The following is a 128,224-nucleotide window of genomic DNA, read 5'->3' as shown; positions in this document are numbered from 1 at the left end:
TTCAAAGGGCATTGGATATATCTTGTATTAAATTCACGAAAGTGTGGTTTGGTTTGGTTCCAAAGGACTGTCTAAATAGCATCAATCGTATGGCCGTAAAAAGTTGGAATTACTTGCAGTTGTCACCAGTGTACTTGACTGTGTTTCTTACCTACGAGGGAGACATTTTGTAATTGAGTGTGACCATCAAGCGTTAAACCATTGTTTCAGAAGCAAATGCAGTGAGCTATATATAGAAGATGGTTAGCCATTTTGCAACAGTTTCATTCTGACATTGAATGGAAATCAGCTCGTAATATGGTTGTTGCCGACAGTTTGTCTCGCACAATACATTTTCATGAACAATTGTTGTGTAGTCCAGTTGAAAATGATACTTGTTTTTCTGATGTGCCGGAGAAACCGACAAATGTGCGTTATATGATGAGGGACATGAACCATTGCTAGTAAACAAAGCTGACATTCTTTATAGGAATAATTATGTCTATGAGGGGGTACAGAAGACAATATACATTTAGTATCCAAACTTAAAGGTAAAAGATGTAGGCATTCCCTCAAAAGCGCAGCTCTTTACATGAGATTGATAAATCTATTGATGGAGATTACAGTACTGAGGTTTATAATCAGACAAGTCAGAAAGCGGTTACTGAATTGCATGAGTCAACATGTCTGTCCTCTCCCGTCAGCAGTGATATACCATATTTAGAAAGTCCAACAACGTCCAGTGTGTCTGAACATCAGGCTGTCGCTCAAAATGTTGCGTTTCAGGAACTCAATATGACAAGTGCAAGTATTCGTAAGTGTCAACTTGCTGATACTTCTTTAAAGCCTCTTATAAACTATCTTTAAAACGGAAAATTACTCCAGATTGCTAAGAAATTGTTACTAGGAAAAGCTGACTTTTTGTACTTTTAGACGGTATGTTGTTTCATTAGTGTGTGTCGAAGAACGCAAGAACAAATCTTCAGCGAGGTTATCAACTGGGGCTTTCAATGACAAAGATTCAAACTATTATTCAGTTATACCATGATTTACTATTATCTGGTCATGGTGGAATACAAGACACTATTGATCGTATCAAGGAATACTAATACTTTGCAAAGCTTGCTGATGTTGTTTGCAAATATGTGCGTTCTTGTTGTGTTGGTCAAGCTAGGAAGGAAACAACCATCCATCTTAAGAATCGCATAATATTTTTCCCTCTCCCTAAGCACCATTTTCAGTTTAGGAGATTTGTATGGTCATGTATCATGTACACTTCGAGGACACTCATTTTTGTTGACAGCATTCGACATGTTCTCAAAATTTATATATATTAAACCATTTGTCAACAAAGATGCCATGTCAGTGTCAGAAGTTCTGATGGTTATGTTCACACATTATGGTGTATGTGATACCTTAATTAGTGACCAAGGATATGAATTAATAGCGAAAGTTACAAGTGAATTATGCAGTTTTCTTTGTGTTCCTCAGCAGTTTACGCCTAATATTGAACACCAATGCCTTGGTGCATGCGAACGTATACACCGCACCTTGGCAGCAACACTAGCACCGTACATGAATGATTATCTTAACAATTGGGATTTTCTGGTCAATGCAATTATGTTCAGTATGAATAATGCAGTGAATTCAAGTACTGGGTATTCACCATTTGAAATAGTGTTGGCATAAAGACCAAGGTTTCCACTGACACCAGTTGTTACATATTTGTATACTTTGTCAAATGATTGGCATACCTACATGCTTCAAAGGCGACAATATCACGACACTATTCGTCAAAATGTAAAGGACAATGCCGTTGCCGCTTCGAAGAAAATGCTTCGACATCGGTGGATATGACAATGCCGACAATCATGTGTTGTCCAAAGGTGACTATGTATATATTACTGATAAATCTGTCGGACCAGCTAAGAAATTAAAACTACAATAATTTATCAGGGTCCTTTCATAGTCAAGTGTTTAGAGTGAACATATGGTTGTACTGGCTGACCTTAACTCAACTGTGACATTTAAGAAATCAGTGCATATTGATAGACTTAAACTAGCTTATATTCGTCAGCCAGTTCCTTTGAACTATTTTGAGGCTACTACGAAGGTTCCTGAAGCTATATTTAGGACATCAGCCACTCAAACAGTGGTTGAAAAATCAGAACAAATGGAAGTGCCTAAAGTGGACAATGATGGAGGTTACACTCGCCCCAAAAGGGTTATTCAAAAACCTGTACGGTTTCGTGACTCTTTATTTGAGAATATTAGTTTCATCTTACAAGCTTGATAAGGTTAAATGCATATTGGCTCCGCGGGATGGTCCAGATGGCCTAGCGTATTTGATACATTTTGTTGGGGAGCCTGCCCATATCTCTATTTGGGTGAACGGATCAAATTTCACCCCAAAAGCTTAAAATACTGTTGCACATAGACCTTCGCTTCTATAAGTTGCTAATTTACACCTGATTAGTATAAATCTCACTCTTTGGAATCACAAACAAGTACTACAAAGTGAACTTACATTATCATTCTGAAATATTAGATTTAGGGCTACAACTCTTGGATCTAAATTGCAGGACCACTGCCATGGGAGAAAAGCCGCAGCAAACTGGAGCTTATTGGCACATCATATTCTGTAAGCAAGACACAAAATCAATGTTTGACACAGAATAAAATCTTCTTCTACTGTAAAAGTATGAAAAATGCCTGTTAACACTCATTTGAGACATGCATAACCTTTTATGTAGGAATTATGCTCCAGTCAATTGTAAACAAGCCCCCCCCCCAAGCCCGGGGAATAGCGGGGACTTTGACTTTCAGTCCAGCCAACCCAGGGTAAAATCCCCTCCCTGCAGGGAAGAAATGATGTTAAAATACCCGCCAAATGCCCCCGCACTGCTATATTTTGCGCCAAGACAAAACCACCGTATTCACCCGGCACTGCAGGGACACCTAAATGGTAAAAACACAGCCCATTTTCCCGGCTATCCCCGGTTTACCACTGGACCTGGGGGGGTCCAAGGTTACAATTGACTAGTGCATTAATGCGATAAATTTGCAGAAAAGTTCATTAATTCCAAAGAAATTATGACAAAAATATTAAATATATAGTCTTTTGAACGATTTGCAATAACTTTTTTTACAACTCAAAGGTTAATTTTTACTAATTGAGTACCCAGATGCATTTTGAAAGCCTTTAAACCAGACTTTCTTAGAAATCTTTCTTACTTGCAGACAATATTCCTTTCTAAAAATTCCTTGCCAAGAACGGGTATGGAATTCCATCACTAGACCATGTTTTGATCAGAATTGGTTCTTGTCCTTGAAAATACCTCTGTGGCTTCAGCAACCAGGCTGGCTATATTAAATAAACAATGAATTAGTGTTTTTAATTTATTAAAGCTGCACTCTCACAGATTGAACGTTTTGATCAAATTTTATTAAACAATTGTCCCGAGATTCGTTACAGAAAAAAATCTTTTAGGTGCCAGTCTGGTGTACCCTTTCAGGTATTTTGAGTGTATTTAGGTTTTTTCTTTAATGCATAAAGGGAAAAGGTTCTTATCTCAATCCCTCTGCTCACTTTTTATTGCTTTTGCCATCAGAGATGTATTTTTTTCCAATTTACTAACTTCAAGTAAATGAATATATTCATGAATGATTGACAGTATGAATGAATGAAAAGTAGCAATATTTCTTTAGATAGGGATCTCATTGTGTTGCTGTGATTGTTTAAGTAGATGTTTTTCATGTTCATAAGCTAAAAATCATATGCACACTAAATGAAACATAATTCTGCATCATGTGTAGTAAGTTGTGATACTTGTTTGCAATTAATTCAATGTTTGCTTAAAAGAGCAAAATGGGCGAATAGATGCACAATACAGTCCAAAGACCAATGAAGGTCAGCAGTTTTATTAGAAAATGATATAATCTCAAAGCCGCAACAAAAACGGCATGTCGGGAAAGAAATTCAATTCGGAAAGAAACAGCTCATCAATGAGCAGGTGCACCTGTAAAGTAAGTGTATTTTAGCAACATTGATGATTCTCTCACAAAGCCATATTGTTTCATGGAAAGGGTACGGCAACTCTCACTCAGTCATGGGGGTTGTTTGGCATGATGGTTCGCCTTCTCCACACCCTGGACTGACTATTTAGTTACAATATTTCACACCATCTGTGGCCCACAGCAAAACCATCAACCCGCATTTGCCGATTTGTCTTTCAATCACAATCTTGCACTCTTATGGTGTCAGCCTTCCTCTCAACATATTCAGTCACAATCGCTCATCTCCCATAGTGTTGCTTGACACGAAAAGTCACTCGGCACTATTTATCTACAATCTTTCACACAATCTGTGGATCAAAGCAAAACCATTCATCTTTACAGTCACAATAGCTCACAAAGCCATGATGTTGGACCGCAACCGTTCATTTATCTTTTCAGTCTTAATCTTGCGCTCCGCCATGGGTTTTTTTGGCAGGAGGGGAAACCCCTCCCGCACCCTCCCCTTCCAACCTCTTAATTTAATAACATCTGTCACAAAAAAGTGGTGTTGCATTTCAGTTACCTGGTATTTGGACTGCAGTTGTGGCCAGTCGAGCTATCTGATTTGGGCGATTCGGTCCCTTGGGTGATCTCTTGGTCTGAGAATTATAAAAAATGTGTTTGTGTACTCTATGATACATATAATAAACAAATAATCCACTTTTGGTCGTATATTTTTACATATTAAATATTTTAATATTACATACAATCTTTATCATTCACATGGTGTCGGACCGCAACCGTCCATTGATCTTTTCAGTCATCATCTTGCGCTCCGCCATGGTTTCACTTGACAGGAGGGGATACCCCTCCCGCACCCTCCCCGCCCCACGTCTTAATTTACACAAAATGGTGTTGCATGGCACAAGAGTTCACCTGTCACACAATTCCTGTATATATTTTTAGTTTCAATCTCTCAACCAGCGTGTTAGTAATTGAAAGGTGTTCCCATCCTTTGATCTCAGTCAAAACATCTCACTCATCCATTGTTGAGACTCACAGACGGTACACCCCATCCATCTTGTCAGTGACAATGTTTCGCTCAGCCATAAGAATTTCTGAACTGGTCAACCGCATGTCATAAGTTTATGAAATTGATATCTTCATTGTAGCCTATGATTTACTGAAAAGTGTTTTATACAAAATAATCATACTGTACCTGGCTGACGTGACAAGCTCTGCTATGTGTACCGGTATAATCCATGGTCGCAATTAAATCGGTAATCCAACAGGAATTAATTCTTCGCATTTTCTATCCGATCAACAACTGTCAAACATCTTATTAGTATCGATATTGTAAAGCCTAAAATGACAACTACTAACTGTCAAGTGTGGCCTTCGTATAGAATGGTAAACAATGCGTATGAATATCTTTAATAAACAAGTGAAAACAAAGTATATATCTCAGACAATCTATAGAAATATGTTTTATTTGTCTTTGTGAGTTTACCAATAGCATTCATAGTAAGCGTTTATAAGCATATTTTGAATTATTTTAATAACTAGTGGGGCGCTTTTTCGCATCTCATAGTTTAAAATTTCATGAGCCTGTTTTCTTTCGTGTCGTCACGCTCTGATGATTTTGGTGTCCCGCATGCACGCGCTCAATATAGTTTATGAACAGAAAATACTGGTTCCATCACCATTACGTCATTTAGTATCCAAATTTAAAGGTAAAAGATGTAGGCATTCCCTCAAAAGCGCAGCTCTTTACATGAGATTGATAAATCTATTGATGGAGATTACAGTACTGAGGTTTATAATCAGACAAGTCAGAAAGCGGTTACTGAATTGCATGAGTCAACATGTCTGTCCTCTCCCGTCAGCAGTGATATACCATATTTAGAAAGTCCAACAACGTCCAGTGTGTCTGAACATCAGGCTGTCGCTCAAAATGTTGCGTTTCAGGAACTCAATATGACAAGTGCAAGTATTCGTAAGTGTCAACTTGCTGATACTTCTTTAAAGCCTCTTATAAACTATCTTTAAAACGGAAAATTACTCCAGATTGCTAAGAAATTGTTACTAGGAAAAGCTGACCTTTTTGTACTTTTAGACGGTATGTTGTTTCATTAGTGTGTGTCGAAGAACGCAAGAACAAATCTTCAGCGAGGTTATCAACTGGGGCTTTCAATGACAAAGATTCAAACTATTATTCAGTTATACCATGATTTACTATTATCTGGTCATGGTGGAATACAAGACACTATTGATCGTATCAAGGAATACTAATACTTTGCAAAGCTTGCTGATGTTGTTTGCAAATATGTGCGTTCTTGTTGTGTTGGTCAAGCTAGGAAGGAAACAACCATCCATCTTAAGAATCGCATAATATTTTTCCCTCTCCCTAAGCACCATTTTCAGTTTAGGAGATTTGTATGGTCATGTATCATGTACACTTCGAGGACACTCATTTTTGTTGACAGCATTCGACATGTTCTCAAAATTTATATATATTAAACCATTTGTCAACAAAGATGCCATGTCAGTGTCAGAAGTTCTGATGGTTATGTTCACACATTATGGTGTATGTGATACCTTAATTAGTGACCAAGGATATGAATTAATAGCGAAAGTTACAAGTGAATTATGCAGTTTTCTTTGTGTTCCTCAGCAGTTTACGCCTAATATTGAACACCAATGCCTTGGTGCATGCGAACGTATACACCGCACCTTGGCAGCAACACTAGCACCGTACATGAATGATTATCTTAACAATTGGGATTTTCTGGTCAATGCAATTATGTTCAGTATGAATAATGCAGTGAATTCAAGTACTGGGTATTCACCATTTGAAATAGTGTTGGCATAAAGACCAAGGTTTCCACTGACACCAGTTGTTACATATTTGTATACTTTGTCAAATGATTGGCATACCTACATGCTTCAAAGGCGACAGTATCACGACACTATTCGTCAAAATGTAAAGGACAATGCCGTTGCCGCTTCGAAGAAAATGCTTCGACATCGGTGGATATGACAATGCCGACAATCATGTGTTGTCCAAAGGTGACTATGTATATATTACTGATAAATCTGTCGGACCAGCTAAGAAATTAAAACTACAATAATTTATCAGGGTCCTTTCATAGTCAAGTGTTTAGAGTGAACATATGGTTGTACTGGCTGACCTTAACTCAACTGTGACATTTAAGAAATCAGTGCATATTGATAGACTTAAACTAGCTTATATTCGTCAGCCAGTTCCTTTGAACTATTTTAAGGCTACTACGAAGGTTCCTGAAGCTATATTTAGGACATCAGCCACTCAAACAGTGGTTGAAAAATCAGAACAAATGGAAGTGCCTAAAGTGGACAATGATGGAGGTTACACTCGCCCCAAAAGGGTTATTCAAAAACCTGTACGGTTTCGTGACTCTTTATTTGAGAATATTAGTTTCATCTTACAAGCTTGATAAGGTTAAATGCATATTGGCTCCGCGGGATGGTCCAGATGGCCTAGCGTATTTGATACATTTTGTTGGGGAGCCTGCCCATATCTCTATTTGGGTGAACGGATCAAATTTCACCCCAAAAGCTTAAAATACTGTTGCACATAGACCTTCGCTTCTATAAGTTGCTAATTTACACCTGATTAGTATAAATCTCACTCTTTGGAATCACAAACAAGTACTACAAAGTGAACTTACATTATCATTCTGAAATATTAGATTTAGGGCTACAACTCCTGGATCTAAATTGCAGGACCACTGCCATGGGAGAAAAGCCGCAGCAAACTGGAGCTTATTGGCACATCATATTCTGTAAGCAAGACACAAAATCAATGTTTGACACAGAATAAAATCTTCTTCTACTGTAAAAGTATGAAAAATGCCTGTTAACACTCATTTGAGACATGCATAACCTTTTATGTAGGAATTATGCTCCAGTCAATTGTAAACAAGCCCCCCCCCCCCCCCAAGCCCGGGGAATAGCGGGGACTTTGACTTTCAGTCCAGCCAACCCAGGGTAAAATCCCCTCCCTGCAGGGAAGAAATGATGTTAAAATACCCGCCAAATGCCCCCGCACTGCTATATTTTGCGCCAAGACAAAACCACCGTATTCACCCGGCACTGCAGGGACACCTAAATGGTAAAAACACAGCCCATTTTCCCGGCTATCCCCGGTTTACCACTGGACCTGGGGGGTCCAAGGTTACAATTGACTAGTGCATTAATGCGATAAATTTGCAGAAAAGTTCATTAATTCCAAAGAAATTATGACAAAAATATTAAATATATAGTCTTTTGAACGATTTGCAATAACTTTTTTTACAACTCAAAGGTTAATTTTTACTAATTGAGTACCCAGATGCATTTTGAAAGCCTTTAAACCAGACTTTCTTAGAAATCTTTCTTACTTGCAGACAATATTCCTTTCTAAAAATTTCTTGCCAAGAACGGGTATGGAATTCCATCACTAGACCATGTTTTGATCAGAATTGGTTCTTGTCCTTGAAAATACCTCTGTGGCTTCAGCAACCAGGCTGGCTATATTAAATAAACAATGAATTAGTGTTTTTAATTTATTAAAGCTGCACTCTCACAGATTGAACGTTTTGATCAAATTTTATTAAACAATTGTCCCGAGATTCGTTACAGAAAAAAATCTTTTAGGTGCCAGTCTGGTGTACCCTTTCAGGTATTTTGAGTGTATTTAGGTTTTTTCTTTAATGCATAAAGGGAAAAGGTTCTTATCTCAATCCCTCTGCTCACTTTTTATTGCTTTTGCCATCAGAGATGTATTTTTTTCCAATTTACTAACTTCAAGTAAATGAATATATTCATGAATGATTGACAGTATGAATGAATGAAAAGTAGCAATATTTCTTTAGATAGGGATCTCATTGTGTTGCTGTGATTGTTTAAGTAGATGTTTTTCATTTTCACAAGCTAAAAATCATATGCACACTAAATGAAACATAATTCTGCATCATGTGTAGTAAGTTGTGATACTTGTTTCCAATTAATTCAATGTTTGCTTAAAAGAGCAAAATGGGCGAATAGATGCACAATACAGTCCAAAGACCAATGAAGGTCAGCAGTTTTATTAGAAAATGATATAATCTCAAAGCCGCAACAAAAACGGCATGTCGGGAAAGAAATTCAATTCGGAAAGAAACAGCTCATCAATGAGCAGGTGCACCTGTAAAGTAAGTGTATTTTAACAACATTGATGATTCTCTCACAAAGCCATATTGTTTCATGGAAAGGGTACGGCAACTCTCACTCAGTCATGGGGGTTGTTTGGCATGATGGTTCGCCTTCTCCACACCCTGGACTGACTATTTAGTTACAATATTTCACACCATCTGTGGCCCACAGCAAAACCATCAACCGGCATTTGCCGATTTGTCTTTCAATCACAATCTTGCACTCTTATGGTGTCAGCCTTCCTCTCAACATATTCAGTCACAATCGCTCATCTCCCATAGTGTTGCTTGACACGAAAAGTCACTCGGCACTATTTATTTACAATCTTTCACACAATCTGTGGATCAAAGCAAAACCATTCATCTTTACAGTCACAATAGCTCACAAAGCCATGATGTTGGACCGCAACCGTTCATTTATCTTTTCAGTCTTAATCTTGCGCTCCGCCATGGGTTTTTTTGGCAGGAGGGGAAACCCCTCCCGCACCCTCCCCTTCCAACCTCTTAATTTAATAACATCTGTCACAAAAAAGTGGTGTTGCATTTCAGTTACCTGGTATTTGGACTGCAGTTGTGGCCAGTCGAGCTATCTGATTTGGGCGATTCGGTCCCTTGGGTGATCTCTTGGTCTGAGAATTATAAAAAATGTGTTTGTGTACTCTATGATACATATAATAAACAAATAATCCACTTTTGGTCGTATATTTTTACATATTAAATATTTTAATATTACATACAATCTTTATCATTCACATGGTGTCGGACCGCAACCGTCCATTGATCTTTTCAGTCATCATCTTGCGCTCCGCCATGGTTTCACTTGACAGGAGGGGATACCCCTCCCGCACCCTCCCCGCCCCACGTCTTAATTTACACAAAATGGTGTTGCATGGCACAAGAGTTCACCTGTCACACAATTCCTGTATATATTTTTAGTTTCAATCTCTCAACCAGCGTGTTAGTAATTGAAAGGTGTTCCCATCCTTTGATCTCAGTCAAAACATCTCACTCATCCATTGTTGAGACTCACAGACGGTACACCCCATCCATCTTGTCAGTGACAATGTTTCGCTCAGCCATAAGAATTTCTGAACTGGTCAACCGCATGTCATAAGTTTATGAAATTGATATCTTCATTGTAGCCTATGATTTACTGAAAAGTGTTTTATACAAAATAATCATACTGTACCTGGCTGACGTGACAAGCTCTGCTATGTGTACCGGTATAATCCATGGTCGCAATTAAATCGGTAATCCAACAGGAATTAATTCTTCGCATTTTCTATCCGATCAACAACTGTCAAACATCTTATTAGTATCGATATTGTAAAGCCTAAAATGACAACTACTAACTGTCAAGTGTGGCCTTCGTATAGAATGGTAAACAATGCGTATGAATATCTTTAATAAACAAGTGAAAACAAAGTATATATCTCAGACAATCTATAGAAATATGTTTTATTTGTCTTTGTGAGTTTACCAATAGCATTCATAGTAAGCGTTTATAAGCATATTTTGAATTATTTTAATAACTAGTGGGGCGCTTTTTCGCATCTCATAGTTTAAAATTTCATGAGCCTGTTTTCTTTCGTGTCGTCACGCTCTGATGATTTTGGTGTCCCGCATGCACGCGCTCAATATAGTTTATGAACAGAAAATACTGGTTCCATCACCATTACGTCTTTTCTTCAGGCTGATAGTATGTGCAACTTTTGAACGAAAGTAGTGCTATGTGTGACCGAAATAGGGCTCTGCCGAGCTTCGCTCGGTTAAGAGCCCGTATTAAACCACCTGCCTTGTCACGTTGCCACCTTTCCTGCTGAACATATAGCCATCTGTCCTACAGCTCACTTGTCCCCTACGCTCTAAGTCACACAGCAGCCGTCTAAATAGCGGTCTCATCCCACTACCCTATATTTCACAAGGCAACCCACCCTACAGCTGTTCCCAAAGCAACTAATCTTTAGTCCATACAACCACATTTATTGAAGCTCACACAACTTCTCATGCTATAGCCATCAACACAGCTGCTCAAAAATCCAACTTCAATGCAGCTAACACATCCATTTGTCATACAGCTCACACAACCACCTACGATGCAGCTCACAGAGCCATATTCCCTGCAAACCCACAGAGCCAGATACTCTGCAAATCAATCATCCATCCACCTACCATACACAGTCCATGATCCCTTCAGCTCACACAGCCAACATACCGATTGGTCATCCAGCCACCTACTCTTTATGCGAATTTTCAGGTTTGTTCTGACAACAAAAAGCAAATGCTTTATGTATTACTTCTGTTCCGTTTCATTAAAATGGTAAATTCATTTGTTCGTCATTTTTTACATAGCGAATTTCTTTACAATCAGATACACAGGTAAAACCAAAGGACTAGAAGGCCATCATCATTCGCAAATAAAACAACACTCATGGTATATAATGCATCGGTGAGTAAATAAATGATACATTTTTCAGCACATTCCACGTTTTGAAATTTTCGGTCTCAATTCATTTCCACCTAAATAGCATTTTTGTTTGTTAATTCAACCAATTATGATGTGTAATTAGTTAATTATTAACCTTATTTAATATAAAAAAACGACTGTATTAGTGTGGTCTTTACCTGGAAAGTATATATATGCAAACAAAATACAAATAAAACCTTTCTCACAATGGTTTCGTGATTATGGAAAAATAATAAATTCAACAATTGACACCTCAAGTGGCAAAATGTGTCCATGCATCTATACATAGTAGCATGTGGACAAATTTAGCTCATTTCATATGCACCGTTGGTAAATTCGTTTGTCTGAATTTCAACATTATAGACATTCGATGCTTATTTACGTTCGAAATCAAAACATAGTCACGAATTACGCATGCAGGTGTAAAAACAGATTTAATTATAGCCTCTCTTTTACGTAAAAACACTTACCATTATCATATAATTATGCTAATACTCGGAACGGTCATGATCAGCATATCCCTTATGGTAATTATGACGAGACTACTCAAACATTTCATTTACATCAATTTTCATATGTTTTAAACCTGCCCTTTATTCTGCATTGTTGAAATTGGAGATTTAAAGGAGAATCAGAAGAAGGAGAAAAAAGAACTGCAAATAAAGGTTTGCAATTATATTATACACAATAGATCAATTTTAATTTTGACTAAAAATACCCTTTGAAAAGAAATATATTTTGAAACAGAATAAGTGTCATAGTTATCTCAATTTTCAGTTTACATTTTAATAAATCTTTGCATATTTGGAAAGAGATTCAATTGAAAAATAATTATTGTGTACAATACACTCACCGCCTACAATGTGGATGTTTTATAAAATAAAAACTACTTGTATAATTATGTTTAAAATTGTTCAAACAACAATTAGCGGGCGATGATAAGACGGTACATTTATACTTCAAGACCAGCATGTGTCCATAATTCACTCATAGTCACTCGCAGAAAATAATAAGGTTCTAAACACAATTAGCTTTGTGGAATCTTATATTTATAAACACACAATCCTTCGTTAGAAACTTTAAAGTGACACTCTTATTCAAAATCAATATATTCACGTGTACAACATTCATAAATTTTGAGTGGTAAACTTTTAACTACTTCATAAATAATGCATTCATGGAAAGTATTAATTACTGATAACAATATTGTAACCGTGTATTTAATAGCAGAAAACGCAAAAATATTAAATGATTGGTAAATGCTAAAAGATTAACTTTGGTCTACTATAGTACCATATGGTAGAAATACCGTGTTTTATACTCATTTCTTGTAAATTTAACTTGGTATCTTTCATAAGAACCATTGTTTTCGGCATTTATTCATCCTTTTGAAATATTAAAACAATACTTTTAATTGTGATAAATCTTATTTGGGAGTCAGAGTGCATCTTTAAGTTAAAATGTTATTTTTATAATTTACTGATTTCACCTTTTCATGTATTTTGTGTTAATACTAAGACATCTTATTCTTATTTAATCACGTACTTCCGACTATACGTTTGTCAAACTAATTTGCCAATTTTCTATTTACTCATTAATTGGTTGTATTAAGTTTTAGAGAACCTCGCGAATGCGCACTGGCTAAAATAGAGGACAGCGATAGGCATTTAGTTCTGAACACTAGATATATATCGATCGTTTTAATAAAAAAACTTTTTTTCTAATATAAAAGATACACATAATTCATTGAAAAAAACATCCAGAAATTCCACAATTAATTTCGCGTTAGCTATCTACTATATAGAATGGCTTTAAGAGTTCAGGTAAATGCTCTTGCCAATGGGATTGCCGAACAGATTCTCATCTCCATAATTTGAACGCTGACATCCAAAAATCCACTTAGCAGATTACAAACGCCACATGTCCATAAGTATTGTAATCAACTGCCAAATTTACATTTAGTCTTTCATTGGTTTAATTAAGTAAATTATTTAGAACTGAATCCATTGGTCAGGGCCAGGCTGCGCATTAGAACTGTATGCAATTGAATAACGCTTATGTATAGCGGAAACAGAGCAACTCGGTCACGCTATAAGGCTTACTTTTGTCGCGGCAAGAGTGAGTCTGTGATGCGAGAGTCCAATCCCCATTAAATCACATAGCAATGTATGCAGATATAAACAACACGTGTTACACGACAATCCTCAGGGTCATTAAAATGTATTCATAGGGACAACTATACACATAGAAATTTGCGCAATCCGTTACATCTCCTTTGTTTAAGGACTCCACCTATTTTAAACAGCCCCGTTTCATACCATACCCCAATACAATGCAACATGTCGAATTTTAATCCTTATATTTACATTCATTTAAATCTACATTTCTGCTAAAAAAATGATTATTCAAGAGCATTATCTCTTTTTTCTTTCTCTCGTTGTTCTCAACAGCTATCGTAACCTAATTTTATACGACAATGAATGCACAGATAAAATAGTTCCTTATTTATATGTTTATTTTCTATCTTTTCAAGGTCAAGAATATTATAAATACGTATTATTGCATAAAATGTGTGTTTTCGGTCCGTTATCGTGGTGTATTAAAACGCAAAAAACCGGGCGTTATCGGTAGAAAACGTGCATTATTCAGTAAATTTACGTACCATTAATGTCCGTTTTTTTTTTACATATGCGCTATCAGGGCCCGCATCATAACAATGACAATGAAGGCTGAGCGACCTGGTTTCTGACCGAAAGTTGGTCAACGATGCAAACTTTTGCACAAAAACATATTTTAGCATATAAATGTAGCTGCATACAAATACCAAAACATGTAATAAACCACATATAACTTACACATTTTCTACTGAGTTGTCTTTTCCTGGATAGCTGATGTGTTTACTAAATAGTTTTTTCTGCAATTGTTTTGACTATCAAAATCACTACATTATGTCTGAAACGACTAACTCCTCCGAACTTTAGTTATTTCTGTCGATTATATTTTAGAACATACGACTTATATGGACATTATTCCATTACGTCCTATGCACTGAACAAATAAATTTCAAATATTATTTCTCTGATGCTGAAGATGCTGTACATTTTATCAAGAAAATGTTTACAAAATTTTCAGGCTAAAATTAGTTATCAAAACAAATAATGGTTAAAGTAGGACTGTATAGGTAATTAATTGATTACCCAATAGGTATTGTGTGTAAATAATCCCAGTAATCCAGTCAATTTTCGAAAAAACAACACTTTCAAAACGAATGAACACTGCAAAAAAATGGCGTCGAAACAAAATTCAGCTGCCGAGTTATGTTGCGGCCCGAATCGAGCTTAATGTAAAACTTCAATGACATCACTCATGACATCATACAAGCACCCCTTATAGAGGTTATTTTGAACTAACTGTTTTTGCATTTTCGTGTCATTTAACAGTCTTTTTAAACACACACGTTTCTTCAACTGTTCCATCCATCATGAAATTATCTACATTAAAATCAATCAAATTATCGTTGCATATCTTGTTTTAACTGCTTAACTGCATGTTACAGTTTTGCATGTCGCCAATAATTTTACTACGATTTTATTGAAAACAAAGTTCCGTAGTAAATATGCCCTGCCAATTAGTATTATTGCGCCCAATGACAGGACAAAAGTATCGAACAAACGCACGCGATTTCGATGGGAAATGTCATTGCACTTTATACAGATATAATATGAAATTGATAAACAACAACCACCGTTAAGGAATGAAATGTTAATGTAAATATTACATATTGGTATCGTACACACCACCTTCTCCTTTGATTGCCAGATGTCATCTTTTATCAAAATGACCTGGTTGGACAATAAAAATCCAGTGAGCAGAACTTTCTTTGCACGGATATATTTAGATTTATAGACCGAGCCTCGACGTTTATATTATTTCGCTTATGTTACTTACAACATCTGGTAAACGCCTGAGCTCAAAAAAAGATGGAGCTTACCTTAAATCTGCGTTGAACAGTATTTAGCAATTTCTAAAATATTATTAGGATGAATTTGAATTGGTAATTTATGTTAGAAAGAAAAATAATAAAACTTAAATAAACTCTATAATATTCCATAAGTCCATAATATGGCTCTCTTACTAACATATTTCCTGAACTTGTTGAATAAAATTTAGTATTATATTACGTCATGTGACTGATAAGATGGCGTCATATAATTTGATTCAGTTACATAATAAATAAAACAAATTTTGTTCAGTTCTTTTGAGGTTGTTTTGATTTTTAAAAATGTATACTACTAATCGGTATTCCGGATAGTTTAAATAAAATATTGTACTGTATAATACGGGCTCTAAACCGAGCGAAGCTCGGCAGAGCCATATTACGGTCACACATAGCACTACTTTCGTTCAAAAGTTGCACATACTATCAGCCTGAAAAAAAACACGTTAAGGTGATGGAACCAGTATTTTTCTGTTCATAAACTATATTGAGCGCGTGCATGCGGGACACCAAAATCATCAGAGCGTGACGACACACGTGGCGGAAGTAAACAGGCTCATGAAATTTTATGAGATGCGAAATAGCGCCCTACTAGTTATTAAAATAATTCAAAATATGCTTATAAACAATTACTATGAATACTTTTGGTAAACTCACAAAGACAAATAAAACATATTATTATAGATTGTCTGAGATATATACTTTGTTTTTTCTTGTTTATTAAAGATAATCATACGCATTGTTTACCATTTTATACGAAGGTCAAACTTGACAGTTAGAAGTTGTCATTTTAGGCTTTACAAAATCGATACTATTTAGATGTTTGACAGTTGTTGATCGGAAAGAAATTGCGAAGAATTAATCCTGTTGGATTACCGATTTAATTGCGATGTTGGATTATACCGGTACACATTGCAGAGCTTGTCACGTCAGCCAGGTACAGTATGATTATTTTGTATAAAACACTTTTCAGTAAATCATACAATGAAGATATCAATTTCATAAAATTATGACATGCGGTTGACCAGTTCAGAAATTCTTATGGCTGAGCGAGAAATTGTCACTGAAAAGATGGATGGGGTGTACCGTCTGTGAGCCTGAACAATGGATGTGTTAGATGTTTTGACTGAGATCAAAGGATGGGACCAACTTTAAATTACTAACACGATGGTTGAGAGATTGAAACTAAAAAGATAATACAGGAATTGTGTGACAGGTGAACTGTTGTGCCATGCAACACCACTGTTGTGTAAATTAAGAAATTGGGCGGGGAGGGTGCGGGAGGGGTATCCCCTCCTGCCAAGTGAAACCATGGCGGAGCACAAGATTATGACTGAAAAGATCAATGGACGGTTGCGGTCCGACACCATGTGAATGATAAAGTTTGTATGTACTATAAAAATATTTAATATGTAAAAATATACGACCCAAAGTGGATTATTTGTTTATTATAATATTATGTATCATAGAGTACACAAACACATTTTTTATAATTCTCAGACCAATAGATCACCCAAGGGACCGAATCGCCCCAATCAGATAGCTCGACTGGCCACAACTGCAGTCCAAATACAAGGTAACTCAAATGCAACACCACTTTTTTGTGACAGATGTTATTAAATTAAGAAGTTGGAAGTGGAGGGTGCGGGAGGGGTTTCCTCCTGCCAAAAAAACCCATGGCGGAGCGCAAGATTATAACTGAAAAGATAAATGGACGGTTGAGGTCCAACACCATGGCTTTGTGAGCTATTGTGACTGTAAAGATAAATGGTTTTGCTTTGATCCACAGATTGTGTGAGATATTGTAAATAAATAGTGCCGAGTGACTACTCGTGCCAAGCAACACTATGGCAGATGAGAGATTGTGACTGAATATGTTGAGAGGAAGGCTGACACCATAAGAGTGCAAGATTGTGATTGAAAGACAAATCGGCAAATGCGGGTTGATGGTTTTGCTGTGGGCCACAGATCATGTGAAATATTGTAACTAAATAGTCAGTCCAGGGTGTGGAGAAGGCGAACCATCATGCCAAACAACCCCCATGACTGAGTGAGAGTTGCCGTACCCTTTCCATGAAACAACATGGCTTTGTGAGAAAATCATCAATTTTACTAATATACACTTACTTTACAGGTGCACCTGTATGTTATTAAGCTGTGCAATTCTTTATTCATACGTTCTGTTCTATATATATTTTAAAACTTTAAAATGGAGGTGCACTTCATACATAAATACAACTGCACCTCTATATTTAAGATGGAGATGCACATCTTTAATATACAACTGCACCTCTATATTTAGACCGTCATGCCTTTTCTTAGACCTGCAGGTTAAAAATTAGGTGCAACTCATTGTTCATTTAATATAGCCAGCCTGGTTGCTGAAGCCACAGAGGTATTCAAGGACAAGAACCAATGCTGATCAAAACATGGTCTAGTGATGGAATTCCATACCCGTTCTTGGCAAGGATTTTTTAGAAAGGAATATTGTCTGCAAGTAAGAAAGATTTTTAAGAAAGTCTGGTTTAAAGGCTTTCAAAATGCATCTGGGTACTCAATTAGTAAAGACAAACCTTTGAGTTGTTAAAAAAGTTATTGCAAATCGTCCAAAAGATTATATATTTAATATTTTTGTAATAATGTTTTTGGAATTAATAAACTTTTCTGCAAATTTATCGCATTAATGCACCAGTCAATTGTAACCTTGGACCCTCCAGGTCCAGTGGTAAACCGGGGATAGCGGGGGAAAAGGGCTGTGTTTTTACCATTCAGGTGTCCCTGCAGTGCCGGGTGAATGCGGTGGTTTTGTCTTGGCGCAAAATATAGCAGTGCGGGGGCATTTGGCAGGTATTTTGACATCGTTTCTTCCCTGCAGGGCGGGGATTTTACCCTGGGTTGGCTGGACTGAAAGTCAAAGTCCCCGCTATTGTCCGGGCTTGGGGGTGGTGTTTACAATTGACTGGAGCATAATTCCTACATAAAAGGTTATGTATGTCTCAAATGAGTGTTTACAGACATTTTTCATACTTTTACAGTAGAAGAAGATAGTCTTATTCTGTGTCAAACATTGATTTTGTGTCTTGCTTGCAGAATATGATGTGCCAATAAGCTCCAGTTTGCTGCGGCTTTTCGCCCATGGCAGTGGTCCTGCAATCTATATCCAGGAGTTGCAGCTCTGAATCGAATATTTCAGAATGAAGATGTAAGTTAACTTTATAGTACTTGTTTGTGTGTAAATGATTCAAAAGAGTGAGATTTATACTAATCAGGTGTAAATAAGCAACTTATAGACACTGGTTAAGAGCTGTAATCTTAATTTTAAGGCAAATCTAGCCTTCAAAACAGAGTGAGATTTATACTAATCAGGTGTAAATAAGCAACTTATAGACACTGGTTAAGAGCTGTAATCTTAATTTTAAGGCAAATCTAGCCTTCAAAACAGATACTTAAAGCAATTTTTTTTAAACTTAGCATAATTATGCTACCACTGCATTTTCTACATCATGTAGCCATCTCATGCATGAAAACACTAGCAGTTGTCATGAATCTTTCAGTTTTGGTGGGGGTTTTTGCCATTCCCTTTGCTGCGCCATTTGTCCCTGGAAGTATTTCAGTTTGGCTCTATGTCATTTTTTATATAAACGCTAAGCTGATAAAGTGGAATTTTTGTATTTTGCTTTGAAAAAATCTTAATAGAGTAGGCAGGCCATTTTAATGGTTCTGTCGTATATATATATATATATATATATATATATTAACTTTACTTGGTCAGATTATTCCAATGCATGAGGAAATAATGGCTCTTTAAAAGTTTGTGGCTTACCGATGGAAGTGGCTATTTCTGCTTTCTATGAAAATACCACAGGTGCTTATACTCATTCGAAAACACCACAGGTGCTTATACTCATTCTAAAAGTGTTTAAAATATCATTGCCAAACTTTCAGTATGTGTTGCATACAGTCTGAAATTGAACTTTAGGAGTTTTGAAGTCTGTTTTTGAAAAAACATAATATGAAAATACTGTTTTGAAGAGATACATTGTAAGCTCAAGGTTAGTGTCTATATGAAACATATAGCCATATTTATATATTTTTAACAACAGTGACTTCATTTGTTAGTGTGATAGTCAATGTAAACAAATTGACCCTTGTTTATTATATTCTGAGTTAGGTGTTTATCTGTTTCAGATCGGAATTCATCAACTATTGTACTGTATTCACCAGTAACATTTTATCCAGGATACCAGAGTTGGCATATGGGACGATCACTTCAGTACCATATACCAGAGTGCATTATGTATCTTGGATCGATGACTTCAGTACTGTAATCATCATGAACAATTGAAATAAGAGACAAGAATTGCATATGTATCAAATGTAGACAAATGTGTCAATTTCTTGCAGAGTATTCCCCTATCAATAGATCAATACATCATAGTTTATTACAGTCATCTTGTCAGTAGGCTGCTAAACTCTTGCTGGGGGGGGGGGCAATTTACTATGTCTAAATACAGTGACATCGTTAAAATTAAAACAAAGCCTAATACGTTCTGAACAATTAAATGTATTGGCAAAGGATATACATGTTGTAGTTTTAAACTGAATGAGCTAATGAATGAGCTAATGTAAGCATAATTATAGTACATTTTTGTTCTGATAATGTTGTGGACTGTTAAATTGCTTTATTGTGCATATATTACAAGTTTACAACATATAAATATATATATATATATATATATATATATATATATATATATATATATATATATATATATATATATATATATATATATATATATATGTATCATATTAATAAGTAATGTTTTGTTGAATAATCAATGTCCTTGTTTTTAGCTCACCTGAGCACAAAGTGCTCAAGGTGAGCTATTGTGATCGCCCTGTGTCCGTCATCCGTCGTAGTCGTCCGTCGTCGTCAACAACTCGACTGTTAACACTCTAGAGGTCACAGTTTGGGCACTTTCTTAATGAAACTTGGTCAGAATGTTACCCTCAATAAAATCTGGGACGAGTTCGATATTGGGTCAGCTGGGGTTAAAAACTAGGTCACCAGGTCAAATTTAAGGAAAAGCTTGTTAACACTATTGAAGTCACATTTATGACTATATCTTCAGGAAACTTTGTCAGAATGTTAATATCGCTAATATTTAGGTCAAGTTCGAATCAGGGTCAAGTGTTGTCAAAAACTAGGTCAAATTGAAGGAAAAGCTTGTTAATACCCAATTTCTCGAAACTTCTTAAGCTTAACAGGCTTAAGTAGCTTATTTCAGTTGCTCAAAATACATACTTGAATGGAATTTTGATAAATGAAAAAAGGTTTAATTTAACTAACATATAGATAATTCCTATCTAAAGTATAAAAACTGTTAAAGAAGTAAATATTATCCAAATTATTGAAAACCAAAAATAGTGAGTTTAGCTTAATCCAGTTATAAGGGACTTAAGAAGTTTCGAGAAATTGAGGTCTCATTTACAACTGTATCTTCCTGAAAGTTGGTCAGAATGTTTATATTAGCTCTATGTCAAGTTCGATCTTCGTCATGTGCGGTCAAAAACTAGGTCATTAGTTCAAATCATAGGAAACGCTTGTTAGCACTCTAGAGGTCACATTTATGACTGTATGTTCATCATACTTTGTCAGAATGTTAATATTGATTAGCTCTAGGCCAAGTTCGAATCTGGGTCATGTGCAGTCAAAAACTAGCTCACCAGGTCAAGTAATAGGAAAAGCATGTTAACACTCTAGAGGCCACATTTATGACCATATGTTCATGGAACTTGATCAAATTGTTATTCTTGATGATCTGTATTGGATCAGATGAGCGATACAGGGCCTTCAGGGCCCTCTTGTTTTTGTTTAAATTTTATAGATGTATCATTCAGTTTAAAGACTCATACTTTAAATGATTTAATATGTTCATACTTTCTGCATACATTGTTATATTCAATGATGGAATGGTGCTAACAACATTAACTACAGGGAAATTATATTCATTTCAAACTGCTGAGGTGGTCGAACCATTTTCCCAGGTTATTTGCAGAACCTTAAAAATCTAAATTATACAGAATGCTGTTTTACATATTAAAATAGTTTAGTACAGGTTAATTGTCAGATAACTGTAATAATTAGTTTTAAGTAAACTCAATCTGTTTCGTTTACCTTGTTATGTTTAAAGTAGGAATCATTTATTTGTACTGTAAATGCTTGTATGATATTCAGTATTAGGTGAATTAATATACTTGTGTTTGTTATTATGAGTTTTTATGCACCCGAAGGTGGGCATATTAAAATCGCACCGTCCGTCCGTCTGTCCGTCCGTCCGTCCTTCCGTCCGTCCGTGTGTCCGGCTCAATAACTCGTGTCCGGGCTGTAACTTTCCCTTGTATGGACATATTTTAGAATAACTTGCCACATGTGTTCCACATACCAAGACGACGTTTCGCGTGCAAGACCCGTGCCCATACCTCTAAGGTCAAGGTCACACTTAGTGTTTATTCACAATGGAGTGCTGCATATAGGACATAGAGTATAGGTTGTCGTGTCCGGGTTGTTACTTTCCCATGTATTGACAAATTTGAAAATAACTTGCCACATGTGTTCCACATACCAAGACGACGTGTCGCGTGCAAGACCCGTGTCCCTACCTCAAAGGTCAAGGTCACACTTAGGTCTTTATTCACAATGGAATGCTGCATATAGGACATAGAGTATAGATTGTCGTGTCCGGGCTGTAACTTTCCCTTGTATGGACATATTTTAAAACAAATTGCCACATGTGTTCCACATACCAAGACGACGTGTCTCATGACAGACCCGTGTCCCTATCTCAAAGGTCAAGGTCACACTTAGGTGTTTATTCACAATGGAATGCTGCAAATATACGGACATAACAGTGTCGGTTGTCAACTATGGATGGTATTTTTAATTTTTAGAGGCAATTTAAAATAACTTGCCATATGTATTTGACATGTAAAGGCAAGATCAACTTTTCATGTACTGACCTTGTTCATTGGTCAATGTCACAATCGGGGGCACTCGTCACATACTGTGACAGCTCTTGTTTCAAACATTAAAATATTAAATTTGCTTTGCATTGCCTTAACCTTACTTGTTATGCACCTTAATGATCTAATTGGTGTAGTCAAAGTCATAGTATGTCATATAAAATGAATTTTGCCTTTGACTCTTGTTTACCTAAGAAAAAATGTACTGCATTAGCAGTTTCTGCAGTTGATAACATACCTAGAGCCCGTCTAAGGCAGTGCCTTATTTCATATTACGTAGATATATTTAGCCGGGAAAAACCATATTGGAGCCGTATTTAAATAACTTATTCATTCTATACCTCCAATATTACAAATAGTTTCATTATCAGATTTTGACAACGTTTTGTTTGTGAACAAACGATTATTGATCATGGCTATTAAAGAGGATTTCTTTCATTCAAACGTAAAAGCGTTCCTCGATCCCGGTTTCCGGTCTTAATCATAGGTTTATATGTGAATCGTACAATACGAAAAAATAAATAAAAATTGCGTCCCGATACAGATATTTATAAATATGTTTATATAAGTACGGTAAGATGTTGAAGATCGGAGTGTACGATTGGACGTATAAGTTATGTTTAGATTGATAGGCGGTATTCCAAATCCCAACCAGGAACGGTGTTATACCTCTTACCGTTAGGTATATAACTTTGTTTTTATTTCATACTGATTCATACACTTTATTTAAAACATTCCGCAATCTTCAATGTCAAAATTATTACAGAGGGGGAGACCTTTTATGAATCTACGAAACGAAATTAGGGTTCTGAAAGTACAACAGTTACATTTATACAAACATCTTTTATTCTTTTACAGAATTACATGATTATTAAAAAACAAGCAGAAATATACCTCAGGCGTAGGGGATTATTCAGTTCCGAAAAATAGATATTTAAAACACACACATATACATTTAGATATAGACACAGAGGTGTGATGTCTAAATATTTCTGGGGAATTGTCAGTATTTTTTAACCAAGATCCTGGATCATTTTTTTTCCAGATTGAGGTACTGTCAGTGGTTCAATACCTGAGGCACCTATTTTTGTCACTGAGTTTGTTGCGAGTTGGAGCATTCTTGGAACCCACCGAAAATACACAAAGATTTTGTCTTTCATTTTGTTGTCTGAAGCAATGTATGTCCTCAGTCGCTTATCCCCTATCAGTTTTGTCGAAAATAACGCATCAATAACACCTTTGTTGTCTATTAAAGCTGTGATTGTTAAAGTGTTCTGTTGTGCCTCGAAAATATCCTCTATAATGCTCCTGTAATAGCTAGCTGAATGCCTTTGCAACTATTGAGGACCGCACCACTCTCTTTATTTTATTTGTCTGCCAATAATGGTACAGCAATGTCCAAATATATTTTTCAACCACACACTGTGAGATCCCAGTACTTCCTGTGCTATTATTCAAATTTCTTAATGCTGTATCACAAAACACAATGATTTCCAGTGCATGTCTATGAGTGCTACTTAGAAAGGAAAGTGTTTTTTTCATAGGGCTGATGATTTTCAATCCCCCAATAGTTTTTGTTGCCTAAACATGGTCACACACTTTTGCCCCCATTTAACTGTCCGAAAATCCTGCGAATTGTTGTTTGCTCTTCATAAGCAGATTTCTTTCTCTCATGCTGGATCTTCTTGGATCAATGTGTTGACCCGGCAGTTTCTCCATGTATTTATAACGAACTTACTGAACACTGTTCTCATTTTGCTTAATTGAAAAATCGATGCAGTCAAAAGCCTTTTCCAAGCAATAAATCTTGTCATAGTTTGTGCAACAATCCTTTGAACTCCTGATTGCCGGCATGTAAAAACATCAAAATGGGAACACATCATGCTAACAACCTTCCATCTTTCATCAGTGTGAAAACTGCGGAATCTAACTTAGATTACGTACAACCTTGGGTTTTCAATTCCACTTGTATGCTCAAATATAACTGTGTTTCACGACCTTTAAAAATATTTCAATTTCCATATGTATTCAGGTCTTGCTTTACGTTCATTTTGGGCTTTACATAAACATCACGCTCGATATTTATATGAATATAGTACAGGAACAAGCTCAAAAGTCGAACGTTTAAACATAAACCCCGTTTAATGACATAAGATAAACACCAAAGAGAACACAAAAACAAACAATCACAAACCAGAAAGACGGAACATCATCACAAAATTCCACAAACAACAAAATAACATTTATTTTCCTTGGAAAAAAGTAAATTTGATGTATGTTGTTTTTATTGTCCATTTCCTGCTTGTTGCAACAGTCAGAAACACTCAAAACACTCCTTTCCCTACTGTTGACCATCATTTGCGATAAGGGATAACTCCTATAATTTATCCCTTGTCCTCAATCTTCTCATAGGTATCAAAATCAGACAGTTTTTGTAATTTACTCACATTTAGTCAGGGTTCGAATTAAACTTTGAGGAGCACTCGCAAAATGATATTATTAATTTTATTATTTGCTTTATTCCCTTATAATATTGTCTAATTAAAGTAGAAAATAACACCTAAGACATATTATGAATATTAAAAAGTATCAATCTTGAGTGACTCGACTACTAGAACTTGTTGATGCCTTATTCTATTTGGGGGGTATGGAAAGACTCGTCTGATGCTGGCAGCTTTTTGATAACAAAGCTGTCCAATTATTTGACATTGTTCACTTTGTATATTTACCCTCGCCATCGGGTAATTTAATACCCATTCGATAAGCACGCTACAGATTTCATTAAGTCTATAAGTATTAAAAAACAATAAAATAATAAATTTAAAATAAAAAGCAACAGTAAATGTAGCGTGGATACTTTGGACCATGAAATATATCGATCAACGAAGTCTATTTATTTTGACAGTTGGGCGGAAATGTATTCAAAGGATGATGGGGTTTACATATAGTGCACAAAAGCGCTAAATTTAGCCAATGATTGAGCTAGGCGATTACGTCATTCGTATTTACTTTGTATTATGCCCGCCTCGGAGCATCCCGGAAAGATTCGAGATAAAACTCGGCCTTTTCCGTATTTGTTCTATTTTTGAAAACCTACTAGAGCGTGACTCCGTACTGTCTTCTTTAGACCGGTAGTGTAAACATGCCACTTATAGGCTGTTTACACTCGACTGTATAGCGGAATTAAGTTCATGTTTATTCTACTTTCCTTTTAACATTTTGTGGTCTAGAAAAAGCCACTTGCAGAATTTTGCGAGCTTGAATAAAAGTCACTCGCAATTTCCAAATGTCGCTCGCATTTTGCGAGTATGCGAGTCTAAATTCGAACCCTGATTAGTGAAAGCACATCATTCATTGCCTTTGCTTTCGTTCTGTCCCTTAATTTCAATCTCTTCTACATTGAAACTTTTTTCAATATTAGCAACATCTTGAACGTTTTACCACATTTTATATTCTCTCGTTGATTTTCCGACTCGACTAAGCAATACTGCTTTAAATCATTGATATGAGCCTGGTAATTTGTACTGAATCTTGGTGTTCACTTTTATAGAGTGTGGCAGGCTCTCTATGACATCAGGTTTGCTTGTTACTTCTGTTTTATCAGGTATTGTCCCTGATACAACTGGAGTGACTGATTCCCAGTCCTGTTTGGGAACGCCGTTTACATGCTTTACATCTTGTAATGGTTGTTCCCTTTCAGTGTAAATCTTACACAGTTTGATACCCTCACCAAAATTTCTTCATGCCTCCCAAATACAATTTTTCCATCCTGAAACACAACCCTTCCTTGTCCCAACCTACGCTCTTTTCCATCTCTTTTGTAACATACTGTTTCCTGTTTTAAACACGTCCACTGCAGCTCTCAACGGAGTACACGGCGTACTCTTTCGTTTGCCTCAGTTTCAAAATAGGCCATTATTGTTGCATGTAAAGCATTCACATGTTTTGCAAATATTTCACTTGTTGTTCTTCCTTCCATGGCTGGTAATTCTTCCTTCAAAGCATGAAAGACTTATTCCGGCAGTCGTGCAAAGTCGAACATTAAGATTTATGATAAAAACTACATAAACAAGCACAGTAGCCAAGAGTTCGAATATAAAGTTGTTTAACAATCTCGGAGGTGAGCTTTCATGAGATTATTGGTTTCCAATCAACTTGTTTAGTAAGAATTGAGATTGTGTCGAAACTTTTTCTGAAATAAGCTCACGTGAAGCCGTAGGTGTAGATTACTGTGGGTTTGTGGGGTCAAAGTCGAGGTCGCCTAACTCAAAATGGAAAAAAATCACTAAATAATTCTAGTAAAGAATACGTCATAGTTATGACACTTGGTATATTGCAAACCTGTGAAATCATATATGAGATTGCATTTTGAGTCAGTATCCTCAATAACATTAGTTTGCAACGAAAAATAGCGAATAATTTCGGTTTAAAGTAAGTTCAAATAAATATTATTTTCGGATTGCAGTTTGTGTCGGTGGGTCAAGGACGCAGCTACTGAAATTACAAAATTGGTCACTTATCCAGGACTCGAGTGATGAATTACCTAAACAAATTGACACACGTACTTTGCAACCCATCCGCTCCTCTCAACATCAAGTGTTTCATGATATGTGTGTGTGTGTGTGTGTGTGTGTGTGCGTGCGTGCGTGCGTGCGTGCGTGCGTGCGTGCGTGCGTGCGTGCGCGCGTGCGTGTGTGTATGGATGCATGCATACACGCACACGCACACTCACACAACACACGCACGCACGCACGCACGCGCACACACACACACACATACATACATACCAACACACCCATACACACGCACACGCACGCACGCACACACGCACACACACACACACACACATACATACATACACACACACATACATACACACATATCAACAACCTGAAACATAAAATTGATGTAGATTATGAATATGTAAAATTAGATCAGTAAATGATAACCTAAAAACGATAATTAACAAATAAGATTACACATATTGCAATAACAGGATTGTCCCGAGTTCACGATGTCACTGCATCAAAAGAATTCATTTGTTCAGTGAGTGAGACAGGCTCGTGTTCAAACAACTTCGGGCCACGAGTCTATGTTCTGTCATTGTAAAATATAACCGAACTTAATGTAAGAAATGCATTGTTGGATTGATGAGGTATGAACGCAGTGACATCAATTACGCAATTCATTACTTTTTTATCACCAAAAGCACATTATTTATTTTCAGAACTGTTAAAATACTACTTGATTTTATTTTAAAAAAATGAATATTTAAACGCGATCTGGGCGTATCATCGGATGATAATCGCAATTGCCGAAAGGCTGTTTCTTTAAGGAATGGAAGTTGAGGTGTAAATATTAATTATTAGATGTTTTAGAATTCCGGTTCATCGATGTATTAAATGAAATTCTAAAATATTCGATGTTTATAAGGACGCGCAAAGGGAGTTTAAATATGTTGATATGACCATTAAGCTTTAAGCTGAGCATCCTCGTATTGTTATATGTATCCAATGTTTTATCATTACAAAATTTATTTTAAGTTATGCACAAGCACAAGCATCTGAAATTATTCAAAGCGAATTTCAAGTGTCTAACGTTAGTAAGAAGAGCACCAGTTGTTCTCAGATGGCTTCTTGCCATAGCTAATAACTTTTGCAATACATGTTGTTGTTTTTTGTTGTTGTTGTTTTTGTTTTTGTTTTTTTGGGGGGGGGGTTGGGGGGGTCTGTGTTTTGTGTTATCTCTTACGCAGCTGTCTCCCTAAAACGAAGAGACACATGCGAACAAAAGATAGATTTCAGCCTTCAGTTTAAAATAAATTTATTTTATGTTTATTAATTATTCGGCTTAAATCTTTCAAGTAAGTTAAAGTTTTAAATAATAAAAGGCTCTGAACGCCTCTGAAATTGATTTTTATCTCATGATATACGTGACGGCAGAGATATTCCCTTAAGGTGTGTAGCTTGATGTTCAACATATGGGGTTAGCATTTATAAGGTCAACAACGACGACAGTAAGTCAATTTAAAATAAAAAAGAAACAAAATAGAACATAAGATAGGTTGCCCCGTCCTGAATATTGCTGAATGCGTTCTCTTCCTGAATGCTGCTGAATTGTTTTTCCAATTCTCCTATTGCTATACTGTTTGTTCAGTCTTGGATGTTGCTGTATGGGTTGTTCTGTCCTGAATATTGCTATATTATTTGTCCAGTATTGGATGTTGCTAAATTGGTTGTCTCGTTTTGAATGTTGCTAAATTATTTGTCCTGTCCTGGATGTTGCTGATTGGTTGTTCCGTCATGAATGTTGCTCAAGGGCTGCCCGTCCTGAATGGCGCCGAATGGGTTGATCCGTCATGAATGTTGCTGAATGGGTTGTCCCGTTCTGAATGTTGCTGAATTGGTGGCCCTCTCTTAAATGTTGCTTAATGGGTTGTCCCATTATGAATATTGCTGAATGGGTTGCTCCGTCTTGAATATTGCTGAATGGGTTGTCCCGTCATGAATGTTGCTGAATGGGTTGTTCCGTTTTAAATGTTGCTGAATGGGTTGTCCCGTCCTGAATGTTGCTGAATGGGTTGTCCCGTCATGAATATTGCTGAATGGGTTGCTCCGTCTTGAATATTGCTGAATGGGTTGTCCCGTCCTGAATGTTGCTGAATGGGTTGCCCCGTCATAAAAGATGACCAATGGGTTGCCCCGTCCTGATTGTTGCTGAATGTGTTGCCAAGTCCTGATTGTTGCTGAATGTGTTACCCCGTCCTGATTGTTGGTGAATTGGTTGCCCCGTCCTTGATGATGATGAATGGGTTGTCCCGTCCTGATTTTGCTAAATATGTTGTCCCGTCCTGATTGTTGCTGAATGGATTGTCACGTCCTGATTGTTGCTGAATGGATTGTCCCTTCCTGATTGTTGCTGAATGAATTGTCCCGTCCTGATTGTTGCTGAATGGATTGTCCGGTCCTGATTGTTGCTGAATGGATTGCCCCGTCCTGATTGTTGCTGAATGGATTGTCCCGTCCTGATTGTTGCTGAATGGATTGTCACGTCCTGATTGTTGCTGAATGGATTGTCCCTTCCTGATTGTTGCTGAATGAATTGTCCCTTCCTGATTGTTGCTGAATTGATTGTCCGGTCCTGATTGTTGCTGAATGGATTGCCCCGTCCTGATTGTTGCTGAATGGATTGTCTCGTCCTGATTGTTGCTGAATGGCTTGCCCTGTCCTGGATGTTGCTGAATGGATTGTCCCGTCCTGATTGTTGCTGAATTGGTTGCCCCGTCCTGGATGATGATGAATGGGTTGTCCCGTCCTGATTTTGCTAAATATGTTGTCCCGTCCTGATTGTTGCTGAATGGATTGTCACGTCCTGATTGTTGCTGAATGGATTGTCCCTTTCTGATTGTTGCTGAATGGATTGTCCCGTCCTGATTGTTGCTGAATTGGTTGTCCCGTCCTGGATGATGATGAGTGGGTTGTCCCGTCCTGATTTTGCTAAATATGTTGTCCCGTCCTGATTGTTGCTGAATGGATTGTCACGTCCTGATTGTTGCTGAATGGATTGTCCCTTCCTGATTGTTGCTGAATGAATTGTCCCGTCCTGATTGTTGCTGAATGGATTGTCCGGTCCTGATTGTTGCTGAATGGATTGCCCCGTCCTGATTGTTGCTGAATGGATTGTCTCGTCCTGATTGTTGCTGAATGGATTGTCTCGTCCTGATTGTTGCTGAATGGCTTGCCCCGTCCTGGATGTTGCTGAATGGATTGTCCCGTCCTGATTGTTGCTGAATGGATTTTCCCGTCCTGATTGTTGCTGAATGGGTTGCCCCGTCCTGGTTGTTGATCAATTGGTTTCCCTGTCCTGCATGTTGATCAATGGGTTGTCCCATCCTGAATGTTGATCAATGGGTTGCCCCGTCCTGTTTGTCGATCAATAGGTTGTCCCGTCCTGACATATATCGCATAAAATTGCCCGTAATTTTACGGATATTCCCAAAGGTTTTTAACATAAAACCAGGCATTAAATACTCTTTATTTCCACTGTTCAGTGTTGAAACAAACAAAGTTATTGACACGTTAAATGCAAAGAGAAATGAACATGACTGTACACACAAAAAAAATTGTGTTTGGTGTGCGATAAAACATGTAAACACAATAGCAAGATATAACATAAAATAAATTTCTATAACAGCAATTTCTATATGAGTTCTACAAAACCTCTAATTCGCCCAATGTCAACGATTGTCATAATTCGACATATAAACCAGATACCAGGCTTCAAAGGTTGGCTCGTTTTAGATGAAACTCCATGTACTTACGTCATGTTTATAGAAGAACATTATAATTAAGGATTAATGCATTATATTGTCGATAGTACATATTGAACGTTTCATGAATGAATCCTTGGTAAAGCTTTTATCCTCTTAACACATTTTTTGTGACTTAATATTATTCCCATTAAGCGTACATTAGGAAGGGTGCATATTTTTTGTACAAACGTTAGTTTGCCCTTATCTTTCTCCAGCTCTACCGGGAACCATCCTAACAGACTCAATGCCATAACAGTTCTGGTCCAAGTTGGTAGATGTTGTTTGAGTTTAGCTAATCTGATGTATTTTTCAAGCTTCAGTCGCTCATGCCCTGATATATCATGCCAGTGTTCAGCAACACTGTAGGTATACATACTTTCTTTACTAATTGGCTAAGTGTTAGCGGGTTAACGTCACCAGTTGTCATTCCCATTGTGAGAATTGAAAATAGAGACACACCTCCTTTTCTGACTCGTGCGTCAATTGCAGTGAAGCATTTAAGTGTTCTTTCAAGTATGATACCCACGTGCTTTGCTGTTCCTGTGGTGGTTAAATTGTAAATTTGTTGCATAATTGTGTTTGTTAGGACGAAACAAAATTGCTTTGCTTTTGTTACATTGAAGTCATATTCCCATGTATAAGCATATTTTTTTACAACAATTAAATGTTTTTCTAATGCTGTTTTATTTTTTTATAGCATTGTTAGGTCGTTTGCAAGAGTTGGATTACCGCAATGAATTCTGTTGTTAAGGGTAAGAACGTTGCCGGTAGTTTTTAGTTTATTCGAGAGACCTTCGATAAACAGAAGGTAATTCAAAGCGGAAAGTACTCCTCCTTGCCGGATGCCTTGCTTTCATCGAAGCGGCTCAAAGCAATCCTGTTTACCAAAACACATCTTTTAAGGGTACTGTAAATGTTCGCAATTAATCGTAGAAACGTTCCTTGTATACCAATTGCATTTATTTTAATAATCATTACACTTTAAGTCAATTGCTAAAAGTTCCGGCTCTCTCGTAGATCGATTCCTCAATAAAGACAACTGTTTTTAGATTAAAATCTTACTTATGAGTGTTCATTCATTGACTTTGTTCAAAATATCCCTGACTTTGCTAGGCTTTGCTAGACCTTGCTCGACGTAACTTGAATTTGATATTGTAGCATGCAAGTATACTAATTTTCGTTCCAATAAGGTCAATTATTCTTGCTATTGTGTTTACATGTTTTATCGCACACCAAACGCAATTTTATTTTTGTGTACAGTCATGTTCATTTCTCTTTGCATTTAACGTGTCAGTAACTTTGATTGTTTCAACACTGAAAAGTGGAAATAAAGAGTATTTAATGCCTGGTTTTATGTTAAAATCTTTGGGAACATCCGTAAAATTACGGGCAGAACTTATGCGATATATGCCAGGACGGGACAACCTATTGATCAACATACAGGACGGGGCAACCCATTGGTCAACATTCAGAATGGGACAAACCAATGATCAACATGCAGGACAGGGAAACCAACTGATCAACAATCAGGACGGACGGGGCAACCCATTCAGCAACAAACAGGACGGGAAAATCCATTCAGCAACAATCAGGACGGGAAAATCCATTCAGCAACATCCAGGACGGGGCAACCCATTCAGCAACAATCAGGACAGGACAATCCATTCAGCAACAATCAGGACGGGACAATCCATTCAGCAACAATCAGGACGGGACAATCCATTCAGCAACAATCAGGACGGGGCAACCCATTCAGCAACAATCAGGACCGGACAATCCATTCAGCAACAATCAGGACGGGAAAATTCATTCAGCAACAATCAGGACGTGACAATCCATTCAGCAACAATCAGGACGAGACAATCCATTCAGCAAAAATCAGGAAGGGACAACCCATTCAGCAACAATCAGGACGTGGCAACCCATTGATCATCATTTAGGACGGGACAATCCATTCAGCAACATCCAGGACGGGACAATCCATTCAGCAAAAATCAGGAAGGGACAACCCATTCAGCAACATCCAGGACGCGGCAACCCATTGATCATCATTTAGGACGGGACAATCCATTCAGCAACAATCAGGACGGGGCAACCCATTCAGCAACAATCAGGACCGGACAATCCATTCAGCAACAATCAGGACGGGAAAATTCATTCAGCAACAATCAGGACGTGACAATCCATTCAGCAACAATCAGGACGAGACAATCCATTCAGCAAAAATCAGGACGGGAAAATCATTCAGCAACAATCAGGACGTGGCAACCCATTCAGCAACATTCAGGACGGGGCAACCCATTCAGCAACATTTAGGACGGGGCAATCCATTTAGCTACATTCAGGACGGGGCAACCCATTCAGCAACATTTAGGACGGGGCAACCCATTCAGCAACAATCAGGACCGGACAATCCATTCAGCAACAATCAGGACGGGAAAATTCATTCAGCAACAATCAGGACGTGACAATCCATTCAGCAACAATCAGGACCGGACAATCCATTCAGCAACAATCAGGACGGGAAAATTCATTCAGCAACAATCAGGACGTGGCAACCCATTCAGCAACATTCAGGACGGGGCAACCCATTTAGCAACATTTAGGACGGGGCAACCCATTCAGCAACATTCAGGACGGGGCAACCCATTCAGCAACATTTAGGACGGGGAAACCCATTCAGCAACATTCAGGACGGGGCAACCCATTCAGCAACATTCAGGACGGGACAAACCCATTCAGCAATATTCAAGACGGAGCAACCCATTCAGCAATATTCATGATGGGACAACCCATTCAGCAACATTTAAGACAGGACCACCAATTCAGCAACATTCAGAACGGGACAACCCATTCAGCAATATTCATGACGGGTCAACCCATTCAGCAATATTCATGATGGGACAACCCATTCAGCAACATTTAAGACAGGACCACCAATTCAGCAACATTTAGAACGGGACAACCCATTCAGCAACATTAATAATTGGTCAACCCATTCAGCAACATTTATGACGGGTCAACCCATTCAGCAACATTCATGACGGGTCAACCCATTCAGCAACATTCATGACGGGTCAACCCATTCAGCAACATTCATGACGGGTCAACCCATTCAGCAACATTCATGACGGATCAACCAATCAGCAACATCCAGGACAGAACAAATAATTTAGCAACAATCAAAACGGGACAACCAATTTAGCAACATCCAATACTGGACAAATAATATAGCAATATTCAGGACAGAACAACCCATACAGCAACATCCAAGACTGAACAAACAGTATAGCAATATTCAGGACTGAACAACTCATACAGCAACATCCAGGAAAGGATAAACAATTCAGCAATTTTCAGAATGGGAAAAACAATTCAGCAGCATTCAGGAAGGGAACGCATTCAGCAATATTCAGGACGGGGCAACCTATCTTATGTTCTATTTTGTTTCTTTTTTATTTTAAATTGACTTACTGTCGTCGTTGTTGACCTTATAAATGCTAACCCCATATGTTGAACATGAACGCATTGTTTCCTTTACGTTTTGAGTAAACACAGCTTAACCAACTGTAAAACCACTGGACTACTATATACCTTTAAACTCACAGAAGCATTTCATTACTACATCATTGTAAGCCAGATTTAGTACTTTATTATACTGTTATAGATGCTGATTGTACATGTGTATCTCAACACGTGCCAGTCGTTACTCATTTAGTTATACCATTGCTTTTATATGCATTGCCTGAAAAGCAATTTATCGCAAATGCTCAGATGACCAGTTTAACATGTTTAGGGAGAAATTAATCTTTTTGCTATAGATCTTGATGATAAATGTCATGATAAACGCAGCAAAATGAATTATATAGCCATGTTAACAACAGCATTATATGCGCTGCTATGAATTGTCTTCGCTTGAGTAAATAAAATAAGCATTATAAACCATACTGGAACACAGAAGTCAAACAAGCGCATAAAGCACAGCTCACGATATGGCGTGTGAGTTCGAAAGGTACTTTGAAAATAGTTTTTCTCCAAAGCGAAAACTACATTACAACAATGAACGTCTTGATACCTTAGATAGTAATGTTGACGAGTTCATAGCATCTGGATCAGGACCTGGATCGTAGCCATGGCACTGATCTAACGCCTAGAAGTACAATCAGCAGATGTAAAATTAGTGTTCGGGTTCTGAAACTACGAAAAGCACCAGATCATGAAAGTATCAAATCTTTAACATTGAAAACATGGTGGCAAAGTTTTATACAGATACATAACTAAATTATTTACAATGCTGATTAACTGTTTGTATGTGCATGAAAGTTGTAAAGCAGCACTTATAATTCCAAAACACAAAGAAGGAAAGCTTAAAACAAATCCCAGTAGTTACAGGCCCATAACACTTCTACCAGTTATATACAAACTGTTTGAGCACCTGCTACACAAACAATTGACTCACTGGCTCTCTTTGCATATAGTACCGGTCCTACTAAACACTGCAAAGCCTAGCAAAGCCAAGCAAAGTCAAGCAAAGCCTATCAAAACCAAGCAAAGTCAAGCAAAGTCATGTTTTTTTTAACAAAGTAAGTTTAGTAGGGCTTGTAATCGTTATTCAATCCCGAAAAAGATGACTTTGTCGTATTAATGACTTATTGTGAACGAGAATAAGGCATATTTGCATGATATCTGCATGATACAATATCTGAGTCAAGCAAAGTCGAGTAAATTAAAGCAAAGTCAGTTTTATTTTGTACGAAGTCAATGACTTAACACGCATAAGTAATATTAAAATACAAAAAGATGTCTTTGTTAGTTAAGTGACTTAATGAAAAATAAAATACCGTATACTTTCACGATACAATTTCTAATCAAAGATACATCTAGCAAAGTCAAGCAAAGCCTAGCAAAGTCAGAGATACTTTGAACCTAGTCAATGAATTAACACTCATAAGTAAGATTTAAATGTTAAAAAAGATGTCTTTGTTGGATAATTGTTCTTATGGGAACAAAAAATATGCATACATGCATGCTACAATATCTAACTCAAGCTACGTCGAGCACGGTCGAGCCGAAGCAAAGTCTAGCAAAGCCTAACAAAGTCAGATTTATTCTGAACAAAGTCCGATTTATTCTGAACAAAGTCAATATATTAACACTCAGAAGTAATATTCTAATACAAAATACAGAAGGATGTCTTTGTTGAATAATTGACCTTATTGGAACGAAAATTTGGCATACTTGCATGCTACAATAACAAATTCAAGTTACGTCGAACAAGGTCTAGCAAAGCCTAGCAAAGCCAAGCAAATTCAGATTTATTCTGAACAAAGTCAATATATTAACACTCAGAAGTAATATTCAAATACAAAAGGATGTCTTTGTTGAATATTGACCTTATTGGAACGAAAATTTGGCATACTTGCATGCTACAATAACAAATTCAAGTTACGTCGAACAAGGTCTAGCAAAGCCTAGCAAAGCCTAGCAAATTCAGATTTATTCTGAACAAAGTCAATATATTAACACTTAGAAGTAATATTCACATACAAAAGGATGTCTTTGTTGAAATAAAAACTTTCTTTGTATATGCTATCGTCATTGTCATACCATTCTTTATTATTGATTGTGTTCTTGTATGTGCTGCTGTGAAGGAATTGCTGCTCAGGTCATCCCAGATCTGATCTGAGGTGATATTTTCGTTTAGGCTACTTTTAATCTGCTTTTTGCAACTATTTTGACTATCAGTTTTTTTATTTCTCTTCTTCTTAAGAGCAGCAGATCTTTCACATGTTTTACATCTTTTTCTTGCTTTGTTATGTGATATGTGCTTAATGTAACATTACTCAAAATTATTTTACAGCTTTCTTACCATGATATTGTGGTTCAACATGTATAATATTGTTATACTCGGTTCAAAAGCGCTTATCGCTTATGTTATATTGCTAATTCTGACTTGCCGACTTAAAATAAAATTTAACTTATCTTATCTTATCTTAAACATAACAAATACTGCAAATGGTGAACAAATAAACTTAACCACCAATGTAAGACATTCTTTATGTCCCCACGGCAATGCGCATGGACATGCACGCGTATTACTTTCATTTATCAATCATTAGTTATGTATATACCTTTACCTTTACCTGATCTTATTTTAAACAAAAAACAACAAATCATAATAAAACATTATGTTCGAACAAAAAAGATCACTCATGAAATTGTAATGTAAAAAGACAGCATTGCATAATAATACCATAGTAATATCTCTATTTTTCGGACTGCAAATGTTTATTAGCCGTTAACATAGAGGGTCGTTGACAAAAACATACATCAGGTATTCAAACATATCATTGTACTCGTTTTCTATTACATGTAGAAATATCTCATTTTTAATGAGTTCAAATTCCAACGTACCAATTCAAGGTTCAATCTTTGTGCGTTCATCCTTAATTTACTTTAAGTGCAATTCTAATTTTTGTAATTTAACCGCAGTTAAAATAAGGTCAGTATATTACATCAACACAAGTCCTCTTTACCATTTAAAAGTCAAATATTCTTCATTTAAGGTTTTGAGACAGAAAGAAGGGATACCATTGACACACCCTTTTAGCCAAACATAATAATATAAAAAATCTGTAAGATGTTTTTCGGACCCACATTACACAATTCGTTTAACGTCGTAGACGTGTTTCAATATTTTGCAGCATAGTGTTACAAACCGTATAAGGTATTTGTGTGCTTGTGCATTAATTTTACAATATGAAATAAAATCAAGCTTTCCAGCATCGGCATTAACAAGTCAGTTTGTGATGTTGTTTTGACTCGAAAAAAAGATTAAACATAAATAATATGGATCGATGGCCATCCTTTTGGATTATCCCTGATTGATTATTACCTTTTCGGAGGATTAAAACTTTTGTTTTGTTTATATTGACATTTAAATAGGTAAAAAGGGCATTCCCTTTTCCGTTCCCATGAACAGCTTTTAAAAGTATTACCAAGCTCACAGTTGAGTCTAACTTATGTTTTTTACATGGCCATAAATTGATTTCATTACGAAAAACCTCCTGTCCCTGATTCCAAGTATATGTATCTTAAATGAAAAATTATCTTTTACAAAATATTCAAAGACTTCCACGTATATATAATATAGCTTTTTGTTGTTTTGGTCTACAATATGAATACTTAACCCATGCAATGCAAACATATTAACAAAGTTTCCCATTTTGGCCCTAAACACAGTCTGTAATTCAATTTATATGTTTAACAATGTTCGCCCTGAAAGTACTAGCCTCAACCACGCTCCTCTTTTTATGATATAGAAAAAATATCCCTATTTCCATTTATTTTCTAATAAGTACCAAACTTATCATTTATTACACATTTTTTATAATTTAAAATACGAAATGCTTAATTCAGAAAGCAGACAAAGGCAGACTGTGTGTGTGTTTTTATCAAATAGTATCTCCACAATCATTGTCCACTCAAATGTTAAATATTGGATAAGAAATCCTTGCAAATGAGAGAGGAAAAAGAGAAGTTTATCGTACTTTGAAAATTCAAGGGACATTAAGTGACAAGAGTACTGTGGAAATTGATCATAGTGTTGATCGAATTTGCTTGAGATGTTATGTCATTTAATGGTATAAAAATAAAGATTGGATAACAAATTTTAAGGTAAGGAAGCAATCAATTAAAATTAAGTCACAACTCTAGAGTTAAAATGGTAATTATAGGGAGCGAAGCTACAATAACGGAAATGGGACATCGCGATAACGAATATCGATGATACCACAGTACGATGATGATCATTCCATATACTATCGGATTTTCAGCATCGAACTGTCAACTATTTTTCTATCTTGTTATCATGTTTTCGTTATTGTAGTATCGTAAAGTCACGTTATCACTATCGAATTTTCGCGTTATTATCATCAAACTGTTGCGTTATCATTATCTTTCCTGGCAGAATCACCATCGCCATTATGATACTGTGATAGTACGTTACTGACAACGCGACAGTACGATAATGATAACGCGACAATACTATACTATGATCGTGAAAATATGACATCACGATAGTACAAAACAGTACGATGGTGAAACACCATAGCGATTTTGCACATATAGCAGTTTAAACAATATAATATATCCAACACTGTTAGTTATAAAGTTGCAAAGATTATTGTGTTTCTATGAGTGAAAAAAGTGATTAAATGCTCATAGCAGAAACGCCGTATGGTTATTTTTTGTACATATTTGACAGCCACTTCTCATGACTAGCTTGTGACAATGGTCTAGGTTGTTCTCCTTAATGTATGATAACTGAAGGATTTAGGAATGTGTCACTGTCGTGCATGTTAGAACACACAAACAATGCACAGTGTTTTGTTATTTCATTTTCAAATTATGTCGTGAAGAAATGTATTTTTGAAGAGTATTCTTGAGATAAGCATTTGCGTTCAGCACTTAATACAGACAGTTCGTGTTTCAACTAACCGACAACTACAGTTTTCTATATTGTCTTCAAGGAATATTTCACATACCAACGATTGGAAGTTGTTTATTTATAACTGAAGGTAAATTTTATGGTTTTGTTTGTCTGCTTAACGCTTGACTGCTTACTTTGCCTTCGGATATTGACGTTTAATAATATGTTTCAAAGAGGATTTAATAATATATTTTTTCGCATACACAGCTAGATATGTTCTCAATATAAAAATAGAGAAAATGTATGTGAAGATAGGTTACTTTGTATTTTTAACTGGTCTGTTTGTATAAAGCAACTGTGCATCAGATGATCAATTTGCATACATTAAATGAGCGACACAATTGGTTACGAGACAACAATTACAAATATGTTTTTAGGCATTAAAACCATCACCGATAAATACTGGGGTTCTCTGATCGGACAGAGAATTGAAAACCGTCCACTTGGAGCTCGGACAAAGCAGCATTCACACATTAAGTGTCGGTTCTTTTATATTAAAGTGTAATAACACTAGTATTACGAATAAAACAACTTCCATACTGACTGTTACTTTCGTCAACAAAATTGAGTCGTTGAATAATTTAGCAAAAATTAACAGTAAGGTCAAATTCAATTCTGAAAACGTAAAACCATCAAGGTATTAGCCGCGTAATACACACTTTTATAAAAGCTTTAACCGACAACATAGTTATACTCATGATGCACTATGGGCCTTTTATCCATATTTATAAGATTTTTTACCGTGAATTAAAAATAGTATATATGTATCATTACACCCAACCCCAAACTCCAAGGGCTACAAAGAGCGACAAGGAAATATTTTGTCTGTGTTTGAATTTTTTTTCGCATTATCAGATATTATGAAATAAACACAACAGTTTCTGGAAAAAATAAACTTCAGTTAACTGAAAACTAATGTTACACATTATTGATACACATGGGAAAAAATCATTTTGATTGATCTTGTGAGCCTTCGGAGCAGTATTTCGATGTTTGAAAATATAAAGCAGTTTTATAAAATTCATAAAAAATAATTAAATATAAGGCAAGCTGTTGGAATCATTTTAAATATTATCTATGATGTCTTTTGAACCATTAAAAAGACAATTTATGATAGTTTACCGCCCAGTCTTGAAAAAAATATACATACTGTTATGTGACCATACATTTTCATAGCTAATAAAATGCTTAAAAATCAAACTTTTTCTTGTAACAATTTATAAAGCTTAATTGGACTTATTCATAAAATGTACACTTTCAAATAAATGAATTTTACTTATGATACTAACTCAGAATACAGAGTTTAAAAAATTAGTGTACTTTTAAACTAAAATATGTGAGGAAACATTAAGCACACGCTTTTGAACACATCAACGTACAAAACTGCTAAATGATACTTACATTCATAGCTCATTGAAACAAATATCTGAATATCCCAGTTCCATGCTGATTGTTGACAGTCCGTTTTTTGACAGAAAATCTTCTCTTACGCGTATATTCATGAGAAAAACATCACCGCGTTTCTAAATACTACGATGTAGAAATTCCAATATTGATCTATGAAAAACCTTCTGTTTCTAAAAGTAGCAACATCCAGTACAGGCCGAATACGCCCGATGTTCGTAGCGATCTGTTACGGCGAGTGACGATATATATTGATGTTACCCGATGTTTCCCGAGTTGTATTACATGGCTAATACCTTAAGGGCCGTTAGCGATGCAAAAAGTCGATTGAAGAACCAAAACAAACTAAAAGTTGTATATATTTTGTTTTGAGGTTTAATATTTAACAGGCATGATTCATATATCAGTTGCAACATAAAAAGCGGTAATAAGAAGTTGAGCCATTTTACGAAAGAATATTTTCATATTTTCAATCTAAAAGCATTTACGTTTTCCCGGAAATGTCTTAATACTAAAAGAATATGTTTATGAGACAAACTGCCCAATCAACAAGGTATTGGGGCTTTCATCCACAATTGTTCTTTTTTGTTTCTAAATGACTTTCTTTTGTGACGAGGTATCATCAAGAACTCTCAAGACATTGTTGAATAGGTAGTCTGGGGCATTTTGATTTAAAAACAAAGTGAAACTGTCAAGACTTTTCCGAAAGTGAATGCCTTTTAATCCAATCTCTGATAAAATCTTTTCTTGTAAAATATGTTTAACTCCTTACTACCCCAAAACATGTCACACAGAAAATATGTTTCATTTCCCAAATAGATCGGTCCTCAAAACTTTCAAAAGTTTTAGTTTTTGACCTCCCCACCCACTTTCGCATTGTAGCCGACCCTGAAATATATTTATTTTGAGGTTAACGTTGGTAAGTGTCTCTCCACACAGTACGTGCTCAGATTATGCCAGAACCAGTTTTGCTGTAATTTTTTTTAGATTTACTAGGTCATGTGAAACTTTTCTGGGACCCAAATCTGGATGAATGACTGATAAGTGATGATATCATTCGGAATAAATTTCATCATTTATGAAAACTAATTTCCTATGGTGAAGCTTTTCGTCACTTCTTTATGCATCCTGTTGGGTTGATTTGAAATGAAGAAAAATAAACGTACTTTAATGTGTGTTTAATAAAAGGCTTTGTTAAGAAAACAAATAACATAAGTCATAAATATAAATCTGACAATAATATTATGAAAAACTAGAAAAACAAGTTAAATAGCCTAACATAAACCCTGTTTAATACCACCGCGTAAACACCAAAGACATGAAACACAAAAACAAACAATCACAAACCAGAAACATGAAACAACAGCACACAACATACAGTTCATTAATGCTTTATAGAAGAACTAGGTGTGTTTATCAAGGATTGTTAGGTACCGCCTGGGAACGGTCACTAAGATATCAAAAAGAAAAGGAGATTCCTGCATTGCTTGTCAAAATTTGATCCTGCTCAATAGTTTTCTTTTATTTAGAAGAGTATAAGTTACATAAACATAAAAAATGTTAGACATATCTGCGTTTCCAACTCCATAGTTTTTTATGCACCTATCATGCAGTATATTTATTTAACAGGGAAATACTAATAATTTCATGCATTGTCTTGTTCATGCTTAAAACTAATGCACAACTTAATGAGAAAGCTAAAACATTGGTCAAACGTAAAACATAAATGCGAACAATATAGTGGGGAACATGTTCAGTGCGGAATAAATGACGGATTCTTTGGGTATTTTCAAATGATATTTTGTCCTGGCATTTTATGATTATTAACATTTCTAACAACTCGTGTCTTACTTATATTTCTATAAACACACACGAGTGTGTTATTCTAATTATGCACCCAATCGAAACTTTATAAATCTTCCATGGCAAACTTTAAAGGTGTGTATACATCAAAATGGCTATGTTGTGACCATGTTAAGTGAACAAGCAGTCGTAAAGAAATAGATGCAAACACTCGATGATAAGTTGGGTTAAAAAAAGTCAAAGAAGGGTATATATTGACTAAAAACACAATTTCAAGTCCTGCAATGTTTTACTTTTACTTTTTAAACAACTAATTTTTCAGCATAGGCCTCGCCCAATTTATAACTTGTTTATCGGATTTCTCTTATTTATTTCCAAATAATATTTTTTATCACTTGCGCTCGCATCATCGAAAAAAACGAGTTTTTTCTTTACGAGCGCGCAATTGTTCAGTAAAATGTAGCCGGCATTTACTGTTATCTAACATCGGCTACATAAAAACAAATTTCAAAACGATGCTCAAACAATTATTTCTTGTCATGATTCTTGAAAATGCGTGAACAAATGACAATTCTACAGCCATTCAAATATTGATTATTTTTTTATCAATCGTGATTATTCCAAAAAGGAAACGTATATATTTTCGGCTAGAAGTGCTGCATTTCATCGTGAATGACAGTGAAAGTCAAAATCCAAAGTTTGAATTAATTCGGACATATATATACATATACAGTTACGTTTAAAACATGAGTGTTTACGTTCAGAGATAGCTACCATAAAAACAACTGGTGTATACTTGTTCAAATTTTATATCGAGGAGTGGGAAACACCCGAGTTGTCATGTCGTTTAAAGGTAAATTTCAAGTGATTAGCAAATACTTTTACCAAAATATTAAGTTACGCCCTGTTTTCTTTTTAAAACATGACGTTTGAGTGTTGTTTTAAACATGTATAGATTAGCGTGGCTGATTTGAATGGTCAAAGCATATTAAAGGTATATTTGTTTCCTTTCGATAATGACAATTATATTAAAATATTACTGACTTAAGTCAATGGACCATCTAGTTGAGAATAAACCGTCATGGATCAAGGTCGATTACACGTTTTGAATGAGGGGGCGTAACTTGGGTGCTCAACTCAGAGTGCGTCCCTCTCCTTCGAAACCGAAACTATGTGCTTTTTAATTGATATGGGAGATGCTTATAAATTTGCTTATTTATCTTAAATGGTGTGTTCAATAAACAAAATTCTGGTTCGACCCATAACATGTAAACCATCCATGGATCAGCCAGTTTAAATCCTTTATGTTGTCATTTAGGTGGATGGTGTACAAAGGGTGGGCGCTGTTATCGTTCCTAATCACCGAATAAAAAGCCGGTAATACTGCTGTCTTATATTTGATCTAATGTCAGGCCGTCTGGGTTACATCTACCTGATGGTAAAATATTTGGCGATTCTGGCGTTTACGGCAAAACATTGACAGGAGTATTATTGTACTAAAAGACAATGGAATTCAAAATAAACATTCGAAATTGTCAATGTACTCAATATTTTAAACCAAAGCTATTTTCTTATAACTTAAATTATTATTTTAAGTCGATCAGAAAGAAATAAAATTTGCAACGGATATCCTTTCACCGAAGGCCTTTTTAACTGGTCCTGGGAATTGTTGGGACTCAAAAGGTCATGCAAATATTGTAGCGTGTGCGGAGTGTACCGAGCGGCTGTACACTATTTTATCAAACTTATGACAGAACTCTTAAATAAATGACAAAAGATGAAACTATATAATAATTTTCCTCAAGGTTTACTTTACCTTTTCTGTACAAATGATTTTGATTTAGCTCCAAATAAATAATCACAAAATAATTATGGAAGAGGTTTTGTATAAGCAAAATGCCTATGATCAACTTATTAAAATGAATTTCAAACTCTTAAAATCTACTGCTTTGCCGAAGATCTCGGTAAATTATCAGAAAGCTGGGTTTTCTTAAATAAACACTGAGTTGTAACTTTCAAAATTAGAATACTTAAAATACTACTCAAATATGAAATACCAGATATCCGAGCTTTAATGGTATATACACAAAATGCGTTCACTTTCTTTGCGTCTGCAATCTAAATATAAATTCGCTCTAACTTCATCCAACACAGGATAGCAAGAGCATAGAAGTGTAGACATTAAATTAACTATCGTATCTTTCAACAACAACCAGGTCTACTCGTCAGCTATTAACTATACAATACGTCAAAGCTGAGCTTTTGGGTAAATAAAGTTAATATTTTAGATAAGCAACTACAAAGTTCAAGTTGATTTATACTAAGTATTTCTTGATGTAAACTGTACGGTAACTGCATCGAGAATGATCATATTATGAAAACCTCGGTCTTATATACGCCGCGAAAAGCGCTCAAGTAAAGCAATGCTTTCATTACTTGTTATAACTGCGCGTCGATATGTTAAAAACCAAGCACTTCGATTGTTTGCAATCAGCATTCTGATTGGACAAAATTGTTCTGATCTAAATGACTATCAAAACAAATAGAGAAGCACCTTTTTAGGTTACAGTCAACTATTTTATACGGCTGTGGTAAAATTGTGTCACAATATATTTATCAACCAGATGTATATATGGATTTTTGCATTGCACCTAGTCTTTGCGATAAAATACAGTCCGAAGAGAAATAATTCGGTACTCGGAAAGGAAAGTGTAAAGTCTAAGAAGGCATTCTTGATTTTATTGAGACTATTAAGTGTTCCAATGTAAAGGTTGATTAAAGAGAATAGTAGAATCATACTCAACAAGGGTATGCCGGGTCATGATAATCTGTTTCTATAAATATAAGAAATAGTTAGTACTAAACAACGGTAGTGATCAAATGTATTGCAATGTCATAAAGTTTCAGTATTCAATACAGTTATACATGTTTCTATTCCAACAATTAGAGGGACACAAATCATAAACTTAGGTATTCTATTACGGTTTTCCGTAAAACCCTGTCCTTCATTCAGTATAAAAGGTGTTTGCGACTAACGTTTGCGATTTCCTTCCCAGCTTGTACTATATGCGTTTATATGCAGGGGATACAAAACAAACAGTTTGATAACGTAAGCTTTCGTGCGCGACAGTTTGCCTTATCTCAACCTGTTTTTTGCATACTTTCAACGATTGTACAATAAAAGGCTCAATACAATATTTTTATTATCTTAAGGTTGTCCGATGTAGTGAGTTATGGATTTTTTTTATTAAAATATCGTGTAACTATATATCCACAAAATAAATTGTTCGAGAAAGCACAAACATACATTACTACACATTAACACTGTGAGGTCTTAGACTACCCAATAAATTTAATAAAAAGATAACAATAGGAACTATTTCAGCTTATTTTCGCTTAATTCTTTAAGTTTGTATTATATATTATTTGTTTCATCTGAAAAATCTGTTTTTTATTTTTATTTTTTCCACATGGGTCATAGCCTTCTGGGCACTAGGTAAATATATTTTAAATATGAATCTTTAACAGTAATTCATTATTTTGTTTTAAGATGTTTCCGGTACTCTTGCTCAAACCACCATTTCCACGTGACTTATGATTCATGCCAACAACACTAACAAAAAAGACACCTTTGATAAACTATTTACATGTACAATATACCAATTTTAGGTACGGGTGTTGAGCATTTTAATATTGTATATATGCGTTGATAGCAGAACAATTTATAGCGATTTCCTCTCCATCTTTTCGTCTTAAAATGCCGGGAAATTTAGCATTGAAAGTTCATGGACCTCAGATGGATTTCGTTTGAAGAATACCTTTGCTACCATAGCTATACATAACATTTTAAAGACAATCATAAGCAAAACATTCCGAATCTGTTAGCCCTATAGCTTTGACATTTGGTATTTTACACCATCTTATTCCTAGCACTACATTTCTAAATAAATATAGTGTGCGAAATGCTTTTTGGTACAACACCATCACAGGCTAAACAAGAAAACCTTTTCGTTATTTCTTATTCTTAAGACTATAAGTATACTGTTTAAACTAGAACCTATACTAAAAAATAAGAACCATATTTATGTAAGTTTTAATATGTTTCTTAACATTAATTTTACTGTAATTCAAATGTCTGTAATGAATAAACTCTTATTACCAACTAGCATATTTTCGATCAACAAAACAACCATTATAACTAATATTTATAATTATTTTCGTAAATTCTTGTTTGCGCTCATTTCTTTGCCAGTCAGACATGGAGCACGACAGCTTTAATTATGTTTAGAAGTTAAGAAGTATATTTCATAATACATAAGACAATACGTCCATGAGTATACACAATATAAAAGGTACATTGTTATACGAATAAGTCATAGGTCGTAAGACATGATGTATTAACAGCTAAAAGAGTAAATATGGTTTGACATACATATATCGTGGTCCAGTATACAATTGACATTCAAGTAAAATGCGATACTCGTCTTCAAGAGAGTTTCAAAATAGGCATTTTTTTCATTATAAGGTGTTGCGATTGGCTAATGGCTTTCGATGCTCAACATATGACTTGACATTCTTTACCTAGACAATGTATTTCTATATTGTGTTATATTAACATTACACAATAGGGTTGTTATTTAAATAACGAAATATGTACATAAGTTCGGGCACTACTAGACCCTCTGAGCTCAGACTGCCAATGTATATAATTATCAGTAAATCTTCTTTTAAACATACTTCAAATTTTTTTGTCACCAACTCCTTGACTAAGCCATACATCATTTTAGCCTAATGCCTTTCAATGTTGGTTTTCCTCTAAGTGCATGCAGAGTTAATAATACATAAGTTTAATATATTTAACATTGTCTATTGTTATTGTCTTTACCCAATATCTTATGACATACACTGACCTTTTACCTAAAAATGAGGTTCTTCCAAGTTCACCATAAACACAATTATTGTTGGTCTGTAATCAAACTCCTAACAATTCTTTACAAAATTGTGTATTCGTTTTAGGACTGTTCCTGACACACCATATTTACGATCAGGAACTCAAGACTGGACCAATTAGTTTATCGAAAAGATCCAATCTATACTTAATTGAAATGCAAGGATAATTAGATGAACCACTTTTAAGCCTAGAAACTACAGTCAATGCCTGTCCTGACAAAGCATTAGAAGTTTTTGAAAAATAACTTCTAGGGGTGAAAACTATACCAAGATAAGTAAATATATCTGCTACGTCTAATTCTCTACCCTTATACAAAAAATACACATTTCTACTTAGTCTTCATCCTTTTCTAAACACCATGACCTTCGTCTCTTCTTGATTCACAGTTAATCAATATTTCACAATAATTTTCTAATAAAACAACCCTTCTTCTTATCCTTACTCTGTATCAGATAACACAACTATATCATCAGCATACAGTTATATACATATATATTTATATATACATCCTTGACATAAATAAACATGAACAATTATTACTTAAATTATTGTTATATTTCACCTTATTTTAACATTCATATACGTAGAACGTATACTATATAACATATTTTCCCTAACGCAAACTGGTTATCATTATTTAGGATCTTATCATCTTGCAAGATAGATTTTATGCTAAAACTGACCACACAACAATCTGCTTTATGGTTCTTTAACTTTAAATGCTGATATAATTATATTCAAATAAGTTTGTTTTCCATAAAACATAATCAACTACACTACATTATTGTGCATTTATACATGTATGATTACCATTTTTATCATCTAAACCACACCTTCCATTTAAAATTCTCACACCAGTTTTTATTACAAAATTCTTTCAGTTTTTCCCATGTTCATCAACTATTGTGTCTTTATTATTTCTAGGCAAAGCATCATCATTAACATAATCATCAGGTTATGAATTCAAAGCATTTGTATCTTCATTATCAGCATAATCAACCTTTTCACCTGTCCTAGCATTCCAATCCCCAAAATAAAGTAACAACCCCATACTTATTTTCTATAAAGTACATGCAATAGCATTAATCAATAAGTCAAATATATTAATTTCCTGATGTACTTTCCTACTGCTACTGATTTATGTTAATTTGTTAATTGAACAAAAAGGAAACCAAGACCACTGTTTGCATCGTCAGATATCCCCGATACACTTCTGCGCTATTCTTACGTGTGCATGAAGTGAAACCGAAGAAAGTACCATGGCTGCCGACGATGACTGTATGCCACTTTGATTTAGCTTTTATTTGGTATATAATTTGTCGTTCTTCGTGTTGTACAGTTTGAGAATAAAAATAAGCAGCCATTAGATTTAAGTGTACATTGTGGAACTTACACGGATAGTCTTCCTGCGGTTCACAGAACGTAAACTATATCGGTTCATCTTAACGAAGATGTTTCTCACTTTCTAGCCGTATACCCTCAAATTCTTTATTTAAACATACTATTAATTATTACCTTCCTCGTTACTGCAGCAACCAGTAATGCAACAGTTTCACAGCACGAATCATCACTACCACCCGATCAAGAAAAAATCATAAAGGCTCAAACCCTGCCAGGTCTTGTAAATCAATCAAGCATTGTATGTACATGCACCTCTGCGGAGATATTGTGATACCCATTCTAAAGTCCCAGAAATTCGATTCAGTAGTATCATTGTGCCACATGCACTATCGCAATGATATAAGAATATCCTTAGATAACACTAATTACTTTTGCCGTGACCATGTTGACCATCCGACGTTCTTTCCAAACACAAAAAAAACTTACACGAACGCATGCCATCCGATTCCTTATTCAGAATAACATTTTTTACAATAAAATCACGCCTTATATACCCGGCAAGCTCTTTTTAACACTTCCTTTGGGACATTACCAATTTACATTCAGTTTACTAACTGACTAACTTCACTCATTCTCATTCCAAAGTCCCAAAATACCCTAAACATATATCGAATGACAATCCTAAGTACAATCTAATTCTCAAAACTAACAACAACACCAAACTTCTTGACATATTCTCATAAAAATGAATTTCCAAACTAGCATTCCATTGTCCGTAAGTAACTATTCCACAGCATCTGAATTAGTCAATTAGAAGTGTAATTTCACTGAAACGCTGTATAATTGTTGTCGTAAGGTTGTTAATTATAGTAAACCTTTATTCTTTTAAAGCTGCACTCTAACAGATTTAACGTTTTGACAACTTTTTTTCATCTTCGAATGAGCCATGTTTTGCGTAAATATCTGCGAACCAGTTGTATAGGACTGCTGCCAAAAGATCAGATCGAAGATTTTCATATTTCGGTTCAAACATTAATGTTTTTTGGCTAAAAACGTTACTAAATGTTTAAGAAAAATGCATAAAACATCAATATTTGAACTTAAATATGAAAATATGCGATCAGAATTTTTGTCAGTAGTCTTATAGCAATGGTTTTCATCCATTTTCATAATAATATTCCATGTATTTATCGTTCTTGTTACAGATGCTTCATTAAAAATCTAAACGGAAATGAAGTAGTGTGCAGTAATGAGTGTTTAGAGGGGATATTATAAGAAACACTCCATGAATCGTGATCAGATCACAATGTTTGCTGCATACGTTAAATAAATGATGTTCCTTATACAATGTTTACGTTGTATGTTGTTTATCATATAGAACAACACAACTTTCTTTTTCAGCAATAAACTCCTGCAAAAATGGCGACTTCTTTAATCCCGTCGGTTCCATTTAGCCAAGAGGAAGATAACTATACAAGGATGCAAATGATCATACAAAAGGTTTGCCGCAAGATTCTGATTAAATACTTGGAAAAGAAGGTCGGTTACATTGCTCCTGGTGATAGCATTGATCAATTCCTAGCAAACCAAAAAGTAAAAATAACCAAGGGAAATGAAGGCAGACGGTATACGCCACGCTTTTTTCCACTGGACTCCAACGGCCATCCGATTCCTGCAAATCCTCAAAATTGGGACATACAAATGCTTTCCTTTATCTTGAAAGGGTTCTGCAAACCATCACCGGCAGACAGCGCTGACATTGATTTCATGAGGGAAAAGAGAAATTATCTAAGCCATCTAGGAAATCCAGAGGTTGCGGACAACATCTTCACAACGTTTGAATCTGACCTGCACGGAATCATCAAACGACTGTGTGGATACTTACAAGACACACAGTTAGAAGAAGAAATAAAGGCAGACTTGAAAGCCGTTCATAATCGACTCTCAGAGAATTTAGTTGACGCTTACAAAGCCCTTCATCGGGAAAACCATATCGAACATGATGTCAGAACTCTACGAAAAGGTAAATAAAATATATTTTTGTAAGCACTTCACTTTTGAACGTTCATCGTATTAAGTTACAACGTAAAAATACTTGAATAAATTTGAAAAACAATATTTTATAATTTTATTTTTTAGTATTGCTAAGGATTGTTTTCAATATTAACTTTGACTTATCTAATTATGATAATGATAATACAGTACATGTAAGGTTAATGTTATAATAATTTCAGTTAAATATCTGCATGTCCTACTACAGTTGAACACCGCTATTCCGAACACCGTTTATCCGAAATTATCGCTATTTCGAAATATTTTTTGGTCCCGATTTTACTCCTTTGTTGTTTAACTATTTTTTTAATCCCGAATCCGAAATCGCTAGTCCAAAAAAATCGCTATTCCCAAGTAAACAATACGGTCCCGCTGTGGTAATTCACACCTATGTATCAATTCTAATATCGAACTCGATCATGGCACAGTTTTCACACCATACTTCGAATGCATTCGGGCATCGGCTTGAGGTGACAATGGATCACAATAAGCGCTTGTTAAAGAATGGAATTGACCACGCGTTTGATACAGACATCGATGTCAGAAAATGAGCGATTCATTGCTGGTTAACACTACCTGAATATCATTCGAAAAATTCACATCAGATTCGATTGACGCATTGTTTACTCGACCCGCTACCGAACAATCCGTGCTATATTCCGAATGCATACATGTGCAGTATTTTTGTTTTAAATGTTTTATGTTGTTTTAATAAAAAAGTATTATAACGAACTATTTGCCATTTATTAAATAATAAATCAATTGTTTTGTATACAAAAGACGAATGTATCCTATTGGTAGCGTGTAACCGACATCTGAATCTTCACGACTTAGTATTTCATGTCATCTATAATCCGCGAACGCTGTCATTTTCTAAAAATTGTTAATCCGAAAATTCGCTATTCCGAAATGTTTGGGTCACTACGATTTCGGATTAACGGTGTTTAACTGTAATTTAATGTATTTTCTTTTTCATTTTAAATGAAGAACACTCGGAACACATAGGACTGACTAAAGATAATGGACATATCCTGAAGACAGTTTTGAAAGAAGTGCGAGAAATATATTCACGTTTTCCAAATGAGGCCAAACAAAGATTCATCCCGCCAGGTAGTCGATATATTGCAGCCATTTATAAAGGCCCTGAACAAACCTTGTAGATGGTTACACCGACAAATGTAAAACCAATGTGGTGCAAACTTTAATGCCTTATATCCATTCCTTAGCAGAGCAACCTCTCTTGAAGAAAATGTTACGTTTCATATGTTATTCTCTTATACGCAGCCTCACATATTAAAAATGAATTCCCCTTTCGGCATTCATGTCTACATTTGACCCACACGGATATGCGGTTGGGTTAACCCATAATGCAACCAACAGGCAACGGCAGTCAGAACAGACTCTTACAAGTACGAAGAATGGTATTTTTAATGCAAATGGAAAGTTCAAAAAGATAAGATGTGTTTAAAGTCAAATGCGTCTTCGTTATCGTTATACGACAACAATTTAGAAGAGAGATGATCGATATCATAACAAAAATAATTTGTGTTTCAGAATGTTCAGCGGGTAAACTTCTCGTGAAAAACTGCAAGAGCGAAGAGGAAGAGGCGCAATTAACCGGTGCAGTTGTTCAAAACTTTTCAAAATATGCATCAAGAGAGAAAGTAGAAAGCACACTTCAAAGCTGTGCTAAAGACATGGAGACATATGGTAATTGGGTTTATCTTTGTGTAGTTTTCCCTGTAGTTCAATTATAATAATTTATAATTACTAGACGCATTATCCATTTGGTATTCTCGTAAGGCAGTTTCAAAGTCGGAGACACTTTCTTATATAACAATACTTTGATTGGGTTACACCAATTTCTTTTTGAAAGTTCACGTTGTTTAAAAGTACAAGTGTTTTATATCCCTTCATTTGTTTATTAACCAGGGCAAGTAACATCAGTAAAAGTAGGGTGCGTTGAATTTTCAATTCAATTCCACACACTGCCAACTTGCTTGAGTTACATAGATGATGTTGAAGAAGGAAAACTAGACACTATATTTGAACCTCTTCAAGCTGTCTTTCGCCAGGAGTTTAATAATGATAAGATAGAATTGAGCTTCATCATGACTTGTGATCAATTACAAGAATGTATAACCAAAATCTGTAACGGTAAGTATACTGGGTTCGTTATTAAGTAAAATGTCATAACCAAAGTCATCCATGAAAACATTCTTAAAAGAATGCTTTTAACATCAAATCTTTACGAAAATCTTCTTAATTATTGCTAAAAAAGTAAGAAGTTTAAAATAAATTCAAAATATGTTATTACATATATTATACAGAAACCTCACCCCAAAAATACATTATTTCAAGCTGATAAAAAAAATTTATTTTAATTATCATGTCTTTAACTTTTATGTGACATTCCTTTTAGTACAAGTACACAGCATAAATCGAATGATTTGGTTAGACCGAAACAAAGTTACTCAGGCACAGCTACATGAATGTTTTTTGTATACGAAAATGAATTTGTATTGTCCGTTCGTATCAAACATGGGATATTTGTCGGAAGAAACGATATCAATAAATTATTTTGAGATTGCTGATAAAATCAAAAACCTTTTAGATAAAATTTGTATCTTGGCAACGCTTTGCACCATATCATCATCTTAAATGTGTCTTTATATTATTACAGCTTTACATAAGATATGCGTATTTATAAAATGTTGAAATGTCTTTCAAATGTTTTTTATTCTTTCCACAAAATGATATTTTAAAGCACAAATGCTGTATGAAGATGTCCAAATTTTTCTTTATTCATGTTTGTAGTTTAATGAATAACATATTCACTTTATGATCTATGTCTAACATTTAAAACAAACACAACTATGTACAGAATGTCTGTGCTGTATAACTGATAGATAAGCATGTATTGCATACGTGAAACTGGTTTCACTATCTGAAATAAGCGTACTTGAACTTCCATTTCCTATCATGATTTAAATCTTATCCATTATCATTCAGGTCTTAGATTGCAGAACGCATCGTCGGACACCTTTGCAAAAGAATCCCATACCAGAAAAAATGAACATATAAGGGATAAAAAGAGTCCCGATGAAACAAAAAGAAGTGAAACTAAACCAACTGATTATGAACGTTACCAAAAACAATCTGGAGGTAATAATTGTAATACATGTATTGTGTTATATTATTAATTTGAACTAAGCGCTTTTTACAATAAATACTCATCAATTGTGTTTTTTATTTCATTGCTTGTATTAACTTTGAAATTTAAAGCTTAAACCTGCCATATCTTTGCATATTATTATCTTTGTATGTGTATAATACACTTATTCACCTTCTTACAGCACAATATATTACAATCTGCTTTTACATAGACAATGGGCGTTTGGGAAGCATAAATCGCTTCAAGAGTTACTCTTGTCCCTAACTGATACTGTCACATATGATAGCAACGATATAATGTAAAAAAATGTCTGCTAATATTACGTATTTGAAAATGATACGCTATTAGAAACTTACATATATTATGTGTTCATACCTACTGTAAGACGTTCACTACAAGGGAAACACAATCGTTGATCTATTTTAATATTCAACCTTAACTATATTAAATGCATTAGGACTGATTAAAGTCAAACGATGAGACCAAGGAGACCTTTTGACTTATCATCATAAATTCTGTACTTAATAACGACTGCAAAACAGTACTTGTCTTATAACAAACAGTCTGTATTATGTGATAAAATTGTTGCTTTTAAGATAAATTGAGGCACTAACTCTATTATACGAATACGTATAAAGCATCTTAATGCAATTGTTTTATATATTACTTTTAATTGAAATTATTATCAAAATGAAAAATGTTATGTATAATAAAGTAAATGTTTATAAATTATTTATGTTATAAAATAACTTTTTGCTCAATAAGTTCAGTTGTTGGCAAAAGATTTTATATAACTAAATCTATATTCGTACCTATGTATTGCATTAAGGATTGGTTGGGCTTTTCCGCAAGCCAATGGTATAGAAATTAGGAAACTGATTCGGCTCAATCACTTTCGTTTAGAATCAGTGCAATGACTCAACATGGAATAAATATAACAAGCTTATGAAAATAGGATATGTGGATGTAAGGGACAAGGTGAATGGCACTGCTTGTGTTTCGATACCGAAACTTAAATCTGCCATTTTTTTCATTGCACAAGTTCAAACCTGTCTTTCTCTTATGGCGGCATTTCAAGTTATTATTGTATTTCAGATCCATTCCCACCACCGGTGTTAACAGAAAGAACATCGCCAACTCGAGAAATGTACGTACATCGAAAATCACCATCATTGATATGCACAGTTTTGTATACAGGCTTATTATTCCCTTTTATCGTCGTTGCGTTCGTTTTTGTCTCCCTTGTAATCATTGTTCATCTCCTATATAACCCAAAATCATCGCTTGGAAAGTTGTTGATATATCTGCCTTACTTGAGCCCTGCCACGAAAACAACATAATTATCACTTGTTTCCATCCCTTAAAAACAATTCTCATGGCACAATTTCTTCAATCGAGACAGAAACCGACACCTTTTTCAAGTTCTCGAGCAACTGTTCGTCCGTACATGCTGAAAAACAACAAGAAAATTTATAAAATTATATAAATATGATTTAATTAGCCTTAACCGCAGAAAAACATGGTTGATCCTCGTCAAAAATTGATTAAGAACTGTGGTCGCAATTGGTCAGGTCCGACCCAATTAATGGTGTCTGTCTAATAACCCTGTAGGTATTGTTACCAATGCAATTACAGCAGTTGCACAACCACTTATCCAAAATACTTCTATCGATCCATGATATATCAGGACTCTCATCATACAATGTCCTATCTTAAGGACATTGTTCACTGTATTACAGTGTCCACAAACGTTTCCCTAGCCCCGTTGCTTTCAGCCGCGCATCTCCTTGAAACCGTAATATTACTGATGCCAGTTGGCTTAAAAATGATTTAACATACGGTTTCAAGTTTTAATACGCCATGCTAAGTTTTGTCACTCAGACTGGAACACTAAGTATGCCGGGTCACGTCTCGTGTACTCGCGGACATTATTTGAAACGAGATTACTGATATGCATGGATTGCCTCTTTAAAATGACACTCAATGTCATATTGTAGATCATCTCCTATGAGAGAAGTTCAAGACGTGTTCTCTCAATTTATCATACCATCAGTTATAAGACTTCGTTTTCAAAATAACCCATTGAAGCGTTAGAATTCCCTGTTTGCCACAGCCTAAATGTATATTTATGACATATATGATGATTAGTACACAGGGCCGGGCGATGGCTCACACAGGCCGCCCTCAGATACATTCGCCTTAATTTGTTTGACCCCGATCTGTTAACAACACATTGAATAAAATGCAGGATTTGGCCATTGTCCACCAAGGTTCAGCAAAGTTAGAACCATTTTGTCCTAGTTGGCAGAAGCATTTTTTTTTAATTTAAATAAGAGCATTGTAAACAGTTATAACATATTACAGCCTGCTTTTGCGGCTCATAGGTCATTAAAAACTTTCCAAGGGCAAGAGTGCGGGCAGGCGGCTCTAATCTCATACACAAGTTGAAATTATCTGGCAGAGATACGGGGGTAACAAGATACACAGAGCCGAATGTTGTTCTCCCAAAGGAGAAAAGGGAATCAATACATCAATGTTTAAATTTCAATATCAAAAACTAAAAAATCTAGTACGTGCATTTATTACTTGCAATGGTGAATAGATTGTATTCAAAATCTTAAGATGAAATTATAGAACCACATAACAAATGTACAATGAAATCTACAAACAAGCAAATAAGAAAAAATAACACACACACACACTCACACACCCTCAACCCCCCAAAAATGTAGTAAATTATATATTTGCCAATTATACATTGATGTTTTAATAAAATTCTTAGTTTGATGCGTAAGAGTTTACAAATGGCGTTAAAAAGGCTGCAACATAGAACGTAAACTTCCACGTCCCATATTGATATAAACTCGAAAGTCATTCTATTATCTATTTGGTTGTGGCACATATTTTCGTTTCATGACTCGCAATTGTATTAACATAGACTATCAGAGGCTTTATAAGTAAAAGTATTTAAATGCTCATCTTCTAACTTTTGTTTCGAGAATGTCCACTCGTTTCTTTTGGGAGTTTAGTTTCGCAGTTTCAATGTCATAAAGTCGATTCTTGGAGGAAGAATGTAAAGATATATTTAAAACGGTTACAATGGATACTTTTCCTTATTGAAATGGAACGCACACTGAGAGTTAATAGAAACACAATTTTATGTGATTTTATAACTGTTTTCAATATAAAAAAATCGTACCTTGATTTAAAGGCGTTCGTAAAATGTGGCTTATGGTTAAAAAATTCAATAGTGATAACATACCAACATGTTCTTAGCTTGTTTTCTATTTCCTATATTGATTTATGATGCATATAAATGCATTATAAACAGTGTTCATTATTTATAAATAATCAATAAATAATTCAGTATATTAATGATTAATAAAGGCTAGTGGGTACGTCAAAATTCGTGGAAGGATTTAAACTATCCTATGAATCGGGTACATGATTTTGCTTGTTTAATTTTGCTTTGTGCTTGGCTTCAAGGATGTATGGGTACTTGAAATCAAATACAAATATTTACAAAACTTTCATGATAAAACGTATCGACAAACTAAGCCCTATCTAAAACTTTATAAATCCCTTAAGCCATGCCTTTGCCCAAAAGCCGTCTTTCATCGGATAGGGGCGTTGTCTAAATAAATAAACTTTATAATGCGCATTGGTCCACAGAGCTAAACACAAACATTTTTTGATGATTTTCTGTTGTTGTTTTTTGGTAAGTTTTTTATATATATATTGATCAAATTATATACATACTTTATTGTATAACGTAGCTGATTTCTTTTATACATATATAACAGAACAAAAATAATATCGTTAATTTTGTATTAAAATAGATGGGTTATAAAATTCATAATGTCTTTTCTTAGTTTATTTTCTATTAACATTTGCTTAGTGTAAAATGTGTAGTTATTTAATGCTAATTTTTTTAAACCGAACAATGAGATTTATAATTGTAATTCGTGTGGATATCAAAGAAAATGCCGGGACATTGGATACTGTTATCAAACAAGATCAACAAATAGCAGTCATTATCCATAAAAACTTTGATTACGCAGTTTAAAATCATGTAAAAAAGAAAAGTGTTTATTTGACAATATTTATGCGAAAAGCTACAGAAAGAAACTCAGCAGCAAAACGTTTTTACATGAGCTCGATTTATTGGCACTGGGTAAACGTCAAAGACATAGAACACAAAAACAAAAAAATCACAAACAAGAAACATGGTGGAACAGCACAAAAGAGCAAACAACACAGTGCCTTGATACGATATATAAACAACTGGGTCGCGAAAATAGCTTTAAATGCGATTTCATACCAGTGTGACAAATGTGATAAAATTATCTGAGCCGATAGGCAAGTTATCATAGCTCAGCGCTGTCATTATTATTAACGTACTTATTCACTTAATATTTCCATTTGGCAACATGACCCGGTATACGCCTTACGACTTATGAATCCCCTTATATATAATTGATACTTGTTTTTAATAAATTATAACAAACAATCATCTTGGAAATAGATTAACTGTATTTGAGTACGCGTCTGGACAGTCACTTGAATCATAATACTTAACACACACTTTATGCAAAAGATCACACTTATGTAAATGCATTTTATAAGAATAACATAACAGATACTTCATATAAATCGAAGTTTATCATTCATAGACATCAACATATTAAATGTATACAACTTATTTATTTTGTATTATATATACTTTACATATAGGCAATCACACAGGATAAATTAACACTCAAGGTCAGTAACAATGTGCAACATTTTAAAATTACCCAACTCTTGCCAGTCGGACTTTCCTGAATGACAAATCCACTGACCAATGCTACATTTCCTCGTGCTGACTTGCACCGCCACCTAACGTTAGTTAAATTTAACTTATGAAATTATTTTTTTTCTAATTCGTAAGCTCAAACTAAGAAAACTACATTTCCAGCTATTTTGCCTTCATTAATTTACATCTATTAATACGTAGAAATTAAATAATATCAGCGGTGATTGTTTTTGCATTTTTACAACTTTTAAAAATACCTTATTGGTTCCGTCAGGGTTGAATCTACCGAAGATGTAGATAAGCAATTTTTGCACTGCACTTAGTCTTTGAGATAAAATACAGTCTGGAGAGAGATCATTCGGTACGCAGAAAATGATTGAAGAGGAAGCCGACTGTATTTGCTTGAGACCATTTAGTGTTACAATGTCAAGGTTGATTAAACACATAATCTAGAGTCGTATATAAAGGTAGGCTGGGTCATGGTAACTGTTTTCATAAATATAACAAATTGGTAGTCTTAAACAAATGCAGTGAATCAAACATAAAACGATGTCATTTTGTGCCACTATACAATTAGGGTCTACATGTTGTCTACGCCAAGGGACAAAAATCGTGCATTGATAACGCTAGCGGTATAATAAAACGATATTTTACCCGTCTTTTTATTGAACTTAGGATCATTTAAATAGTTTCGTTTTATAATGGTTGTTCGATGTAGGAAAGTACGAATATGTGTTAATAAAAATATCGTTGTATCTATTTTCCACAAAATAAATTGGTCAATACATCACAAACACTCATTACTTCGAATAGTGTACACTTTTTATTTCAGGTCTTGAACTACCCGAAAATTAAAAGTAAAAAATAAATAACAATATTATCAATTACTTTTTAAGTTATCTCAAACACTTACTTGTGTATTTTTTTCCAAAATGTGTCATGGCCTTCTGGACACTAGTTTGAATAAATCTTAATCTGAAGCTTTTGCTTGAACTTACCATTGGCCCCTGATGGCTTAGTTTGAAGAACATGTTGGCAACATAAGCTAATTTAAAACATATCATTTTCAAAACAATCATGAGGAAATGAATCCGGTACTGCTAACCCAAAAGCTTAGACGTGTGGTATGTTTACTCATTTTATTCTGGACGCTACATTTCTGAAATGCGTGTAGCGCGGGAAATGGCATTGGAGTGTGGTAATAGGCACATCACCATCGCAGGTGAAACAAGGACCATTTGCTATTTCTTTCCGGAAATAAAAACATAATCTGACACTGGGCGTCATATTACATTTCTCGTTGAATAAGGATGTCTATTTTATAAAATATAATGTTAAGACTATAATTGTACTGTTCGAAGAACAGCTGTCATTTATGTAAGTAAATTAATTCATTCTAACATCGTAATAACATGGACATATACAAATAAAATGAAATTCATCTTTAATATAATTAATATTACAAGTTAAACATTATCGTTTCTCTCTAGGTAACTATACTTTTGTTCATTTACAATAAATACTGGCAACATTGCAAATCTATAAGAGAAACCATGATCGTCAGACAAATTCTTAACATTTGATACCCAATTTCGTTTACCACTATTTCAATATGTTAACCAATATTTCATTATTCTGATCCACATTTGTATATAAAGCGGATACCTTTCAAGTCCACCATAGATACAAGCATTACATGTATGTGGTCTAACCTTCAACAGTCTTTTGCAAACTTTCAGGTGCATTCACTCTATTTTTTCTACAGTCAGAGGAGAGTTGTGGTACTTGACTTAGTTAAAGATTAGTTAAAAAATACATATAAAGCATGTAATCATGCAATCCGTCTATCATACATCGGTATAATTATTTATCAATACTAGGATCACATTTCTGACATAGTAGTCAGTTGTTGCATATAAACGAACAACTATTTTAAAGGACAAGCTTTAAAATTCAAAACTTTATGTAGTTATCTCCTGCGGTCATGTTTCAATCCGTGATTAGTGTCAGCATTGTATTACTTTTCGAATATAACAAACCTTAAAGTACATTTTGGGTAAGAAGTTCGAGATATATCATAATATGTCTTATTTGTTAACATGTGAAATGTATATATCAATATACTTGAATGTCAGAACTAATGTTAACTAGACTCAGCAAAAATGTCAGAAACTGGTCAGGAATAATTATGAAACATTTACAGAAAACATGATGGTACACATGTCTCTGAACATTTAAACTTTACTTGCATGATAACCAAATGTATGATACTTTGAGCGTCGTCTTTTTGCAGCAACAAACAAATGTTTCACAAAACTGCTAGCTATGCGATCTCAATATTCATTTAATGTCACTATTAACTTGCATAACGCGTCATAACAAGCTTTATTTGTTATTGTTTCAAAATACTACCTAAATTAATTTATATCTGCTTCCATTATAGACCTACTTGCCATGTATACACAGAACATTTAGGATTTCCACGAGCACTTTGAGTAAAAACTGTTATTATTATCTGACTATACGCATCGTTACGTTGTTCGACTAAACAAGTAAAATGGGAAATAAAGAAAATGATATAAACCATTCTTAATCATAACCATGGATTCATGTTATTCTGTCGCATCCTCATGTTTCCTTATAACCTTGTCGTTACGTCTGAATTGCTCTCCATTAGAGTTTCGTTTGAAAAGTTAAGCTTGTTAAGTTTAAACATTCGTCTCTGCTTGAAAATAGCATTTTATGGCCAACTTGGTTATCATACCGTTGACCACGTATAGGAATTTTAGTTGATAACTAATGGATAAAACTTCATTTGACCATTTGACCGTCCAATATTGTAAAAAAGACCACCCCTCAATATACCCAAAGATGGATACGTAATGTAGTATGCGTTTATATTCGGACTGAACATATTCTTTTACCATTGAGAGTCGTTGACGAAAATAATATAAAAATATTTTATCTCAACATTCAATCATAAAATGGAACTTTTTTTCAAGTACATTATATAAAGGATACAGTCTTTCATTAAAAGGAGCTCTACCATTTCTACCCACTTTTGCGTTCAATCTTCTGCGCTCATTCCGTATTTACCGAGAGCAATTCTATATTAAGCAAAAAAATGCAGTTCAAAAAAGGCTAGAAATTAAAAGTAACAAAACGTTCTGTAAGCTATTGCCCTTGAAGAGTCATTTAGTACACAGACAGAAATAAAGGGATATCATTGAAACCCTGGTTTAGCCAAACATGATAAAGTCCAAACTATGTAAAAAAAAGAAGATCCTATACACATTGCCCAATCTTTTCTACTCCAAGACCCGCGTCAAACAGTTGGTTTCCGCTCAATAACGTCAGTTAGAATATACAGATAGTGACAAAACATTATCTTAAGTGAGAAATTAGCTTAAGTGAAGACGTAGCGTTGGCTGATTTTAAATTGTGAAATGAAGATCGCTGTAACCTATGTAAAAGTGTTTGCCGCTTAATAAATGAAGTTAGGTATAATTTATATACAAGTTATAGTTGTAAAACTTGATAGATATTAAGCTAATGTAAAGGCATACATTTTGATTGCATTTTTGGTCAAGTCAGCGGGTTCCAGGTCAATGTCTCTTTTACTGAGGATAGAAAAATGGCTTCGGTCAAAAACTTGCAATAACATTTCACGATTGAGATTGGAATATAGCAAACTCATGTGTAAATAAAAACTTCTAAAAACGAAATTAATTAAAGGTCTAGTAATGTGAAATAGACTATAGGTTAATATAACTTATGGTTTGCATTGTCTAAATGTATTCGGTTATACTGAGATGTTTGTTGAGAATAGATGTGTGTAAAGCTTATGAAATCTTAAGGTATTACATTTGGCGACGAGGATAGTGGAAAATGGTTATGTACGAACAGAGTTTTGCTATGGGGAAGAAGATTGGAACGAGAATATTGAAAGATTGGAATATTATTTATTGCTAATGAAATTACTGATGCGGACAAGATGAAAGCGATTTTATTATCTATGGTTGGTGCAAAAACATACTTTACTGATGTGCAATTTGATTTCACCAGTCAAACCAAGTGACAATTATTTTGCTTAATTACACAAACTTATTCAGAAACAGCATCATCCTAAACCGTCAGAATTAGTACAGAGATTTAAGTTTAACAGTCGTGCTCGAAAAAATGGAGAAACTGTATCAAACTATGTGGCGGAATTACGTAAATTGCCGGAGGATTGTGATTTTGGCTTCGTGATCGACTCGGTTGTGGCATTAATGAGGACAGTTTGATTTTAAAAAAGCGTTGGGAATTGCGACCAGCTTGGAACTTGCGGCAACAATTTTACATAATTAGTCTATAAATGGAACTAGTTTGAATAATGTTAGTCAACATAGACACTAGCCAGCAAGGACTGCTCCCAACAGGCAACCTGGAAATCCAGGTGGGAAGCTGTGTTATCGGTGCAGATGTACAACTCATGGACCAAATGAATGTCCATATAAGGACTGTGTTTGCTACGATTGTTAAACACAGGATATGTGCAAAAAGATTATATATCTGGGACACAAACTCATAGAAAAGGGAGTTGCACCACTACCAGAAAGGGTAAAGTCTATACAGAGATGCCAGCACCCAGCAACAATAAACAGTAACAAAGTTATCTGGGAATTATTCACTTTAATGATATGTTTCTCAAGAATATATCACATATTTTGAGCAATTTCATGCGTTACTGGTGAAAGTGGCAGCATGGCATTGGGGCGAGAACGAAAATCAGGCATTTCTGCAGTCCTAGAAGCTATTGGCATCTTCAGATTTTTTGGATTATTTTGACCCTCAAAATATGTTGGCCTGTGACGTATCGCCGTATGGAGTTGCAGCGTTTATGTCACACAATATGAAAGACGATTCCGAGATGCCGATTGTGTGTGCTTCTAGAACTCTATCAGGCTCAGAGAAAAACTATTCAGTTCTTTAAAAGGAGGCATTGGTATTTGGAGTGAAATAATTTCACCAATATTTGTATGGAAACAAATTTGTGGACCATAAACCGCTACTGGGTTTACTGAAGGAAAACAAACACATGCCAACAACGGCAGCCGCAAGAATACAGCGAAGGGCATTGACATCGGACGGTTACGAGCATGTTTTGCAATACAAAGAAGGACCAAGCATTGGTAATTTTGATGGTCTTAGTTGATTGCCGAGACCTACAGAGGATTCCGAACCGCCAATTCCAACGGAAGTCGTGTAAGCAATTGAACAATTGGGTGAATCGCCGCTAACATCACAACAGGTCAGGCTATGGACGCAACGGGATCCGGTTATGTTAGGTTGCTGTGATTCTGCAAAAAGGATGGCCGGAGAAATGTCCAAATTAGGAATTCAGACCTTTTTTTGCTGTTAGAAAAGATTTGAGCACGATGGATGCATTCTTCGGTGAAATCGTTTTATTATACCTCCACGAAGACGTGAAACGATGTTGGACATGTTACACGATGAACATCCAGGGGCAAACGGGATGAAATCCATAGCCAGAATGTAAGTGTTAATGGACACTGATATTGAAAACCACGTGAAACACTGTCAATTATGTCAAACAAACAGAAACATGCAGAAGCGAAATTGCATCCGTGGGAATGGCCGCAACGACCTTGAGTGAGACTTCATGTCGACTATGCAGGTCAATTCATGGTGAAAATGTTTTTGGTCATAATCATTGTTCATACGAAGTAGATCAAAGCATTTGGTACAAACAAAGCGACTTCAGCAGTAACAACTATTACTAAGGACATTTGCTACTTATGGACTATGCAATCAACTGGTCACAACAGACATTGGAAGTGTATTCACTAGTTCAGAATTTGAGTTTAGAGTTCATGAAAAAGAATGGCATAAAGCACATTCTGGTTGCGAGTTACAACGCAGCAAGCAATGGTCTAGGAGCGCGAGCTGTAGGGATAATCAAAAAGGGTTTAAAGAAGCAAACTCATCGGACTATTCTGCAAAAGTTGGTAAAGATGCTACTTTCATATCGACTCACACCGCAGACGACACTTGGCGTGAGCCAGAGTAAACTCCTTTATGGAAGAAAATTAAGGTCAAGATGAGATTTGGTAATGCCAATTTTCACTGAAAAAGCTCAAAATAAACAGGCAAATATGAAAACCTATCACGATGCAAATGCAAAAGACGGACAATTTCAAACTGGAGGAAATGCCTTTGTGTTGAAAAGGGTTAGAAAATCATTGACAAAGTGGACAGTTATGAATCAAACAGGCACGGTTTCATATAAAATTGAATGATGGTCGTTTGTTGAAAAGACATGTAGATCACTTGCGTGACCGACACTGTGTTGTTACCACAGAAGAGCCTGAGTTGGAGGATGTATACCCCCGATTCCAAATCCAGCTACGCTCATGCAACATCAGGATACAATCGAGAGTATGCCAGAAGTGCAGGATTCGTCAACCATCTCCGATATTTCAATAGCAGCGGAAAAACCACAGCAACCATCAAATCAGCAGCTACAACAACAGCATCATCAACGACCACACCGCGAGAGCAAACCGTCTATTCGTTACAGGGATTGCATGTGCTAAAAGATTCTTATAATATGGTTGTGTGTTAAAAGGGCATAATACTCCATATCTATTCATATAAGTGTCAAGTATCATACTAAGCTATTTTTTTCTTTCATAAATTGATAGAACATTAGTATATATCAATAGTTATATACTAGTATACGTTATTATAATTCATAATCACGTATTCAATCATGTATATGTTTATAATGTTATGTAAATGATTGCTTGAAAGAATCAACATTTCTTTGTATATCTACTAAAATTAACTTTGGAATTTGGAACACTTTTTCTCAAAAAAGAAAAGCTTATCTAAGACATTGGGTTATTGTTCTCATGTACATTGACAGAGTGTTTGACATCTGAATCAGTCAACAATCACTTTAACTTGATAACGTTCTGTTATTAGAGTATAATTGCCATACCCAGGATTCAACTTATAAATGTTATCAAAGGTTATCAAAACAAGCTTAATTTGAGAATGATATAAATTTTGTTGAACTAAATTGTAAACAAGTACATTAGTATTGTTTGTGGAGTAAGTTAAGTCAAGACCAATGATCTTGTATATGGACACCAAACATTTAACTGTCCTGATTAAAAAAACACGTGAATTACATACTTGTCTAAAATACAGCACTAGAATTGTAGAAATTAAAAAATGTAAACTCGAAATAAAGGCCTTCAGAAACGAATAGAAGTAAAGTCGATTCCATGAACTTATTTTGAACTATATTTTCTGGTGAAACATTTTCAAACGAAGGTATCGAAATTATGCCATTTTGAGCAAGGTTGGTAAAAATTGGTTAAAAAAAAACGTTCCAAATCGAGCGGACACATTAATTTTATCATATTTTGACACAATTTGTTTTTCAAGTTAATAGTGAAATATAGTTCTAATCGAATCATTCGAGATAATATGCCATTGAAAATTGTAACCAAATTAATCATAAATTAGATAAAAAAAAATGCTTAAAAAGAGAAAGTCTGCAGTATAACGCGGTGAACGACGAGGGCATGAAACATAAACGATTCTCACAAACACCAATGTACGACGACCCCGGACACACATTCGCACTGTATATCTGACAGTAGACTGACATATTACGCATATATACTAATGAAAAACGGCCATGTTTAGAGGCACATTGTTCAAAAACTAGCAAACCTCCAATGAGAGGTACAATGCTTTAGATAAAATATAAATTATACATTTTCGGCATCAAATATCATTTCCGATCTATGTGGGGTTACCGAATTTGAATGATCAGTGAAAATAGTTCATCCGGAGACAAGTTGAAACGGCACATACATATTTAGTTCCGGTTTCTTTATATAAGAGTGCGATAACACTGGTATAACGAATAAAACAATTGAAAATCTGAATGCTATTCCTGTCAGCGGAATAAATTCGGTGAATAAGAAAACCAGTAAGGTCAATTGATATCTAAACACAAAAAAATGGTATTGAAAACTAACCAAAAAAGACAACCACGGAGATATAATTGCAGACAAGGGCGTCATCAATCGTCTGGTTGATAAAGTTTACTTCACACCGGACATCAAAATCTATTCAGGACATAGATAAGCAGTTACAGTTAGGGCAACCCAAGTCATTAGCGAACATTACTAAATAAATACTAAGTTTCTTTGTTGTTCATTCTCAGATCAGTTATGGCTTCGAATGAAAATCCAACTGATTCATCTGCCATCAAGGAATTGGGCACGAAGCTGAAACTATTTGAGCAAACTAGCAAAGGGGAACCAACACAGGTGCGTTTTATATATTTCTGCCATTATAACTATCATAAAAATACAGAGAAATTAACTGAACGAATTCAGCGTCGATGTTTTGTTTAATTATATATTATATGTGAAATACTTTAAAATGAAACGTTGTCAACACAAGATTGAGTGTTCTACCATATACGACTTGGGGGAGCTAGAGATACTCCACAGTATTGATTCAAAAAATGCCCGCTCGTATTATTTACGTTGCTCTTAAACATAAATCAGTAAAGCTAAAGATTGTTTAACGTAAACGTTGATTAGTGACTTTTACAAATAATGTGTTTAAATTTTGCCTGAAGCAGTTTTAGTTTACCTTTTTGAGATTAAAGGTCAAGATGTATGCCTGATAAAGTAATAATCTTATTCGGAATTAAGTTTAACATTTATTAACACTTTTCACCTATGTCTTCTTGTTAATCCCTTCTGCATCCTGTTAAATTAATCTAATGATGGAGAAAAAAAATATTAATACATGCTTACATGAATGTTTGTTCAAGGACAGGTTTTTAGAGGATATACAAAAAGAAAACAATACAGTCAAACCAACGACTTTATCTTAACTGTAAATCTGACAACCCTAAAGAATAAGTGAGTCCTGCTTGCTGGTTATAATTGTGATCCAATTCCATTTTGTTTTTATCTTTTATAAGATTACGTTTTATTTACAAAAAATAATTTTGTAAGACTTCCGTAGCATGCATATTGACTCGTGCACGGTGTGACCATGTTTACAGCTAATGCACAACTACAAGAGCGAACTGGGAGTGGTAGATTATCCGTTTTTGCACTCTGTGTAATAAAAGCAGTTTTATCCAAATGTATCATGGTCTGAAGATCTTCCAGCCTTAACTGCTGTTGCGTAGCTATTTAACCATCCTATATCCAAATTTTTCGTTGCTTTTGATGCAAATAAATATAAATATGTCGACGACTTAAATAAAACAAAACAGTAATACGCTTGTGACAATTGGTCACAATTACATGCTATTAAACCCTCTTCGACAAGCAAGAAATAAATTAACTCGAAGAGACAATGAAATCATGGTTCTACATTCTTTATGTTCATTCTGTTATGTCGCGGATAAAAATAATTGAAAAGCAAATTAGTGGGGGTTCTTGTCTAAAGGAATGATTTCCTGTCTAAATAGGCGATTTTCCGACAGCATTAGTGCTCCTTTTCGTAGAGGTAATATCCAAGTTCACATTTTACAAAGAGACAATAATCCAAATGGTAATCCCCCGGAACAAATGCAAGTTCGCTTGATGACGTAACGTAGTTTTGAAATAGTTTCTTTTTTTGATAAGGTTCGTTTAAAAAAAATGTAATTTGTAGTTTTTTCCTTCAAACAGGGAAACAAGAATGTGTAAGAAACCTTTACATTGATATCGTTTAAATTGTTTTTCAAACATATAATTTATTTATGATTAATGTTTTTTTTTCTGAACAGGATTGTCACTTAAATCTATCACAATTTAGCTCATTGCATAAACCCTCTGATTGAAATGCTTTAAAACGGTCATTTGTATTCAGTAAAAGTTACTGAAGAATGTATATGGATCATGCAAAAAGACCCTCTCTTATGATAAATACCAAATGAAAGGATATGTTTTGAATATTTAAAACAAAATGTATGTTATAATTAGACGGTCTTGTTGCATTAATTCGTTGCTTTAATTAGTATAGCCTCATAAGGTGTTCGTGTAGTCTCAATTCCATTCCGTGTTTTCATTTTTTATGATAAAATTGTTCAATACTATTTCAGACAAGAAACGCAGACACTCCGCATATGAAAAGATCTGGTGAGTACTTGTTTTTTATGAAAAAACTATCAAGAAATATATTTCATACATTATTAACACAATAACGAAATGTGTACTGATTTTTTATTATTCTTTTTAGGTCCATTCCAAAATCAAGTAACAACCGAACGAGAGTCACCGTCTCCGAGAACGTATGTCCATGCATATCCATAATTATTTTTAAAGGCTAAGTTTCCCATATATAGCCGTTTCGTTTTTCGGTCGTGCCATTTATATCCTAGACAATTTTAAGCATGTGCGGACGCTTGTCTCGCGTGAGCTTTTGTGATTCTAGATTCAAATTCCCAAAACGTTCACTTATACCAATATTCTATTATACTCCAAGAAACAAAATAATTGTTGGAAAACGTATCATATGCCAATTCATTTAATATGATACAAAACAAATCAAAACAATTTTCTTGACATATGTAGCCCATTACTTCGATCGTCGTTAAACAATATTTAATGAGAAAGATTGCAAAACGGAATAACACATTTGTTGTCTAAACTTGAGTGCATATAACCGAAATGTATCCGAGATAATGACAAATTAATTAGTATTTCCGTTAATGAAACATTAAGTATAAACGAGGGTCGATCAAAAAGCTACGTTATATGGTAAATATCACAACTTGTGTCAGCCACAATGAGATTGCATTCATTGCTTTATACAGAGCATCCATATTTGCTTAAGTATATTAAAAAGTCTTGTTAATTTTGAAAACCACTTATTAAATTTCAGTCAAGAACATCCTTAAATCGATAGATAAACCTCGCTACCTAAAAAATAATAGCCAGTGATTGAATTTCACTTAAAATCATGATAAAATAAATGGAACCCTTATATTTAAACAAAAATGTGCTGAATAAAAAAATAAGATTTGTGATAGAATTACAACTCGCTTTTCAGAGAGATCAATAAAATTGCTTAAAAATACATTTACGAAAAGGTGAAATATAAAATAAATTTATAAAAAAAACATTAGTCCTGAAAACATTGTCACATTCAGATATCTGTCGACGCATGATTCCAGCGTCTTCAAAAAGCCTCAATGTCTGATCAGCGCGATAGAAGCAAATACACTTAAAGTATGTGATGATGTCCTTGACCAGATTTCCCGCATAGACAAGCCATGTGTCATCGTGTCAATTGCGGGGTTATACAGAACAGGAAAATCTTATTTGATGAATCGACTAGCTGGCGCACACGAAGGTATTTAGTATGTTTCAGTGTACGCGGTGATCTGCGACATAAGGCATATTGATTAGTCAAAAATATTTTGTATAATTAAGGAATGAATTTCGGGATTGATGTTGTCATCGGGGTATAGACGCAATTGGGCTGGTCCAAGTTTGTTGAGTCCGAAGGACTCCGAGCGTACTTTGACCAACCGAATTGCGTTCATATCCCCGATAATGACATCAATCCCGCAATTCATTACTTATATTTACACCAATAGTGCGTTATTTCATTCAATATTTTTTTTTAAAAATACTATATTTCATTTAAGAAAACCTTTCAGTAATCCTTTCATACATTTCATTAAATAGAACGACCCGATTGTAACCGGAAACATTTTATCAAATGACATCACGAAACGCGGGAAAAGATTTGAAATCACTTTTAAACGTAAAATTGAAACACTTATGGCAACGATACATTTAACATATCATAATTTAACACTCTCTAAATTGTTTATTTATATTTTGCGGCACATGCTAATACAATACAAACAATAACAAGATCAAAATGTTCATGTAATATATTATTAAGATGTTGCGTTCAATGATTGATAAACACAGTTGCCGAAAGTCCATTCATTTAGGGAATGGAAGTTGAGGTGCAGGATACAGCAATGATTAATGCACGTTATTTGTTTAAGACCAATGGTCATTTCTGGTGGTTGTGGGAGACAGTAATTTCCAAACAAGACTGCAAGATAATTTACAGTTTCTCATTGTGTGTCTCGTTTACTGTCCGTTGGGCTTTAATTATGTTGACTTAAAACAAGCTTTTATTTAATATTCTTACACATGAAAAAGTCCCTGTAGTTTCCTTTTTTAAAGGTATTTGAAAATCATTTTTAATCAACCAATAATAAGTATCGATATGATGCAGGTTTTGCACTCGGTGACACGATAGAGTCAATGACGAAAGGCATCTGGGTTTGGTGTAGAGTCCACCCTGAACAGAAGGACACTGTGCTAATACTTCTGGAGACGGAAGGACTGGGAGACATTGAAAAGGTAAGCATAGGGAATCCCCAATAATGAAAACTTCAGGGTCAAGCCCAGTAGTTAAACATACAAAATTATTCCATGTTTACAGGCACAGGTCGATGGCCGAAACGACAATTAATCAGAAACACAAACACATTAACAAAACATACACAAATGCAAGCCTCAAAAACAAACCGCATCCGCAAACTGCAAATAGTTTTAACATTAAATGATGGGTTTTCCCTCTTGGAACTTTCAGTTTCAAGATGAGAAACATACCGTTTTTTACGAAAATAGGATCTGAGAGAGAGAGAGAGAGAGAGAGAGAGAGAGAGAGAGAGAAGAGAGAGAGAGAGAGAGAGAGAGAGAGAATGAGGTGGTGGGTTGTTAGAGAAAGAGAATGCGCAGTATAAATATTAGTGTATATCGAAATTCAAATATTTATAACTAAACATTGACATCACTAGTTTGACAACACAAAACTGTCGGCACTAGGGTTTTCCTTTGGCATTTGAAATTAAGTCCATGATCTACATTGAGAATCGCACTTTAGTTTACCTCTGCGTTGGTTAAAGACAAAGACGATACAACTATTCCTTAACAAATAAGTATGCTAAATTGTTAAGAATTAGCGGTTTTAACCCTCTTTGCTGATCTAGGAAGAACAATACAATTTTACATGAACAGTATAAAGTAATTTCGAAACTATGTGTTTTAAATATTCACGATTTGCCGATACGAAAAGCACGTGATAAAGCCATTTAAGAATACATATACACAGAAAAACATGATGTTGAATACCAATGTCGAGCGACATTGCAAAATAAGTCGGTTTAAGTATATTATACTTAATTATGCTTAATTTAATATGGATATTTATTGATGTCAAGAGTTTGTGGCTGTGCCTATACCTTGAGGCTGCGAATCCCTATGCCTTTGGTGTTATACAAGTTGGATATAAGGTGTATTTGACTTAAATTGTAGTATTTTACAAACTTGATTGAGGTTAAAGCAATAATATACAATTTAAAAAAGCACACCTGACCGTCGTTGTGGTGGCACCTCACTGTTACGCCGTTCTAGCAACCCTTGATCGACTGCAGCAATCCACAGCTTGCGTACCAACGGCAACGCCTAGCCGTTCTGTATATGTCAATTATCGGAGCGTCTCGGCATCATAACATTGCGTTGTACTTGTTTAACAGAGAGTTTGCAGGCAGATCGCTCTCCAAGAGGAAAATATGGAATTAATTAAAGGTGTTTTCTTAGCGATTGGGCATTTTGCTACATAAGTTTTAACATAGCAAACGTTATGAGTCTGAACCTATTTTAAGATAGTTCTACCACGGTGACCATTAAATTGATCAGCTTTGGCAACGTTTCGATATGGCGTTGCACCTTCAAGAATAAAGAATGATTGATATGAGTATATAGTGATATAGTAAACAATATATATCCTTGTATTCAACATTTTATACATATGTATGTATAATATTGTACCACAGTAATAAACTATTATTCTGGTGCAAAAATAAAAATACTTTTCACAATAATCTACCACAATCTATAATATACCACTTTACCGTAAGAAAGGGGCAGTAAGAAACACAGAGCTAGTATGACTGAAAAGGATTACGTATTCTATTCTGCTGTCAAATATGAATGCATTTTCCATTTTGTCAAAGATATTTTCCATTTTCTTTTGTTTTGATTCAGGGAGATTCAAACCACGACAACCGCATTTTCACCCTCGCTACACTGCTGTGCAGCACCCTAGTGTACAACATGAAAGGAGCTTTTGATCAGGATGCTGTCAACAAACTCACGTATCCTTTCGCTAACATATTGGATATAGACTAATTCGAGTTGAGCTTATATTTTGCTTACTAGTGAGATTTCATTAAGATATTCCTTGATAATAATTGGAAAGGTATTCAAGTTTATAATGTGAATAATAAGTTGTAAAAAGGTATAAAATGTGTTAAAACATTCGATTCGAGCTTTTTAAAATGTAATTAAAAAATTGAATGTCACAAAATACACAACTAATATGATCTTGTCATGCCGCAAAAAAGGCAATATTCAGTTGTCAAAATGTCATTCTAAACTGTACCTGTTACAAGTCAACATTTTCCAGCTCATTTTTAATCATATTGCACTCTAAGTTATATGGAGAGGCTCACCGCATGTGGTGAATATTCTTTTCTAATGTTTGTAACTATGAACTTACATTGAAGAATGTCTATCTCATATAATAGCAAATCATTGAGATTAAATGCTCGGTAATGCAAAGTATAAAATGCTCACCAATTCACTTATCACAAAGGTTTTTATATTAAAAGTCTAAGCGCAAAATGTACATTCCAGCTAGTAACACACGTATTTTTGTTTATTTTATGCATATGCTTGAATACCTTGAAACTGTTAGGGAAGGATATTAGTTCACTAAATTTAAGCGTATTTTAGCATTTTTTTCCATAATCTTAGTCGATGATTATCCCGTAACGGTAGAACTTGGTGTTAAAATGTATTTAAGCCACAATATATTTATTTCTAAACGCCAGATTTAAGACTGAATTACTTAATCATTAATCCAAGAATAAACCTAGTTTTTCTTTAAATAAATAAAATGCCTTAAAATAAAAAAAACTAGTTTTTTAGTGTCAAATTTTATAACAAGGGAAGATTTTTTTATGATGAAATACAGCAACCATAATTCAACTCGCCTGATTCTTTTTCAACCACAAATGATGTAGAAGAACGATGTATTACTAATTCAAAGCTAGCTACTGTCATTAAACATTCAATGTTTGTGAAGTGTATTGCATCGCCAGCAACGATTACATATATAAGTTTATAATAGCAAATATAATTGTTTTAACAGCCAGAAAAAGGAATGATTCAGTAACTTTTGATTTTATTGAAACACTATAGTATAAACCTTTTTTGAAGCATTAACTTTCATTGCACTCGTGAAAAAGGTTTTGATCGCACGAGAAATGCATTAAATATATAGAGATTTTTTTAATCCCAGAGCAAGGTCGAGTTTCATTTCACTCGTAATCATAGAAAAATGAAATTTGCTGCGTCTCTCGTGATAATGAAAGAAATAATGGCAACTTGTTCAATTAAAATATGATCTTACATTGAAATCAAAACATAACCTCTATACCTTTTTAGTGTTTCATGTTTTATTTTACAAAATCTCTATGTTGCCTAGTTAACATAACAAAACCCAGATCATTGTTAATGCGTAGTTTTTATTGTATTATTGTACACCATCGCTATTCACTTAACCATGAACTAGTTAAGCTGTGTCTCTTAAACTGTAGGAAAAATGTTTTCATGTATTATAATACATGGTACCCTTCGTTTCTAATTTTTTTTCATAACTGATCACCAATAATACTATACAAGCTGAAGGTTCGGTTCCATCATTAGCCACTCCAAAATAATATCCAGAAAAATGGCTCGAGAGTTAGTTATATTGGCTAGTTTATGTCTTCATAGTATATCTGAAACAAATAAGTATACACTTGTCTTTCAAATTTATTTAACCTTAACGGAACAGATTTGTGTCTGAAATGTCCAAAAGCATCAGATTTGGCAGAAGATGTGACGAGAATAACCTTCTTTTGCAAAGCATTCTTCCTGGGTTTGTGCTCGCTTTGAGAGATTTTTCGCTAAAATTTATAAAAGGAAAAAGGCAGCTAACACCAGACGAATACCTGGAAGAAGGCCTGGAAAATAAACCGGAAAAAAGGGCTTATTTCAACAAACCCCGGGAGTGCATCCGAAAATTCTTTCCGCAGGAAAAACGGAAATGTTTTGCGTTCCCTGTCCCTGGAGATGCTGATACTTTGGAAAACCTAGATAGCCTTAAATTTCAAGACCTTTCGCATAGATTTCAGACCGTTGCAACACAATTTGTGTCATATATCTACAGGCAGGAACCAAAGCAACTCCAAGTTAGCGAACTAGTCAACGGACCTAGTAAGTTATTTCTAACATTTAAGTATAATATTTTGAACACATGTCAGTTCGAATTTCTGAATATTTACATGCTATTGGTGGCGTGAATAAAATTAGGTAATGTTATGTGTCTAAAATTTGACAGGTGTTACCAGTTATTTTTGTCATGCTATTTCTAGAGACACGCAGGTAGTTCATGTAAACTATACACCTTTCTAGCATAATACTGAATAAAAAAGCGACCGAATGGTAATACAGATTTGTCAATACGGCGTGCTGTATTTCACTGTTGGATATGGAAAAGGATATCAGTGAAATATAAATGAGTATTCACTATTTCAAATATTGAAATAACATTTTGATATTTTTTCACTGTTTTGAACATGTAGCCGCTCTGAATTCCAAATCAGATGTCAGCGCGTACAGAGCTTGGACAGAAATTTAACGACATCAGTTCCATAAATTTACAAACGGTCATTTCAAATCCTTTTTAGGCATAATATAAAAGGTTTTGTTTTGTTTTAGTGTAGGATCGCAAAATATTTTACCTGGTGAACACCAAAAGAAAATATTTTATTCGCGGTTATGCCATTAACCAATATAGCTTTGTTACTCACTCAGTGAAATATATTACGATCTTACACTTACACTTACAGTTAGCTTCTTTGCGTTCAATTGGGTTTGTAGAGCAAGTATTGATTTTTAATCGTTGGATAAATCTAAATGACAATTACTCGGTTATCTGGATTATTCATCAATATGAGAATATATATCATTTTGAAAAGTGTTCATGTATTTAAGGAATTATTGCACCCCCTTGCATCCCACATGCTCACAATAGTTATTTTCGAATTGATATTTCCCCGCTTCCTTTGTAATCGCAAGGATATAACACAGATACGAAACAGTTCTAATCTCATCTGAGCGAATCTAAACTTTAACTGAAGGGCTGATCGGAAACGTGTACTAATTTATACAAAACTAATCTTTAATCATATGAACGCATCATTATCCGAGTTTAGTTAAAGTATAGCTGTAGTTTCACTTATTTTTCTTCGTGTTGTGTGAGTTAAGGCGGTGTGATGCTGTCAGATTTTGTCGTAAAACATTTTACCTGAAAGATGGGGTGTCGCGGCATAAATGATTGCATAACTTTGCGTTAAAAATGCACGACTTTAGTGAAATAACGTTCGGATGTCAACTTATATGAATAAGACACACCAGGATTATTTTTAATAGTGTCAGTCAATTGTACATTGATAATAACCCTTAATACCTAATTATTCTTTCTAGCATAACCTTGAGCATGGCAGAGTAATTTTCTCGAAAACCATAGACATACTTTATGTTCGTTTTTGCAGTGTTTGCCACACTTACCAGAAGGTATGTGGACGCTTTTGCAAAGGGGATTGTGCCTGATGTTGACGATGCATTTTCAACGGTTGCTACAATCGAAAATAGGAGAGTGAAAGACGAATGCATGATCATGTTTCGATCCAGAACAAACGATATGAAGTTGCCTCTTCCATCAAAATCGCTGGATAAGCATTTCAAGGAAGCCCGATGGTCAGCGCTTGAATACATGCGTACAAATGCTGTTCAGGATGTCGCCAATATTGTTGAAAGGGAGGCCCAGGTTTGTATTCCTTTTAAAAAAACATTCATTTTATGCCACATTCACAACCTGGCAATCATAAAGGGATTCTGCTATTAGGCGTGCATAACCGGAGCTCGCTTCGAATTTGAACAGTGCTCATGGATAGTTGCATAACAGTGTTTTCGTGAATAATTTGACGACCAAGTTGAGTAGCAGCCATATCGAATTATTTTCCAAAGTTATACCCCTTAATGTGTCAATGTTTACCAAAGCTACATTTTCTGTTTCCTAACTTTAACATTGCAAAAAGACATTATCTTTAACCCGTTGTTTACCAAAGTTATATTGTCGCTAGATAAACATATGGTTCTTTTTAAAACCAGCCAGATCCGTACATGCATGACGTAAATCTGACCGTTTCTCTGTACATTTGAGATTTGCCCGTACATTATTCTACTGAATTCTAATATTCTTAAAAGATTCTGCCGATAGCCAGTTCAATATGTTATTTAGAGATTAATATGTTGAACTGTTTAATACACATGTTTTGACTCAAGTATTCAGTAGTCTGTCGATATGCCGATACTGGAAAAGCAACTTGAAATAAAATACATGTAGCACACATTTATTTCACAGGAAGTGAAGATAAAAGAACATTTTTCAACCCAAAAACATGTGAAATAAAAACAATATAATAATAACAGTGGATGAATGGAATAAAACATGTATGCAGAATAACTTTGTTCACTCATTCCAGTGCCTACAACTTAAGGAGGCAGTACCAGTTATACATGCATACTGTATGGTTCCTAATTTCTCAAATTAATGCTGATAGGCCCATTAAAGGTGCAGCCATTTAACAGTGACTGAGTGTCCTTCATAATTTTTTGCAGGGTCAGTGTTCCACCTGGGCTTTGTTTAATGGGAAGGTCTAAAACTTGTTCAGCTTCATCATGTGTTGGTTTTCTTACAGGAATCTCTTCATATGTTTGGATGGAGGATAGCGCTTGCTCAATTTCCTGGGATGCTGCTACAAGTTCCTGATTGTCATCATCATCAAATTCCTCCATGTTAGTAACTGGTTCTGGTTCTGGATTTGTCACTGGTTCTTTTCTCTTACACATGTGAAGAATATTGGACATGTTTTGCTGCTTTTCTATATTGTTTGTATGGTAATGATTTAGAGACATCAGATTTTTGTGACCAGTCAGCTGTGCCACCTCAGTGGGGAAACAACCGGCATCCAGCAAATTTGTAATGCATGTTTTTCTTGCAGAGTGATTAACATGCCTAGCCTGAAATCCAGCCTGCTCACTCATGGTTTTGGCCAGTTGTCCCAATTTATTTTTTCCCAGGTTTTGGTTGATGAACCAGAGATCATTTGATTCTTTTCCCTTTCCAAAATTTGGATTCAGGGCTACATAAAACCTTGTTTCTGGGGCGGACATCTGAGGTGGTCTCTTTTCCTTGTAAAGCTGATATAACCTTACAGGGCAGTTCGGGTCTCCTGCAAATAATTTTAAAACACATTTAGAGTACTCAATCACATATTTATTTCTTTTTTACAAAATCAACATTTGAATTCTTATTTTAAATGGATTTTAATTTAAAAAGTTTTGCTAATAACTGCAATAAATGAACATCATCTGTTAACAATAGAAAAAATAACCTTTTTATAACAATGCTATTTTTACTTGGTTACTTGGCTGTTCAAAGAGCTTAGGTACATATTGCCTGTGGTCACCAGCAACTCCGTTTCTTGTTTTTGTCGCCCTCTCCGCGAAGGCCAAGTAACTCCCACCATCGGAGGTCTGGCTTAATTCCAAGTTCCCCCACAACATGGTCAAGTGCTCCTGTCTTCCTCGCAATCCAAGGTGCATGGTGTTGTTAAGCCAAATGGTATTTGTGAGGGAAATTGGAGAGGCTGTAATTAATTCGAAATTTATACCATTTGAAACGATTACACAGTTAAAATGTGCTTGATTATTATGTTGTATAATGTTCTCTACTGTTTAACAATGTACTGCACTGTAAACTCACTCTAAATGCATATAGATTTCTTTTTTCTACCTTAATATAGTAATGAATGTTTATAAAATATATATTAGGTTAAAGAAATATAAAATAACAGACATAAAATCCATGAATTTCGTCATACAATAATAATTACCCATTATTCATTATTACCACGCAATACATATTATCAAGGTAGGCTTTTCTGAAAACCGGGGACCGGCTTATATCGTTCTCTTTATGCTTTAGTTGTTTCCCTTGTCTTTGTTGCTTAGTGATATGTAAACAATCATTTAACTGCCAACTTACCGGCTCCAAGAAGTTCCTTTTCGTAGAGTTGTTGAATCTCTGAGGAAGTGAAGGGATCGGCTCTCTATTTTTTGTTGCCAAGTCCCTTTTCTTTCAAGTCCACGCATTTCGCTTTTAGCGTGTCCCGTGTGAGTTTGAACTCTTTTCCGCCCATGACATCGCCTTCGTACTCTGCAAAACGAGTTGATTATGATTAAAATAAGTCTGTGCATAAAATTATAGGCAACTATAAAATATATAACTATTAAGTAGTTTATATATTAACTTTAGTTGTTTTAGATAATAATAACAAACAGAAATACGCCTACCTTTCTCGGACAGGTGTCTCTTTACACTTTACAAGATGCCACGCAGGGTAGATGGCTCGAAGTTGGTTGCAGCGGGGCCATTCGCCTCTGCCGAAAGCTTGGTCTTCTTGACACTGAGCAGGAATCTGGATAGAAGAATATCTAGCTCCTTTGGTGGAATGTCTTTGATCTGGCGGGTCTCGCCGTCATCATTCAGCCAATCGTTCACCTTTTTCATGTCACTCCTAGTTTTTGTTACCGTAGCCTTGTTTTTCTTTGCTTCAATGAATTGCCGGGCTTGTGCCTCAGTGAAATGTTCATTTTTTTCGATGGCAGAATCCAGTTGAAGTAGCCTGTTGGCTAAATTTTCGAGCGTACGTTCATCCATGTCTACTCCGTCAGCCATCTTCAACAACGTGAAATTGCGTCACGTTGCACGTGCGGACAATCGCAGGGTCATTATCAGTCACGTGACTGATAATAGCCCCGGGGCTATTATCAATTTTGATGATTATGGTCCCGCCGCGCCGATAATGACTATTCTGACAACGTTAAAATGTAACTATATATAGTAACATGTGTATTAAAGTTTAGTTATTCTGCTGTTGAGGGGAAATTGTTGATATTAAAGTAGGTTTGAATGTTAAATTTTCACAAAAAAGAAAGTCTTTTATCGTGGAAACATAGCGGATAACATCAATCCAGTGACCTCGATAAGAATCCTGGCTGCGCGAAACGGACTTTTTTATGTTCCACAAATTTCAATTGCTTTCAAATGTCTAATGATCTTGATACAGAAAGTGACCAAATGAGCAGGCCAGTAAAGTTTATGCTTCCACGGGCCTCATCTTAAACAGTTCTTATAAATTAAACTTGACAACAGTCTGAGCCAGATTTGTATATCTATATTTTTATATAGGTATTAACATATTGCTTTTCAGACAACAGTCTGAACCAGATTTGTACATCTATATTTTATATAGGTATTAACATATAGCTTTATTTAATTTACAGATGGAAATGGACTTGTTATGGCAACAGTTTCAAAGTCAAAACAAAGAGGAAAAAGAGAAGCATTGCACAAAAGTACTTTCAGGTTTGCCATCCTTCAGCAACTTGCAAGCGAGGCTACAGAAGACAGATTATGAAGTACTCGGAGGACATAGAAAATTCAAACGAGACGTCGACATGGTTAAGCAAAAATACGAACAAGCTCTTCGGGAGTATGAGCAACCAAGAGAGGTAAACTGCATACTTTATATATATTGTATTGGCGGATGTGCTGTGTTTTACATGGACACAGAGCTGTATTCAAAGACTCTGTTGATTTATTTAATTCAGATTCTGACCAAACGTATCGATATCCAAATGATTTTGGTAGCTCACATTAGCACTACGTCCTCGTGATGAGCCATTATTGTAACCATTTTCCGTCGAACGTCCTCTATTTAAGGTCTGAACCGATTGTCTTCCTTTACCACTCGGTCAATTTCAATCAACTTTACTGGAGTGCCTTGTGGTAGTTGGCTTTTAGAATTTTACATTAGTACATAAATAAAATAAAATTAAATAAAAATGGTCCCGAAAAGAGTTTGCCAAATTGTTTAAATAATTTTACAGAACTGTTTTCTGAGTGTTTTCCTGCCCAATTGATCCAAGCCATGTTCGATAAATACAAATATGGCCGCCAGTGGCAGAAAGTTGTTTTCTTGTACCGCTATATTGGAAGCATTTTTTGGTCATAATATGAAAACCTTAAAAGATATGCCATTGGTTTATAACATACATTTGTGCTGCATTGGTTTTGAAACTGCCTTTCCTTCGTTGGTTGGTAATCAAATTCTAAACAATGTCAACGTAAAAGAAAACTTCATTTTTATCATAACAGGCATCGATTATCCCTCAAACTATTCTATAGCAACATTTTGAGGATCTCGAGCCATTTGTTTTCAAACCTTAACTCTGTTGAAATGTCCATCTTGGCTCTCGTGTTGACATATTTGAGTTGACATTGTAATATGTTTTGTTTTCAATATTTTTTGCTATATTCGGATAGCTAAGCTTGATATTGATGCAGGTTTTCAGTCATAATAAGCAGGTAGATTGAACAACAGTCTACTCGCTAATAACTTGATTAAATAATGTTTTAAATTAATACTAATCGCAATAACCAAGATTTTTACCAAGAAAAGTGCAATGCCTACATTAAATTGTATGATATATTTCAGATCGGATTGGTTTGGAACAATTTCGTAAGCGACCTTTGTGCAGATGAAAATAAAATCCTTGAAAAAGACAATGAACTTTCTGAGGATGAAAAAGCGAGTATGTATTTTAAAATATGTTTCTGATATAAGAAATGGATCTTTTCCTTATAGACACGCGTCTGGTTATTGTTGGGTAACCTCATATAATTTTGGTAGTATTGGAGTATTCCTTGCTGATTACTAATATGTTAAAAATGACCAATAACCCGCTCGAAAATAAAGTTATTGCAGTTTTATATTTTGTACTCTTCATTTGGCTGAAATCGGAAGTTAAATGAGCTTCTTTTGCAATATTTCAAGAAAAAAACAGTTAGTATGTAATCTTTTTTTGACTTGAACGTTATGATCCATAAATATTTTCATTGCATATGATGCATGTTTAAATGTCTAAAAACAACATTCATGTTTATTTGTTATCTTTGTTCTAAAGTCTTCGAACATCGAACTATCATTGTTTGCGTTAAAGCAGTGTGTTGTTGTTTGGTCTCTATTAGGTTGGATTTTGAAGTCATGCCTCATCCTGTTTTGTTTATATGATCTACCTCGTAATTCCTCTAAATGTCACCAGGATTACATAAATAAAACATTCTAACATAATGTATGTACAGTTGGTTAATGTGCGGCCTATATAAATATAATAAGACATTATATATTTAAAAAGTTTCCTTTGTGATTTCTTTACACCGATTTGACCGAAAAGGATGATTTTGACCTCCTTATACCGTGATGTACACTCTAAGTTCCTTACGTATTGGTCGAACATTTGGCCTCTATTTTAAATGTTGTTCGAACATTCGATCAAGTCAATCATTTCATATTTATATTGCAATGAGACAAACATTCGAACATCCATTGCATGAAGATGTTGCAGCATTGGTGTATTGTATTTTTATCAATTGACTTTGAACTGAAACAAATAATGATCAAACTAAAACGTGTGTTGTTAAAGTGTTTTCAATGTTTTCCAAGCAAGAGCCAAATTCGAGTTAGATTTTAAAATCACACTCACTATCTGACCAAGACGATAACTTCTAAATAAAGATTGCTCTTGTCAAAGATGAGGTCAACCCAGATAAGTCAGGGTTATACTGTCCGTTTCGGAACCTGAAGTAAAGGGAAAAAGGTGTCACTATGACTAGGTAGATGACTATAAGTGTGTCCAAAATGATATCATCAGGAACACAGCAATGTAATCAGACTGGTTCTTTTTTCAAGAAGCGTTTCAGACAAGAGGTTTTGCCTCAATACAAAACTTGATACATTGAATTAAAGCTGTGTATTTCATTGTCCAATTATAGCAAACATAATAAATAAATCATTTCTTACATGTTGAAATTCAGTTAACAAGCATTTGCGTTTGCTTTCAATGTTCAATTTGTGTTTGGTGGACTAAATGTAAGAAACAGTACATGTTTATCACGACAAAAATTAATCGCTTTGACACCAGTCAACGACCAAAAAAAGACTTTTATTTGTATTTGATAACCATTATAAATTCTTCGTAAGAAAATTGTTTAATTTGCAATAACAAAATACCTCAATGATGGTCAAAGAGTTGATTTGAAACTAGTTACACTCATAACATGATCAAAGATTTTTATTTTTGTTTTAAGGGGAGAAAGAAGAAAATGCAAAATCGATGGAACGTATGAAGGTCGAAATGGCGGAAGCAAATCAAAAGGCTTTAGCTAAACAAAGGAATGAGCTGGATGAGCAACAGAAGAAGCTAGATGCAGAACGCGAAAGAAGGGACACAGAACATCAAAACAAAATAGCAGATCTACAGAACAAACTTGCTGCTACTCTTGACGAAAATAAGGAGGCCCAGAGGAGAATGCTTAAACAAATTAGGGCATTGCATGAGGAAGCAGAGAAACGAAGGGAGGAAATGAATAACAAATTCGAAGCGATGCAAAAACGAAGAGGCGGAAATATTTTAGATGTATTCTTCAATACTGTAAAAGATATATTTGATCCTTAAGAGGTGACTATTGATCGTAACCACGGCAGTAAGGACATCACAAATCTACAAATCTGAGTTTACTCTTTTAAATGCTTAAAAAAGTAATTGAAAATTTTCAGAATAGAACATAGTCCCCTTTTGCGGTCACATGACCAACTGATTGTAGATGGACATCACGTGGCCAACTAACATAATAAACTAAAATTTACACGGCACCTTGTTATTGGACCGATTTCTATGCAAGTGACAGGATAATATAGTAGTTCAGTATAACTTATAGCCTACTATCCTTGTGTAATTGCATATCTTATAGCTTTTTGTACACAGAGCACAACAGCCATTATATTAATGTACCTTTGTATATTAAGAGTTTATATCGTAAATGTATAAAGTAAAAAACATGAAATCGTGATGGTTTTTTAAAAATTTAAAATGTCACACCGGATCGTTTGAAGAAACTGCGTTTATAAATCATATAGTCTGAAACAACATTGTTGTATTAGGTATATGTTTATGGTTGTCAGCACTAAACATTTTCATTTTCAACTTTTTTAAGGGAATAGGTAGATAGTGTTTTAGTAAAAGAAAATATTAGATAATGACGAAGTTTATGTGTATGCCAAACCATCGCAAACGAGATGTTGAGGTATATAAAGGAGTCATTATAGTGTAAATGCATTTTGATTTGTCATTCTTTACGAGGGCTGTTCAATGTATAATGACAATTTGTTTTTTTATTTAGAAAAATATTCGAAGTTATGATATATAACATATACGAAAATTGTAAATTAGGTCCTTTTTATGGTAAAGAATGAATACCGCGCAATTATAGCGCAACGGCAAACACCAATGATCCTTTCCCTATTTTCTTATTTCATAAGCATACTTTTATAACAATTTCCAAACCTTTGGATCTAGAGCAAGCCAAACAGACAACTAATTTTTAAGGAATTATTTAAATATCTCATACTGTCTTTTCCTAGCGAAGAGATCAACATTTAGTTATTAGTGTGATCAATCGGTCACGTATAACAGTACTAATAATACAAAATATTCAAATTGAAGAAGCATTGGTTCATTTTTTCTCAAATTTACTTTCAAAAATAACACTGACTTAAGCCTTACATTTCATTGAGGCCGGTATATCCGAAAACGTTATGTTTAAAGTTAAAAAACAACTTTTTAATTATTGACGTAGGTACATGTAATATTCAGGACAAATGACAAAACAAAACCGTAGAATTCATGTTAACACAACAATTTGGAAATGTAAATAGCAGTTTCATTATGTTTGGGACGCCCCTCCCGTTCGTTTTTGTTTTTAATTCATAATACAACCTAATTTCATGCTAATATTTCTGTCTCTGGATTATGTACGTATACTCTCTCTTACCAAAGGCTTTGCATTGTGTCTATAAATAGTGCATGAATATGCATATTATGTAGATTTATGTAATCAGATATTTAAATATGTAACCTGGACACACTGAAATTGTTCTTAGTTTGATTATATATGTTTTTGTTTGTATAGGGGTTAGTACAATATGACGCTTTTGTGACCTGTATTACGTCGAGTTCGGTGTGTAAACACATATCCGGAGAGACCACAGGTCGAAAATAATAGACTTGAATGTATAAATCGCCCCTAAAGACCTCCTCACATTCACTACTGCACAATTAGTATTTTTAAGTTGTTTTTTTTTCTCTCGTGGTATTGTATAACTTGATTGTAAATAATAGAATGCAAAATTATTTATTTAGTTCTTTTATGCATGCAATATTTAGTATGTGTATTTTTGTGTTTATAATGATGAGTTATATATGCTTAAGTTGAATACACATTCTGTTCTGTTATATTCTGTTCTGTACATTATGTAGCATTGTAAGCACAAGATTTACACATTCCGCCAAAAACTACAAAAATATCTCTGTTAACACTTTATGTTTTCAATAGCCTAGACATGATAGATAAATAAAGAATGAACGAATGAATGTTACAGGTTAAAGAATAGAGTTCCTGAAAATGTACTTCTGTACTTTTTGCTAGAGAAAGCCGTGTTAATTATAATATGCATTTAGAAGTTAATATTTGTTTGCTAGAGATACATACTTATTTTGCGAGTTTGTACCGTCTTTATAGGGTAGTTCTTGCTGTAATTATGAAATAAAAGTAGTGTGTGGTTTGTATTATTGTTATATACCTCCGGAATTCTAAAAACGAGTCCATGCACAATATCATGGTTTACGATTCCGTTTACAATGTGCGTTCTTCGAAAAGACGTAACTCTTCTCAGAAGCCTCCAATTCTTCTCAACGGGAATCGGGGATGACAGCTATCTTTTAAATAGATAAATCCTAAAGATTGAGGAATTTGTACATCTTCGGTACAGGTGTTGTGTAAGCTTATTTATACTCGCACTTGGACCTTTCCCATTCGGGAAGTGCTCCGATAAGATTGTAAGTCATTTTAGTATTTTGGATCATAGTGTACAGTCAGAATGTAACCCTGGATATGGCTACGTTGGTTCTTTAACGTGTACCAGTGTATAGCACGATTATAACTTGTTAAGTGCAACCAATTCCTATTACTCTTACGAAGGCTGGATTGGCAGTATTTGTGTTTCTTATAGATCACGGATCCGCAATAATATTTTCTATCAATATAACCGATAAAAATAACTAGAGTTATACGACTTTGCGAATAGAATCACAAACATAATATTCTCACATTTTAACATGATTTAAATATAAACCATCAATATTTGTTGAAATTGATGTTAGAAATTGCCGAATTCCCAAAAGTATCAGAGACACAACGCCTTTTTGAGATTCAACGCATAATAACGAGTCTCAACGATTAACTGAGATTCCTCGCTCAACGCTCCAGATAGACTACGTATTCAGCGCTGAACAGTGACTCAACGCCTAGCAGAATCTCAACGGGAAAAGAGAATCAACGCTCTACGGAGACTCAACGCATAACAGAGACTCAACACTTTACAGAGAATCGACGCCTAACAGAAAATCAACACCTAACAGAGACTGGACGCCTAACAGAAACTTAACGCATAACAGAGACTCAACGCATAACAGAAACTCAGCGCATAACAGAGACTCAGCGCATAACAGAGACCCAACGCTTAAAAGAGAATCGACGCTAAACAGGGACTCGACGCGTATCAAAAACTGAACGCATAAAAGAGACTCAGCGCTTAACAGAGAATCAACGCTTAACAGAGACTCAACGCTTAAAGAGACTCAACGCTTAAAAGAGAATCGACCCTTAACTCGACGCCTAACAGAGATTCAAAGAAAGATGCATGTTCAATTACCGAGGTTTTTACATTATTTGGAAACGTTTTTTTTCGATTAAGTCCATCTCAGCACAACATGTTTAAAGAAATCAAGGTGCATGTAGGGAATGAACACCTGGATGTCAGAAATTAGAATCTTGGATCGGTTTAACGTACTTGTATGTTCTGACATTCTTAAAATGGTATAAATCATAATAAAGTCAGTAAATGGTTGATCGTTTTTAGAAGTGACATCTCCTGAAAATAGTGAATCATTTGAGGTCACATTTCAGGTCATGTGACACTATAGATAATAGCAGGGGTTCATTATATTTATACCACGTTATAAGAAGCCGTTATTAGGATGTTTTAAATACTGCCGAAATGCAAGAGTGCTCGAGGATTTAAAACGATTCCAGACGACCCAAAGTACAATGAATTTTAAAATGCAGGGTGAATTAACTCTGTGGGCATTTGATAATAGTTGGTATCCGCAATTATTCGTGCTCCAGTGTCAGTACAAGATTATTGTAATATACCGTTGCTCGATGACCGGTAAATCATTTTTAGAGAAAAAAGGTTTTGTTGAACAGATATCTTGGTAAAAATGAGTTACGCCAATAATTTAAAGTTAGATTTGAAACAGATGGGAGCAGCCTTACTTGATCTGCAGCCCTGTCGCGCTGCTCATATTTCTATGGAACGCCAAAATTGAACTATAAAATAAACAAAGTTTTTAAAGTTTCCCTTACTACCTACCTACAACCAAATGATTCATATTTTATGGAGCTTAATTTCAAGCCCAGATATATCAAATGTATCAAACAAACTCCTTTATAAAGCCACAAGGATGATGGCCAAACAAACCAACACACGCTTGAATAATTCTATGATAACTACAGGGACATGCCAAGCAGACTAAAACACAACCTTATTGAGAGACACAAACGTATAAACACATCAAATTAAAATACAACGGCCACAAACAGACCACACATTCATCAATTTTGAATATAGTTTTACCGATAATTGATTGGATAACCGCCCATCCATACCAATATCTATACCAATTATCTATATACGATTTTAGTCCGGGCTATGATTATACCACTTTGGCATAGGATAATACATGGTTCAGAGGCGCATCAAGAAGTTGACGTAAGATGGCACACTGTATTGGCGCAGCTTAGGGCGTGCGACCCATACCACAGGAACTCATATAAACGACCTTGCAAAGTGACTTGGATCTGCTTGTGTGACTTTACCTAAATAACCTATTTACGTGTGTCTGGAAAAGAGTACGATCGCTGACATCATATTCACCTGTTTGTGTTCCTATCTTATAGTTGTAAATTTAAATACGAGGGCTGATCCAAAAGTGCGTGTACATATCTTATCGTTTGCCGACTGAAGTAAGAATAGGAATATATTATGTATCATTTCAAACGTCTATCTGTCGATGTAAGTGTAGCAAATATGCACACAAATGTCATAGTCCTACATTGAATGCACAATGTAAGAACTCTTTCATACGGAAGGAAGCGGGACCCAGGGCAGCTTATAACGTCATGCAGATTCAGGCTAAAATCTACTCCAGTCTAATTTTGAATGTTATGTTTCTACTTCTACTGGAAGAATAAGTTCCATGTTCCATAATAAGTTGACCTAAACAAACCTAAGAATGACAAATAGAGTTACCTGTTTAACCAACCTGACCAAATATAAGATAATAAACCTGTTAGTGAGATATATAGAGGGTATAAGTGGAAGAGATGAACAAAACAGAACAGACTTTATTCGATTTAAACTATTACAGTAACAGTTTCTCATCAACAAGATATACAAACTTAATAAATACAAATTTAATGTTCAAAAAGCAAAACACGAGTATGAGTTGCTACATATTAACAACGTGATACTTAAATATTAAGCAGTGCATGAGCTCATAAAGATGAAAACAAGGGAACAAATCATAACATATCACATCATGGATATATAATGCAAAGAAAAAAGATTATACAGTGTTGTTTAATATGTTATTTCCAGTTCTATATGCATCTCTAAAATAGGTGGCAAGATTATTTAGTTTATTTCTTCTTGTAGACTTAAATGGAAGATATGAGGCGCATTGCATACTAGAATTGGGATAGGAGTTTCGTCCGGGATCCAAAGAATTGTTTTTAATTAACAAAATTATTTAAATGCCAAGTCCTAATATTTTCTGCAACAGTAATCAATGCTGGTAAAAAATGTATTTGTTCAAGGTTTTATAGGAAAATTTTAAAATAATAAGTGAAAGTTCAGGACAATATCAGTCTTAATTTCTCATGTTAAGTAAAATTACCAAATATGGATTCCTACTTCTGGCACACTCACAGCCATATATCATAAAGTTTTAATCTTTATTACAAATAATGTCATTTTTTATCAATTTACATTAAAACTTAAATTAATATAAAGGAGTTCATGAATGGTTATTAATTTATACGCATATGTCACAAACAGAAAAGCAATATTACAATAGTTTTGTATCAAACATCTACATTCGTTGCCTTTTATGAAAAATTGGAGAATGCATTGATCTGATTACATGCCTCTAGTAAGCACCCTGAAAACCACATGGACCAACATAAATCTGGTTTAATGCTGTCCAAACTGAAGTTTGAAGTTTGCTATCTGTTTTATATTGTTTTTAATTTAAAACACTGCTTCTTATTGCACTCCCTCTGGTCTCCATTTCTACATTATACGGTACAAGGTACTTCCAATCCTCTGCTAGAGATAAGCTTATTGTTCCTCTGGTAATTTGTCCAAGACTGCCTCTACCTGTTGCAAAAATAAATATTCATAGAAATACCCACATTTACATTTCTGTCCATATAAACTTGAACAGCTGATTACCTTACAGGTCAACACATGCCAGGGGTAATGAAGATGTCATTCCCAATAGCAATTTTAAACTCTTCTCTTCCATTACATTCTTAATAAAACTAAGGTTTAAAAAATACATTTGTCTCCAGTATCCGACTGTACTTATGAAAAATGTGCTGACCCTACTGTTTTTAAAGTCAGAGGGTAAATAAAAAAGAAATGTTTTTTAATGTAGTTTAAAACCTTTACCATTTATACAGACATTCCTATATAAAGCGTAATATTTTTTAACTGGTAATAAAGAGCCTACCTTCTCTTACTGTTTTAAAGAAGATGTAACCCTAGCCAAAACATTTTATTGGCCCAAGCGTCTTAACATAAAAGGACCATTGACTATTGTGTGGGATGGCACTTTCCACTTCAACATCACCCAGTCAAGTATATGCTTACTTACATGTAATGCATTATGGCAATAACTTTTTAATTTGGGAAACAATCAGGAACACTTTTGGAACCAACTAGTGTAAAACTATCTCTTATTATTAAAACATACAGTCTGATCAGATCTATATGATACTACCGAAAATGACCAAAAACAGTGATGAAACATAAATAGGTTAATTTCAATCACAAAAAGAAGAAAGTTTAATTTATTTAATTCGCTAAATCTTAATTTATATAAAAATCAAAACAATTTTAGTCTGATCTTCATTTCACTTGCCTTTAATGCAATAAAGCTGAATATCAGCTCAATTTCACAAAAACAAATATATTAAGAATGATAACCACTTCTTTTTTTCAACTTACAAAGCAACTCCACGTAACGACCCTTTCAACGTCCTTCAGCTCAGCATAGGTTCAAAGTCGTCTTAATACAGCTTTGTGAACAGACTAGAATAGAAAAAAAAATATTTTGAAAACTTGACTTCTTGTTACAAGCTGAATACTTAAAGCTGCACTCTCACAGACTGAACGTTTTGACAATTTTTTGTCTTGGAACGAGCCAATTTATGCTAAAATGCATGTAAACCAATCATATAAGACTACTGACAAAAAAACTAGATCGCATATTTTTATATTTAAATTCAAAAATTGATGCATTTTTCTTTAACCGTCAGCAACGTGTTTAGCAATAAAACATTAGTTTTTAACGGAACTATAAAAAGCCTTTTATCACTGGTTTGCAGTTGTTTACGCAAATATTTGCTCATTCCAAGCCATTAAACTCCATTTAGCAGATTACAACTGACAAATCCCCATTTAATAACTTAACAACCACCTAATCCCATTCTGTTATTTATTGGCACCCTAGCGTATCATTACCTATATAATTACATGGGCAAATCTGCTGTTAAAATCTCTTACTCTTGAAAAATTAATAAGGTGAAATCCAGCCGCTTGATTTATCGCATGAGACACAGCTCATGCGGCGCGGAAATGGCCGAGAAGTAACGGATGTAATTTTGTTTCGAAAAAATTCAATGAGATCACGGCTTACAAATCGTTTTAGGCAGGATATTGTTAAATATGCCGGTAGTTCTTCACAAAGGGTATACTTTCATTTTATTATCGACTATTTCACTAGTCGGAAAATGCTTTTGAATTTTCAAGATTTACGACGTTTCCCTAGCCAATTTGCTCAGGGTATCGTATAGGTTATGATACGCTGGGGTACCAAAGATAGTAAAAGCTCGAGCATGCACCCTGTCTTGTGTAGAGGCCTTCGCGAGGCACTTCTTGCTGAACACTAAGACAAATATAATTTATTCTTGGTATTCTTAAAGATGAGTCGGTGCAGAGCTTCTCCGATCTGCAGGCTTTATCCTTTAGAAACCCAAAAAATAAACATTTTGACGTCTTTAGGAAAAAAATTAAGCTATCTATCATAACGAAACATACAGTAATTGAATGATATCTTAACAAATCTATATCTTAAATACGTCGTTGTGGGCCACAAGGTCCATTTTAAACTTCATTATTAGTCTGCTTTAAACTATTCAAATATCGCTAAATAAGCCTATATTCCATTCGTAGTGAATGTGCTGGTTGTCAATAAACATTTGCCTGATTGCACGTAGACAATTTAAGTCTTAACAAACAGAATTCTTTACGTTTAAAACGTTGGTGTTTTATTTATTTATTACTGAAGGTAATTATAATTTTGTGATTGTTTCTGTCTTCTGTACGTGTGCTTGCTGTTTAAGCCTTCTATAATGATATAGTTTAGTCCGTAAAAACCTTTATCTTAAATGAGGTTATTGTAATATGTGTTAACACACACACTTGAATGGTATTAAAAATGATTGAAAATATAAACTTAATGCATTTAAAGAAATGTATAGAAAAATACAGTGAGGTTTATTTTGATTTAAACTCGCCTATTCTTAAAAAGACAAAAAGGTCGAGGTTTTGTCATGACATTGGTTTTGTTGTCAAGGTATTGCCATAGAATAAGTTTCGTTGTCGATGTATTGTCTTACTTTGATTTCGTTTTTGGGGTATTGTCATAACATTGGTTTCGTTATCGATGCATTGCCACAACATTGGTCTCGTTATCGATGTATTGCCATAACTTACGTTTCCTTGTTGATGTATTGTCATAAAATTGGTTTTGCTGTCGATGTATTGTCTTGACATTGGTTTTGTTGGGGAGGTATTACCAAACTATTGCTTTGTATTGTCATAACATTGTTTTCGTTGAGGTGGTATTGCCATAACATTGGTTTTGTTGTCGTCGACGGCGGTTCATATGTTGCCCCTAGCAAGACATCGAGCTATGCCCATTATTCTAGCTATATTAGTTCACTGATTTCGACTCCACTTTATTGTTAACTAATGTATTTGGCCTCGATTTAAACCAAAAAAACTAAGTTATTATTGTATGACTACAACATTGCTTGCTTTACGCAGTCGTTATTTGTGTAAATAATGAATTTATGAGTTACAGGATGTACTTTCGTATGAATTTTGTTCACATGCAATAGAAAACAATAGAAAATGAATCCAAAAACTGTAACCGATAAGTGCCGGTCTTGGTTTGATTTCAGTGAACTTACCCAAAGACATCAACAAGAAAAAATCAACATATTTTTAAAAATTAGCTTGACGTATAAAACAAAGCATTGTATTTTTTTTTCTTTGCTCACTGTTTACACACTATTTTTACAATGGTATTCATATATGAGTTCGATATTATAACCAGTTGATATTGACAATCTGCCCGTCCCCTCGACCTTCACGTATACCCGTATATTTGCTTTTGAACAATACTCATATAATTAGGGTTATCGGTTTGTAAGATATTTGATAGCAAACTGTTTTAATTGCTTTTGGTGGATTTGAATTTATTTGACTGACGTCTTTCAATTGATATTTTATTGCAAACATTTTTTGACATTAAATTTCAAATTTGAATCGAATCTTGTGACATTTATATTCAACTATTCTACAACTTCACATATACTCTTCTATCTGTATATATGCCGTACTCAATGATATGATCCCTCGCGTATTAAGACAGGGGATGGTACCTGAGTACTTGGCGTGTCACCTGTCGGACATATGTCAGTAGGTGAAAGGTCAAAGGTCATAGTAGCAATTTAGGGTCATTGGTCAAAATACTTTGTAATTTGTCTGTCATGGCTTCACCCTAACTTGTTGGGTGATTTTTAATAACATAGAACAACTACTCGCCATGAGAAGAAGTGTCAACTCATATTGGTTGGTCAAAGGTCCAGGTCTCATTAGTGGGACATTTGACATATTTTCTAGCATTGTGCTTGTTTGACATCTCTGTTTTGCAAAACCCACAAGTTTCAACTAGGGTTACTTACAGAAACCCACCAAAAAACTACTTGAGGGAATTTTATGGAACTTTATACAAAAAATAAGTAGCAAACCTGTTTTACTTAAACGATGCACGAACCATTTGGGTAATTATACACGGAAGGTATGCTCTCCGATTGTTTGTATATAATGCACACAGTGATAACTTTGTCTGCGCAAAATCTCCGAAACAGCTGGAAGAATTTTGATTGATTTTCACATGAATGGTAAGTATCAAGCTTATGTGTGCATTAACATCCGCATGTGCTCGGATTGTCCAACCAGTCCTGTAATTGTCCGAACATGATTAAATTCATTTATTTCTACATTGGAATAGTAAATCACATAATGAGTAGATGTGCATTCCATAAAACGTGTTTTAGTCGCATTCTAGATAACTGACTCATGGTCATATTGGATTTGCCATGATTTTGTGGAGAGAACCACTTCTGCAGTTGCGCTATATTATTGATATATATTACATAAAACACATAGTTGAGCAGTTGTGATGTTCATCTGATAGTTTCACGATCGTCATCAAAATCGCAAACTGATGGCCATAAATTGGAATACAAGATACAAAAATCTTTATTTAAAGTCGGATATGTGTTAACAAGAAACATTAGCTCAATAACAGACATACATAACATATCAAATAAAACAACAATAAGCTTGTGACCTGGAAATACAAGTTTATATGTTAAAATGAACACATATTGGAGTATGCATACAAATACAAATAGGAAAATAGGATCAGAGCATCAAGTACACCAACAAGTTTTCCCGGCTGTACGGTTAGTCCACACGTGCACGGTCGTTTGTTGTTTCAAAAGTATAACTTAAAGGGATCTCATATACATTGAAGTAGCAAAATTGTAGGTGGAAATATTAAAGGGGATAATAGCTTTGTACATCGATGAGTAGTTTGTAAAAAATATAATTAATCTAGCATGATAGAAATCTCCTTTTGAAGTATTTACAAGAGGGACCTGTCCAGGTGCGGATCAGCGTTCTAAATTCCAGGTAGTTTTGGGAGACCCTTATTTCCTTTGGGAGGCTGTTCCATACCTGACTGGCCTCAAAGTGGAAAGAGTTTTTCCCATATTTAGTAGTTCTTACTGATGGAACGTCTACACAGTTTTCGTATCTCATATTAAAATTACATGTCTTAAAAGTTACAAGGTTTTGAACATATTCCGGTGATATACCATACAGACATTTGTAAGTTTCAATAGCAATGTATCTTACCCTGTTCAAATGTAATGTTGGCAATTGAACTCTATGAGGAAGATTTTCGTACGTTGAGGTGTAATCATTAAAAACAATTTTTAAAGCTCTGAATTGAATCTTTTCTTATTTTTCTGTGTTGGTCTAAGCTACTTAGACTCTCCTTTATGCTTCCAGAGAGTCTAAGAAAAATACCTCAATATTATCGTGGATGCCAGTTAGCGACGCGTGTAATTCGAAATTATTTGAAAAAGTCACTTTCTTTAAATTACATTATGTTAAAACAATTGATTAGTTTGATAACAGTTAAAAGCAATCTCCACCTCAAAGTTTTTCAAACGTTACAACCTCTATTTAAAATCTTTGTTTGTAGTCACTACTTGTTAGTAGTGTCTAGTTGTTTGTAGTGTCTAGTTGATTGTAGTGTCTAGTTGATTGTAGTGTCTAGTTGATTGTTGTGTCTAATTGTTCGCACTGTTTAGTTGTTAGTAGTGTCTACTTGTTAGTAATGTCTAGTTGTTTACAGTGTCTACTTGATTGTATTGTCTAGTTGTTTACGGTGTCTACTTGATTGTAGTGTCAAGTTGTTTGCAGTGTATAATTGTTCGCACTGCTTAGTTGTTTGTAGTGTCTACTTGTTAGTATTGTCTACTTGTTAGTAGTGTCTAGTTATTACAGTGTCTACTTGTTAGAAGTGTCTACTTGTTAGTAATGTCTACTTGTTGGTAGTGTCTAGTTGTTTACATTGTCTACTTGTTAGTAGTGTCTACTTGTTAGTATTGTCTACTTGTTAGTAGTGTCTAGTTGTTTACATTGTCTACTTGTTAGAAGTGTCTACATGTTAGTATAGTCTACTTGTTAGTAGTGTCTACTTGTTAGTAGTATCTAGTTGTTAATAGTGTCTAGTTGTTAGTAGTGTCTACTTGTTAGTAGTATCTATTTGTTAGTAGTGTCTCTTTTTGCTAGAGAAAGCCGTGTTAATTATAATATGCATTTAGAAGTTAATATTTGTTTGCTAGAGATACATACTTATTTTGCGAGTTTGTACCGTCTTTATAGGGTAGTTCTTGCTGTAATTATGAAATAAAAGTAGTGTGTGGTTTGTATTATTGTTATATACCTCCGGAATTCTAAAAACGAGTCCATGCACAATATCATGGTTTACGATTCCGTTTACAATGTGCGTTCTTCGAAAAGACGTAACTCTTCTCAGAAGCCTCCAATTCTTCTCAACGGGAATCGGGGATGACAGCTATCTTTTAAATAGATAAATCCTAAAGATTGAGGAATTTGTACATCTTCGGTACAGGTGTTGTGTAAGCTTATTTATACTCGCATTTGGACCTTTCCCATTCGGGAAGTGCTCCGATAAGATTGTAAGTCATTTTAGTATTTTGGATCATAGTGTACAGTCAGAATGTAACCCTGGATATGGCTACGCTGGTTCTTTAACGTGTACCAGTGTATAGCACGATTATAACTTGTTAAGTGCAACCAATTCCTATTACTCTTACGAAGGCTGGATTGGCAGTATTTGTGTTTCTTATAGATCACGGATCCGCAATAATATTTTCTATCAATATAACCGATAAAAATAACTAGAGTTATACGACTTTGCGAATAGAATCACAAACATAATATTCTCACATTTTAACATGATTTAAATATAAACCATCAATATTTGTTGAAATTGATGTTAGAAATTGCCGAATTCCCAAAAGTATCAGAGACACAACGCCTTTTTGAGATTCAACGCATAATAACGAGTCTCAACGATTAACTGAGATTCCTCGCTCAACGCTCCAGATAGACTACGTATTCAGCGCTGAACAGTGACTCAACGCCTAGCAGAATCTCAACGGGAAAAGAGAATCAACGCTCTACGGAGACTCAACGCATAACAGAGACTCAACACTTTACAGAGAATCGACGCCTAACAGAAAATCAACACCTAACAGAGACTGGACGCCTAACAGAAACTTAACGCATAACAGAGACTCAACGCATAACAGAAACTCAGCGCATAACAGAGACTCAGCGCATAACAGAGACTCAGCGCATAACAGAGACCCAACGCTTAAAAGAGAATCGACGCTAAACAGGGACTCGACGCGTATCAAAAACTGAACGCATAAAAGAGACTCAGCGCTTAACAGAGAATCAACGCTTAACAGAGACTCAACGCTTAAAGAGACTCAACGCTTAAAAGAGAATCGACCCTTAACTCGACGCCTAACAGAGATTCAAAGAAAGATGCATGTTCAATTACCGAGGTTTTTACATTATTTGGAAACGTTTTTTTTCGATCAAGTCCATCTCAGCACAACATGTTTAAAGAAATCAAAGTGCATGTAGGGAATGAACACCTGGATGTCAGAAATTAGAATCTTGGATCGGTTTAACGTACTTGTATGTTCTGACATTCTTAAAATGGTATAAATCATAATAAAGTCAGTAAATGGTTGATCGTTTTTAGAAGTGACATCTCCTGAAAATAGTGAATCATTTGAGGTCACATTTCAGGTCATGTGACACTATAGATAATAGCAGGGGTTCATTATATTTATACCACGTTATAAGAAGCCGTTATTAGGATGTTTTAAATACTGCCGAAATGCAAGAGTGCTCGAGGATTTAAAACGATTCCAGACGACCCAAAGTACAATGAATTTTAAAATGCAGGGTGAATTAACTCTGTGGGCATTTGATAATAGTTGGTATCCGCAATTATTCGTGCTCCAGTGTCAGTACAAGATTATTGTAATATACCGTTGCTCGATGACCGGTAAATCATTTTTAGAGAAAAAAGGTTTTGTTGAACAGATATCTTGGTAAAAATGAGTTACGCCAATAATTTAAAGTTAGATTTGAAACAGATGGGAGCAGCCTTACTTGATCTGCAGCCCTGTCGCGCTGCTCATATTTCTATGGAACGCCAAAATTGAACTATAAAATAAACAAAGTTTTTAAAGTTTCCCTTACTACCTACCTACAACCAAATGATTCATATTTTATGGAGCTTAATTTCAAGCCCAGATATATCAAATGTATCAAACAAACTCCTTTATAAAGCCACAAGGATGATGGCCAAACAAACCAACACACGCTTGAATAATTCTATGATAACTACAGGGACATGCCAAGCAGACTAAAACACAACCTTATTGAGAGACACAAACGTATAAACACATCAAATTAAAATACAACGGCCACAAACAGACCACACATTCATCAATTTTGAATATAGTTTTACCGATAATTGATTGGATAACCGCCCATCCATACCAATATCTATACCAATTATCTATATACGATTTTAGTCCGGGCTATGATTATACCACTTTGGCATAGGATAATACATGGTTCAGAGGCGCATCAAGACGTAAGATGGCACACTGTATTGGCGCAGCTTAGGGCGTGCGACCCATACCACAGGAACTCATATAAACGACCTTGCAAAGTGACTTGGATCTGCTTGTGTGACTTTACCTAAATAACCTATTTACGTGTGTCTGGAAAAGAGTACGATCGCTGACATCATATTCACCTGTTTGTGTTCCTATCTTATAGTTGTAAATTTAAATACGAGGGCTGATCCAAAAGTGCGTGTACATATCTTATCGTTTGCCGACTGAAGTAAGAATAGGAATATATTATGTATCATTTCAAACGTCTATCTGTCGATGTAAGTGTAGCAAATATGCACACAAATGTCATAGTCCTACATTGAATGCACAATGTAAGAACTCTTTCATACGGAAGGAAGCGGGACCCAGGGCAGCTTATAACGTCATGCAGATTCAGGCTAAAATCTACTCCAGTCTAATTTTGAATGTTATGTTTCTACTTCTACTGGAAGAATAAGTTCCATGTTCCATAATAAGTTGACCTAAACAAACCTAAGAATGACAAATAGAGTTACCTGTTTAACCAACCTGACCAAATATAAGATAATAAACCTGTTAGTGAGATATATAGAGGGTATAAGTGGAAGAGATGAACAAAACAGAACAGACTTTATTCGATTTAAACTATTACAGTAACAGTTTCTCATCAACAAGATATACAAACTTAATAAATACAAATTTAATGTTCAAAAAGCAAAACACGAGTATGAGTTGCTACATATTAACAACGTGATACTTAAATATTAAGCAGTGCATGAGCTCATAAAGATGAAAACAAGGGAACAAATCATAACATATCACATCATGGATATATAATGCAAAGAAAAAAGATTATACAGTGTTGTTTAATATGTTATTTCCAGTTCTATATGCATCTCTAAAATAGGTGGCAAGATTATTTAGTTTATTTCTTCTTGTAGACTTAAATGGAAGATATGAGGCGCATTGCATACTAGAATTGGGATAGGAGTTTCGTCCGGGCTCCAAAGAATTGTTTTTAATTAACAAAATTATTTAAATGCCAAGTCCTAATATTTTCTGCAACAGTAATCAATGCTGGTAAAAATGTATTTGTTCAAGGTTTTATAGGAAAATTTTAAAATAATAAGTGAAAGTTCAGGACAATATCAGTCTTAATTTCTCATGTTAAGTAAAATTACCAAATATGGATTCCTACTTCTGGCACACTCACAGCCATATATCATAAAGTTTTAATCTTTATTACAAATAATGTCATTTTTTATCAATTTACATTAAAACTTAAATTAATATAAAGGAGTTCATGTATGGTTATTAATTTATACGCATATGTCACAAACAGAAAAGCAATATTACAATAGTTTTGTATCAAACATCTACATTCGTTGCCTTTTATGAAAAATTGGAGAATGCATTGATCTGATTACATGCCTCTAGTAAGCACCCTGAAAACCACATGGACCAACATAAATCTGGTTTAATGCTGTCCAAACTGAAGTTTGAAGTTTGCTATCTGTTTTATATTGTTTTTAATTTAAAACACTGCTTCTTATTGCACTCCCTCTGGTCTCCATTTCTACATTATACGGTACAAGGTACTTCCAATCCTCTGCTAGAGATAAGCTTATTGTTCCTCTGGTAATTTGTCCAAGACTGCCTCTACCTGTTGCAAAAATAAATATTCATAGAAATACCCACATTTACATTTCTGTCCATATAAACTTGAACAGCTGATTACCTTACAGGTCAAAACATGCCAGGGGTAATGAAGATTTCATTCCCAATAGCAATTTTAAACTCTTCTCTTCCATTACATTCTTAATAAAACTAAGGTTTAAAAAATACATTTGTCTCCAGTATCCGACTGTACTTATGAAAAATGTGCTGACCCTACTGTTTTTAAAGTCAGAGGGTAAATAAAAAAGAAATGTTTTTTAATGTAGTTTAAAACCTTTACCATTTATACAGACATTCCTATATAAAGCGTAATATTTGTTAACTGGTAATAAAGAGCCTACCTTCTCTTACTGTTTTAAAGAAGATGTAACCCTAGCCAAAACATTTTATTGGCCCAAGCGTCTTAACATAAAAGGACCATTGACTATTGTGTGGGATGGCACTTTCCACTTCAACATCACCCAGTCAAGTATATGCTTACTTACATGTAATGCATTATGGCAATAACTTTTTAATTTGGGAAACAATCAGGAACACTTTTGGAACCAACTAGTGTAAAACTATCTCTTATTATTAAAACATACAGTCTGATCAGATCTATATGATACTACCGATAATGACCAAAAACAGTGATGAAACATAAATAGGTTAATTTCAATCACAAAAAGAAGAAAGTTTAATTTATTTAATTCGCTAAATCTTAATTTATATAAAAATCAAAACAATTTTAGTCTGATCTTCATTTCACTTGCTTTTAATGCAATAAAGCTGAATATCAGCTCAATTTCACAAAAACAAATATATAAAGAATGATAACCACTTCTTTTTTTCAACTTACAAAGCAACTCCACGTAACGACCCTTTCAACGTCCTTCAGCTCAGCATAGGTTCAAAGTCGTCTTAATACAGCTTTGTGAACAGACTAGAATAGAAAAAAAAATATTTTGAAAACTTGACTTCTTGTTACAAGCTGAATACTTAAAGCTGCACTCTCACAGACTGAACGTTTTGACAATTTTTTGTCTTGGAACGAGCCAATTTATGCTAAAATGCATGTAAACCAATCATATAAGACTACTGACAAAAAAACTAGATCGCATATTTTTATATTTAAATTCAAAAATTGATGCATTTTTCTTTAACCGTCAGCAACGTGTTTAGCAATAAAACATTAGTTTTTAACGGAACTATAAAAAGCCTTTTATCACTGGTTTGCAGTTGTTTACGCAAATATTTGCTCATTCCAAGCCATTAAACTCCATTTAGCAGATTACAACTGACAAATCCCCATTTAATAACTTAACAACCACCTAATCCCATTCTGTTATTTATTGGCACCCTAGCGTATCATTACCTATATAATTACATGGGCAAATCTGCTGTTAAAATCTCTTACTCTTGAAAAATTAATAAGGTGAAATCCAGCCGCTTGATTTATCGCATGAGACACAGCTCATGCGGCGCGGAAATGGCCGAGAAGTAACGGATGTAATTTTGTTTCGAAAAAATTCAATGAGATCACGGCTTACAAATCGTTTTAGGCAGGATATTGTTAAATATGCCGGTAGTTCTTCACAAAGGGTATACTTTCGTTTTATTATCGACTATTTCACTGGTCGGAAAATGCTTTTGAATTTTCAAGATTTACGACGTTTCCCTAGCCAATTTGCTCAGGGTATCGTATAGGTTATGATACGCTGGGGTACCAAAGATAGTAAAAGCTCGAGCATGCACCCTGTCTTGTGTAGAGGCCTTCGCGAGGCACTTCTTGCTGAACACTAAGACAAATATAATTTATTCTTGGTATTCTTAAAGATGAGTCGGTGCAGGGCTTCTCCGATCTGCAGGCTTTATCCTTTAGAAACCCAAAAAATAAACATTTTGACGTCTTTAGGAAAAAAATTAAGCTATCTATCATAACGAAACATACAGTAATTGAATGATATCTTAACAAATCTATATCTTAAATACGTCGTTGTGGGCTACAAGGTCCATTTTAAACTTCATTATTAGTCTGCTTTAAACTATTCAAATATCGCTAAATAAGCCTATATTCCATTCGTCGTGAATGTGCTGGTTGTCAATAAACATTTGCCTGATTGCACGTAGACAATTTAAGTCTTAACAAACAGAATTCTTTACGTTTAAAACGTTGGTGATTTATTTATTTATTACTGAAGGTAATTATAATTTTGTGATTGTTTCTGTCTTCTGTACGTGTGCTTGCTGTTTAAGCCTTCTATAATGATATAGTTTAGTCCGTAAAAACCTTTATCTTAAATGAGGTTATTGTAATATGTGTTAACACACACACTTGAAAGGTATTAAAAATGATTGAAAATATAAACTTAATACATTTAAAGAAATGTATAGAAAAATACAGTGAGGTTTATTTTGATTTAAACTCGCCTATTCTTAAAAAGACAAAAAGGTCGAGGTTTTGTCATGACATTGGTTTTGTTGTCAAGGTATTGCCATAGAATAAGTTTCGTTGTCGATGTATTGTCTTACTTTGATTTCGTTTTTGGGGTATTGTCATAACATTGGTTTCGTTATCGATGCATTGCCACAACATTGGTCTCGTTATCGATGTATTGCCATAACTTACGTTTCCTTGTTGATGTATTGTCATAAAATTGGTTTTTCTGTCGATGTATTGTCTTGACATTGGTTTTGTTGGGGAGGTATTACCAAACTATTGCTTTGTATTGTCATAACATTGTTTTCGTTGAGGTGGTATTGCCATAACATTGGTTTCGTAGTGGTGATATTGTCATAACATTGGTTTTGTTGTCGTCGACGGCGGTTCATATGTTGCCCCTAGCAAGACATCGAGCTATGCCCATTATTCTAGCTATATTAGTTCACTGATTTCGACTCCACTTTATTGTTTACTAATGTATTTGGCCTCGATTTAAACCAGAAAAACTAAGTTATTATTGTATGACTACAACATTGCTTGCTTTACGCAGTCGTTATTTGCGTAAATAATGAATTTATGAGTTACAGGATGTACTTTCGTATGAATTTTGTTCACATGCAATAGAAAACAATAGAAAATGAATCCAAAAACTGTAACCGATAAGTGCCGGTCTTGGTTTGATTTCAGTGAACTTACCCAAAGACATCAACAAGAAAAAATCAACATATTTTTAAAAATTAGCTTGACGTATAAAACAAAGCATTGTATTTTTTTTTTTTTTTGCTCACTGTTTACACACTATTTTTACAATGGTATTCATATATGAGTTCGATATTATAACCAGTTAATATTGACAATCTGCCCGTCCCCTCGACCTTCACGTATACCCGTATATTTGCTTTTGAACAATACTCATATAATTAGGGTTATCGGTTTGTAAGATATTTGATAGCAAACTGTTTTAATTGCTTTTGGTGGATTTGAATTTATTTGACTGACGTCTTTCAATTGATATTTTATTGCAAACATTTTTTGACATTAAATTTCAAATTTGAATCGAATCTTGTGACATTTATATTCAACTATTCTACAACTTCACATATACTCTTCTATCTGTATATATGCCGTACTCAATGATATGATCCCTCGCGTATTCAGACAGGGGATGGTAGCTGAGTACTTGGCGTGTCGCCTGTCGGACATATGTCAGTAGGTGAAAGGTCAAAGGTCATAGTAGCAATTTAGGGTCATTGGTCAAAATACTTTGTAATTTGTCTGTCATGGCTTCAACCTGGCTACTTGTTGGGTGATTTTTAATAACATAGAACAACTACTCGCCATGAGAAGAAGTGTCAACTCATATTGGTTGGTCAAAGGTCCAGGTCTCATTAGTGGGACATTTGACATATTTTCTAGCATTGTGCTTGTTTGACATCTCTGTTTTGCATAACCCACAAGTTTCAACTAGGGTTACTTACAGAAACCCACCAAAAAACTACTTGAGGGAATTTTATGGAACTTTATACAAAAAATAAGTAGCAAACCTGTTTTACTTAAACGATGCACGAACCATTTGGGTAATTATACACGGAAGGTATGCTCTCCGATTGTTTGTATATAATGCACACAGTGATAACTTTGTCTGCGCAAAATCTCCGAAACAGCTGGAAGAATTTTGATTGATTTTCACATGAATGGTAAGTATCAAGCTTATGTGTGCATTAACATCCGCATGTGCTCGGATTGTCCAACCAGTCCTGTAATTGTCCGAACATGATTAAATTCATTTATTTCTACATTGGAATAGTAAATCACATAATGAGTAGATGTGCATTCCATAAAACGTGTTTTAGTCGCATTCTAGATAACTGACTCATGGTCATATTGGATTTGCCATGATTTTGTGGAGAGAACCACTTCTGCAGTTGCGCTATATTATTGATATATATTACATAAAACACATAGTTGAGCAGTTGAGATGTTCATCTGATAGTTTCACGATCGTCATCAAAATCGCAAACTGATGGCCATAAATTGGAATACAAGATACAAAAATCTTTATTTAAAGTCGGATATGTGTTAACAAGAAATATTAGCTCAATAACAGACATACATAACATATCAAATAAAACAACAATAAGCTTGTGACCTGGAAATACAAGTTTATATGTTAAAATGAACACATATTGGAGTATGCATACAAATACAAATAGGAAAATAGGATCAGAGCATCAAGTACACCAACAAGTTTTCCCGGCTGTACGGTTAGTCCACACGTGCACGGTCGTTTGTTGTTTCAAAAGTATAACTTAAAGGGATCTCATATACATTGAAGTAGCAAAATTGTAGGTGGAAATATTAAAGGGGATAATAGCTTTGTACATCGATGAGTAGTTTGTAAAAAATATAATTAATCTAGCATGATAGAAATCTCCTTTTGAAGTATTTACAAGAGGGACCTGTCCAGGTGCGGATCAGCGTTCTAAATTCCAGGTAGTTTTGGGAGACCCTTATTTCCTTTGGGAGGCTGTTCCATACCTGACTGGCCTCAAAGTGGAAAGAGTTTTTCCCATATTTAGTAGTTCTTACTGATGGAACGTCTACACAGTTTTCGTATCTCAGATTAAAATTACATGTCTTAAAAGTTACAAGGTTTTGAACATATTCCGGTGATATACCATACAGACATTTGTAAGTTTCAATAGCAATGTATCTTACCCTGTTCAAATGTAATGTTGGCAATTGAACTCTATGAAGAAGATTTTCGTACGTTGAGGTGTAATCATTAAAAACAATTTTTAAAGCTCTGAATTGAATCTTTTCTTATTTTTCTGTGTTGGTCTAAGCTACTTAGACTCTCCTTTATGCTTCCAGAGAGTCTAAGAAAAATACCTCAATATTATCGTGGATGCCAGTTAGCGACGCGTGTAATTCGAAATTATTTGAAAAAGTCACTTTCTTTAAATTACATTATGTTAAAACAATTGATTAGTTTGATAACAGTTAAAAGCAATCTCCACCTCAAAGTTTTTCAAACGTTACAACCTCTATTTAAAATCTTTGTTTGTAGTCACTACTTGTTAGTAGTGTCTAGTTGTTTGTAGTGTCTAGTTGATTGTAGTGTCTAGTTGATTGTAGTGTCTAGTTGATTGTTGTGTCTAATTGTTCGCACTGTTGAGTTGTTTGTAGTGTCTACTTGTTAGTAATGTCTAGTTGTTTACAGTGTCTACTTGATTGTATTGTCTAGTTGTTTACGGTGTCTACTTGATTGTAGTGTCAAGTTGTTTGCAGTGTATAATTGTTCGCACTGCTTAGTTGTTAGTAGTGTCTACTTGTTAGTATTGTCTACTTGTTAGTAGTGTCTAGTTATTACAGTGTCTACTTGTTAGAAGTGTCTACTTGTTAGTAATGTCTACTTGTTGGTAGTGTCTAGTTGTTTACATTGTCTACTTGTTAGTAGTGTCTACTTGTTAGTATTGTCTACTTGTTAGTAGTGTCTAGTTGTTTACATTGTCTACTTGTTAGAAGTGTCTACATGTTAGTATAGTCTACTTGTTAGTAGTGTCTACTTGTTAGTAGTATCTAGTTGTTAATAGTGTCTAGTTGTTAGTAGTGTCTACTTGTTAGTAGTATCTATTTGTTAGTAGTGTCTACTTGTTAGAAGTATCTAGTTAATTGTAGTGTCTACTTGCTAGTAGTGTCTAAGTGTTAGTAGTTTCTACTTGTTAGTAGTATCTAGTTGTTAGTAGTGTCTACTTGATTGTTGTGTCCTGTTGATTGTACTGTCTAAATGTTCGCACTGTTTTATAGTTTTTAGTGTCTAATTGTTTACATTGTCCACTTGTTAGAAGTGTCTACATAGTAGTATAGTCTACTTGTGAGAAGTGTCTACTTGTTGGTAGTATCTAGTTGTTAGTAGTGTCTAGTTGTTAGTAGTGTCTACTTGTTAGTAGTATCGAGTTGTTAGTAGTGTCTACTTGTTAGTAGTATCTAGTTGTGAGTAGTGTCTACCTGTTAGCAGTGTCTAGTTGTTAGTAGTGTCTACTTGTTAGTAGTATCTAGTTGTTAGTAGTGTCTAGTTGTTAGTAGTGTCTACTTGTTAGTAGTATCGAGTTGTTAGTAGTGTCTACTTGTTAGTAGTATCTAGTTGTGAGTAGTGTCTACCTGTTAGCAGTGTCTAGTTGTTAGTAGTGTCTACTTGTTAGTAGTATCTAGTTGTTAGCAGTGTCTACTTGATTGTTGTGTCCTGTTGATTGTACTTGCAGTGTCCAGTTGTTCGCAATATCTAGTTGTTTGAAGTGTCTAGTTGTTTGCAGTGTATATTTGTTTGCAGTGTTTAGTTGATGGCAGTATCTAGTGTATTCAGTGTCTAGTTGTTTGCAGTGTATAATTGTCTGCAGTGTTTAATTTTTGGCAGTATCTAGTGGTTTGAAGAGTCTTTATAATTGCAATGTATAGTTGTTCGTGGTGTGAAGTTGTTCGCAGTGTCCAGTTGTTCGCAATATCTAGTTGTTTGAAGTGTCTAGTTGTTTGCAGTGTATAGTTGTTTGCAATGTTTAGTTGATGGCAGTATCTAGTGTTTTCAGTGTCTAATTGTTTGCAGTGTATAATTGTTTGCAGTGTTTAATTTTTGGCAGTATCTAGTTGTTTGTACTCTCTAATTGTTTACATTGCCAAGTTGTTCACAGTGTCTAGTGGTTTGCAGTATCTAGTTATTTTCATTGTCTAGTTGTTTGCAGTGTCTCGTTGTAAGCAGTATCTTGTAGTTTGCATTGTGTAGTTGTAATCAGTATCTAGTTGATTGCAGTATATAGATGTTTACACTGCCAACTTGTTCCCAGGGTCTAGTTGTTTGCTCTAACATGTTGTTTGCAGTGTCTCGTTGTTCGAAGTTGTTAACACTGCCAGGTTGTTCGCAGTGCCTATGTGCTCGCAGTATCTGATTGTTTGCATCGCCCTTTTGTTTACAATGTCAAGGTGTTTACACTGCCAAGTTGTTCGCAATATATAGTTGGTTACACTGCCAAGTTGTTTACAGTGTCTATTTGTTCGCAGTATCTAGTTGTTTACAATGCCAAGTTGTTCACACTGTCTAGTTGTTTGCAGTGTCTAGTTGTTTGCAATGTCTTCTTGTTTGAAGTGCCTAGTTGTTTGTAGTGTCTCGTTGTTATAAATGACTAGTTGTATGGAGAGTAAAGTTTGTCGCAGTGCCTAGTTTTTTGCAGTATCTAGTTGTTTACAGTGCCAAGTTGTTAGTAGTGACTATATGTTTACAGCGTGTCGTTGTCTGTAGTGTTTAGATTGTCGTAGTGTCTAATTTTTGGAACTGTCTATATACTTGCAGTGTATAGTTGTTCTCAGTGTCTAATTGTTGCAGAGTCTAGTTCATTGCAGTGTCTTTTTGTTCGCAGTGTCTAGTTCGTTGCAGTATCTAGCTGTTTGCAGTGTCTCGTTGTTCGCAGTGCCTAGTTGTTTGCAGTATCTAGTTGTTTACAATGCCAAATTAATCGCAGTGTCTAGTTGATCGCAGTGTCTTGTTGTTCGCAGTGTCTTGTTGTTCGCAGTGTCTTGTTGATTGTAGTATCTAGTTGATCGCAATGTTTATTTGTTCGCATGGCCTAGTTGTTTGCAGTGTCTAATTGTTTGCAGTATCTAAATGTTTGCAGTGTCTAGTTGTTCGCAGTGGCTCGTTGTCAGCAGTAATTAGTTGTTTGCAGTGTCTAGTTGTTCGCAGTGTCTCGTTGTTTGCAATATCTAGTTGTTTGCAGTGTCTAGTTGTTCGCAGTGTCTAGTTGTTTGCAGTGTCTCGTTGCTAGCAGTATCTATTTGATTGTAGTGTCTCGTTTATTGCAGAGTCTAGTTGTTCGCAGAATCTAGTTGCTAGCAATATCGAGTTGTTTGCAGTGTCTCGTTGTTCGCAGTGACTAGTTGTTTGCAGTGTCTTGTTGTTTGTAGTGACTTGTTAATCGCAGTGTCTAGTTAATTGCAATATCTGGTTGTTCGCAGTGTCTAGTTGTTTGTAGTGTCTAGTTGTTTGCAGTGTCGAGTTGTTCGCATGGCTTAGTTGTTAGTAGCGTCAAGTTGTTTTCAAGGCCTAGTTGTAGCGTCTAGTTGTTTGCAGTTTCTAGTTGTTCGCAGTGCTTAGTTGTTAGTAGCGTCTAGTTGTTTGTAGTGTCTAGTTGTTTGCAGTTTCTAGTTGTATGCAGTGTCTAGTTGTTCACAGTGCTTAGTTGTTAGTAGTGCCTAGTTGTTTTCAGTGCCTAGTTGTAGTGTCTAGTTGTTTGCAGTGTCTAGTTGTTCGCAGTGCTTAGTTGTTAGTAGCGTCTAGTTGTTTGTAGTGTCTAGTGGTTTGCAGTGTCTAGTTGTTCGCAGTGCTTATTTGTTAGTACAGTCTTGTTGTTTACAGTGCCTAGTTGTTTGCAGTGTCTAGTTGTTCGCAGTGTCTAATTGATCACAAAGTCTAGTTGTTCGCATTTCCTAGTTGTTCGCAGTGCCAAGTTGTTGTATGTAGTGTATAGTTGTTTACTGTGTCTAATTGTTCACAGCGTCTCGTTGTCTAGAGTATCTAGTTGTTCGCAGTGTCAAGACTGTAGTAGTGCTTAGTTGTTGGAAGTGTCTATATAATTGACCTTACGACAGGATTTGATTGACAGGTCCTATCAGCCAATCAGAATGTAGGGCTGATAAGCCGTGTTGCTATCCGCCATTTTGTCCGTCAAACTGACAAGAGTCCGTCATATACATGCGCTAGCAATTGCTCGCCTTTTTAAGTATTATGGTAAAAAGGTGTTGTCATGGCACTTGTAATTCGGATACAAGGTAGCCAGGCCGACTAAAGATGGCTTCCAATTCGTTCCGTATTCGAAACCAGCGAGTTATTTAGAAAAATGCAAGTGCTGTATCAGACTCTGTGGAAGACCTCATCAACAGCTGAACTTGGAAATTTTGAAAGATCGTTCAAAGGCGAAACATCTATACGTCTGTACAAAAGTAATTTTTTGAACAAAACTACTTATTTCAATCCACTCAAAATTTATTTAATACTGAAATTGTCCGTGCATGACCTAAATAAGTGTTACTATTTTTAAACTATAAACATCGTACATTTATGCTTTGGCTTGTGTTGTCAAATCGGCATTAATGGCCATTTAATATCAGGTTAAACAAGGACACGATTGATTTCATTCAAGATACAGGTATTTTTGTTGATACCGTTATGTAGTTTTTATAAACTGCTTTGCTTTCAAAGTAAATCAGGAAATATCGTACAACTAAATTTTTGTCCGAACCATCGCATGCTTCCGAATCTCATCTACTCGTATGGTTCCTATGTAAACAATGGCTTTTGTAGCTGTCATTCCGACACATTTCATAGATTTCTTATTTTCATATCAGCACTTTGTCGACGGGAAATCCAATCAAGAAAACCCTGACCCTCAAGCAGCTACTGTATTTGACCAGCTCACACCAGCTAGGCCTCCTCCAAAACTCAGATAAATATTTGAGCCACCAAAACAAAACGAGAACAGATCGGTCTGAATCGTTAAGGTATTATTTTCTGTATAAAACAATTTATTTCACTGTACATTTAAATCAATTATTATGTTCATTAGAACTTGATTCTGCCAAACATGTGCTGTAAAGACTTAGACTTATTATGAATAAAGAACAAGTCAAACATGTACATATTTTCATTGTTATTCTTATATTTTGGGCCATTTACGTAAATCTACAATATTTAATGATAGTTCATCCAATGTTCAGAGTCCGGATCACATGCACACTCGATTAACAGTATTCTTAAAGTTGCACTCTCACAGAATTCTAGTTTGACACTTTTTGTCTCAGAATCGGCTTATTTTGGCATTCTTTAAATTAAGACCTAAGCAAACTTCTCCGAGCCAAAATATGATAAATGCAATCGAATCCTGTGTAAGTTGTCAAAGTGATCAATCTGTGAAAGTGCAAATAACTTCTGCTAATGCTATATATTTTAAAATATATTTGCCATTGCAATAAAGAGATATTCATCTACAATATCATACATAAACACCAAAGAAATATCAAAGTTTAAGTAAAGTTTGCAAAACAACAATGTTTAATAAATCTGATATTAAATATGCAACAACTGGTGTTATACTCCAGAACTGAAGCTAACATCATAGAGGACATCCTTCCAAGAATCCATCAAAACAACATGCTGAACAACTTCAAGAACTCTCTTCAAAAGACCACACTTTCCTGAAATAAATAAAAGATGCCAATATTAAAATAAATCAGTTACATGTATTGTTAAATATTTTAATACTAGCTGTAAATGCTACTGCCTTTGATGTTTGCTTTCTACATGTATATCATAATGAAATATTGACAAGATAATAGCTAATGTTTTGTGGTTGTTGTTTTTCTCTGGACAAATAGTCCATTACTTTTGTACAGCAAAGTAAAACTAAATGTTATAAAAAGCTTTAAAATAGGTCCTACCGATTATTTGTAAAACTTGTCATCACTGGTTTTCTCTTGCGGTTGACATTGCCTGGACTGGCAAATATCATGTGTGTGTGTGGGGGGGGGGGGGCGGTTTCCGGTCTTATGCTAGGTCCCCTGTGGCGGTAGGCTTGTTGAAGACAATAATAAGGGGACTTCCTTATCTCCATCAATCAGAATACTTTAATGGTGTCAACGGTAAATAGCAGGAGACCCTCCACCAGCCTTAACCGGTAAATGGGGGGAGGGTAGTGTGGGTGGGTTAGAACCAGCTGCCCGGTCAGCTTAGTTGGTTAGAAAGCCGGGCTAGTGTTCTGGTGGTTGTGAGTTCGAGCCCCACACCGGGGGCACTTTTCCTTCCAGGTCTACTTTTACAGCCAGAGTTTGTGAACATGTTCCACAATTTCTGTAAGAACAAAAATCAAAGCATGTGAATGTTTGAGCAATGCAAAAGTTACAGATTGGTATCACCCACGATTGTCACTTGTCAACTATTACATTATTATTCATAAGGGAGAGTGTTCAATCGATTAGAACTGAAACTTTTTATGCATAACCCCAATAAACTATTTCTGCTCATACTATAGAATACAAGGTTATACTGTATAGCTGGCATGTAACTGTTATTTAATGTCACTTCCGGGTTCCCCATTCGGGCCATTTATGATTTACTCATATTGTGCGATGATTTAATCTTTGTTTCAACAATACTGTAAGAAGGACCGGTGTTATTAAAAGTTAAACTTACCCTTGTTTGCATTTACAGTATGCGTCACACACACGCTTTTCCTTTGTATCGATGTCAATGTTGACAACATGGCGGCTATCCGATTTTCTCTGATTTGGATAGATTTCACCCCGTAAATTTTAGATATCGTCATTTTCTAAAGATATATCGAGCCTTCCGATGTAGCAGCCAGTTACAAATTCCTTTGACTTCTATTTTTTCGCATTGTAATGTCACATTTATGATAATTTGTCAGGAATATCGGAAAGCGAAACGACGCGATACGCCATTACTTCCTCGTTTGTTTGACGGACATAGACAGAGTTCGCTCCCTTGATATCAGGGGGCGTGGCTTAGAAGCCGCTGTCGTAAGGTCAATTGCAGTGTATAGTTGTTCGCAGCGTCAAGTTGATCGCAGTGACTTATTGTCGCAATGTCTAGTTGTTAAAAAAATCAATATATTTGCTGAATCAAGTTGTTTGAAGTATCTCGCCATTCGCAGTATCTAGTTGTTTGAAGTATCTCGCTGTTCGCAGTATCTAGTTGTTTGAAGTATCTCGCTGTTCGCAGTATCTAGTTGATTGTACTTTCTAGTTGTTTTGAGTGTCAAGTTATTTGTACTCTCTGGTTGTTTGCAGTGTCCAGTTGCTTGCATCGTCCAGTTGATCGCAATGTGTAGTTGTTTGCAGTTTTTACTTGTTTGTACTATCTAGATGTTGCAGTGCCTCGCTGTTTGCAGTATCTAGTTGTTTGCAGTGTCTCGTTGTTTACACTGCCAAGTCGTTCGCAGTGTCTTGTTGATTGCATTGTCTAGTTGTTTGCAGTATTTAGTTGTTTACAGTGCCAAATTGTTCGCAGTGTCTAGTTGGTTGCAGCATCTAGAAGATTGCAGTATCTAGTTGTTTACAGTGTCTAGTTGTTCGCAGTGTCTAGCTGTTTGCAGTGTCTAGTTGTTTGCAGTGACTAGTTGTTTGTAGTGTCTAGTTGTTCGCTGTGTCTAGTTGTTTGTAGTGTCTCGTTGTTAGCAGTATTTATTTGTATGAGTCTTGTTTGTCGCAGTGTCTTTTTGTTTTCAGTATCTAGTTGTTTACATTGCCAAGTCGTTCGTAGTGACTATTTGTTCGCAGTGTCTAGTTGATCTCAATGTCTAGGTATTTGCAGTATCTAGTTGTTTGCAGTGCCTTGTAGGTTGCAGTGACTAGTTGTTCGCAGTATCTAGTTGTACGTAGGTTCTAGTTGTTTGCAGTGTTTAGTTGTTCGCATGGCCTAGTCGTTTGAAGTGTCTAGTTGTTCGCAGTGTCTAGTTGTTCGTAGTATCTAATTGTTTGTATTGTCTCCTTGTTAGCATTGTCTAGTTATATGCAGAGTATAGTTTTTGGCAGTACCTAGTTGTTTCAAGTATCTAGTTGTTTACAGTGCCAAGTTTTCGTAGTGGCTATTTTTTAGAAGTGTCTATATAATTGCAGAGTATAGTTGTTTGCAGTGTCAAGTTGTTCGCAGTGTCTAACTGTCGCAATGTCTAGTTGTTGAAAACTCAATATAATTGAAGTGTCTATTTTTCGCAGCCTCAAGTTGTTTGCAGTATTTAGTTGTTTTGTAGTATCTCGCTGTTCGCAGTATCTAGTTGTTTGTACTCTCTAGTTGTTTGAAGTGTCGAATATTTTGTACTCTCTGGTTGTTTGCAGTACAATGTTTTGCAGTGTCTAGTTGATCGCAATGTCTAGTTGCTTGCAGTATCTAGTTGTTTGTACTCTCGCAGTGTCCAGCTGTTTGCAGGGCTTAGTTGTTCAAAGTGCCTAGATACTCGTAGTGCTTAGTTTTTTGCAGTGTGTATTTGTTCGCTGATTCTAGTTGTTCGCAGTGCCTAGCTGTTTGCAGTGTCTATTTGTTCGCAGTGCCTAGTTGTTCGAAGGCCTTGTTGTTTGCATGGCCAAGCTGTTTGCAGTGCCTAGTTGTTCGCAGTGCCTTGTTGTTAGCTGGTCTAATTGTTCACAGATTCTAGTTGTTCGCAGTGCCAACAAGTTTGCAGTGTCTTGTTGTTTGCAGTGCCAAGTTGTTCGAAGTGCCTAGTGGTTCGCAGTGCCTAGTTGCTCGCGGTATCTAGTTGTTTCTAGTGTATGTATAACTGCAGTTTCTTGTTGTTCGCAGTGTCTGGTTGTTTGCAGTGTCTAGTTGTTTGTAGTGTCTAGTTGTGTCTATATTTATTCGCCTGTCTTCTAATGCTGGACCAAATGTGTAATCGTACCAATGCCATTAAATTGGAAATTTCGTGATTATTATTATTATTATTATTATTATTATTATTATTATTATTATTATTATTATTATTATTATTATTATTATTATTAATATTATGTTATATACCAGATTTTTATAATATAACAATAATAATAATGATAATAATAATAATAATAATAATAATAATAATAATAATAATAATAATAATAATAATAATTATAATCATCATCACGAAAATGTGATGTTTACAAGAAAGAGGTATGACCATTACCAGTATATTATCTTAATTATGTTCTTATTTGTGGATACTCGATTGTGGAATTCAGCAACATACGTTAGCCTCTTCACATATTGTCAAAATGGTTTTAGAAAGGCAAAAGATGTTTATCTTTAATAAATACGATCATACACACTTATTGAATTTCTTAAAGCAATCGATGTTGTATATATAAATATTATTTGTTTAAAGTTAAGTTATGACAATACGGTACTTTTACAAATTGTGTGTCATTTTAATTATTTAATGAAGAATTTAAGGGATGTGTACGATTTAGATTTCAATATAGTGATTCGTTTGATGGTAATATATCAAACAAGGTTTAGATATTTCACCATTTAACTATTTCTATTGCTTTTTATTCACAAAAGATGCATCAATTGCATAACACATTAAAAACACTATTATAATATATTCATAAATTTGATATTGTTAAATATGTATTTATACCGTATTTGCAAATACAAAAAAACAACAGATTATGAAAGCTAGATCATATGGTGAATTGGCAAAATTCCTATTAAGTCATACCTGTTCTGATCGGGTATATCACCACAGAGTTATGGTTTTCTATTGTAGTTGATATAGTTCACAGCTCGTCATATCCAAAACTTGATTGCATGCATTTATTACTTCCGTGGCACACTTACTCAACGTTATAAAAAGATGTGGGTAACAATAGTTTTTGACACACAAAACAGTACAAGATAACACATTCAAAAAGTCTTCAAATTAACCAATATTAACTGTCACGGTGATCAAATGACTAACTTCTGTTTAATTGCGGTTATTTCATACAAGCCACCATGATGTAGTCAGAACTTTGTTCGAATAAGCTTAATCATAAGCGGATCAGTAATTAATATCATATTGTCTAGTTGTTTTTATTTCAGTTAAGTTAATTAATATTTGTTACAAAACTATCGTATTTGAAAAAGAGCAGCATTTTTTAGAACTTTCTTCTTATGATGTGAATTACTGATCGCTTTGCAGCGTCGATGTTATGTTTTATGATATATTTATTTTAGAAATGCTATTTCGTCAACATAAGTTTGGGTTCTTTGAAGCCTGGAACTTGACATTAACTAGATGCCATCCTCAGTGTTTGTTTCGAACATGCACAAAAATGCGCCGCGTCTTTTTTTATCTCTTGCACATAAAACCATAAAGCTTAGAAATAGATGTACACGTTGATTAACGGCTCTCACCCCAAGTACGCGTACAGTCATGCTTGAATCAGCTTTATCTAGGTTCTTAAAGAACAAAATAAAAATCATCAGAAAACTATAGGGTAGATGTATGCCTTATAAAGTGACGATCTAATGCTGAATAAAGTTAAACATTTATAACTATATATTTATGTTAGTCTTCACTTGATACGAACCATACTTAATTATTATTTTGCAATGAAAATCGTCATGTACCCCAATTATAGCTATAAACTATAAAACTATTTCAACTATTTATTTAGACTTTTCACTTCAAACAGTTTTATACACAACAAATGCCTTACAAACTACGTACCTTCTACTTGTCTTAATTCCGTTGCTGCACGTCTCATGATACTAGTATACACTACTATTTCAGACAACACCGACAGACAATCCAAATGAAGCCCCGCCTATGACAACACCTGGTAAGTAAAACAAACAAAAAACATATCTAAAGATACACAATAAACATGCTTAGCAATTTCGTAAACGGTAAACTGAAGTGTTTTGCACTGTTTTAGTTTTCATTTCAGATCAATCCCAACAAAAGGTTTTAACAAAAGAAGACGTATCGCCGTCCCCACAAAGGTACGAACAATACGTTTGGCAGTGTCTGTCTGTTTTATATCGGTTATCACTTAAATAATTACTTATAAATGTTGGTATCTATTTCTGTTAAATCCAAAGTATTTTATAACAACATGATATTTATCACTCTCGTTGGCGCGATGTTGCGCGAGATGGTGATCTTATTGGCTGCGGGAATAGAAAAAAACGAAGGAAAACAAAATTTGTCCATCTAATAATTGAGATAGCATTCAATATGAACTTGGATGAAATTGGACAAACGGTTGTATAACCTGAATAAAAAGTGTGATTATTTTCTTTACTTAATCAGTTTACAGACATTATGCATACACCTGACCAAACTTGATATGGATTGAATAAGAAAGGTTTAAGTTTGAGAGCAAACATAGCGAATCTAGTCAAGTTTTAGCGAGTCATGAGCAATAACTCTGGAATAAAAATGCGATCTTTCCTGTTTATTGAAACAGGTTATTTCCCTATTACAAACATTAACCATTTTGCTCACGATTGGATATCAAACGCTCGTATACGAGAGGGGACAACGGGAATAGGTCAATCTTAGACAAGTATGGTGCAATAATCCTTGAGTGAATAGTTTGATTATGCTATGGATCGAAGTATTGGGCAAATCACCTTGAAATTCAATGCCCATGAACATTAGAAATCAATGCGGTACTTGTTAGATATTGAATGCTTGAGTGAGGGAGAAATCAAGGCTAACTTCGTCAAAACTCCAGGGTTTATATTGCGATCATAATAGTCTTTCTAACCAATTCTAGATGCCAATTTACATTTTTTTCTAAATATGGTCATAATAAGATAAATAATACTCTTGTAAACGAGCGGACAGAGTGAACTTGAGATATGAAGGACAATAGCAAAGAGTTAATATTGTAATCCGGCTATTGATCAAATTAGTTTTGTAAATATGGGATAAACGCGTCAAGACATGGAGCCGAGACAGAAGTGACATCTCCAATGGCGAACATGGTTACTCTCAATCCGAATTTGGAATGTTTCTTCTGTAAGTGGAATTTATAATTTATTAACCAGTATATACTTTTGCGGAGATATCATGACACGTATCATATGCGTACCGGTTCTTAACAATATTTTTTTGGGGTGTTTTTGCAGAACAAATAAAAATCCGACTGTTTCATCAGACAGCATGGAAGTTAAATCAATTGATCTAGCTACCGAAGAGGAACCAAATCAGGTAGGTTAATTATAATTTGGTATAACGATAGAATTTGATTTTTACCAGTGCAGTGCTTTTAAAGCGAGTTCATTACTGACTTATCCTTTAAAGAAAGAATTAAAATATTTTTATGTCAACATATGATTGAGTGATTAGGAATTTGGTTTTGGAGATTAGCTTGAGGTTATTGTTATTGATGGTTATAAATATGCCCGAAGAAGACCCGCTTTTGATGGTTTGATGCAAACCTTGATAATTTCCTCTTCAGCAGGTATGTGATTAGACCCAATATTCATGAGCGTCTTGAGTCTGAGATATAAATTTTCTCAGAAAAAAGCCAATTCTTTAATGATATGAAATGTATTTGTTGTTAACAAAACAAAAATCAATTATAAAACAATATATTTGTAACGGATATAACACATTCTACCAGCATTGCTACTCAGAAAGAAACTTTACGACAAAACCAGATTTTGAAGTTTTGAGACACAGGCATAAGAATTAAGTGAATAGGTGCCTGAACAAGCCTTAATGAACATTTTCTACATTAACAAATGCGATTAAATAAATGTTTAGTTCTGAAACCTGATGGTAAACCTTTTAAATGTGTGGCAAATGCAGTGACGCTTTAAATCGGAATTCAGTTTTATATCAATTTTATACAAAAATAAATATATATTATGTTTTATGATTATTACTATACCGAATTTGTTTGTTAAATCAAATTTGTTTCTGAACACGCCCGTTTTTGTAGATTTGCCTCAAAAGCGTAAAGCCTCTACTGTTGTAGCAGATCAGACTAACAACTCCAATACATCTGTTTCTGTTTTTTTTATCATTGTGGCATTTGTATTGAGCTGGGAGCTAGTACAGTATTTGAAAACTGGACAAGCATTTGTAAAAGATGAATATACAAATATATGTCGATGAATATTCAAGGGTATTCTGAATGGTGAACGTAAAACTGGTTTGTGGACCCAATGGATGTAATGCTAATCAATCCTTAACCATTGTAGGGCGGGGGGGGGGAGGGGTGCAAAATTGCAAAACTCAGAAAAATGTGTTCATGCAGATATATTTTCACACAAATTATTAACATTCAGTGTGTCTGCTATCGCAACAGGTTGTTGGACTTTGATCTAGCCTTGCAAAACACGAAAAATCTAATTCCTTCGAATACCTCAGAATTTCATGAGAAGATGCGAAGTATGAAGTTTTCTTTAGCCATTACCATGAATATAACCCCCAAAAACACTTGTAAACATTAATGGGTATGGATGTTAGACAATAGAATGAAACAAACACATTATTTAACACTGAAATCCTTTTTTTTAATGATCGGAGATATCTGTGGGTAGAAATACCCTACCCACTATTAACAACACATGTTTAGGCTGAATGAACCCCCACAGATGTAGTGTTTTGAATTCGTTATGTCGAGCAACAGCAGACACAACATAACTCCTCTGTGTAAAAATGTTCAGGTCATACAAAGGTTAAAGGTACGAAATTAAAAAAATATAGATCTGGACAATTGTTATGAATTCAAAAGTATAAATATTTTATCAAAAATTGATTCGGAAAATGACTTGAAAAATATAATATTTCAATATGTTTATGTCGGTTGGCTTTTCGTCTGTCTTTGAGACGCGAATACGTATCATAAAATTGAGTGCTTAACTTTCAAAATTTAAGCTAACAAACCACGTTGCATTTTAGCGCATTTTTTGGTTCTTATTTTTAAAGCAGTTATGCAAACAACTTTAAGGGTTTTTCCAAGGTCATAAGTTGATAGAGAAGGCCAAAACCAAAAATATGTTTCAATGTTTTATTTAGTTTTGAGGAACACTCTTTTTCTTGAGTGTAACATATATCCTTTGCAACACATTATGTGGTTATAAACTAAACTTTAAGAAAGAATATTTTATCTGATATTGGATCAAATTGCATTTGATTGCAGAGTTATTTCATTTCATGGTTACAATATCAAATTTAATTAAATAAGCTGTAATCATCACTTAGCCACCAGACATTGTTTATTGGGTTATGTTTAATATTCAGACACAACAACATATACATTTTTAAATTGACATAACATTAACGATGCAAATGCTTCTTGATGCAAATCTGATGAAATCTTCTTCCGTAAAATTTACCCAACTCCTTATTAAACCTACACATGTTGCAACGATAATGCAATGTGGTTGCTAAACTTTAAAACTTAAAACGAAATTAATTAAAAATCTATATATTTTTAGATGTTTCAAACGACTTTTGCACTGTATATGAATCTTTCTTTTTCTGACCGTTTTAGCATATATATGATTTGTTGACAAGATTTATGCTTCTTTAACCAAACGTACGACAATTATAACTGTAATGAAATACAGATACTACAATAATGATAATGATTAATGTAATGTTAAATAAAAACTATTTACATTTCATTAAAATACTCATGTTTCTCAAGATAGCTACTCTTCGTGTCATTAAACTATGTTGTATTATGTGAAGCAAAGCAATTCTGATCTAAAAAAAAAACATACTTAAGGAGTATATCTCTGAATAATTATACTAACAGTTACGTTATAATTAAACGAACGTTTTACATAGAATAATGACTATATTTTAAAGTGATTTGCATCAAGATGATTCATAATTGGTAAATAGTGGCGTTACATTTGTATTATTTTTCTTTTTAAATTTTGATTGTTATCGTAAAAACATTTGCTTACACAACATACTTGCAAATGTTGTGTATTAGCCAACGAATTATACCCACACGACGTTGTTTCGATGTCTAAATTCCATTCGATCGTTATTTTAGATATCATGGTACTGGTGTTTGATACCTTTTCAGACTAGTGTGATAGATGATCCAAATAATGACCCGCCCAATAGTCTGGGTAAGTACATATTTTGTTGAACAATATATACAATCTAGAAAAACATTATATACATAACCAGGACTTTGATGAAATGTGATATGAAATTTTTATTACATGGTTTATTTTAGATCCAAAGTCGTTATCAATTGAAGGAGAATTGCCATCTCATAAAAGGTACGTGCATTTAAGATAATCATTGTGAACGTCCATAATAAAACTAGCACTTACATCATAAATTGTTGACGAGAGTGTCATGTTTTTTGGTAAAATAGTTTTGGTTGTTTTTGTCTGTTTTTGTTCGGTAATAAATTAATAAATCAATCGATGTTTTTTTCTGTTTTGTTAGATTTAAATTAATTTACGTCGACGTTAAAACAAGTTATTATAAGAATATATTAATCACTATCGTTTGAACAATGTTGCGCGAGAACGAGGTGGTATGCTATGTGTAAGACACACTTGTTCGGTGTTTTTACCACTAATCAATCTCACATACAAATTGTTGTTGCATTTGACTTCACCCTTATGCGCAGCAAAATGGTTTTTATGTCTTTAGAGGTGGTCAAACATAAGAAATATAAGGCCAATCACTCCAAAGAGGATGTTGTATTATGTCTCACTATCAAACTTGTGCAAAATGTGATGTCTACATACATTGCCATTAAGTTTAGCAAAAGTAGGACACAAAATATGTAAGGAAGCATAATATGTAAATTTGGTTAAAGGGTTGTACGTAATAACCTACATGTAGAGTGTAAAGACGTTCTTTACTGAAACAGTTCAGATGTTATGCATATTCATATGATCAAACTTGGTGAGGATTGGATTTTGTCATAACTCTAAAGTTGATATAGTGATCCGGTAATTTTCCGAAACAAATAAATATATTTTGCCCATTAATATTGACACCAAATTTGGGAGATTCGATAAAAAAAGTCTCAAGTAAGAAAGCAGACAAAACAAATTTGCTTTCTTTTTGACATATCAGGGGTCAGAACGAAAGTTTCTGATACGCATTTATGGTTTTTAACGATACATGTTGGGATTACCGTAAGTGAGATGATCTTCCAAATGAACCAAAATAGGCTGTTACGGGGCAATTATTCAACGCAACGTTATAGAAGTAATGATGTTATATGTCCTAGTTTATTAAGTTCTTTCGCAAGAGACTTCAAAATAAAGTCAGACTATATTGAAAAAATAAATAACTTGGAAGATTGACACTAATTTTCTTTGCTGTATTTTAAGACCTAATAATACTTCGAAGGAAAACCCTTCTGTTTTGCCTGCCAGCAGGGATTCTGAACCATTTGATCAATCTAGCAAGGAGGAGCTATCACAGGTATAATATTTTCGTCTGTTCTTAAAACAAAGAACGTTTCTCAAACTACAAAATATCAGTGCAACAATATGTTGTTTTCAGACAGAAAAAAACTATTTTGTTAACAATCGAATCTTCGAATACTTATACCAGCAAATGTGTAAAAAATGTCCATCTTGTACTGTTATTAAAACTGATATGTTTCAGGAAGTTTTTTTTTGTAAATCATAAACCATATATCTTACTTTCTTATATTTTTGATTTTGAACTTAATGCATTTGCATAAACAGCAGTTGTCTTTTAAATCATCGAATTAAAGCCACACTACGTCTTCATGTTGGCTGAATTCCTTCGAGGCGTATCATTGTTTATGCTTCCAGTGTACGAAACTATTTCAGACAAAAAAGACAGACAATCCGAATCCAGTTCCGCCTCTGAAAGGACCTGGTAAGTACATGTTTTGTGAAACAAGAGGTCAAAGATAGGAGTACTTTCTGTACAAAACAATAAAATCAGTGAATTCTGTACTTAAGTAACCAAATTTTTTTTTTGTTTTATTTCAGATCCATCACAACCGATACCACAAGAAGATCCATCACAACTGGTACAACAAGAAGATCCATCACAACTGGTGCCACAAGAAGATCCATCGCAACCGATACCACAAGAAAATCCATCACAACTGACAACAAAAAAGATCCATCCCAACTGATACCACAAGAAGATCAATCACAACCGATAACACAAGAAGATCCATCACAACCGATAACACAAGAAGAGCCATCACAACCGATACCACAAGAAGATCCATCCCAACCGATACCACAAGAAGATCTAGCACAACCGATACCACAAGAAGATCCATCCCAACTGATACCACAAGAAGATTCATCACAACCGATACCACAAGAAGATCCATCACAACCGATACCACAAGAAGATCCATCACAACCGATACCACAAGAAGATCAATTCCAACCGATACCACAAGAATATTCATCACAACCAATTCAACAAGAAGATCCATCACAACCGATACCACAAGAAGATCCATCACAACCGATACCACAAGAATATCCATCACAATCGATAACACAAGACGACCCATCACGACCGATAACAAAAGAAGATCCATCCCAACTGATACTACAAGAAGATCAATCACAACCGATAACACAAGAAGATCCATCACAACCGATACCACAGGAAGATCATTCACAACCGATACTACAAGAATATCCATCCCAACCAATACCACCAGAAGGTCCATCACAACCGATAACAGAAGAAGTTCCTTTACAACCGATACCACAAGAATATCCATCACAACCGATAACACAAGATTCATCACAACCGATACCACAAGAAGATCCATCACAACCGATAACAAAAGAAGATCCATCACAACCGATACCACAAGAAGATCCATCCCAAACGATACCACAAGAAGATCCATCACAACCGATACAACAAGAAGATCAATCACAACCGATAACACAAGAAGATCCATCACAACCGATAACACAAGAAGATCCATCACAACCGATACCACAAGAAGATCCATCACAACCGATACCACAAGAAGATCCATCACAACCGATAACACTAGAAGATCCATCACAACCAATACCACAAGAAGATCCATCACAACGGATAACACAAGAAGATCCATCACAATCCATAACACAAGAATATTCATTACAACCGATACCACAAGAAGATACAACCAAACCGTTATCACAAGAACATCCATCACAACCGAAAACACAAGAAGAAAAATCACAACCGATACCACAAGAAGATCCATCAAAACCGATTACACAAGAAGATCCATCACAACCGATAACACTAGACGATCCATCACAACCGATACCACAAGAATATCCATCACAACTGATACCACAAGAAGATCCAACATAACATATAACTCAAGAAGATCCAACACAACCGATACCACAAGAAGATCCATATCAACCGATACCACAAGAAGATCCATCACAACTGATACCGCAAGAAGATCCATCACAACAGATATCACAAGAACATCCATTACAACCGATACAACAAAAAGATCCATCACAACCGATTACACAAGAACATCCATCACAACCGATACAACAAAAACATCCATCACAACCGATACCACAAGAATAACCATCACAACTGATACCACAAGAAGATCCATCACAACTGATAACTCAAGAAGATCCATCACAACCGATACCACAAGAAGATCCATCACAACAAATAACACAAGAGCATCCATCACAACCGATACAACAAAAAGATCCATCACAACCGATTACACAAGAACATCCATCACAACCGATACAACAAGAACATCCATCGCAACCGATAACACAAGAAGATCAATCACAACTAGCAATCCCTTTATACTAGCGGTTTGTGAAATACCGGCGCCTTCAATTTCACATACTTTGAATGACTATATAATAGTAATATTGTTTAATGTAAATCAAATACGCTTACCTTGCACTTCTTTGCGAATTTATCGATACACGCTTGTTGCACATCGGAAATATACATACGTTCTATATTTTTTCTTAGTGATTTTATGTTTTGTAAAGATTTTATCTCACAAACCTTAATCATAAAATGCGTTTAACATTATACATGTTTAGTTGTGAGTCATTTCCTCTATGGAGAATTTCAATCTAAGGTAAGTTATTTTTTGTCAGGGTAAATGTTAAAAAATAGGTCGTTCGGTTTACATATTGCTTTCTTTACATATGTTAGATATTCCTACGTTAACTGCCGAATCGATAGAAATCCATGTATTTTTGCTACCATGATGATTTGCATTGCTTGGAGCTCTTCTTGTGGCAGCCACATGATTGTCCCTCAATTCTTTGGTACTTCTATCATTTCGATTGGCACTGCGATCACTAATACATATAAAACATTATAATTTTAATTAGGCTATCGGTATCACTTCTAAATCCCTCAGAATATGCATTGAAAAGAGTAAAGTATAGTCAAACTAGATAAATAAAAATAGCCATCTTGAGTAATATAAGAGGGTATAAATATTTATATGAAAAACTACAGAAACAAGTTCAGTAGCCAAAAGTTTTAACAAAAAGCCAACACTTTTTGAGAGAACCTCCTTTACCCACGTAACATTTAAAAAAGCGTTGTTGTTTTATGGAGGGTGTGAGGGGGGACTCGGGCTAACTAAGCGTTGCAACTTCTAAGTGACGCCGCTTTTAAGTAGCCCTCGATAAAAATTGTATAAACTATTGTCGTTAAGGGTCTGCAGCGATGAAAAAGTCAATTGAAGGACCAAAAATCTAAAAGATTGAAAAACTCAACTTCTATGTAGTTTTGAGGTTCAATATTTAACAAGCATGACACATATATCCGATGCAACATGAAAACCAGTAATTAGGAGTTGAACATTTTTTACGAAATAATATTTTGTTAGATTTCCATTCAAAAAGCATTTACGCTTTCCCGGAAATGTCGTAAAGCTAAAATAATATGTTTGTTAGTCAAATTTATCGGGACTGCCCCATCAACAATGCATGTGGGTTTGTGTTGATTGGAGCTTTTTTTAAAAAGATATATGCATTTTTGTAACCCGGAAATGAATTTCATCCGGGAAAATTCATTATTTTTCTGAATAACATTCTTATTTGACAAAATATTATCAAGATCTTTCAAGACAATGTTGGATAAGTATTCTGTGGCATTTTGACATAATAACGAAGTACTTATGTCGACAGACTTTTTCGTCATAATGTGAATGCGTTTTGATCCATAATCTGATAAAATCTTTTAAATTTGTTTCAACCCCAAAAAAGATCGTTTCTCAAATCTAAATAAAACAACCATATTTAAACGTTTTAATTTTTGACCTTCCCCACCCACTTTTGAATTGCTACCGGCCCTTAACATTGACATTGAATATAATAATGGTTGATCGAATAAAGGCTGGCAAAGAAAACAACAATAAGAAAACCCACCAAAGTGGGTTATAAATTATTCTTCAACTTACAATACCAACGTTAAATGAATGCTCTTTAAACATATATTATGCATATAAATCAGGACATTGACAAGTTCAATTGAGATCCAACAATGTTAATGCATAAAAAGATGGCTTGATACAACACGTTTGGGAAAAAACACACATGAAATGTACCAAAAGTAATTTTAAACACAGCATCAAAGAAGAACTTTATACTATTCAGGCATCTGTCAACACGCAATTCCAGCGTCTTCAAGAAACCCCAATGCCTTATTTGCGCAAGCGAAGACAATACACTCAAAGTCTGTAATGATGTCCTTGACGAGATTTCCCACATAGACAAACCGTGTGTCGTCGTGGCAATTGCGGGATTATATAGAACAGGAAAATCATTTTTGATGAATCGAATTGCTAACGAACAAACAGGTAATTATTGAATCTCATCAATCTGTACATGATGATCCGTTGACAAAGGTACACATAATGTTCTTTGTAGAAAAAAATAAATAAATGATATTACTTTTCTTTTATATACCAATGGTTTGCTTAATGCAGTTATAATGCGCGTAGTTAAACCGTTTTATATTCTACTGAAGACGTTTCCCCACACTGTTATTCAGAACAATAATACACGTATATTAGGTATAATATTTTGATAATGGTTTATCTTTATTAGTTTGTACAAATGCAAAAAAACTTTATCAGTACTAAGTGTCGGCTTTATAACGGGGTTTTGTCAACTTGCTCCAATTGATTCAGGTGTAAATAGTTCTAAAATGAGGCTGTGAGTTTAAAAGTGGCGTTACAAAAAGAAAGTTTGTCTCGAATGAATCTTCTCTTAAGAAGAGGTGGTGCGTCCTCGAGTCATATACTAAATATCGCTGCTTCGTTAGTTATAAAATTTTATGCGATAGTGCCCTTTGTCATGGTCCCGCCATGTTATTGTTGCTATAGTTTGCATTGTATTAAACAATAATTATAAGAATGATATATAAATTATAGAATCAATATGATGCAGGTTTTGTTCTCGGCGACACAATAGAGTCAACGACGAAGCGGATCTGGGTGTGGTGCAAAGACCATCCCGAACAGAAGGACACAGTTCTAATACTTCTGGACACGGAAGGATTGGGAGACATTGAAAAGGTAGATACAATTCAGGTTCCTGATGTTAAATCTTATTAACAGGCGAAAACATGTATGGTTTCAAACAATTGAATATGTTATACTTGTGGTCGAAATAAATTTCTTTGGATTGCAGTACCTTTCAACTTATTCCCCTACTCTTTAAGGAGTACGGGGGACATATAAATTAGGTTTTGTTCGTCGGACAGGCATTTTAATGTCGCGTTTATAAAGCATGTGGTATGCTAAGAGTATTTGTTGTTCTCTAAATTTATATTGTTCACTGATCACTAAACATTTTTGTTTGGCCAGGCTTCGTCAGGCTTACGAAAATTCTTTGACTCAATTTCAAACAGTGTTTATTTTAATATTTTCTCGTAAAACAGTGTGTTACTGAAAATAAAATTCAACAGAATAAGGGTGGATTAAACATCTTGAAAGATAGTTTTTGGGGTACAAACATGGCTATTCAGAGCGATAACGGCGATTAACCAGACAGCTTATTCAACTTGTCTGCCATTGGTGTTAATGTTAAATATGGCATAATACGGATTGCAGGGGGATTCGAACCACGACAACCGCATTTTCACACTTGCTACACTGCTGTGTAGCACCCTAGTGTACAATATGAAAGGACAGTTGGACCAGGATGCTTTGAATAAACTCACGTATCCTTTTGATTAACTATATGTTTGATTTTATACGTTGCGTTTTACGTATAATTACGTAAAAATCAATTTAAAATATTCAGAAATTTTGTACTAAGTCATTTTCCAAAGTAATTATAATGTAAAATATTCGCGCTGAGATCTCATTAAACAGAGATGTATCACATACGGACGGTTTACTTTATTTCATATAATATCTATAAAGCACAACGGGTAAGAACGCATTAGTCTTGTAAATTCACTCTTTTATGAATAACAATCTACTAACATTCTAGCGAACTTAATTTAATTAGAATAATAAAAAACATATTGAGGCCAATGCTCAATTTCAAGTAGTGTTGAATGAAGATCACAAGAAATCACAACAATACACCCGAACCCTAAAATTCACAAAAATCACGATTTAAAGTAAATTCAATCTCTTGTTCAACGTAACAAGTTTCTGTTTTACTTACATCTTGTTTAACTGCAAAAAAAAACGCATGTTAAGGTATTGTAATGAAGTATTTGAGAACTCTGGAATAAATATATTATGGCCTATCAATTAGTTTTAAGGTATTTCTAATATACCTTTACCTGTATTTATTTTGTTACGAGAGTGAATACATCTCAAGTCTGGAGATCTTGTGGTTTCTAAAAAAATAACAACACTATTAGGTAGAATAATTCCTCATTTACAGAAAATATCAAATTAATATACCCTTCAGAATTAAAACGTAATTATCAAACACGTCCGATCAAATATTTATTATTTTATCATTTTGATAAAAAAGATAACAAATTGATCATAAAACTTTATGACAAGCGGGATATTTTTAACCTTTAAATTGTAAGTTGTCCGTCTTTGGTTGCCCATATTCCAATGTCTCTGTCTTATGCTTTATTGATTTCTCCATTGGTTAGATTTGCTAGAGCATGTTTGGACGTGGATGAATTAATTAATTATTGACTGCTAAATTGTTAAAACAAGGATTAAGATATTAGAAACTGATGAAAAAAAACA

The 128,224-nt window shown here is 34.8% G+C and overlaps 2 protein-coding genes across 2 annotated transcripts in view; both read left to right on the top strand.

Annotated features, from left to right (window-relative positions):
• Positions 1-12,234: 12,234 nt before the first annotated feature.
• Positions 12,235-85,947, top strand: LOC128203099 (guanylate-binding protein 1-like). Its single transcript, XM_052904375.1, has 18 exons — positions 12,235-12,320; positions 50,378-50,999; positions 52,016-52,138; positions 52,583-52,738; positions 52,961-53,185; positions 54,041-54,193; positions 55,299-55,350; positions 67,247-67,352; positions 69,134-69,170; positions 69,271-69,322; positions 70,184-70,386; positions 71,293-71,420; positions 73,110-73,219; positions 74,965-75,386; positions 76,727-77,001; positions 80,586-80,813; positions 81,800-81,896; positions 83,452-85,947. Exons 2-18 carry the CDS (start codon positions 50,396-50,398, stop codon positions 83,817-83,819), a joined length of 3,339 nt encoding a protein of 1,112 aa, XP_052760335.1. The 5' UTR covers positions 12,235-12,320; positions 50,378-50,395; the 3' UTR covers positions 83,820-85,947.
• Positions 85,948-125,372: 39,425 nt separating this feature from the next.
• The window catches only part of LOC128202903 (guanylate-binding protein 5-like), a 7,764-nt gene continuing 4,912 nt past the window's right edge, over positions 125,373-128,224 (top strand). The window contains exons 1-2 of the mRNA XM_052904073.1: positions 125,373-125,427; positions 126,447-126,574. Of these exons, the coding sequence (XP_052760033.1) occupies positions 125,373-125,427; positions 126,447-126,574 (183 nt within the window). The remainder of the gene's footprint in view (positions 125,428-126,446; positions 126,575-128,224) is intronic.

Source organism: Mya arenaria, chromosome 9 (genome assembly GCF_026914265.1).
Source record: "Mya arenaria isolate MELC-2E11 chromosome 9, ASM2691426v1".
NCBI classification, from domain to species: Eukaryota; Metazoa; Mollusca; class Bivalvia; order Myida; family Myidae; genus Mya; species Mya arenaria.
Note: the sequence above shows the minus strand (reverse complement) of the source record. Positions and strands in the feature narration are given on the sequence as shown.

Bases quoted from the DNA above. Each gene is read 5' to 3' on its own strand.
- LOC128203099 (XM_052904375.1), top strand. From the start codon at position 50,396: ATGGCGACTTCTTTAATCCCGTCGGTTCCATTTAGCCAAGAGGAAGAT. The intron at 54,194-55,298 runs GTAATAATTGTA...ATTGTATTTCAG, and splicing joins TTACCAAAAACAATCTGGAG to ATCCATTCCCACCACCGGTG. The intron at 81,897-83,451 runs GTATGTATTTTA...TTTTGTTTTAAG, and splicing joins TTCTGAGGATGAAAAAGCGA to GGGAGAAAGAAGAAAATGCA.